Source organism: Micropterus dolomieu, linkage group LG06 (genome assembly GCF_021292245.1).
Source record: "Micropterus dolomieu isolate WLL.071019.BEF.003 ecotype Adirondacks linkage group LG06, ASM2129224v1, whole genome shotgun sequence".
Lineage (NCBI taxonomy): Eukaryota > Metazoa > Chordata > Actinopteri > Centrarchiformes > Centrarchidae > Micropterus > Micropterus dolomieu.
Window position 1 is genome coordinate 8,457,842 of NC_060155.1, and position 127,113 is coordinate 8,584,954.

At 41.0% G+C, this 127,113-nt stretch overlaps 8 protein-coding genes across 17 annotated transcripts in view; 5 read left to right on the forward strand and 3 right to left on the reverse strand.

The window, feature by feature from the left end:
- The window catches only part of ptprma (protein tyrosine phosphatase receptor type Ma), a 157,271-nt gene extending 157,229 nt beyond the window's left edge, over positions 1-42 (reverse strand). For all 7 annotated transcript variants that reach the window (XM_046052200.1, XM_046052206.1, XM_046052203.1 and 4 more), the window contains exon 1: positions 1-42. This exon is cut by the window's left edge and continues 138 nt beyond it. The gene's annotated coding sequence lies outside the window, so the exon portion shown is untranslated.
- A 4,781-nt stretch (positions 43-4,823) lies between these two features.
- On the reverse strand, positions 4,824-5,723 carry LOC123972973 (leucine-rich repeat-containing protein 30-like). The gene has a single exon (XM_046052757.1). It carries the CDS (start codon positions 5,721-5,723, stop codon positions 4,824-4,826), a length of 900 nt encoding a protein of 299 aa, XP_045908713.1.
- Positions 5,724-15,173: 9,450 nt separating this feature from the next.
- Positions 15,174-22,984, forward strand: rheb (Ras homolog, mTORC1 binding). Its single transcript, XM_046051674.1, has 8 exons — positions 15,174-15,448; positions 16,284-16,355; positions 18,822-18,889; positions 19,075-19,157; positions 19,271-19,327; positions 19,435-19,482; positions 19,889-19,970; positions 21,495-22,984. Exons 1-8 carry the CDS (start codon positions 15,397-15,399, stop codon positions 21,585-21,587), a joined length of 555 nt encoding a protein of 184 aa, XP_045907630.1. The 5' UTR covers positions 15,174-15,396; the 3' UTR covers positions 21,588-22,984.
- A 944-nt stretch (positions 22,985-23,928) lies between these two features.
- On the reverse strand, positions 23,929-32,654 carry ly97.3 (lymphocyte antigen 97, tandem duplicate 3). 3 transcript variants are annotated; one of them, XM_046052290.1, is made up of 5 exons: positions 32,636-32,654; positions 28,988-29,154; positions 25,150-25,219; positions 24,602-24,724; positions 23,929-24,233 (listed from the first exon to the last, which is right to left on the reverse strand). In XM_046052290.1, exons 2-5 carry the CDS (start codon positions 29,018-29,020, stop codon positions 24,127-24,129), a joined length of 333 nt encoding a protein of 110 aa, XP_045908246.1. In that variant the 5' UTR covers positions 29,021-29,154; positions 32,636-32,654; the 3' UTR covers positions 23,929-24,126. The 3 variants fall into 3 exon arrangements, with proteins under 3 accessions (XP_045908246.1, XP_045908245.1, XP_045908247.1); XM_046052289.1 differs by lacking the exon at positions 32,636-32,654 and adding an exon at positions 31,436-31,629; XM_046052291.1 differs by lacking the exons at positions 28,988-29,154; positions 32,636-32,654 and adding an exon at positions 25,447-25,509.
- On the forward strand, positions 26,815-29,099 carry LOC123972696 (gamma-crystallin N-A-like). The gene is made up of 4 exons (XM_046052287.1): positions 26,815-26,835; positions 27,094-27,342; positions 27,802-27,947; positions 28,919-29,099. The coding sequence occupies exons 1-4, from the start codon at positions 26,815-26,817 to the stop codon at positions 29,052-29,054; spliced, it is 552 nt and encodes a 183-aa protein (XP_045908243.1). The 3' UTR covers positions 29,055-29,099.
- Positions 31,773-44,569, forward strand: acvr2ba (activin A receptor type 2Ba). Its single transcript, XM_046052286.1, has 11 exons — positions 31,773-32,249; positions 34,320-34,527; positions 36,772-36,887; positions 37,379-37,530; positions 37,714-37,857; positions 38,525-38,668; positions 39,451-39,599; positions 39,812-39,926; positions 40,472-40,610; positions 40,864-40,988; positions 41,353-44,569. Exons 1-11 carry the CDS (start codon positions 32,198-32,200, stop codon positions 41,545-41,547), a joined length of 1,539 nt encoding a protein of 512 aa, XP_045908242.1. The 5' UTR covers positions 31,773-32,197; the 3' UTR covers positions 41,548-44,569.
- Positions 44,570-46,168: 1,599 nt separating this feature from the next.
- Positions 46,169-75,550, forward strand: LOC123972270 (rho GTPase-activating protein 29-like). 2 transcript variants are annotated; one of them, XM_046051643.1, is made up of 22 exons: positions 46,169-46,323; positions 47,065-47,441; positions 59,232-59,375; positions 63,271-63,367; positions 63,549-63,621; positions 63,833-63,893; positions 64,503-64,652; positions 65,393-65,457; positions 65,597-65,707; positions 66,126-66,206; positions 66,617-66,784; positions 67,045-67,182; positions 67,556-67,743; positions 69,106-69,275; positions 69,690-69,824; positions 70,322-70,420; positions 70,899-71,062; positions 71,382-71,570; positions 71,747-71,884; positions 72,116-72,348; positions 72,807-73,107; positions 73,626-75,550. In XM_046051643.1, the coding sequence occupies exons 2-22, from the start codon at positions 47,132-47,134 to the stop codon at positions 74,790-74,792; spliced, it is 4,182 nt and encodes a 1,393-aa protein (XP_045907599.1). In that variant the 5' UTR covers positions 46,169-46,323; positions 47,065-47,131; the 3' UTR covers positions 74,793-75,550. The 2 variants fall into 2 exon arrangements, with proteins under 2 accessions (XP_045907599.1, XP_045907600.1); XM_046051644.1 differs by lacking the exons at positions 46,169-46,323; positions 47,065-47,441; positions 59,232-59,375 and adding an exon at positions 62,007-62,293.
- A 2,456-nt stretch (positions 75,551-78,006) lies between these two features.
- LOC123972633 (retinal-specific phospholipid-transporting ATPase ABCA4-like) lies at positions 78,007-121,442 on the forward strand. Its single transcript, XM_046052188.1, has 49 exons — positions 78,007-78,072; positions 78,217-78,310; positions 78,448-78,589; positions 78,748-78,887; positions 79,469-79,596; positions 79,819-80,016; positions 84,035-84,124; positions 87,533-87,770; positions 88,614-88,753; positions 89,383-89,499; positions 90,386-90,583; positions 92,326-92,531; positions 93,556-93,732; positions 94,586-94,808; positions 95,077-95,298; positions 101,986-102,190; positions 102,292-102,384; positions 102,875-103,081; positions 103,684-103,861; positions 104,114-104,245; positions 104,634-104,773; positions 104,885-105,022; positions 105,373-105,554; positions 105,757-105,862; positions 106,708-106,913; positions 107,525-107,579; positions 107,830-107,889; positions 108,461-108,633; positions 108,742-108,866; positions 109,048-109,146; positions 109,513-109,794; positions 110,013-110,045; positions 110,137-110,242; positions 110,323-110,397; positions 110,686-110,855; positions 111,365-111,542; positions 111,648-111,763; positions 112,027-112,174; positions 114,366-114,489; positions 114,872-115,001; positions 115,218-115,338; positions 116,822-116,884; positions 117,161-117,267; positions 117,883-118,024; positions 118,302-118,436; positions 118,738-118,841; positions 119,049-119,141; positions 119,576-119,825; positions 120,513-121,442. The coding sequence occupies exons 1-49, from the start codon at positions 78,007-78,009 to the stop codon at positions 120,627-120,629; spliced, it is 6,972 nt and encodes a 2,323-aa protein (XP_045908144.1). The 3' UTR covers positions 120,630-121,442.
- Positions 121,443-127,113: the final 5,671 nt, after the last annotated feature.

Below are 127,113 nucleotides of genomic sequence, written 5' to 3' on the forward strand. Positions count from 1 at the left end.
ATTGCAACTTGAATCCTGCCTACACTTTTAGGAGTGCTCAATCTAAAGTGTCTTCGCCCTGCCCTCCGTCCCTTGGCGTGCTGTCGGGAGTGTGAGAGAGGACACTGTCGCAGACACGGCTGCTGCTTGCCCGGCTTGCTCCACACTTGGAGGAGGAATGTGTGAGTGAGTCCTGATTCCTGAATTACGCGTGGATTGAGTGGTCCGGCAGCTCCAGGAGAACAGCGGCTGTGTGCGCGCTGTCTGACCGATAGAGGGCACGTGTGAGACCCGCCTGTGAGTGAGAGGACAGGCGGAGGCGTCCCCTCCTACTGCCTCCGAATGTGACTTTATTGGCGTTTATTTGGACTAGCTGTGGAGACTCAAGTTAGTTGAGGTAAATATTACAGTCAACCATGTGAGAACCTGTGGGCTGTCAACCCAGTCAGCCATCATTAATTTAAGGTGGTAATAAATAATTAATAGTCAGTGATATTGTGATAGATATTTTGAGATAAGGCCTACCATGAAGTCATCTCTATCAAAAGTCACTTATATTAGAATATATATGTGTAAAAATAATAATTTCTAAATTAGCAAATTGTTTAAATATGTTTTTTTCTTTTCTAATGACCTTATTGAAACCCAGTGTGTAGAAAAGTATTGACATGGTTACCCATTCCTTTGACCACAAACTGAGCTTGAACATTTGCTGAAGGTGACTAAAATACAGAAATGACCATAAAGCACTGCTGTTACACAAAATAAGGAAATATGTCATGTTATATGGGATATGCGTGAGCAAATATAAATTGCTTTTGTGTGCCAACAAGTAATTCAAAGGCAAAGAAATGTACAGTATGTTATCCTACAGGGACTTTACTTGTGTTTAAGGTAAATTAAACCCAAGTGGCCTAACTCCTTGTGAGTTATACAATTCCAATAAAAGAATGATGAGAAGTCATGAATTATCAAGGTGATTAAACAATATTAAGTATGTTTTTGGAGCTGTTAAAGAGGACTCAGGGTCTCAAGGACCCAAGCCAGCACCATATGGTTAAGACCTTGTGTTCACATAGTCGCTATCAGATTTATAATAAGAAATCCATGCATTTCAAAATAAAACTAACTATAAACCCATTAATTTCAATCTAGTGATGAAGATCGTGTGATATGGGAGAAATGGACCCTGCGGTGAGATTGTTCTTCAAATGCTGTTTCCAAGGTGAAAGTTTTACGTCAGCTTTTAAGCATCTACAATTCCAAATAGTTGAGCAAATTGCATCTGCTGATGAAGATCATGTGATGTGATGAGAATCCAGAACAGCTGGATCTCAAGGCAAAATAGTTTTCACAATATAAAATTAAAAATGTAAACTTTACCCTAATATGAAGAGGACTTCCTAATATACTACTAAATCTATGCTCCACTGGAAGGTGATTTTATTAACACACTAAATACGCTATAAAAGCATTTTTCATGCTCAACTTGACACCTTAATTTATTAACTTAATATTTCCTTTTTAAATCTTTGCCAGCTGGATTCTTAATCATCGTTCACCTTGTGTGTCCTTTCTGATCAAATTCACGCATTGATCGTAAAATAGGAAACCCAGACTGACCTTCAAGAGGACTCCATCAGTTGACCTGGCAAAATCAGACCGCATCATCACCAACCTTTTTTTTTTAATTCAGGTTTGATGAATCAGTAATAAAGCCTTACTTTAATATATGCAAATATTTGTTGAAAATTTGTCTTATCTGAGACGGCAAGTGCGAACAACGGCAGGATATTCTCACAGCAACATCAAACAGAGGGATGGAGAAGCAACTAATGGCAAAGTCAACCAATGTCATTCCCTTATTGTTTTTGCATGCATAAACACACATGGCGCTTTCACTTGTACCAGCAGTTTCCCATGGCTAATTAAAATGCAGCCAGCTTGACATGGGTCTACATTTAGTCTCAAAATGACCTGGTGTTGTCAAGGATATATGGCTCCAGTTGTTGCTTTTCTACACAAGCACACCAAACAATGGCTGAAGCATTTCATAGAAGCGCCACGTCTTTTTGTGGTCTTTAGGTATTGTCTTGGCTGCAACAGTTGCCAGGAATGCATGAATACCAGTCTGAGCAAAGCTGTCATGGGAACTGATGAGAATGTAAACTCCTCTGATTGGATGGAGGAGTGAATGGATAACATCATTGTTTGCACCCACGAATGCAGAGAGAGAGAGAGAGAGTGTGGTGATTGAGGGCTGTCAGTGGTTATCCCTAAACACAGTCCGAAGTCATGGTCATAAATTTACCCTAAAGATATCCTACTCCAGTGGTTACTAACCTTTTTGTCTGATGTACACCTACAGCCCTATGGTACCTGTTCATTTGAATAGATTTGAAACTGGATTTATTGTTACAGCATTTTTTTCATACAATTTAACAGTCAGTCTTTAGGTCAGTTTGGTCAAGTTTGCATGCGTACTACTACCACTTGGATTGTCAGAAGCTGGTCATTTGCCATCTATTCAGTACTTTTATCTATTTCAAACATTTATCTGCTACTCCTACTAGCTTTTTAACCATTTTCCAGTATTTTTAGCCTACTTTTTCAACCATTATCAATTACTTTTAGCAATCTTTTGTCCACTACTTTTAGCTAACTATTTAGAATATTCCACTGCTTGCTAACTACCAATCCCAAACTCTCAGTCACATCATGTAGTGGTCAGACAGATGTTACAGCTGACTCAGAATGGGGATATATGTTTTAAACAAATCATGATTACTATTTTGTCAAATTCATTGAGCTGCTGGAGTAGGCCCACACCTGTTTGGGAACCACTGTACTACTCCATCTGTGGTAATATCAAAAACAAGCCCGTCTACCAATACTGTATGTAGGCCTGCCGCTTTTTTTTTTTACCTAGTAACCTTTCACACACTTACTTTCATTGCACATTCAAAGCAAGACACAGAAAGGCTGTGACATCCCACTGATTGGACGGGAGGAAATTGATGCCAGACCAGGATCAAAAGGTTCCGTATTTAGGCCTTAAAGGTTATGATATGGCCTACTGTTTCAGTGACTCACTGTTGCTGATTTCTGAACAACATCCGGCGCTATTGAATAGGTGATATTGACATTTCATGGCGGAGAGCTGCAACCAGCCAAAGAAGAACCTGTTGGCCTTTAGCAAATCTATTCTCCTTCATATTTGTCTCTGCAGGAACAGTTTAAATCAGTTAAACACAAGAACGATGAGCTAAATAACACTTAATTGACGTAAGTGGCAGTATAATGCTGTTTGTCAATAAATGCCAATCACCTCACCCTATGTGAAGAGTCTCAGTGTGACTGAATAAATCACAGAACTTAAACTGCACTCCAAAGAAAGACTTATTAAGCCTCTCCTCGTGTGGCTGCCTGACAACAGTGATTTTGTCATTTTATTCCATTGTGATTATCCCGTGCCTTGATTGTCTAAAGCTCAATACGAGATTGATTAGCTGTCCTTCATTATGGGAAGTCACTGGCTGCAAGTGATGCTAAACTGTTTTCTAAGCCTTGGCTCACGAATGCAAAATACCTTTTGAATGAAGGACACAGCCACCAATCTGTGCTCACTCAGTTGTTATATCTTGCATAGTGTCTCAATCTGAAGCAAAGTTATCAGATCACACAGCAATTAAAGAGGATCAACAAATACTACAAAATCTTATAACTTACATTACAGTACTATTACAATACTGCTTATTAAATTAATTAGTTTAAGTCTGTTATTTACTAAAGGAAAATATTTCTGTCTGTATATAATGTTGAGTGACACAGGCAGACCAAGTCATTGTATATTGTATTACCACTAGAATAGTAACATCACCGCAGACTTATACACTGAATTCAGGTCATCTGACTCACATTAATACAATATCTTTATAGGTGCTTTGTTTGACAACATGTCCCATGATCACTATCTAGGACAAAGACTTATTCAGGAGGGGTTCATCCATCATGAATGTGTGTGTGTGGGTGTGTGTGAGTATTGCACTGAGCTAGAGAGAGAGAGAGAGAGAGAGAGAGAGAGAGAGAGAGAGAGAGAGAGAGAGAGGGTGAGCGGAGAGCTCAGCATTCACTTAGACTAATGTAGTAACAGGTACACACCAACAGAGGTCACTTTTCTGCCTTGTCTATAGCACCCTTCATCTTCACTGTGAGTGGTTAAAAATGTGTATGCCAAGTTGACACAAACTCTGTTCGATTTACAGGAGTGACCTGGTGGTGTACTTACAGAAATTAGGTTTATGCATACGTTTACCCAGGCATACTCATCACGTGATAAACCCTGCAAGGTGCTGCAGTGGATGTGACAATGTGGAAAGTGTTCAGATAGATTTAATCAAACTCATGTCCAATCCAGTAAACATTCTTCCACTGTTGTGCTCTGCATCATAAAACAACATGAAACTTTTTGTTTTGTTTTGTTTTGAAATACAGTTTGAACAACACGACTTTATGCACCTGATCCCCATGACCTGAATGCGATAGAGAGCGTGGTGATCTCTAGCTGAACTTACTCCCGGTGAATCTTTCATTGCTACAGGCCAAATAAGATCAAATGGTCGGCCCCAAAATGTAGACCTGTGAATTTTTGTGTGAGCTGAGCAACTTGTCCTGACCCCTTTACTGTGGATTAACAGATGGCACAGCAGTTACTTGTTTATTTGTAACCCAGCGTTTACATTAGCTACATAAAAAACAGAAACTGTTACTATTGACTTTTGAGTGAAAGTATCTTAATGTACACGCACACACACACACACACACACACACACACACACACACTCTCACGTGGGCTTGAGGTAGTTATAGAGGGCACTGAGTCCTCCTTGAAGCACCTCCTGGATAGGCTTGAGGAGGGGGTTGTGAATAATATGAAGTCCTTTATCCAGCGGGTGGCAGGCTAACCTCCTGAGCCTGCTCAGTAGGTACATTTCCACTGGCACATTTTGCAAATCATTGAAGTCAACATTGAGGAGTTCTAAAGACTCCAGGAAGCACAGTGTCTTAGGCAGTGTGTGGATACTGTTTCCCTCCACGATGAGGATCTTTAGGTTAACTAAATCCTGGATCTGGTCCGCAATGGTCTCCAGACGGTTGCAAGCCAGGTGGAGAAAGACCAGGCCCTTCATGCTGTAGACGCAGGTGGGGATGTGAGCGATGCGGTTGTGGCTAAGGTTGAGTTTGGTCAGATTGTGCATGGTTGCCAAGCTGCTGGGGAGGCCTGTGATCTGGTTGTTGGCCAGGCTGAGCACTTCCAGGCATGTGCAGGAGCCCAGCTCCTCAGGGACCTCGCTCAGGCGGTTCCGACAGGCAAATAGCACACGCAGCTTCTTAAGGAGGCCGATCTCGGGCGGGAGGCTGGACAGGTTGTTACCCCACAGGTTGAGGATCACTAGATTGTCCAGAGTGCCCAGGGCAGGGGGCAGGGAGCACAGGCAGTTCATGGACAAGTTTAGCTTCTGCAATTCTCTGAGCTCCCACAGTTCAGTGGGGGTCCCGTCGAGTCCCCGCATGGCCAGGCTGAGGGTGCTGTAGCCAAAGTGCACCGTGGTGTGTCTGCGGATCCTCTCAGCAGCTGAGGACAAGCTAGGCGGGTCGTCTCTCCCAGCACTCTTACTCCTTTGACTCACACTCACCTCATTCAACTCCTTGTTGGAGAAACTGCGAGAGTGCTTCCCACCCATCGTCCTCGCAGTGCTGTTGGTTCTGTCGCCTATAAGAAAATGTCAGCATTCGATTGGCTGAATCACCAACATAGAAAGGATTGCCAAGGATAATGGCAGCTGATTGATCTCCAGGGTTCTTGAACGAGCCACGCAGAACATGATCAAGTCTACAGTTTGTTGTAGAACTCCATATGTTTGGCAGCAGTTACACTCAACCCTGCCTTAGTCTTCCTCACTGAGTCAAGTTGCTGCTGTAACTGAGCACTACAGGGACTTGTGGTCTGCGTCTCCCAGACCAACTGTCTGTCTTACTGGATTTCATACCCCAGCTGGTCCTGTCACTTTGCAAGTCCACAGATAGCACCCAGCTCTCCACCCACTACAGGAGGGCAGGACTGGGGATACGATGCTGTGTGAGCTCAATCAGTTGAGGTCACTGCCATGATCTCATAGCCTAACACACAGAAATACATTGGTGCTCACAAGCGCTCTCCCATTTGGCACATAACCATGTTTATTTGTTAACTGCACCTGCTATCTTTTTGAAGTATATCCTGTTTTGCATTTAAAATAATTCAGATATTTAACATACCATCTCTGGTAGAGCATAATCTCTTCTCACTTTAATTTCTCAACTTGCCTCTTTGTGTATGATATCTTGTCTCAACATAAATATGGCACCAAGTTGGCAGCCGTGAAAGCACTGGATCATCTCTCAAAAAAGAAACAGTTCTTAGAGGTATTAGCAGGACCTTATGCGCAGACATGTGCTGGTTTAATCTCAAGTGCAAAAGGACATGGAACATTCCAGTGCGTTCCTAGAAAACTCGACAGCTATTCAAAATGTCATTCATATGGCACCAAGGAGAGAATCTCTTGTTATGTAAAAGCATTCACTGTAGAGCATTTAAATTTTTGAATTTGTCTTTCCCCCCAGCAACATACACACTAAGTAAAACTAGATAAAATGTTCTTGATGCTTTTTTCTCTAGAGAGTTCTTTAAGGATCTCTATAGCATTCACTGAAAGCTTTATGATCCACTTACTTCAAAAAGGATTGAAACATATTTTTCCAGTGTTTACCCGAGTCTTGAATGGTTTATACTGTACTTCCTAATCAGTCCAGAGTTGTGGGGCGGTGGTGTTAACCCATCATGTATCTGTGGAGACGGAGCATACTGTGTACAGGTCATCAATGAATCACTGGGCTATACAGACAAACCCATTCACCCCTACGGGTAATTTATAGATTTCATTTGAGGTACTTTACATGAGTATTTCCATTTGAGGTACTTGAAAGATATTATACATGAACAGCACGTAAAAAATGGAAAAATTAACTCCACAATGACCAACTAAAATAGTGAAATATTGCTTTATTAAGCATCAATAATAATAATCCAATAATATAATATACAACAATATAAAACTCGAGTGACTTTAGTGAGGTGATGTCAGCTCTTTTTGAGACCCAAATCACGAGTTTGTCCCCACAGCATGTGACACCCCCTACAGAGCACCAATGCAAATAATAAAAAATGCTTTAACAGGGAAGAAAACCATGAGAACCACCAGAAAGAGCTAAATAGGAGAGATTCCACTTGCATGATGGGCAGACATGCAATAGATGCAGAATGTACATAATGTACAGTACAGCATGTACTCTCAGCTGCTGTGCCAACCTGGTGCCAACCATCTCTCTCTCTCTCTCTCTCTCTCTCTCTCTCTCTCTCTCTCTCTCTCTCTCTCTCTCTCTCTCTGTCTGTCTGTCTATCTATCCATTATAAGCAGTAAATCAACATATGATAAAATGTGTATAACAATTAATCTATTATAACTTACCCTAAGACATATTTAATATAATTTCAACTGGGTTATTTTCACACATTATCTGTTTATATACCAGCATACAATTACTATTGCTTCACAAGAGGAGTTCAAGTTGTCATAGGGAAGATAAATAGCACTGACCTGTTTTCTAATAATTGTAAAACAACATATAAATAATTTTTTTCTCTCAAAATAAACATTTTCATTCATTTTTATTTTATGGCACCAGCCTTTATCCAAGAGGTGTCACTCAAATGATTAACATGATTTTTGTAACGTCGTGAACACATTATGTAAACATTAGGGGTGTAAATGGGACCTTGGACTTGCTCCACTTTCCTCTACAGCCTTACGGAGTCTGCCGAGGACTTAGTGGCCTTAGTCATCACTCTTCTCCCAGTCCAGTAATCAAAGTACTTGGATGACAGTTAGCAGTGATATCCAACTCTGGGGACTCGGTGGCTCTGCTCTGAGCATGGCCACATCAGCACTTATGAATGACAGGTTGAATCATGTGCTTGCTGAATTGGACACTGGAGAGAGGCCTGTTGGGGTGCATTGTCCATTCAGGCAGCTGCTTGTGCAGCATGTCTCATTTTTAGTAAATCTTAACACCTTCATATCACTGCAACTCTGTGTAGAAACTGGTGTGTGGCTGACTGGTACAAGACAAAGTCATGTGTATATGTGTGCCACGTTTGATTTCACAAACAGCAGGCTTTCTACATGCTGCCATCTTCTATTTACATGAAAAATGACACCTCAGCTGTAACCATTAGAGCACCCCCCCCCCACCCACCATCCCCAGAGAGGCTCATAACACATGCTGTCAAATATGCAGAAAGCCATTGGCTTCATATGTGCATCCCTCATTATGGGTTACCTGTAGCATTGCAATACCTGTAAAAAGCTCAGCTGGATGGACAGATGGAGTGAGGGGGTGGGATAGAAGCTAGATAGGTAGGTGGATGGATGGACAGAGCGCATAATGCTCATTTCTGCGACAGAGAGATGTCATCATGACATACCTCTCCATAACACACTGTCGTCTTACACTTCATCATGATCTTGTGAGGCATGAATCTTCATTAAAAGGTCCTTTTTTATCTCATGCATGAATATATGTGTGGAAACGGCTTTAAATTGAAATTACCGGAAGAAACCGGGATTTACCATTCCTCTTGCATTCGCACAACACGGTAATACAGAGTCCCATTAGCACCAAATGAGGATGAGTTATTCACTCTGAGAACAGTTACACACTCTAGCCCTCAGGGTGACAAAAATGATCTCATTTGAGAAAGCTCATCTGGTTATGTGGCACAATAATGACTCTGGATGAGCTACCTTTAGAGACTCAAGTTCAAGATATATACCATTATTACTTGTTCATTACTGTGGAGGCTTCTGGCAATGACAGATGATATATGGCCCTGCTGCCACAGAATCTGCCGTAGGTGTCTCTGCTGCTGAAATGTAAGGAGTACCTGCCAAGACCCAAGGCTCTTTAGAGTCTATATTCCAGACACATTACTCCCTGAAGCCAACACTCTTATTGAAGAATATGTTCCCTCTTTAGACAGAATACAAGACAAGATCAGGTCTAAGGGACAAGATATATGCATTTTGCAAGCGTATTGAGTATTCCAGACAAAATTAGCAGCATGAATTGGGAGAGAGCATGTGAGTGGGGGTGGATGGCGAGCCACCTGAGATGATAATCGTCTATTATTCAGCAGGTGCAGATGTGAATATTCACACCACTGGACAGTTTCCACTCTCCATTTGTGCCTGCGTACGCATACTCCCAGCTAATGGAGTCTGCGGAAGTGGCCGAACATTTTTTTCAAAAATTGAGGCTGTGTCACACGTTTGAGTTGCCATCTGGAAATTGGCTGCAACACTGCTCTTCCCAAACCTCCAGGTGACAAAGGATCTACTCAGCAATGCAAATTAGTGGGGAGGAAATTTGAGGGAGTGTCCAACAAGTCTGCTTGGAGGCTGAATATAAGACCAAGAACAGTACATTTCAATGTTTCAGATGTATATGTCATTTATTTACCAGACTGGGTACATCGAGGCTGCCCCTGGCTGGCTGTGCAAACTGTCACTATGGAAATGACTATATATCAAACTTTTAATGTATTCACACCTACTTTGAAGACAAATTTGTGCTAAAGCAGCACAAACACAAATAACCCTTCTACATCTTCTTGGAATATTTTTCACCTCCTTATCAACTCTAACTGAAGCACCTCCACTGAGTATCTTCTAATCTCCTAATCTCTCTCCCCAGGCCACACGCCCGGTATCTGTAGTTAAATCTGTGGTGAAGCAGCCAGATTCATCTTGCGATAAACTGGGACAACATGATGAATAGGTAATAAAGGCACCCAGGGGAGAGCACTATCCGGGTTAACACCACCGCATAAAGATACCATTTGTAATGATGGCTAAAATCAACGGGGAAATGCGGTGAGCAAAGCTAACTGGGCGACAAAGTGACCAAATCAGTCCAGACTTTGCTGATGCAGCAGATGAGGAGTACAAACCAATTGTGGCTGTGACAACAACGAGCTGGGTGATGAAGTACTGCTGAGCAGCCTATCTGGGTCTCACCTGCTCACCGCCACTGCTATAGACTACAGAGTGCTAAACAAAAACAGTCGTACAGTTAGCACAGCTGTAAAGTGATCATGATGAGAATAACTGTCAGTGCTTTGGGATATGGCAGTGAGGCAGATTGTTAGAGAGTTCAGGCTCTGACCTCATCACTCCCTCAAAGCTCAGCAGAGACCCAGGAGTGACAATAATGAACTTCAAGTCCAAAGCTGCTTCCAAAACAGAGTCTGATGCCAGCTAATATGTGAGGCATCGACTGTGTGTGGGCCAGGAACCAGCAACCATGTAGCTGTTCCCCTGCTAGGCACCTCAGACCACAAAGGAAATGTAGAATCAAGTGAAGCTTCAGGCATTAGCCTCAACAAAGACCCTCCAACCATTACAGGGAATATTCTGTAATGTACAAGAAGCTGAGTTGGATAAATCTAACCCTCAAAACAACACAAAACAATCAAATGCAATCAGAGACAATCACAACAAAAACAAAGCAAATTAAAATCTGGGTGAGAAAAATAATTCAGCATGAAAGTTTGTTCTTGACCTTGGAAATAGTAGTTTGACAATGAAATCAAATAAGATAAAGAAGAAACTCAGGCTTCACTTACTATCTTTTTGGTAACTTTCAACTCAAACTAATTTGTCTTTTTACAACAACATTGAGAACATTTGATGCTGGCAGAGTATCCCAGTAGCTGCTGACTCATTTGGATTTAAATCACTACTAGAGACCTCGTTTGGATAGAGTGACAACAACTCAGGGGAGAAATCCTACACTCATAATACTCAAACACAAGTATTCATTTTTCACTACACTACCTTAAAATCTAACAGCGGGGAAGCGCCATGAGGTACATAGCAAACAACACGAAAAGGAAAAATTAGCTCATTACAAGAAAGTAAGTGACTATTTATATCAATGTAAATACTACACCTAGGTAGATGGCAGCAACTAAGAGAGCAGACACTGGAAGCCTGAAGGTGCCAGGACATTGTCTACAAGCAGTGTAGAGACGTAGGGAGTAAAGCATTAACTTTGGAACAAATTCTGAAATTGCATACAGCCAAAACACAAATGGGACACTCGGCTTGTGGCTTCACTTTCTCTGTATGGCTGCATATATGATGCACGAACAGAAAATGGAGACTGGGACTGACTGAACCTGAACTGAACTGCTTTCAGACCACTACATTAGTGCCCACATTTCAGATCTTATCAGCAATTCCAAAAATGACAAAACACCATGATCACTGACCTTGCTTATTAAATGCCACATATGTGGAAATATTAGCAGCAAGAGTTTGCATTACAGGGTTAGCAAATTAGCACCTGAGCAGTATAACAGCAGGACAGCAGAGCAAACGAGGGGAGGGAGTGCTTGCAAATACAATAGACCACCCTATTGCAAACATGTCATGTGAGTGTAGCAAGTGAGTCATCTTCTTCAAGTAGGCTTTGGTGGTGTGTTAGGTGTGGTGGAGAAACTCACATTACAAAGTTTTTATGTTGACTGCAAGTGACAGAACAGTTTCATTCTTGGGCGTATGGGGTGGACAGCCCGACAAAGGGGATTAAGTATGCTGAGCCCTCGTGTGAGGATGCCCCACAAAGATACTAGAATGAATAGCCGTGGATACAATAGAGAGTCTGCCTGTGTACAGAGTCCAGAATTTTGTTCTACGCTCCTGGTTTCATCGCAAGTCTCATCACTGATGATTTTTCTGTTCATGTCACCAGAACTTGAAACAATGGGATCCGACAAGCTCTGTTCTAGGAATTAGGATGCTTGCCAGGCCACCACTGCCAGCAAGCCATAAATGTTTCATGTGGTGCTGATATGGTAATCATTGGATCCCTACAATGACACCTTGTGAGAGTTGGATAACGATGGCTGTCTTTCAGGCCTGTGTGACTCTGGACACAGTCCAACAGCTGAGGCACAGCCTGAGATGTGAATCTGCCAGTTAGAAAAGGCTGCATGCATCCAATAGGTAGATAAAAGTCTCAAAGATGAGCGAAGTGAAGGAGCAACGGGTGTCATGCAGGCATCATGCAGACATACAGACTTGCTGGTGAAAGATGCCACACAAATGCATTCCTCCAAGTTAAATATGCATTCAGTTTCATGAGGATTTGCGCGTGGGTCCAGGTGCCCATCGGTGGCACAGACCCAGCTGGAGGATGTGGCTGACTCGCTCTGCTGGCGCTCAGGCTGGCATACTAACAGAGCCAGGGGTGCTTTCACAGTGAGTTGAAAGAGGCTGAACCCAAGGTTCAGAAACACGAGCTCCAGCTGCATGTCCACTAGCTCGCACTGCTAAAGAAGAATTAGATCCTGGAAATCAAACATGGTTTGTGAGAAGAATATCAATCTCATGAGATTAACAATCACACACAACCCCGCCACCTTAATCACATCTCCCTCTCATTGCATGTGAGATTCTGTGAGAGGAATGGCTGGGCAAAAAAAAAAGAAATTTTCCAATCACAAGGGATGATGCAACAAAAGGCCAACATGTCTAAAAGAGCTTAATGTATGATTTCTCTGAGGCTGGTTTAAGCCTTTTATTAAAGTGAAACAATCTTGTCAGACACCTGTTGTTCTTGCATGGGAGTATTTATTGTTGGTCTATGTCAGCACATTGTAATCCCTGGCCAGAACATGGCTGTATTACCAGTGTGACCTATTCTTGGTCATCATAATTTCCTGAGAGTGTGTGTGTGTGTGAGAAAGAGTGAGAGAGACTGAAAGAGGGAGAGGCAGAGAAAGTGACAGCGTTAATGCGTATAAGTTTGTGTGTGTGTGTGTGTGTGTGTTTGTATCCAGTGATTGCAGGCTCCCTTCAGCCGTTTCAGTGTAGCTATTTTTTATTTTTTTTGACACCCAATGTCATGCAGAACAAATCGCCTATTGCTGACACCAGTGATTTCTTGTCTCCAGTGCGGAGAAGTGTGTGTGGAGGCAAAACAGTTGGGTCTTTCTGACGGGATTCGGACAGTTCTGTGATTAAGTAGTAATGGCCTAGGATGTGACAGGGAAACAAGGGATTTGATTGGTCACAGGGCAAATAAAAACTGCACACCCTTGGGTCTATGGGCTATTTTTGAGGGAGTGTATAATTATTTCAAGCAAATTTCTAAACTGGCATGGAAAATCCACAGCAGTTTCAGGACCTATGACTAGAAAATCCAGTTTTACAGACTGCATCACTGACGTTCATGAAGTACTAAGATGTGATGACACACATAAGAAACATTACAGATTAAAACCAAAAAGGACTCATCATCCCACCACCTTTACCACGCCTGCCTTGAATTCCAGTGCCTGCCAATGGGCTTAGCCGACTAATTGCGGCCTGCGTCCCTATGGTATTGTTGCATGCCTGTGGTTTGGTTTAAAGCCACAGTTATATTAAGACCTGGGTATTTTAACATCTATAATGGAATACAGTATCAGCTCATATAATCAGGGATACGTGCAGTCTGATTTATGTATTGTTGATGTACAGTGTTTCACTGTTTAGAGGTTTGGAGTTGGTCCTATTGTAATGAACAAGTTTGAACCCAAAACAAGAGACGGAAATAATTGGAAGGTGATGCTTCTATGGGGATATATAATAGTTATTTGAGCATTTTCATAGAGTACCTTTAGATACATAAATGGTATTATGGCGACATCTACTGGCTAATGTGAAAGTAGGTGAAAATCAAAATCATCTGGTATAATTACAATAACATTGTTTTTTTGGACTCACAGTAGATTTGTCTGCTTTATCTGTGCTATGAGATCATAGCGTCCTTCTTGTACCTTTCTCCCTATAACATTATTCTGTTAATACTTCTATTGGCACATATGGTGAGGCCATTGTACAAGCCAGTTTTAAGTGATCCTACTGTATTGGATCGTTGCCAGCATTTTAGAAATACTGAGGTCATAAGTCTAAATTGCCAAATTACAACCCTACTCCCTGAGAAATGTTTGACCAGCATTTAAAAGGCTGAAATATAAAGGATGTTTCATTGTATACAGTTATAATCTATGCATGTCTGTACATAATAGTTTGAATGCTGTTTCAGTGCCATCCTCACTGCCAGGATTTAGGTCTATTAGAAATATTTTGAATCCCATTATTATATTTTCATTTAAATATATGTATATTTGTTTTGTTTGTCACATCTTCATTTGCAAAGAAATTGTTAACCAGTGGTTATGTTACTAATTGTTGATTTTTTTCAAATCACTTACACTATAACCTGCAATTGTCCTACGATGACTTTGCTGTAATACATAATACGTTTATAAACGTATTCATGGCGTTTATAAAGTGTCCTTATTAGAATGATTTTATGAAGTGTCCTTATTAGAAGTGACAGAACAGTTTCATCCTTGGGCGTGTGGGGTGGTCCTTATTAGAAGGCGTTTATAAAGTGTCCTTATTAGAAGGATACATAATACCCATTATGTATCCTTCTAATAAGGACACTCCTTCTTCTGTGGGCAGTAATGATGTATTGTTGGTACCAAATGATGACTATATAGTAATCTTATATTTGGCTGGGATTGGCTCCAGCCCCCCGCGACCCTGTACGCAGGATAAGCGGTTGATGATGGATGGATGGATGGAAGATATAGGCCACGATAAGAAATGTATGATGAATACTATTTTTTACAGAGACTTTCCAATAATGACTCAATTCTTATCATAAGCCTACCACAGTGTGTCCCTGTGAAATAAATGTAAAGAAAAATACCATCTTTGTTGTAGCAGTGAGGACAGTGTCCCTGCTCCCTGACCCCACAGTCATGAATGACATTGCACCCGACCACCCAGCACATCACAATGCGTGTAGCAGCCAATCACATTTCAGAAAGCGGGCCCTGTTGCTTGACGAACAGCTGTCCCATCCAATCAGAGTTTTACAACAGGCATCAAGGCCCCCCTTCCCTCCGCGCGTAGCCAATTAGGACGCAGCAGTAATTACTAATTCATTACATCGCAAAGGGGAGTGACGCAGTTATTGTAGATCTATAGATACTCCATGCTTTCTTATATGACCTGAAATAACATTTTTGTTTCAAGCCGTGGGCGTAAAATTCATCATAATCAGAACAAAGAAGAGGGATTCCTGCTGTCATCTGGAGGCTGTATGTCGAATCTCTACGCCCCTTGAATTTGGATGCCATTCCAGTTGGAGGTTGCGGTACACCCCGAGGACTAGATGCGATAACCAGAACGAGATATGCCGCAGCCGAAATCACGAAAAATCGCCATCCTCGGGTACAGATCCGTAGGTGAGTTCCGACCAGATGAGCGTGATACCTCAAGGGCCGCTCGGATGCAACGCTGACGGCTATATTTCAGCGCTCTTTCGGGTGCATTTAAATCTATTACAAGAGCGGTTTACGCCTCCTATAATAGACTTAAATTGTAGGGAGTAGGATCTTGTCACGCAACATCTCATGAGCGGGTGAATGAGCGCCACCAGGTGAGATGTGGCCTTTCAGCAACGCGAGGCCTCCAAATATGCGCTCCAAGATGAATATTTTAACGCTAACTGGTCTTACTGATGCATTTCCCATCAGTGGCCCCAACCCTGGTGGCCTTAGCTAGTGCCATGTGTGTGAAGGCCTGAAGGACCACCGGATTGGATTTTATTTGATCAAATCTGAAACCAAAGAAGCGCAATTTGTTTTGCGGTGAAAGGATGTTCAGGATGGCAAGATGGCACACACAGATAGCACGACTGGAGGCCCAGCCAGCATACCAGCACTAACCACTGTTTATTCCGATAGAGATTTGTATATTGTGTTTATAGGACTACGTATTTATATTATAGCAAACATCTCCCACAATTTTAGTTTTGCTGGTATTCTAGTGAATGTAGCATTTCTATAAACATTCTTTTTTTCACAATGTGGATTTGGTTATCAGTAACTAATCCCTTTAAATATTTGTCATCTCTATGCTGAGATACTGCTGAGCTACAGCACATGATTGATGAACACTAGTTAGGAAGGACTGCAAACTGATACACTTGTGAAGCTTCTGCCAATTTATTTCCAAATTTCGAATGATTTTTAAACATCTCAAGGGTCCCTGTTTACAATATCCCCTTGTGTTTTGCAGGAAAGTCTTCCTTGACAATTCAGTTTGTGGAAGGCCAGTTTGTTGACTCCTATGACCCAACAATAGAAAACAGTAAGTGGGGATTTTGCAGTTCTTTACATGTCGATGCACAGGAGCAGCAAACTGTTAGTTCAGTTAGTAGAAGACAGCCTAAACAATAGCCACACAAAATATCACAGTCTTTGCTGTATTTAATAGCGCTGCTGTTCCCTTTTCCCTCATGTTTTATTTTATAAAGGTGTATTTTTTATGATGTTAGCAGAGGTCTTCAGGAAAGGTGGTCCACCTCTGCTATGAAACGCTGGAAACACTGGCAAACGTATTGACACTTAAAGTGTTTTTTGTTTCCTGTGTGTGATTCATCAGTTGTTCACGCATATAAGCCGTGTTTGGTTTATCAGGCTGTTGGTTAAAGGTCTTGATTAGTCAAGTTAGGTTTAGTCAGTTTCATTTGTAGAGCCCAAAATCACAAATTTGCCTCAGAGGTTTTTACAATTTTTACAAGTTACTTGGCATTTCCAAAGCTTTCAGCTATATCCTGTGGCCTTCCTCCGCAGATGAAGTTGCTCAGTTGCCTTGGAGATGGTTTACTTGTTCAGAATTAGCTTTGTCATCAGTGTAGACATATGAACTGTGCATCTGTCAAGATTTGTGTGGTTGGAAAGGGTGTAGTGGAACAGGTAGGTGGACCCAAATGCAAGATACAGAGTGGAGCAGTTACAGTTCCAAAGGTTTATTCAAACAATCTAAAGGTGAGCACACTTACTACAGAGTGGCTGAGTTCATAATCCAAAATAGGTGATCCAACAAATCCAAAATCCACAGAAAACACTACAACATACTGCAACACACAAGACAGAGCATGACAAGCTACAATGACCGGACAAAGACTGAGGGGAAACAAGCAAGCATATATACACAGGTTTAACAAGCTGGGCGGGGATACACAGGTGAGAGACATGAGACTAAGGAGACACAGGCAGGCAGAGAGAGCCGGGGAAAACAGAGAGACTAGCAGGCAGGCAGATTACTGAGGGGGGGAAGACATAACACAAGTGACTCAACACTAAACATATCAGAGTAATATAAATAAACTAATACAAGCAGACAGATCACAAATAAACTAACACCAACAAGGAACACAGACAGAAGCTAAGGTAAAACCGAACTCAGAGCAGACATGGGCAAAACAACACAGAAGTACACAGAGCAGAAGTAAACACTTAAGACATGAACTAAAGGTACAGGACTAAGAACTAAGACACCAAACTAGGAACTAAGATACGAGACAAGACAGATACTAAGTAACTTAAAGATGCGGATGAATAATAATAATAAAGGCTACACAGAGACTAAAGCAGAATGATCAAAATCAGATTAATTAATGAAACTGGCAGAGAACATAAATAGACACCTAGCAAACAGACAGAACTCTAGCATGATGGTACAGAAACTAATACATGAGACTGGAACAGGACTGAAATCAGGCAAATACCAAAACACCACTAAAATCCCAGCTGACAGATAATAACCCAATAAACAATAACATCAGGTAGGGGACGCACACTAAAGGAAGCAAACTAAAAACTAAGTCTAAACTAACAGCACCTCAAAAGGGATTCTAACTAATAAGACCGGGTGGCTAAGGGAGACAAGATAACAGAACAACACAGACCACAAAGACTGGATACAAGACCACAGACTATTTAACAGATACCGAACTGATAAATGAATAAACCCCAACCCCAAAACACAGCACTCAGGACAGGATCGTGACAGCATCCTGATAACTCATAATATTATTTCACTGGAAGAAGAAGAACAATAACACTGAATTGTTATCCAGCGGGGTGTAATGTTCCCTCCAAACCAATGTGTCCAAACACTACACCAGCTGACTTCACCAGTTTCCACACTTTCAACCAGAAAGAGAAAACTTCCTTCTTGAGGAACTTGTGAGGGATCAGCTGGTGTGGCGTGAGCTTGCACATCACTGGCTCAGAGAAGGAACCTTGATTGAAGGTACTTTAACAGTACATTGTGCCGATGGAGAGGACATACAGTAATTCATCAACCTAGTAAACACACACATTCCCAGACACTCAAGAGGATTTGAGTCTAAACATACCCTTAGGCTGTTTCTCTTTTTCCCGACATGTTCGCTCACATATCACCCTGTGTTTCTCTAGTGTGTGGTCTGTGTCTATAAATAATCTCTGGGTGGTTAACATAAAGCAAAGTGTCAGCGTTGTAGGCAAGATGCTGCAGGCGGTACAATCCCTCCGTCCTGCTGTAGATAATATGACCCCTCTCCAGGCAGATATTGACATTTCTGTGCCAAATGAACTCAGTGGTACCAAAATGGATCCATAACTGGGTATGTCTCGAGATCTGCACACACTAATGAAGATACAGTCGACACAGTAGAGATGTACTATAGGGTTATTTTGAAAGGAATTGCTCTCAATCCATTGAAATGTTTAATGTGTCATTTCTATTGGTTAATTTCTCATTTGTGTTTTTTCTTTTCAACTGCAGCATTTACTAAAATGATCACAATAAATGGACAAGAGTACCATCTTCAGCTGGTAGACACAGCAGGACAGGTATGACTCATTAGCCTCTCAATGGGTTATTGATTTTTATGTAAATATGTGTTGTTATGAGAATGTTATTTCATAGTTTGGTGTTAATTTTGCTTAATCAAATTTAACTAGAATGACTTTAACTTCCTTCCATTCCAAGTCTGTTACTTTGTATACTAATTTCTTCACAATTTCTGGCTCCACAGGATGAGTACTCTATCTTCCCACAGACCTACTCCATAGATATCAACGGTTACATTCTGGTCTATTCAGTCACATCTAATAAAAGGTATACTTCCCCTTTAAAAATGCAAACAAATATCTATTTAGTTACATATAATGACTTGAACTGTGTACAGTTCACGAAAGCTGAACATGAAACATTCCCCTTGTTTCTTACAGCTTTGAAGTTGTACAAGTAATCCATGAAAAACTATTGGACATGGTGGGAAAAGTTCAGTAAGTACTGCTTCTCATTATTATTTTGCTGTCCAAGGGATTCCAAGATGTATGTAATACATCATGCATAAATAACAATGTGTTGTTTACTTTTCCCACTAATGCAGAGTACCAATTATGCTCGTCGGAAACAAGAACGACCTACATATGGAGCGGTATGTCCTAACACACACTTAAATTTTACGTTAGGTCCTCTATAGACAGTAGGTAGTAGGTATACATACGGGGCATAGCACTAGTCAGTTTTAGTCACCTCTCAGTAGACTCTTGGTGGCAGCAATGCGAAACTAAACATGCGCGACATAAAACACACTAACAGGAATACAGAGCAGATGGAAATATGTGGTTCACAGATTACCAAAAAGAAGGGGGAGGCCATTTGGACCTAGCAAGCGTAGTTATACTTCTGTGTGTGTTTGTGTAGCCCTGCAAATATACCTTAACAATGGAAGAATTTATAAGAGCAGAGAATTCTGAAGCCTTACTGTGAATTTTGAATGTGTTTTATCCCAACCGACTGTCCCTGTGTGTGTGTGTGTGTATTTGTTTTTTTTCCTTTAGAGTAATCAGTTGTGAAGAAGGAAAAGCATTAGCCGAATCCTGGAACGCTGCCTTCATGGAGTCCTCAGCTAAAGAGAACCAGGTGAGAGCCGGGGCTTTGGATTAAATTGTCACAGAAGTTTGTTGTGATTGGTCTGACAATGGGCTCAGTCTCATTTTAAGTTAGAAAGAAACTCTTCTGTGGCCCTGAAGGGAAATTTCCAAAAGATAATGACATCATCATGGTTATTTTTGTATTTCTTGGCATCTGGTCTTGGGCTTAGAGACTGTAAATTTGTAACAGACAACATTTGGGGGCTTGGAGTTTGAAAGACCCGGTGTTTACCAGACAAGGAGGGTCTAACAAAGGATACTATCAAGTTGCAGTATGGGAAGTTGTTGGATCCAGCAGTTTTGGAGATTGACCAATGCTGGGGAGTATATTTGAGCATACGTTTTGACCATTCTTGTTTAAATCTGTCTGTTTCAAGTCCACAAAGTTTAAGGAGTTCTGTAATAAACCATTTTTGAATCTGTTTTATACTTTACTATAAAGTACCATTCATTGGTACTGGCGGAGTACGCCTTTACCACAATGTATAGTAATAGCATGCCCACATGTTTGTTAAAGAAAATGGTTTGTTTGGGTGCTCTGTAAATTTCTCTTCCTCTGGTCCGTATCTGACAGTTTTGCTACTGCTCAAGACAGTTTTACTGCCCCATTGGGGTATACATGTGTAATTTCAAGAGGAACTCTTCAAACTGTATTTGTATCTGTATTCAAACACACTTGAAATTACTACCAGGTGTGGCAAATTAACCAGGACTGAAATATTAGGGTCTAGGAATTTAGCAATGGCTCAAATGACTTTGTGTAATGTAAAAGGGGTCAACTGTAGTGACGAACCCACAGCCAACTATTAGCTGACTCTGTAGTTCCCCTCAGCTCTACAGAATGTTTTAGAGTCTTTCAGCTCATTGTTTTGATTTAACGACCCACAACTTCTGTTTTGGTTCACTCTCACAGCTCTCATCAGCATTGTTTCCAGCTGCAGCAGGCAGCTGTTTTCAGGGAAAAAAAGCTCTGAAAAAAACCCTGAAATGACTGCTCAGCACCAAAAATGCAGACAGACATAGTTAGCGATTAGCTGGTGAGCACAGTGAAGCACTTAGCAGCTAAAGAGCCAGATTTACCTTATGAGCTGGTGAAGAGCAAACCACAGTTAAAAGAGGGTGAATGTTGGACTAGTGCTAATGTTGCTCCCTGTCTCTTCATTTGCGTTGAGGGAGAGGCTAAAGCTGAGGCCAACATGAGCTAAAAGTAAACAACACAAGCAACAGAAATCAGTTCTTGAAAACTGATTTCCATTTTCTAGTGAACGTATTTCCCAACATATTCACAATGTCTGTTTATCGCCTTTAAATCAAGTTAGCAAACAATATTTCCTGACCATCTTTAAATGCACATAAAAACAATGCCATCTGTGTTGTGCCTAAAGTCAGTGAGGCTCCACTGGATGTAATGTGTGCTGCTGGAAAATTAAAAGTGGTGTGACTGAGACATGTGACATCCTCTGTGTGTTTGTGTGTGTGTGTGTGTGTGTGTGTGTCTCGTTCTCTCCCTCAGACTGCCGTGGAGGTTTTCCGAAGGATGATCCTGGAGGCAGAGAAGATGGACGGTGGCGTGCAGCCAGGAAAATCATCCTGCTCCATGATGTAGAGCCGCCCAATCAACACACAGGACACTGCACTGGGATATCCCGTTACTTGAAGGCTAGCTGCCAGTTCTCCTTCACCTCAGCTGACTCCACCCCTCCAGGGTCCTAAATATCCAATACTATTTATGGCTCTGATTCCACTGTTATTTATCCAACCCTTTATATACCCTTTTGTCATCCTAGTTTTTCTTTGTGTGTTTGATAAAAAAAAAAGATGAGTGGTGGTTCCCTTGTCTTATATTTTCCACAATCCACCTCTCCTCCATCTCTGTGCTCGGCACTAGGGTTGGGCGATATGGGTATATAATGTGATGGTAGAAATGTGTCCACCGGACTGAGATTTGACAATACCATTTCCATCACGGGAGCTGTCCCTTAGTGTCTCTGCTATATATTTGGGGAAGGCTATGTAGCAAATCTCGTGATTTCACGATTCTTGCATGATCTTGTGACCTTGCAGATCCAGCTGCCAAGGTAACATAATTTCAAGATCAAGATAACTTTATTGTCATTCAGACTATAGACAAAAGAGCACAGTAGAATGAAGTTACGTTGCATCTGGCCCACACACGTACTTGAAAAACACTATAAGAACTGACAAAGTTCTTGGGCAGCGGGACTGCTTACCACGTTCTCAGCAACAGTTGGTGGCGGTAATGCACCTCTAAGCTGGTTTGACATCTGCCACAGAAGAAGAGAGCGTTGAGAAAACGTGGAGGAGGAGATAGAAATTGTAAATACGGAGCAGAAGGAGTTTTTATTTGCATGGAAGTTCCAAATAAAAGACCAAAATAATCTAATGTGATGAAGTACAGTATGGTATGGTTATTTTAAACCATTTCTTCAGTGAATTAACAGAACAATTATTGTATTGTGATATATACCGTTACCGTGATATAAAATTACATATACCGTGATGGATGATTTTGGCCATATCGCCCACCCCTACTCTACACTGATGCAAAACACACAGAACATCATTTGGGTGTATCAGAAAAAATGTTTTCCTCTGCTCGGTAATGACGACAACCATAAAAAAGGCCGGAGATAGTAGTGGCTTGATGCATCTTAGCTTTTCATTATGCAGCTCCCATGTAGGCTACGAGCCCGTCTCTGTTTAAATAACAAGAGATAAGAGAAATGTCATGTCTGCCATGCATAATGCTCTGAAAATGGATAAGTAAACACGGACATTTCTTCTGATACATCGCCGGCTGTTTGGTCTCTCCAATATACAGCTCTTTTTCTACTTCATCTCCACGCAGTACCCACATCTCTGTCCCTCAGTTTGTTTTCATAGCAGTTACTGTCAGCCAAAAGATCTGCATCCATTTTCTAATGTTGAAAATGTACAAATGTTTTTGATTGTAATCATTAAAGCAAAAAGTGGTTATGTAAAGCAGGAGTGAATCTTGATTATTACCTTGTGCTGATGATTGAGGTTTTATAATCACCTGGGAGGCAGGCAACTTTATTTATGTAGCACCATTCAAATGTAGTTCAGGTTGCTTTACACAAGGCATAAAAAGTCAGTAACACGTTCAGTAGAACAACTTTAAAAGGGTAAAATAAATTGAGGAGGCTGCAGGATGAAAGTGGAGGGTGGATAATATGTTTTTGCGATTCAGTACAAAGCAATGGAAGCTTGTAGTTCCACGGTTGTGTTGCATAATAACTAAATGCTTCTTGTTTTTGAGCATGACCTGAGAGGCCGAGAGGGTTAAATTAGTAATAGACCATCAGAGATGTATTTTAAAGGTCCTGGAATTTCTTTCACTGAGCTTTTTACTGTTGTGAGTGATGGGATCATACACCTCTGTGCTCTTCTGGCTGGTTTAAAGTGGCTCAGTCAGAAAAAAGTGATGTCACACACTTCAGCTTTTGCAATACTAAAATCTGAATCTGGTGACAGTGGTTGTTTGCTCACGGTCATTCAAATCTGATCAAGCCACACCTGCACAGTCCTGATGAGTGTGGTTTTTGATCTCTTGATAGATCTTGATTATTGCTTATTTATCCATGAATATTTCATGTTATAGAGAAATAAAGTCAGAAGTCAGTGCCCAGTCCTGAGAACTTGTCTTCGTCTTTGATAGATGTCTAACAGTAGCGGCATTGTTCTGAATGAGCTGAAGCTGTCTGAGAACCTTTTTCTGGACGCTTGAGGAAAGGCCTTTACAATAACCCAACCTACTGAAAATGAAAGCATGGATAAGATTCTCTAACTCTTGTCTGAACATTAACCTAATCATTCATATTTTTCCGGATGATAGTAGGCAGACTTTCTTTTTGACTTGATGTAGCTGTCAAAAAGATTTCCAGACACAAGAATGAGAACAGCTCTTGTTCTAACTTTTTTATTTGTTCAGAGAATAAACTGCTTATTTTGTTTGTCCTAAAGAAGTAGCCACTTAGAATACATGCATTCCCATCATGGGAGCTGCCTGCAGCAACAGCAGTCTGCAGGAGTCATTGGTTTTTAGTGCCTTGCACAAACATACTCCAAGATACGGTCATTTTCTTTGGTTTTTACATTGAACTTTATAAGTTGTTGCACATGTCGTCGCCACAACACTTTATATCGATGTAGGCATTCAGCTTCAGCATGGTGCAGTCTGACAGAGCCATGCATTTCTGGTATTGGCCATCTAAGAAAGTAAAAAAAAGGGAAATGGTTGGATTTTAACAAAGAAAGTGACCTTTTATTATGTATGATTCACCTCCAATGTATTTTCATACAGTATATTTACATCATTCACAAACATTTGGAGAACGGTTTCACTTATTTGACTTGCAGTTGACTTTCTAACCCATGCTGCCTTGCCTGATACAGTTTAGCCACAAGAGGGCTTAACGAAAATCCTCTCTTTATGCTGATGAACATTTAACAATTCATTTACATAACCAATGATGCCACTAGTCCTCTAAGTTTGGTGCCATTGTATGCATGCAAATGGTTTCAGGAGTCCATGTATTTGTTTATAATAAAACAGTTGGAGTATGTTGAGAAACTCACATGGTGCTCTGAGGAACTTGGCAGCAGCACAGCCATCCTTCCCTGGTTTACAGGTTTCTACAGAAAGCTCACAGGTTTCTCCAGCGTGTCTTGGGACACACCGGTGGCAGTTCAGGGCTTCACCTTAAAACAAAGCACAGCAAAGAAAATTCATTCAGTCATTGTTTTTCTTTCTCTGTGGCCTTAGTGGATCTGATTCTGTCATAATGTGTCAATGTGTTTTCTGTAGGAATCTCTCCTGGGACAATGAGTATTTGCAAGTTATAAGTAAGGTTTGATTTAGTCTACTTAAATGTTTTTGTGAAGCCACAGGATGGCACCGTGCTCTGGCCATCACAGGTAAGTCAGATGCATTTTACCTAATTACGTTCACGTCCTAGCTATGACGCCTACAAGCTGTTGCAGAATGAAAATAATGCCTTTGAGTTTCTGACAGGTCTGCTGAGACTGTGCTCCTCTACAGTACAGGCTCAAAGAGATACCAGATGTCCCTGTTGCACAGCAGCAGAGGTTGTGTTTATTCAGTGGAAAATCAGTGACAGACTGACCAGCTGTAAACAGCAGGGCGGCGGTTAAAGCCAAGACCAACAACTTCATTGTTCTGTTCAATGCTGCAGCCTGTGGGAGACGAAGCACAGATTTGATAATACAGGTGTATTAGCATGCGTGCACACTCATGGACAGTGGCAACTATATGGCAAAAACATTTACACTGATAGCTATTCAACAAATTTCAAAAAGAATTGAAGGCTAGATATGGTAAAGAAAATAAGATAACTCAAATAAGAGAAGAAAAGAAAATGATGAGTATATTATAAATGAATGAATGTTTTCGGTGTACATACCTTGCTGATTTGTCTGTCTTGGTTTCTGCCAATGACTGAGATGTATTCATCGACTTTCCTCTTTTTTATACCCGTTCGTACTTTGGTCTGCCGTGGTAACGTCCCATTAAGTGGTGTATCAGTGTTATGTCTATTTGCTTAGCACCTTACTCACCCTGGGTGCAATGTGTTCAGGGGTTACAGTTTCCCAATGCATTATGCAAGAGCTTTCCACCCTTTGTCCACTAATGAATATAATTTATGACATCGTGTGCATTTCTTGCAGACTCAATACAAGCTTTATGTTGGCTGGATGTGTACCTTAAGAGTACAAGAGGATATTAGTCAATGGTACAGTGTGTTTGCTTTAGGTGGATTATGTTAAACTGTATGATTTATAATAGCCTACTTTGGGCCTCGTGCTCTTTGTCCAAGTCAGCACCAGACATGAATTGACTCAATTCAAAGCATACAGTAGGGAATTGACTTGAACTAGCATTTAATATAAAACTAATGAAAAAGAATAAAAGACTGGCATACACTTGAAGTAAATGCACTTGAGATGTGTGGCTTTGAATCCCTGCTTTAGTGTGAATCTCTGAAAATCCACTTGATTTTAATAAATCCTTTCAACTTGTGTGTTTTATCAATGCTACTGTAGATGGAGAGAGAGGGGGTTGAAGTATCCTGCATACAGGATGAAGTCATACTGTTAGTGAAAAACAGGTTTTGTTGTATCATGCTCCAACTGCCAATTCTTTGATGCTGCGACTGAGAGTCTCCACCCAAATTTTCATGGGTAAATAGATCCAGGGATCCTCTCGGGATCAGCAGCAGAGAAACACCAACAAAAATGGATCTGAAAAGAACAGCTGGGCAGAAATCTGCTTTGGAGTGTGACTCTCTGCTCATACTGCTGCCATCAAAACTCAGACGTGGTTAAGTAGCTTGAAAACGGACTGAGACCTCACCTCGTTGTTTCAACATTTACTCGCCAGCCTGACAGATATCTTGTTTCCACTGGGTCATTTGTTTTTTTCATTCCTTTCACCTCTGCTTTAAGTTTCCCTCTCAGTTTGTTTTCTTCCTCGTCTGGACACACCCAAATATTACCCTACAGCCTCGACAGTGCAACATCACTCCCAAAGCCCAATCAAAGCAAAATCTCTCTCCATTGTTTGGCCCCCCAGAGCCAAATTCCAATATCAGCACTGACACATGTAAGGGAAACTGTCCATGTGGCAAAATGTCTAAACCCCCCATTGTTTTGCTTTTGTTGCTTTGGCCTCGCGATACCACCGTGCTCACTGTCAGCCATATATATCTGGGTGTCCAAATTTTTCCACTCTTACACTGTGTGACTAGTTTGGAACAGCTTACAGTGGAAAAATGTCTCAGTACTCAGGAAAGGTGAGTACTATAACAAGGGAGTGTGATGCAGCCACAGTAGTTCCCAACAATGAATGTGTGTCATAAACAAATGTCAATCACAAAGGAATTAATGTAGATGACTGGTCCAACCTCAGATTGTACAGTGTTGAATGGCTCTTAGCTTGATATCTTTCTGACTATCTAACACCGTAGATAGTTCTTTTTTTGCAGCATTTTACATACAACTATCTGTTAAGAGAAAGATTTTTCAATGTTCACTGTTGTGGCAAAAACCAGATCGTGTTCTATGAGGGGAAATGTTTCACTGGGAGGAAGCTGGAGATCTGCAGCGACTGTGACAACTTCCAGGACCGCGGCTTCATGAACAGGGTCAACTCTGTCCGTGTGGAAAGCGGGGCCTTCATCTGCTTTGACCATCCAGACTTCAAGGGCCAACAGTACATTCTGGAGCATGGGGAGTACCCTGAATTCCAGCGCTGGAATGCCCATAACGATCACATGGGCTCCTGCAGGCCAGTCAGGATGGTAAGTGTGTATGTGTGTGTGTGAGAAAGACCCCAGGGACAGACTAACACTTGGTTGTTAAAAAGCCTGGCAGACTGGCATATGCGCCGCCTCATTTTTGCACATCTGTTTTTCAGATGAATCAAAGTCAGAATAATTTTAATAACTGGGGTTTACAATAATTTGTTTAAAAATGAAAGGCATTAGTCTTGCAGCACAGAGGCATATTATCAACTTTTCACATCACTTGACACCATTAGCTGAAAGAAAATCGCACATTTGGTGCACTGGAGAGACTGTGGGCTGTACATACCATCCTCCGCACACAATTAACCTTTAGATTTCTATAGGTGTGTTTGTACGAGTGTTTGCGTGCACAATACGGTCTCTGTCATATAGAGGCCATGGTACTTTTCAGTGAGGTGAAGGCGAACATTGTTGCCATGACTCAGCGAAAGGGTATGTCATTATCCTCCCCAGCATGGAGAGCACTACAGGATGGAGCTCTTCGAGGGAGACAACTTTAGCGGCCAGTGTGTGGAGGTGTGCGACGACTGTCCGTTCCTGCAAGCACGAGGCCTGACCAAGAACTGCATTAACTCCATCAAGGTTTATGGAGATGGAGCGTATGTATCTCAGTAGTGAGGGATTGTTGGTGTTAGCCTGTTTACAGCGCATAAGCCTTTTTAACATTGAAGTGAAACTGATAAGTTATACGTGATCCTGTCTATAATTTCAAGATTTTTAAAAAAGATTTCTTTATATTATTTGGAAGTTTAGCCAATTTTATTGACAGCAAATCTGGAGGGGGCAAGAAAAAAAGTTAAATTACTCACTCAAGGACTTTACATAGATATCCATTTGTAATATATTGGCAATCCTTGCAATACGATGGAGATGAGTAATGTAATGATAATTTGGTTTGTCACAGAATTTGATAATAAGCAGTGTCCTTACTTTGTTACTCTGGGTAAGCACCTAAACACACTGTCAACAGTTTTAATACGAACTATTTCCTTTGTAGAGAATAGTTGCAGTGGACATTGTTTACAGAGAGGTCTGTGAATTATCCAGAGTCACTGGGAAACAGATTCTGTAGAATTTAGTAAATGAAATTTTTCAATACTTTTGTTGGAGTGGCATGTGAAATCTCAGAGGTGGGTTGTTTATAAAAGAATTGACCATGAAATGATATGTCACTGGGTTCAAGTCTGACGGAGGGCCTTTGTTGTGTACTTTTTTCTCTATTATCTCTCTTCTCATTTTCTGTACACTTTATTGAGGATATAAAATGCCCCATAAACATAAAAAAGAAAGTATTTCTTTAACAAAATCCTAGAGAGATGAAAAATTCTGAACCTAGTAACTTAACTACATAGCTGAATATCACAATAGGTAAGTAAGAAAATCTATTATATTATACTTTGAGTGACCCTTCAAACACTAAACAATAATTTGGCACACTATATAAACCAAGTCAGACAGACTATTGGCAGAAATATGTCATAAACTCTACCTTCTATACCCTTACACTAGATATTGCATACGTGCAATTTCAAATAAATATTTATGTTGTCTATCTATTTTTCCTAAACAGCTGGGTGTTGTATGAGGAGCCTAACTACCGTGGCCGCATGTACATTGTGGAGAGAAGAAACTACTGCACCTTTATGGAGTGGCAGGCAGAGAACCCCAACATCCAGTCTGTTCGCAGGGTGGCAAACTACTTCTAAAGCATCTCATTGTCACTGGCAATATGACAGCAGGGATGAGATCATCCAGTGAGGAAAAACATACCACACCGTCAAGTAATGTCACGCTGACTCTGTGGGGCTGTAAAATAATAAAAGATGAAGAAAATGTTTCACATTGCTTGTTGTTTTATTTTTGTACTGAATTATTCAAAGGCTGAAATAAAGTAGTGATCCTACAATATCCTCAATCTTATTTCCATTTCTTCTCCTTTTATGCTCACGCAGTGTGGAACTCCTAAATTAACCAACACTGTTGAAATGGCTACAAGCTATGATTCATGTAATTGCTTTCTATTATATGCCACAACTAAAAGACCTTTATGTGTTCCTCATACTAATGGATCCACTACCAAGCTACATGAGACACTCTGGATACCACTGAACACCGATTGATATATAGACAGACGGGCATTTTATTTATCCAGTAGGGAAATTAAACTTGGTTCAATAGTTTAAATAAACTTGCAGCCCTGCTAAAGAAAATCTTTATTTAAAAAGAAAAAGAAAAGAAAAGAAAGCAGGGATCCAGCTTTTTAGCAAACACATTCTCTCATACTGTGAACAATAAAAACTGTGTGCCCTAACTACATATCCAGTGAATAAATCAAAAGTGAAAGAGAGATATTGCACAGATTGAAGCAGTATCTGCACCTGCCCCGGGGAGCTCTGCTACCACCTAGTGTCATTTATCTATTTTACTGTGAAGTCCTGATGCTCACCTGGGGGTTTTCTAAGTGATCACAATAGAGACAACAGCAATGACACAAACACATAAAAAAATATCTGGATTTTTTAAATCCTTCCTTGAATGAAGAAGAAAACCAAAGAACAGAAACACTAATTATGAATTATGTATTACTGAATATTTTCAATTCAACTTAATTTAGTTAGTCCAATGAGCTTATATGCAGTTTTCCATCATATTATGCACACAGCATTGTATTTATGACATGTACAATGCAGTATAAGTAGTGACAGACTGGCAAAAGTTATATTTAAAAGCCATTTACAAGACTGTTAGCTCATAGTTTCATGTTTTTTATTGCGCCTCTGCATCATTTCTCCACATGCTCTTATTCTTCTAGTAAAGTCGCACCGGGGTTGTGGCTCCTGGACCTTTAATGAGCATTCATGTGCTTTCTCTCCTAACTGTCATGACAACAGATCACCTATCTTTACAAGGCTTTGCTCATGGCCTCTATCGAGTTACAGGGTCAATATAGGATAGCTTAATGAGGAAATGCGTTGTCTTGAGTTACACTCAAGAGCACTAGTTTAAGGGCAATTACCTATAGCTAACCTTATTCCTAAGCCATTTGTTGCTTGAATTGGCTGGGTGTCACCAACATGCCATTAGTCTGGATGTCAAAGATGAGAAAGAGAGAGGGACCTGTGAGCAAGGCTTAATGGCATTTTAACAATGTCATTGCTGATTTTCTATGATGATGAGATTTATTATACACAAAGGACTTCGGTTTTGAAAAGAAACTTGAATGCTACAAAGTGCATTTAAGACAAGATGTCTGCAGTTTATTATTCTTATAGACCTCTATTATATTTTATAAATAACCCTTGATGACTAGCTCTAATGGAGGTACGCAGGTCTTCTTAAGTCGGGAGATTACAAAAGAGAAACGATCAATTAGTCAGAGGAAAATGACTTTAACTTTAACTCTTTTGAGGGAAATATTTCTAAAAGTGACTGTCTGTTGGCTGGGAGACTTGATGAGTGGGTAGGCTGACCAGTCCTTTGACACAAACACTTTTTTTAATGTCACAGATCATTTTTAGAGTATCAACAGACATTTAATTAAAATAATATGTTTAAATATATTAAATTCATAATATGTTTGGAAATTGGGGAAGAGTACTGTCATACACTTCCTCTTTTGTGATAATAATAATAATAAAAAAACTGCTTAGTGATTGTTATGAGCCATAGTTTGGCTCTATTTTGGTTTTGCTGTGTGAGTTATATTTTATATTTAACACTGTCTGGCGGTGAAATGATTAATTGGAACGAATACATTTTAAATAGCCAAGCGTTTATTGTATCCTATTACTCCAAATTAGGTCAACTATTTTTAGCACTGCCACTAATGCATAAAAGATCATTCAGATGGAAACTCTCCGGGAATTTATTTTATTTGTGAAGCTATAAGCTATACTAATTATCACAGTGACACGGACAAAATTATATAACTTAGGTCTAAATATTGCACGAGCTAATACATTTGGTATTTGTAAGGTATACTCTAAATAAAATGAAAATATATAGGCCTACTGTTATTTTTTTTGAAAGAAACAAAAAAATATTGCACTATTCTCTACGTGAAACCAGTAAAATCACTATGCATTACCTGGAAATCTCATTTAATCCCCGGGATATGATAAGAACCGAAATGAAGACCATAAAATACCGATTCTGACCACAGAAAGTGCAAGTGTTGTATCAGCTGGAATCGGGACAAATTCCAGCGTGGAAATCACACATCTTTCACCAGCACCTCACATTCCTTCTGTCAGGATTTTTTAAGGATTTAAAAAAAAACAACGTGATAATTATCGATACGAGACAACAAAAATAAAAACATAAAGTCATTTCAGGCGTGTATGCGGTGTCGTGTTAAGGTCACTCGCTGGCTGCCTGAATTCCCCTCTTTGTGTTTACACATCCGGGTTTCCCTGTTTGCAGCCCATTCCCCATTTAGAAGCCATTTTGGACACAGATCAGTAACATGCATGTAAACCCCGACCGACCTCCCGAGGAAGCGGTGCTACTATTCAAGTGAATAACCTCACAAAACAGTGCTGGGTTTTCGTCTCGGACGGTTTAACAGCTTCCCATTTGGCTTTTGGACCCACTTCCGACGCGAAATGCCGCACCTATTAACGGACTAACAGACGGGAAGTCAATTAATCGCTCCTATTTTTTTTTTCTTGCAACATTGTTGCAGCGCCGCGGCTATTGACACGCGCTGTGGTGGTGGTGGTGGTTAGGCTACCGAGGGACCGGAGGCCTGTGGTCGTTTTTGATCCCGGACTGATGTTTTGGACAGCCTGAGTTTTAATGTTCGTGGCGGAAAGTGGGGGAAATCGCTGCCCTGTATTTAAAACGGAACATGTCTTTTTCGTGGCTGACTTGTTCACTTCTTCTGGGAACTTTATGCGCAGGTAAGCCGCTATTGTCGGTTCCGAATTTGCAACAGTTTTCCCCACCCCCCGTTCCCGAGCTGTTCGTCCCGAGGCAGACACATTTTTTTTGTTGTTGCTGGCGAAATTGTCCGCGATTGACACGAGTTTCCGTCTGTTGGTTGATTAAACTTTGTTGGCGGTGGATATTTAGCCTACTATCGTTCAGCCGCGGGGATTATATTATTTTACCCATAATCGCCTTGTTTCTGTTTGCCTCTCTAACACGGTCTGTTTACACACGGGAATTGTTTAAGCAACAGCGGTGACTTTTTGTATGTGCCATAAATATACACACGACATTGCATAGAGACGTTTAAGCAGGGAAATTACAACAAAATGTATCCACATTTGAAACTGTTGCGTACCCCCTCGTCTTTTCTCAACAGTGGCAGGAATAGAAGGCAGCAGCTGCATCAACATCCTGAAACCTTATAGGCTACATCTCAGGTCCCCACTCTTGTTTGTGGTTCCAGCCTGAACAAGAGCCTGTGGAAACATACTTTGTCAGTGAGGGGATTTTCATAAATCAATGGCGTTTGATTTGAAGAGACAGCAGCTGATTGTCAGGTCTTCAATCTGAACTGTCGTTACGTTTCGACGGCTCGGTTTTTCCACAGCCTGTTACTTGGTACCACGTGAAATTGAGCATGAGGGTTGTTTATCTTTTGTTTGGCTTTGTTTTTTCTTTTGCCAGCGTTTGCAACTCGTATGGGAGATTTTTATTGCACACTGTTAACCTTTATCCCAACGCTAGGCACTCCCCGTTGTGACTTAATTTAAAAACATCATCAACCTTTCCCTCCTCACGTTTTTAGCTTTTCCTCGAACTGTAATAAAAATTTAATTCAGGCGCTGCTGCCTCTTGTGTGCCCAGTCGCGCTATGGCTAATGCCTTTATGGTTTATATATTAAGAGGAGTGTATAAGCTGCTTCTCCAGAATTCATGTTGTTGTGGTGTAAGCCCCAGTAAGTGACAGAGGGCGGGGGGTTGGGGAATGATCTTGTAGTAAAAGTCCTCCCGGATCATGTGACCACAGATATCAGAAATGCCATCTCCGCTCAATGGAGCATTGAGCATCACTGCTTTGGTGTGTGTGTGTGTGTGTGTGTGTGTGGCATTTTTGCCCCTACCACCTTCCTTCCATCCTTAATAATGAGCATGAGTTGATATTCATTGCATGCATCCCTATATGCTGTGATGAAATCCATTGTATGCTGCTGGACAACTAAATGTATGTATATTTAAGTGGGTGCATGCCTGCAAGAGAGTATGTGTGTGTGTGCCTGCTTGTGTGTGTGTGTAATGGGTTGGTGGGGGTAGCACTGGGGGATGGGCAGCCTCCTATAGGCAGGGATTTAAAGAGACATGCACTATTTTTTTTCTGTGAACAAAGATAAGGCATTAATGTCCAACTGATATTGTGACTGAAATGTAAGGCATGTTATCTGTCTCAGTATTCCTCAAACCATGTCTTACATTTGTAGCTTGCGTGTGTCCAACAGTAAATCCACAAAGAGTAATAATGAAACCTTTTCCAGTTAGGAATTGTGCAATAGTTAGAGACTGACAGCTATTGTTACATTTCAGCTGGGAGCTTGGTTAGGGGACACTCTTTGCTGCTAAATGACAGTTTTGGCCCTTTAAAGAACAAGGTCTTATCTGTGTTTCTAGATGTGTCATACTCCAGCAGGATACAAGAGTCCTTATCTGTGTTTCTATTCCACAGTAGGGCATGCCATTGTTTTTCTATAGCTAATTAAATTCTGCCATTTCTCTTCCTTTTTTAGTCATCGGTCTTTGAAAAGATATTTTAGTGAATGGGATTATGCTGAACTACTATTCAGCAACAATGTCTTAGCCCAGAGGAACTCCCTTTTTTACTACAGAGAGCTCCCAAACATGGCCATGTGCCAGAGTGATGATAGAGGCTCTGCTCAGAGATGTTTCTTGGTGGCACAGAGCGGATCCTATGCCATATGTCTGTGCTTCTGCCGTTGAGTTTCAATTCATTATGATGTGATCTGACTGAGGCCTTCTGTCCATCTCAGGGTACAGTCTGGGCGAAGCAGAGACCCGGGAGTGTGTGTACTACAATGATAACTGGCGTACGGAGAGGACCAACCAGAGCGGCTTTGAGCGCTGCGAGGGGGAGAAGGACAAGCGACTGCACTGTTATGCCTCCTGGCTCAACTCCTCAGGGACTATCAAGCTGGTGAAGAAGGGCTGCTGGCTGGACGACTTCAACTGCTATGACAGGTCAGGCGACTGAGCGAGGTCATCGCCGACTTGCATTTACATTTATATTTTATTGGTGTCTGGCATGTACCCAGAGTAACTGGCAGCAAGTTCCAACAGAAATATCTGCCTCAGTACCCACACGTAGTCGAATACATCTTCATAAGTGTGACCCAGTGGCATTTACAGGGACAGAAATAAAAGCTTGACAGGTCGATTCATTGATTAGTTTACAGAAAGTGAGTTAAAAACAACAATTTTGAGTCACAGTCACTTACCTATAATTTATCAAAGCAAAAATGACAATCATTTGCTGGTTTTTAGGATCAGCTGTTTTTCTCTTTTTATATCACTGTACATTGAATATCTGTGTTGTGGCCTGGACTAAACAAGCGGTTTAGCACAAGATGTCATGTTATCGGACGGCTCAACAGATTCATCAGTATGGAAATAATCACTGGCCGACCTGAAAACACCCAAACTTGAAATAAAACGATAATAACACTGCAAGATGGATTACCAGGTTGACTGAGGTCCATTTGCACTGGGTCTTAAAAACGTTATTTACAGTGTTTTATCATCAGCGTAAGTCTTGACACACATCGACTATCTTAAGATAGCAAGCAAACATACACAAATCTGCAGATACCATACATGCACATGGTACTACTGACAGACTGGATATAAAGCTAGAGTGGTCTAGGGCTGCAACTAACAATTAGTTTCACTTTCAAATAATCTGCCTACTTGTTTCTCAGTAGTTCTTTATAAAATTTCAAGGAACATTTTCCCAGAGCTCAAGATAACTTATTCAAATTGTTCATTTTGTGTATTCCACAGTTCAAATCCATTCCATTTACAATGATATAAAGCAGTGAAAAGCGAATATACATATTTAAGAAACGGACTCTTGCAAATATCCAGCATTTGTTCTTGTAAAGTCATTCTTCAAAAGCTTAATGGACTGTCATAATAGCTCTCAACAAATTTTCTAAGTATTGCAGCTCTACAATTGTATAGACATGTATAAAACCAAATGTAAACTAAAAGGCATGTTTCCTACTGCATCCACATATTTTGTATTCAGAATATACATTACAATATATTGAGTTTATTTATATTATGTACAATACAAGCAGTTAATTCATCTTAACAGGTTTTCTTAAACTGGATTAATATGTGTGTGTGTGTGTGTGTGTGTGTGTGTCAAGGATTAACCTGTGTGTTTTAGACTTTGTTACTTTCTGATTACTCAAGGTTGTTCCGCGATAGAAATGCACTCTTTGAGAATTTCTGGATAAAGATACTGCTATTATGAGTGACACAGTGCCATGTTAATGTTGATCTGCATGGAATACACTAAACCAAAAGCGTATTTTCAAATCTTTGCTGGAAAAGGATCGGTACAAATTGTAGGCTTAGATGCAGGTACAAATTTTTGGGCAATTTCAAGGGAAATGGCTTTGGCCTTAAGTGCTGTTGGCTGTAATTATAAGCATTACAGGAATGAGACCTGGAAAAATAAGTTTCAGTCTGATCTGAATAATCTGCGTGAAAAGCTCCGTAAAATAGTGACAGAAAATGAAGAGTGACGAATAGGTGGGCTATTTTCAAAAAGTTATAGTTGGGGTAGGGAATTTATTCCAGAAGCATCTTTTGTTATATTTGTTGAAATTCTTTTTATATCCAAACGGCAACCAATAAATCAATCAGTGCTCTGACACAAAAACGGAAAAAAAAAATCTTTTATCTCTGGCTGTCACAGAACTGTAATGGCCAGTCATTTCAACAGGAATGATTGGCTGGCCTACCTACACGCACTCTGCCTGAGTGTTTTGGGGGAGTGGCTTTAAAGGAGGTGGGATTTTTTCGGCTGGATATTTTTAAATCTAGCTGTCTGTTGCCATTTTCGTAACGTTAACAAGAAAACATATTCTCAGCAAAAGAGATTTTGCTCATTTAGGTACTCCATAAAATTTAGTGTTTGCTGGTTCATACCCTCAACATTACCAGAAACCAATACCAAGGAGTGCATGGGTCAAAGCCAGAGTCCTAACAATAAATAGGATAAATGACTGTCTGTAAAAGGTTTATGTACAGCAGAAGCACAGGTTACAGGAAAACACGAACTAGACACTCTAGATCACACAATGCTACTTTAGTGTTACTATCTCGATATTTTGGCTGTATTGTTAATACGTTTGACATGTATTTGGACATCTGGTTATCAAAGTAATAATGCGGGCGTGTCATCTACCGTTTTAGGCAAGAGTGTGTCTCCATGGAGGAAAACCCTCAGGTCTTCTTCTGCTGCTGCGAGGGTAACTACTGCAATGAACGATTCACCCACCTTCCTGACATGATTGGCAGTGGCAACCGAGGTGAGGTGCAAATGCATCCCACATATAGTACAAGCAAAAAATAGTTCTTTGCTTTTCCCCTCATATTAGTGTGTGAAGCTTAGCAGATACATTTTACACAGTTTGTGTTTATTTCTTTTTTTTTTTCTTTTTAAACATTGGAAAATGGTGCCTTGTTAGGCATGTAGATGAGAGGCATTGTCAAAAGAATCTGGTCATTTGCCTTGCCATTGTAGTTTTATTTAAAAGCCATACACGTAGGACTCCAAACTATCATGTTAACGTTCATAATTTACAAGTTATATAATACAATTTGCCGAATGTGTAAGTACACGGAGTTCATTTACACTTTGTATATGTGGTATTGCAGCATTCAGTACCTTTTTGTTGTTGCATTTTTACAGAGAGATTAGACTGTCTAGTTACCCGGCTCATGGTCTGTGAGGGATGCTGCTAATAACCTACAAGTCATAAAGCTGACATGGTGCAATTATTCTGTTCCTCCTTGACAGTGAAAATCCGGCCTCCGCCGCGAGTGCCGTCCCTGCTCAATGTTCTAGTGTACTCCCTGCTGCCTCTTTGTGTGCTGTCCCTGGCCCTCGTACTGGCCTTGTGGATGTACCGCCACCGCAAACCTCCCTATGGCCATGTAGACCTCAGCGAGGTGAGAGAAGCCATTTCATATTTAAAGTCTGTGACGCTAACGTTTGAGTTTCTATACTGCTCGTCGACCTTGCTGCTTATCCTAATCACCCAGTTCTTCTGTTTTACTGCCAAGTGCTGACATCTTTGAGATAGCTTTAGCAGAATAAGAAAACATTGCTTGTTTTCCTTGTCTGTTATTCAGGATCCTGGACCAGCCCCTCCATCCCCCTTGGTGGGTCTGAAACCACTGCAGCTGTTGGAAATCAAAGCCAGGGGGCGCTTTGGTTGTGTATGGAAGGCCCAGTTCATGAGCGAATATGTTGCTGTAAAGATCTTCCCTGTTCAGGTATGTCCACAGTATTAATTACAAAGTTTTGTCACTTTAAAAAAAAATCTTGTCGAAAGCTGCTTTTTGTAAATCTTGTTTGTGATTCTCGTACATACACTGAGTATTTGGTAGCATTGCCTTTAAAATAGTTTTATAGGTAGCCTTCCACAAGCTTCTCACAATAAGTTGCAGGATGTTTGGTCCATTCCTCCTGACTGAACTGGTGTAACGGAGTCAGGTTTGTAGGCCGCCTTGCTTGTGCACTCTTTTTTCAGTCCTGCCCACAAATTTTCACTTGGATTGAGGTCATGGTTCTGTGATGGCCACTCCAGTACCTTGATTTCGTTGTCTTTAAGTCATTTTGTCACATTTTTTGGAAGTATGCTTTTTGGGTCATTGTCCTTTTGGAAGACCAATTTGTGACCAAGCTTTATCTTCCTGGCTGACAACTTGACATGCTGCTTCAGTATAGCCACATCATTTTCAGCCACATCATTTTCCTTCTACATGAAGTATATCTTTTTTTTTTTTTTGGAAAATTGGACGCTTAGCGCTGTGACTTGAATGTAATATTTAATACATGAGCGGCACAAACTGGGGCTTGCAAGTTTGTGTAACATAAGGAAAGAGGTTTTCAAAAGTGCCTGTATAAATCATCAAGACTGGTTTGTGTGTGTTCTTATAGGATAAGCAGTCATGGCAAAACGAGCGGGACATATTCTTGACTCCGGGGATGCGACATGAAAACCTCTTGCGTTACATCGCAGCGGAGAAGCATGGAACCAACCTGGAGACAGAGCTGTGGCTTATCACAGAGTTTCATGAGAGGGTGAGTGCCGGATGTATATGTCCATATATAGCATTATCATGCTGAGGTATAGGGCCTCTTTGTCTCGAAATGCTGGACATTATCCAATATTGGCAGAGGCGTTTATTTACCTCAACAAAAGAGCAGCTTTTATTAGAGAAGATTTTATTACTTGTGGCAGGTCAGCAGTAGGCAGTATACCTTAAAGTGATGGAATATTGCTTAGATTTATACATTTTAAGCATGTAATGTAAAAACAGTACAGGCATTTATGTCAAACTACTAGTATCAAAAACAGCAGCAATTAAATGCATGTGCCTGAATATAATACTTTGATTTAACACCTCGAGGCTACCAGAATATCCTGTTCATTGGTCTTCTCAACAATGGTATTAATATATTAAAACAGAATTAAACAATAATTACCATAACCACAAATGTAGCATTACATTTCAAGCACCACATTTTGTAGCACCTCTTTCTATCCCTAGCAGTGGCACAAACATATTTAGTTAGTTATTGTGTGAGTGCCATCGTTGCATGTGTCATCTGTTTTCTTAAATGTTTGAATTTTTACGAGTATTTTAATGATATTTTAAGCTATATTGTGTGAATTTAGATTCCTTTGGTAATTCTGCCAAACGACACTACTCGGCGGGCAAATGAAGTGAAACATGGGACCAAAAATAATCTATTTGAGGGTTGGCTAACTCCTTGGATACTGACTCACAAGAAAAATTTGATTCTTGTGCAGTTTATTAATCCTTGTCCATGAATCTTTTGTATGTTTTGCGTGTGTGTAGGGCTCGTTGACAGACCACCTGAAGGGTAACACTGTGACCTGGAGTGAGCTGTGTCACATAGCAGAGACAATGTCCCGCGGCTTGGCCTACCTCCATGAAGACATTCCCAGCTATAAGGGAGAGGGGCCCAAACCCACCATTGCACACAGGTAGGGAAAACAAAAACGTGCCTGGCTTTCCTGAACCTCTAAACGCTGAAAACCAGACTAAATTTCATGAAACTTTTCATTAGTACTGCCCTCTTCTGGTTGTGCTTTATTTAGTAATTTTGCCCTTTAAGTCCATGTGACTAAGAATTGGTGACTAAACGTCTCTGTAATTACTGCATTGTAACAGATATTTCCTGAAATTAATTTCCCAGGGACTTTAAGAGTAAGAATGTGATGCTACGAGATGATCTGACTGCAGTCATTGGAGACTTTGGGCTCGCTGTACGATTTGAACCAGGAAAACCTCCTGGAGATACTCACGGCCAGGTATAGAAACACTTCACTGTTTTTTTTTTTTTTTTCTAAATTGTCAGTCTAATGCAGTGGTTCTCAAAATGAGGGGTTGGCCCCCTGGAGGGACATAAAAACATGGATTACCAGGGAAAAATATGGAGTAGAACTAAGTTGAATGAAAATGATTTATGTAAGGAAAAAAAACAATGCTGAGACTATCGACTTTTAAAGGGGGTCATAACATAACAAGTTTGAGAGCCACTGCTCTAAAAATATATTTTGTCAGTTACGGTTTCATATTCATTGCATTCGATCCAGTTTATTCAGCAGTGAGTCAGGATGTTGTCTGATACTAAAGCATTATTTTTCATTGCGACAATGTTAAAGTGGCCCATGGTTGGGGTTCATTAAGTATCTTTGTGGCCTGTGGGTAGAAAGTTTCCCAGAAACTTCTAGAAATGCTACCAGCCAGCATGTGAAACCTGATGGACTCCTCACAATCACACATTAGTTTGATGACATAATCTCTCTTCAGAAACGTACATGCAAATTCTCATATATACTGTTGTCCTTGGCAGGTGGGTACGAGGCGTTACATGGCTCCAGAGGTGCTGGAGGGAGCCATCAACTTCCAGCGAGACTCCTTCCTGAGGATAGACATGTATGCTATGGGCTTGGTGCTGTGGGAGCTGGTGTCCCGCTGCTCGGAGACTGACGGTGAGTCAAACAGTGCTGGAATGCTACTTTGCCCTCAGACGAAAGGTCATTGTGCTTACCTAATAAACAAAGGATTAATTTATGTTTTGTCTGTGAAAACCCATCTGATCTAGGTTAAAGGTGTAATGTGTGCATTAACTCTTTAAATAGAGAGCAAGCTTCGGATTTTCAAAATACAAATACTGCACTGTTTACTTGATCTGTGTTTAACGGTGTCCATCCTGTGACCTCACTGCTCCCCTTACTGGTACAGTTGGCGAGTACATGCTGCCGTTTGAGGATGAAATAGGCCAGCATCCCTCCCTGGAGGATCTGCAGGATGTGGTTGTGCACAAGAAGATGCGTCCAGTCATCAAGGATTGCTGGCTTAAACATCCTGTGAGTAACAGTGGAAGAATAGCACCAGCAGTTTCAACAGCAATACCATGATGTCATGCATCCTTTTTTCCAGGACTTACAGTTCTCAGAAACGGTTCTGTTTTTGTTCTGAAACTCCTGTCAGTTATGTGTACAGCTTTAGGCCACAGAGGGATTTCTCTAAAATGTATTTTTATTTAATGTTTGGGTTCAGTTCAGTGGGGCTTTATTGGCATGAGAAACGAGTGTGAAATAAAAAGATCTACAAAAGTAGAATTGTGCTATTAAAAACAATTATACAGATTAGTAAAGTAGTATCAGAGTGCAACGTATGTGCAAGAAGAATTGCCCTACAAACTTACTCTATTCTGGTTTGTGGCTACAGGGTCTTAGCCAGATGTGCGAGACCATCGAAGAATGCTGGGACCACGACGCAGAGGCGCGATTGTCCGCCGGCTGCGTCGAGGAGCGCATCGGCCAGATCGCCAGGACCATCAGCAGCACTACCTCAGACAGCCCCGCCTCCATTGTGACGTCTCTCACCAACGAGGACCTACCTCCCAAAGAGTCCAGCACCTGAATGGGTGACATCCTTCGCCTGAGCTCCTGACTTTTTATGTTTCAAATCAAACTCAGCGGATCTCCGTGAATATTTAAAAGCATAAAAAACAACTAGCAACTTGAATGCAGCTGCTATTTTATCCCAATACTGTCTCCCCCCCCTCTGTTTTAATGTTTGTGGTCAAAAGTCAGATCTTACTAACACATCCATCTGCTGTAGTTTTAAAGTAGTAATAAGTTATACGATGGGCACATCTGATAACACAAATGTGTCAAATCTTGTTGTCATTACCTCATGTATTTCTTTTGTGTTAGTCTGTTTTTATTACCTCATGAGTTGTGATCTTTGTTGTTTTCATGTCTTGGTCATGATCGTCTGCGGCCAAATGAAATCAACCTTTGCTCCAAACCTCGGACGACGTGCTGCACACCTCGGAGGAACCGTTTTGAGACTGTTAGACAAAATATATTCATCTTCCTCAGGGGTCGAACCTTCTCGATTTTTAAACTCGAGCGTGCTCTCTTATTTTAAACCTGTGAATGCCTCTGAATGGGATTTAAGATCAAAAAACATCGGAGCACCGCTGTGTTATCGCAAGGGAGGAGCAAAAATGGGAGCAGAGCAGTTGTATTTGACATTTTGGACTTTTAGAAGATTTGGGACAAGCCGTCTTGTCCCGGGGGAACTACCTCTCAGGTATCCGGTAGGCTTCTTTGGAACACTTCCTCAAAGTTGAGAGCCAAGCTATCCAGCTAGCTATCATGGACATATTCCTGGATTATTCTTTTTTGTTTTTAAATTGTAGTAATTCAGAGTTACTCCTTTGCCAGTGCCAGGAGCATTGACCGATGCTGCCTGGAGTTGCAATGTTACACATTCTCGATTTTTAACTGTTTGCTTGAGTGTGTTTATGTATGTGTGTGTGTGTGTGAGAGAGAGAGAGGAGATTTGAAGATGAAATGATGTGAGATGGATAGAGAGCGTGTTTTTAAAGTAAGAACCATGGACATAGAGTTGGGGTTTATTCTTGCGAGGGCCATACTTGAGTAAGCAACATGTCTGTTTTTAATTTTCATGAGTGTTTGTTGAACAGACTCAGTCGGACACCAGTCCCCAGATTACCTCAGTCACTGTACATCATGCAAGGAGAGCTCAAGTGGTTGCCTTTGTCTCAAATGCAATGCCATAGTTGTATCATAACATGAATACCATACATTGAATGTCTGTTATGCTGCTGTGACTATTCCAGGATACTCAAGGATTTGTAGATGTACATGTATTCTTTGTTAATATAACGCTAATGATATTATGTGAGGCTAATATTCTTATTTGTTTTTTTGTGTTTTGTTTTGACCGGGTAAGCCCTCAGCTGCTTACTCTTCCAGACTGACCTCAGATATTCTGACAAGTACCTCAGGCTTTTTCTACATGTATATCAAGTTGTGTTATGTATTTTATTGTGTTTTAGTAGTTGAGATATTTTATTGCCGCTTGGGCCTCTTTTGTCTGTGGAGATTTTTTTAATTTTAATTTTAAATAGAGCCTGACCAGTTGTCACAGTGTACAATGCTGTACAAACGTAAAAGAAGAGAGGCAGATTCTTGTAAATAGACCTGTACACACAGTTGCAGAACACTGATCTGATTTTCAAAAATACAAAATCAGGGCATTACTGTTTTCATTTCACAGAATCAGAAAGGGATTTCTCAGTTCAACCTCTATATATTTAAAAGTAATTTTGACAACTAGCCCTGAGATTATTCTTTTTTTTACACACACACACACATGCACACACACACTTCTTTCAAGAATGATGGTTGTGTTACTGATTTCTTTGAATAATGGTATCAGTTCCTCTGAGTCAGAAGCTGCGTAGGTAGCACTTGCATTAGTAAGCTTACTGTGTATATCATCAAAAAAAAAAAAAAAAATCCCTGATGGTTTGGTGCTGGCAGCTTCTGTTATTGGCCACTCGCTGGATATGCCAGTTTGAACAGTATTACCTCAATATTAACCCGCTGATGTGATGTTCAGACTTGTTCAGTGATAATCTAGCCAAGTTGGACAACACACAGGCTCATCTGTTGTGCTTTGATTAGTGCTGTGGAAAGATGGTGATTTTAACAGTGGTCTGTGATGCTTGCTCCTGTGCTGTTTTGGTGAAGAACATGTGGGGGGGTGGGGAGGGAAACCATCAATCAATACAGAACAATGTTTTTAGTGTTAGGAAATCATCAATGTGTCTAACCACATGATTGGTTGATTAATAATGAAGCCCCATTACAATTCATGTACAGACAGCAGTGGCATGTGCGTGGTCCAAGGTTCCAGCAATATATTTATTATACAGCAATAGTCACTAGTATATCATAGTTTAAGTAACTAAACTTCTGCGGATCAATAAAGTACATGTCATCACACCTGGATCATGTTCTGATGTGGACATGTTAAAGCTTCCTGATAGAAAAAAATATATAATGCTGTGGGTTGAGTTTCTGTGTGTAAGCTGAACGTGACCCAGGTGCTTTCACGTATTGTGCCAGAAAAACAACGATCACGAAGGAAAATCTGCCGCGGTTGGTTGTTGCCTCCAAATGCTGTCTTACACCCAGCTCTTCTGAACAGAAAAACCAGTTACCTCATGCAGTACCTCGTTAGTAACACTAACATGGAGTCAGTCTCATATTCAAATAAAAGGAAAAAAAAAATTGTGTATATATTTACGTGACAAATGTAAAAGGTTTCTTCCTTTTTTCATGTGTGAATCCTGTGAATGCAAAATCTTTTCCTTTTTGATTTACAGTCAACATGTTCATTTCTGGTAGTGTGAATGGATGTTTGACTGAGTCCTGTGACCTTCCCTGTTTATGTAAACTTTGTGAGTCTGTGTGTGTGTGTGTGTGTGTGTGTGGTGGTTGGTTTCACTAAAACAGTATGAATGGCAACTTTATCTGTGAGCTGAAATGCTTAGAAATATAAACTAGATGAGAATACATCCATCTTTTTGTATATTAAAATAAAGAAACACTGATTAACCATAGACATAGAATTCTTAGCTTTTTTTTTAGTTCACAACTGTTCCACCATGTTTATGTACTACTACATGACACTTCACCTCAACATAACACAAAAATGAGTACTGACTGAACCAAAAAAGCAGTTGGTAGTTTGATAAAGCATCTAGCAGTTGAAAAATACGAAAAGCTTTCTAAGAATCTAAACAATGTCATTGGAAAGACACAAATTGAAGGGCTTTGTTGTTTTTGTAATGCAGAAGCTTGTTTTGTTTTTGTTTCTGTATAAAGTGATGTCCATCCAAGATCCCTAAACCATACTTTGCCAGGAAGAGTTCTATGGTTACATATGTACACTAGGTGGCAGCAGTGGTGCTGGTAGTTTGATTTGGGATTTTATTTTGTCTGGGACAACACTATTGATCAAAAGTTTAAATGAATCACAGTAATGAGGCTGATTATTCATTTGACCTACCTAGACATGGAAAAAGCATTTTAAAATCTTTTTTTTATATTAAATAATATAATAAATATTTTTTTATATCTACATTTTAATAGATTTTAAATAATCTAGCAGTATTTTTGATACAAATAACTACATTTTCACTTGTTCCTTTAAGCGTTTGCTTAATCTTTGATTTCTAATGATCTGATATGTTCTCTTCTCATCTAATTAGCAGGCTAGAGATGTTATTTTTTGTCTTTGGGTCTGAGATAGGGTCTAAATTTGTTGGCAAGACTTATGCCTGTGCTCCAAAAACACCAGACTGTATTTATTGCAGAACAATTGCACTCCATACATCCAGTGTGCCCAGTTTAAACACACAGAAATTATATAATTAATGTGTCAAAAGTAATATAGTGATACTACTACTACTAATAAGAATCAGTCATAATCATGCTACTACTAATAAAATTAAATTTACATTCCTTGGTATTGGACGCTTGTTTTTAATCAATATATAAGAGTTGAGAAAGGATCTTTTTCAGCTAAGAAATGAGCACTCCTCTGCAAAGTTTTCAGTTCTTTGTTTGTGTCAAATAATTCCACCACTGAAACAAAATATAATGGCAAAAAAAAAAGCTATTCCGCATTTTGGGCAACACTAAACACAAACGTAAGGTATTTGGCCCACAAATGTTACATATGTGACGTGTTATATTCATATATATTATTTAATAATGTATGCCATATCTTCTGTTCTTGCAAAAATCCAAATATTATTCTGAAAAAAATATATGCTGTTTTTCGGAAACATTCAGAGGTCATCGAACAATCCTTATTCAGTTGACATTGTATGATATTTACAGTCTATGGACAATGTGATGAATTTCCTCTTAAAGGTTACATGTTTTTAGGCGAGGTTTGAAGTTGCAGTTACAAAGATCTTTTATTTGAAGCGTCCTCTTAAATTGAACATTGAATTTAATTAAAAAAATACATCACACTATCCCTGCAAGATCACGTAAAACGAATCCAGCTCAATGTGTTCCCAAAACGTCCGCCAGTACTTGAAGGCATCACTTCTCCATTCAGTTGAGAGGATATGGCCAATCAAAACGCGTCTATACCGTCATGTGACAAACCGACTTGTAAATACGATTGACTTGAGAGCTGCTGATAGTGGACTTTTCGATGTACAGTGAGTCAAAGCGGAAACTTTCAGCCGTTGTTGGAGTTCGGTTTTTCTAACGGAAATGCTCTTGGGTTTTCACAGGCTCCATTGAGCAAAGATTTGCTTGGATAACGTGGCCATTATGTCAGTAAACTGCCGAGCAGGTGAGTTTTAAATAGCGTTTTTTTGGCTGTGCCAGCAAAGCAGTTTATGACCCGGGGTCGACTTTACCGGGGTAACGTTAACTGTAACGTTAGTGACGTTAGCATCACTTTTCATTCAACTGCCTGAAAAAGAAAGCGTTGTTTTCGATGTTGTTGGAGTTTTGTAATTACCTCCCGTGATTGTACTTCGCTTTTGACTTTTAAATGTGATTACTGGCATTAGTATTTTCTTTAATTATATGATAATGTATGGGAGTGCCTCTATGTTTACACATATATTATATATATATATATATATATTGACAGAAAACGTTAACGTTATTTTGCAAACAAGCTACAAGCTTAGCTAACGTTAACAGCAAAATGTTGCTCAATGTTAACCATGGTAAATCATTTTGTGACACAAAAGAAAACATTAAATTACTTTTAGTAGAGACAAAACTGACTATAAAATATCTTATGCTTGCTGTAAACTCTATACTTAATGTCACATAACCAATGAATAACTTATAAATTATGGTGAAATGATAATCTAGCCAGGAGAAATACACGTGCTGTTTATTTGATTTTAGAGTGTATACATTATTTGATTTGAGTAGTTTTCTTATCTTTAAGTGGTTGCTATACATGTGTAATAGGTCTAAAAATCCGTTACACTGTAGATTAATGAGTTTGGATAGGAGACCCCCTCCCCCACAGACACAAAGTCATCATCTTCACCTACGATTCTCTGTTTTTCAGCTATCCAGGAACCAGGGGAGTGTGTTAAGTTCACGGGCTAGCTGGCCTGTTGTGCCCCCTGCAAAGGATGGCAGCTGAAGTGGCTGCTGGAATGATACGAAAGAGCAGCAGCAGCAGTGGTGGAGGGACAACGCACACCCAAGGTCTGCCACGACACCTCTCCAAGCCCCACACAGGATCTCTGTCAGTCGGATCCACCAAGACCTGGGATTTGGGCCACATCTCCAAGAACCCAAATCCTCTGAGCAGCATGGGGCTAACGTCTCAAATGGTGGAGGCACCAGGAGCGGATCCGGAGTATGTGATGCAGCTGGTGAATGATGTACGGTGGTTTGCTGATGTGTTGCTCAGCCTCAAGGAGGCTTTCCAGTGTAAAGGTGAGTTCAGGGGGAGCTGGAATGCAGAAATGTTTGTGCAGGTGCTTTGGGGGTCAGGGAAGTAGAACATGGTAAAATGACAGAGTTGAAGAAAGAAAACCCATATTGGATACTTGTCACCCATAATCAATGCGTGTTAAGTGCAATCAATGGGTTATAATCTGATAAAGTGCTTTTTTGTGTCCTCTTGCCTGCTTCTACTTTAGTTTAAATGTCTTAGATAGACTTTCAGCAAACCCCAGGTAGTGGTGGGGAATGTGTTGCATTCAGAGAGCAACCTCCATTGTATGATAAGAGCAAGAAAGTTAGACTTTTTCCACTTGATTAAGTCTTTTACTTAAAATCAAACATGCCTTCTGATCAAGAGACTACTGTCTATGAAGAACATATCTCTGTCTCTTCTGTAATGGATTGACCCTTGTGTAAATTGTCTAGACAGGAACATTGCTCTTTGCACTGTGGCACTGACATTAAAATCTGATGTTTACCAATGATGCTATAGATAGCTAAAATGATCTGCCAGCAAATTCCATTGTATATACACTGGGAATGTATTGAGAAGATGTCATGTCATGTTTGTTTGGCCAGCAACCCTGCTCCTGTTCTGCTTTGATGTCTCCTGTGCCAACACCCACATGATATAGTTGCACTCGTGGCACTGCAAAGTGTCTTGGGAGTCCAGGAAGGCTGTCCGTGTTTTTTTTGTGATGATACAGATAGATCACTGAAGCCCAAAGTTTGCCATCACAGAACATGGAGTGTCAGATCATAGCGTGTTAACAGTCTCACTGCTAACATGCTGGAGCGCTTGCAGTGTTGTCTTAACTCCCACACACCACTACACAAGCGCACTAGCAGAGCAGACACCAGGTTACTTACTTTCTGTTTTTCTCACTTGGTTTTGATGGCTTTGCTCTTGTTTGCAGACACACACAAACACTCTGCCCACACAAACCCTCATATAGTGTTTACCAAGGTTTCACAGTACCATATAGACTGATAGTAACTTACTGTATGCTATATATTGTTTTTCATTATCAGTTAATCTGATTCTGAATAAAGGGATTTCATTTACTCTATAAATAGTATTTAAAATCAATGAAAATTAACGATCTTAAATCCCCAAAGCCCAAAGTGACATCATGTTGTTTTGCTTAGCTAACTAATCATTTGAGCTCTAATGTATAATTACAGTATATTCTGTCTTGTAATTGGGGGAAGACCTCTGATTTACTTTCTCATTAACGTAGTTGTTCCATTGACACATTTCCTTCTGTGGAATCAGTAACATGAGACTACTATTACAACTACTGCTGCTCCTACTGTTCTGCTAAAAGACACATACCTACAAACACACACACACACACACACACACACACACACACACACACACACACACACACACACGCACACACACACACACACGCTGGGGTCCAACTGCAGGTCTGGCAGTGGGAGTGAGTTGTTTAGCCATTCCTCTGGCTGGAGGAGTGAGGCCTCTGTGAGTGAGCCTTGACTTGCTTCGTGCTGTGTTGCTGTAAACCATCACAAAAACATTTGGGATATTTGCCTCCCTGTTAACAACGGCTCTTATTCAGCAGGTGGGGATGAAATCATACCATGATGCTATAATGTCAGGCAGCTAAATGCCATTTGGATAAGTGCTTTTTCTTTTCTCGAAGACACTGACAGACTTTTGGTAGAAGTTGCTGCCACTATATTGTGGTTTGCTGTCCAGTCAAAAGTAAACATTGAGTCATTTTCCTTATTAACTGATAACATAGAGGGCTGGGAGATGGGCACAGTTTAAATCCAATATATTTTGTTTACAGTCCTCTTAATTTTAAATTGTGAACTGATACTGCCTGTATAACCCCAAACCAAAAATCAACTGCTTTCCTTTAAAGCTAGCAATCAGGGAAACAAGACATACGTACATCATCTTTGACCTAAAATGATTATTTAGAGACTGATAGTTTCGCGAATTTGTTCTTAAATTTTTATGGTGTGCTCAGTAGCCCCAGTATTGTTAGTAATGCGTCTGGCTCCTGTTTGCTGACATTGAAACAGTCCTGGCAGTTGTCTCTTAAAGACTCACATGACCTCCATGTCCAAAGACAGGGATTTATTGCCTTATAGAAAGTACTCCAATAATCTCAAAGTCATTAAGCGTTCGTTTAATTTAAGTAAAACAACCTTTTTTTGGTTTACAGTCCCTTCTGACATTCCACATAATGGTGATTTGATAATGTTAACCTAGTATGTCTCACTCTTGTCCAGTGTGTATGTGTTTATATCGTAATTGAATTGGAATAATGACTTTGGTGTTTTTGTTTAAGGGGTCAGGGAGGTTACACAAAAGCTACAGTCAAAAGTCTGTTTTCTACTGATTTGAAAAATGCTATGTCTGTATTTGTTAAAAGCACATTAGACGAACAATAATAATGTTGATTACAAGTCGCCCGCATCTCCCTTGTATGTTAGGAGTTTAAAACAATATTTGTTCATTTCCACTGTATTGTGGTATTATCCATAACAGTCTATTACATGGCCCATATTACTAACGTTTTAAAGGAAAGTATAAAGTAAAAATACCAAAGAACTTAACACACATGAACAATACTTATTCTTCCTTAATTTATATTTAAGAAACATCAAAAATATTGCTGAACTTCGTTAAGGCAGTGTTACACTTTGCTAAGTCTCTGCACATAGTGTTATTGTTTGGTCATTACCAGCATGTGTTGGCATTTTTCTTGAAAAGTTAAGCAGGCTGACAGCAACAAATGGTTGAGGAAAGCTTTGGGAACAAGGTAGTTAGGGAATTGGGGAGGAGGTTAGCGAGGTACCTGCCAGCCCCCATGTTATTCTTTCCATATTTGAAAAGTTCTGTCACTGGAGCACTGCGTGAAACCGACACAGTGCTTTTTTTGCTGGAAGGCGTGCACCCTGTGGTGATCTGGCAGGTTTGTATTCCCATTGCAGAGAGGCAGATTTGACTCAGTGTGTGTCTCATAGCTCTTCATACAGAAAAAACATAAGAGAGTTTATGTTGGAAGGTGCTTATTTTTCCTCCCAGGGCACCCGCCAGTTTTTAGCTGGAGGGGCACGCATGCAGCGTGGGTGTTGGTCTGAAGCCCACAGGGGAACTCCATCAGTGATCGTAAGCTTGAGCTAACTAGACCCACCACATTCACACCCATGACTTCACACCCTAGATTCCTCAGGGTCAGATTTAGGTAGAGATTTACTCTTTCTCTCATAACAGGGCCCTGTGTCAGAGTGCTTGCAAAAATTGTTGCCCAACAATAGTCAGCTGTGGAGGAATGTAGCCCAAGAAAGGAATGTGATGCTGTATAAGTTTTAACTGACCACTGTCCCCATCCCCAACCTTAACCTCTCACCGCTCTGCGTTATACTGAAAATTTGAATCAAACATTTGATTGTTTAACCATGACATTTCCGTTAAATAGAACCAAATTTGTAAATAAGTTGTTAACATGCCATTTTGTCAACTGGTAGTTTAGCATAAATCAACATTATTATCTTGAAAAGAAGGGGCTTTGGCTATTAGTACACAGCTTGTAGGCACAAAATTGGCCTTAAACAGTTTCCACATGGTCAAAAAATGAACATCATCATATAATGTTGCATCAAACCACTCAGTAGATTCTTGTGGGATCAGTATGTAACAGTGAAGTCAGATTGTTTCTTATGTTGGAATGTGTCTCTTGCTCTTAACTCAAGTTGCACACACTTTGGCTTAAATTGATCTCAACATTACAAGCATTAAATCGGAAGTGATAGTACTAGTAATTGTATAGCATCTCAGGGCCAATATAATAAAAGAGAAATTCAATAAAAGTGTCAGGTAAATCAGGATAAAAAAGGAGTCCTCTACACACTGCCGAGCTGCTGTCCCCCTCCCATCCCCCCCGCTCTCCTGCATACTCTGCATTCCTTCAGAACAAATGTTCACTTGTAGCTATAGTGCCTTCAATAGACCTATGGTAGGTGTGAGGCAGATTGACTATGAAAACTCTCCTAAAAATAATTCAGCTTAGATTTGTGGTCGTGAATACAACTCATAAGAGGCTATTTAGTTAAGGTTGTCTTTCATCTAAAATGTTCCAGTTAGGAAAAGTGAAAAATGTAGGCCAAATTTTATGGAATCCAAGCATAGGGGAACAGTTGCAGTCACTGTAACATTAAACATGGCAGTATATATTTATGAGTATATACATTGACTGGCTGCTCCCTGGGGGAATCGCAACCTGTGCCATTTGAACCATACAGGACAAAACTCTTAGAAGAACTTGACTATGAAGAATCACTTTACAAAATGCTACTGTTGCACAAGCTGATATACTAAACACAAGCCCTGTTTTGTTTTTCATTTTATGTCATTGTTTTGCCTTCAATTTCATGACTACACAGGCACATAATGTAAATTTCACTTAAAAATGTCTTGAAACAAAACACAACATGGTTTTCCCTCATTATCGAGCCAAAAAAATTTTGGAATGTACATTGAGAAATGTGCGGTGGAAGTTATGGAGAGTGTGCAGGCCAACAGGATGAGGTTTTAACTTAAAATGCCTTTTGTTGCGACAACAGATGCTATCAGGACACTGTCTATTTGCTTGAAGGTTTCTTTGCTTTACTCTTATTTTAGCCTTCAAGCCTCAGGTAGAACAGAAGACACAACTGCTCTTTTACAGTTTCACTTCAGGGTAGAACAAACATCTCACAGCATAGTTGAGGAGCATGAGGTTAAAAGTGTATTTACTACAGTTAAACTATGGAACATGGTACCTCCTACTATGTTACAGAAAGTGTTCTCCAGACAATGTAGTGCAGTGTGAGAAGAGGCAGTAAATGTCTTTAAATGAGAAGGAACATAAGTAGCTGACTCACAAGTATGAAAACTGGCTTTTTTTCTGAAAACTGTTTGTCATGACAACGCTCTGATAAGATCTGGCTGTACTCCATTTAAACTGCATTGTTTAGTGTTTCACAGTACCAGTCAGTAACTGGGTTGTTGTCAGAAGACCAGACTCTTTTTTTCCCCTTCTTTTTTTCAAAGTTGTTTATTTATTTCTTTTTGCTCAAAAAGTTTTGTATTTGAGTTATAACTTTAAATGTTCAGTTTTGTGGGGTCAATTGAAAATTGGCCTGTTTTCAAAATTTTACCAGTTTATAACTGTTTACTAGCCATAAAACAGGCCACCACCACTCTCTAAAAACATAATTCAGCTATAGCTCCCACAAACATCTCCCCTTTTCAGACAAGTGCCCCTGTGCCAACTGAAGTGGCCACTTTCAGGTGGTCCCTTCAATTGAGAGAAAAGCCGAATTCTAGCACATAATAGTTTAATGGCCTGCTGCTCTTAGGAGAAAGAAAGGCCAGATTTGTTGGGCAGTAACTTTCCCTGTGATGCTGTAGGATGTTTTTGTGCAAGCTTGTGGTTTGGTTGTGTTTCCTGGGGTGGGATTTATGGTTATGGGCTCTGGATGTTTGTGTAGGAGATTGGTCATGGCGAGGGGTGGATTGGCCAGTGGAGCTCCTGCTAGCAGGGGGACGTCACTTGGGCCAATTGGGCAGACCTGCTGAAATTTACAGCGGTCGATCAGGCCTTAACAGTGAGGAGGCTGAGGCTTGTGGTGAGCCGGTCTGTTTTTTGTTGTTGTTGTAGAACCAAAAACAGCTAATGTTATGTTTGCTTAGCTCTGAGTTAAGAGACAAAAACATCATTATTCCCGTCCTAACAAATTCTTAGATCCCTTGTTTCACATGTCTGAAAGATTTAGTCATTTCTCTTGCCCAAGACAGCCGCCCCCGACACATATTCCCATACTGTAGTAAGTGACTTAATTCATTTGGGCAGGTGGAGATTCACTCGTCATCTGGCTGGGCGTGGAATAAAACTTGTAAACAATACCAGCCTTTTCCTTGTTCTTGGTAGCATTACAACATTACATACAACAAAAATTGAATATTTTGGGGTTTTAGGTTTTTCTTTGAACAAAACAAACAATTTGAATGTCATCATGGCATTTTATAGAAAATGTATTAATTGCGAAACGAATTGACAGATTTATCATAAATGAAAGTAATCCTTAGTTGCAGCCCTAATTAGAGGAGAAGAAGATACTTTATTGTCACATACACATACATGTTGCGAAATAAATTCTCTGCATTTAACCCATCCCTCAAGGGAGCAGTGGGCAGCCGCTGTGCAGCGCCTGGGGACCAACTCCAGATCTTTACCAGTGTCTGGTCAGTGGCACTGACTGGAGAACCTAACGTGTTTTTGGTGGCGGGGGAAACCGTAGCACCCGGAGGAAACCAACGCAGACACGGGGAGAACATGCCAACTCTACACAAAAATGCTGGGCCAACCGGGATTTGAACCCGCAACCGTTAAACTAAAACAAGATACAAAGTAGATTAGTTAGTTTCTTAATGGTCTAAAACAGTATGGTTTGGACTAGATTCTTTAAACAGTTAATGTGTACAAGCTTTTATTATTGTTTTCCCTTTCTACTTTGTCTCACCTCCCTGTATACCTAATGCACTGTGATAGTGTGTTGATTTCAAGAGTGCAGTCTTTTTGTGTACCTGCGGCATTAGTTAACATGTTCTGAAGTGTCAAATAATTAGCCCTACTGTGAAGCCCAGACCTCACAGAGTGTTGCTCACTAATAGGCTGAGAGCAGGTAGCTGTTTATGGAGCTCCTGCTGTTTACGGTCTGTGTGATGTCTGGGGCCAGCTCTGTTTCCAAACAAGGCATGGGAAAGACTGAGTAGCACCCAGCGATGCTGCGTTTGTTTGGACAGCGGGGGGGATTAGTGTTTGGAGATGAAATCCTGACCAAACAATTCCACCTGTCGCAGATCAGGTTGCAGGCAGCTCAGCAATGCAAGCAGAGTCCGTTACAGTGAGTATTTAACGTTTTCTGGCCTTTGGGATTGAAGAGACTTGTGGATAATGTGTGTGCAGCTCATTAGTCCAGGTTGCTCTGTGGGAAGGACAGCTTCCATTTGGAGGGGAGCATTTGGGTGATGACTCAGTCACCGAAGAGACCAACACATCATCATCCAGGAATGAGGTAGACGGATACACATCTAAAAGAAAACCTGAAAATCATCTGCTTTTGCAGGTGTAAATCCCTCACCAACCTTTCAGAGAAGAGGAGGAGGGATGCTAATGGAAACGTAGCCTCATTCAGTTAAGCCCTGCGGCTGTTTCCCAAGCAGCACTGTGTCACCAGCGCTGCTGAGGCTTGTTTCATGTCGGGCACATCGCGTGTCCAGACAGGCCAGTTGATTGCTTGTTGTTATCAGTGGGGGGAGTAGAGGTTGTAACCTCTGTCAGGCCACCTGAAGATTTGGATTAGATTTGGTCATTCTCACAGGATGAGCTTTGTTTGACACAATGGGACCCCCCTCACACGCACACAACAATAAAGGGTAGACATTAATTTAAAAGGCAAATGTTTGAGCTACTGTATTGTGTTAAAGTTGAGTCACCACTTAAATATGTGGTGGTACTCCAAACACACTATGTTTTTGTAAGTATTTAGCAATATTACTGCAAATGTATGAGTGTGTGCAACATACTCAGCATACAGGCTGACAGCAGAGAAGGGGATAATTATCCCTTCGTTTCCTGTGAAAACAGGTCACTTGTGGAAGCTTTTGCAAACAACATGACTTGAAGGTGCGTGCTTTTTACAGCCACCTTTCAAGTCTACAGGTGCTGAATATTGATAGATTTTGGGTGTATCCCTTTGGTATTCCTCTGCAAAATGATTTACTTAAAGAACATGTGACTCATCCATATACTTAATTTTATGATTTACTTTTAGAAGTTAGGCCTAAAAATGCAAAGTGTGGGGACATGCAGATAAACTTTTTAAATTTTAGTTTTGTTTGTAGGTGATTATATTATGATTTTTGATACTTATAGACTTTTCCTGTCATTGATTTCAATCTGTTGACATACTTTCCGGGTAACTTTTTAACTCCAAATTAAAGTAACGAATTGATACAGTTCAAACTAAATCAACTTACCAAAATTGTATTTTCAACACTCAGCTATCAGGAGTTGTGTTTTAAAAAAGGGACTAGAGTAGTACTCTGATGTAGAGCTGGAACATGTCAATTAATTGATAGAAAAAAAATCAGCAACTATTTCGATAGTTAGCTGTAAGTTTATATAAGTTTAAAGCAAAAATTGTCTTAACACTGGAACCATCAACACTTATAAGAACACTGCTGCTTTTCCTTGCCTTGTTTTGGACTGTTAACCATTTTTCAGTGTAATTTCAGGCTTAATAGTTATATTAGCGTTAGATAGCAGTCTCAAAGTTCCAAACTACTATTTTCCATTGTGAATTTCTTCTCCTAAAAAGGAGGGAGGTCTCAATCGTGTAGAAAATAAATGAAGCAGGCCGAGCGTGAAGCGTGGCTGGGACACGAGCTCATCCCACCGCTGTAAAGAAAGACAGGGCAGCCTTGAGCTGCGTTGGCGTTTGTAGGGGGTCCTCTTTTAAACAATACAACCCAGCTCTCTGCCTCAGTGCTGTTATCTTTACCAAAACAATGGCATGGCCCCCACAATCAGTTGCAAATTTCCAGGGCGCGTTTTGATGCCATTGTTGTGACAAAAGCACTCACCACTGATTTTTACCAGCTTTCTCTCAGCTGCCTCACGCTGCAGTGAGCACAGATCCTCTCACACAATTAAAAGCACTGGTGGTGATCAGTATGAGCTGTCACACAAAATTTGACCTTGCTTTGATAACCTTATTCACATTTCTGACTGTTAAATAGAATTCTTTTGTTTGAATTTTTTTAATCTTGAGTTTTTAGGGTGAAGAATTAACAACGTAAGTAGCCTTATTGCACACAGACTGTTCTGACATGCACAGTGTGGAGACTATTTGGGTTATCTATATTTCAATCCACATAAAATCTTTTAAATAAAAAAAAATGTTTAAACTTAAAAGGCATATTATTTTTGGATAGTTCTAATGGTGTAGTTTCTGCTTTTTGCCTTAGACCTAGAGTCCTTGATTGAAGTTCAGTACCTGCTGGTTTTTGTCATGGTCCATTTATATTTTCCTATATATAACAGCAACACAGTGCATGGTTAGCCCAACCTAAGTTGTTCTCTGAAGCTTGCTGTCAGGGTGTATCATTAGTGGAAATTGCTGGCTGTTTTTTTTTTGTTTGTTCCACTCATTTACAGTATTTTAACTCTGCATAGTGGAGCATATTTGACTGCTGGCAGTGGGTTATAGTAAACAAAGGATACAGCCAATACCAATCTATTCAGAAATGCCCTGATTGGCGTCCGTTGCAATCCAGCAGATTGACTCAGGACGTCCCTCTGTCTTTGTTGCCACAACATCACATCTATTGTTATTACCTCACTATCTGTATCGCTTCTCTGAAGACCAGATTAGTCTAATTTATTTTTTGGGGAAATGGGTGGTGTTAAACAACATTATTGCTGTGATTCCTCAGCAGCACCTTAAGTCATGCTCCACTTGTGTCATGCTAAGTGGAAATTCTTAGGGGTGCACCTCACACCCTGGAGCTGGTTCTCATATGCTAATGTCCAAACCACACATGTCTTTGATAAGAAAATCTTCAAAAGCCACAGACTAACCAAAAATACCCTGATGACCACAACTGAGAAGAATGGTTAAAAGGAAGGGAAGGGTGCTTAATGAAGGCCAATTGTCAGTGTTAGTAGGGAGGGGGACCTTTGCAGGGTCAATGACATTACACACACACAGGCTCTTATTTTCACACCCTCTGTAATTTCTTTTAACATTCCAGTAAATTCAGTCTGTCATCTCGCCCTACCGCGTGGTGGGGGGGCCTTGATAAAAAACAGATGACTTTTCTGTTTCCAGCCGGTGTCCGCTTCTTCCAAAACAGTGAGTTAGACATGAACTCACCTATTGTCTGGTGCCAACTTGCAGAGCCTCTCTGCTGATTAGCCTGCATCAGAGTGGGCAGAGAGACACAGACTATCATCCTCTCCTGTTTAATTGGACAAGATTCATCGTAGTGTCAAGTTTTTCTTTTATTTTGCCCAAAGAACTTGGCTATGGATCAATTAATCCAGAGGACCCATACAGTTGTGAAGAAGAGCATTCACAGTCAGGAGAGCCCTTGCTAAAACATAGAAATACAGACAAATGGTTAACTACCCTTCACTCTATTGCCTGGCACTACAGGAAAGGCATGCCTTTCATAGCAGAATGGCAGATAGAATGTGATGTGTTTGGTAAAATGAGAGGAGAGATGTAATCTGAATATGTTTTGTACATTCTTTTCCTCCTCAAGTATCATCTTCTAAAACCTCATTAGTAAAGGATGCATGATCTACCCCAACTGTTTTTTACTGTCTACCCTATGTGCCACTTCAGTCACCTCTAAGATTTAATTTATTCATTAGAATGAGTGCTCTTTTATTGGTATGCCTATTACAAATGGCGTCAAACACAACTCAGACTCTGCACCACCGTTGTATTTATTCAGTGATTAAACAGTGGAAGGTTGAATAAATAAATATGACCTTTAGCTGTCACTCTTAAGGCTTGTGCAGACTACATGACTTTCAGCGTTGGCAGATCGCCATGCTGTTCAGACTACACAACTTGACTTGTGACAGGAGTCTTGAAGTCGCTGTGGCGTTGAGTAGTTCACACATAACGTGTGGCGGCCGATCGATTGCTGATTTACCTCTGATCACAGCCTGACAGTCGCCAAGCTCACCAACCTGCTAATCGGGCTTAACATCGTGTAGTGTGAACTAGGCTTTAACTCTACCAAGATTCAAATATGTTGATAGACACAGTGGCTGTTGCACCGATCAAATATGTGGCTTTTATGTTAACTGGGACATTTCTCTAAAGCACAGGAGTGATTCTGACTCAGTTGTGACCACAAAAGCACGTCATCATTTCAACTGTCTGTTAATTTTACAACCATGCGGAGAATGTGTAACCTGTTTACATAGATACAAGCCTTGTCTGTTGTACATGGTGTCACCCTCTGCCTGAAGCGAGCTGAAAAGAAGCTTCATGTTGCAAGAGCTGAATTTCATCATTTCATCATTGTCTCTCAACCACAGCCATCCTCTTTTAATCTGAAGCACAACCACGCACACAGATAAAACATAATGAACCAAGTGCTGTATTATTCGCCCTGATGGGATTGTCTGGGTAGATAGAAGATAGAAGATGAAAGCCACTTTTTGTGTGTGGCAAAGACAAAAGGAATGCCAAGAATTAATTTGACACTGGCTAACCACTGACTCAGTTTGTGGTATGAAGGTGGTGACTTTGGCTACATTCAGACTGCAGGCCAATGTTTTTTTTTTTGCCTATATGTGACTCTGATCTGATCTTCTTATGATAGTTTGAGCAGGCTAAGTCACATGGAATCTGATCTTTTCCAGTTCGGAATTGGGCCACTTCCATATGTGATCCAAATCCGATACAGATCGGAGTCTGATATGGGCCACATTTAAACTATAATGTGAACTGTCAAACAAAAAAAATCGGATCTGGGGAAATAATCGGAATTGAGCATTAAAGCCAGCAGTCTGAACGTAGCCTTTGACTGATTGATGAAAATTTGTGATTGCAAACTGCATTGCAGTTGGATGTATGATTTAATTAATCTTTTGTTAGTTTTGTCAAGATACTTACTCACATGACTTAACTTGGCTGACCTACTCGTGCCTTTGCTTCCCCCCCCCCCAGAGAATCTGGAAGATCTTCAGGAGGTGGTGCAAGAGCGTTTGGCAGAGTTACTCCGCGTACTCAAGGCTGTCATTGGCAAACACCAGACCCTCAACTCGGCGGACACCCTGGGAGCTGCCGGAACGGTCATTGCCAAGGTCAAAGGTCAGTAATTACTCACTAACATGCATGGTGGCACACACACATATACAGGTAAACCCATACAGGTAAGCCCAGATCATGCTCCGATATCGTGGCATGAAATCTCATTGTTGCGTGTCTGGTTCAGGCGTAGTGTGGGAAACATCCTGCAGGAATATTTTTTGTACTCTCTGCTTGGTTAGGGTTGGCTTGGAGATTTGTTTCTAAAAGGTCGCAGTATGAGAAGTTATTATTCCTTCAGCAACAGATCCATTTCCCGTCTCCTTAATGAATACAAACAAAAGGAATCTCAACACATGAGTTCAGTCTGCTGGAAACGTGATTCACTGCAAGGGTATTCATCAATTGAGTTGCACACAGAAATCTCTACAGCTGAGACTACATGGCTGTAATTTGCATTCCATATTTCAGCCGCAGAGGCCCCTTTGGCAGGCTGCTTGTTAGTCAGACACAGCCACGTTTCTTCATTCTATTCCCCGTGTTTTGATGTGTGTGTGGTTTCTGTCAGCTCACCTGCCCTATCTCTATATCTGAGTTGTGACCTCCTCCTTTCAGTAAGAATTCTTAAGAATGCATATCTGCATCTGTTGTCCATTGAGTGTTGCTTTGGCAATGTCTAGAATGCATCAAGGAAGCAAAAGAGATCCAGTAGTTAATCAGTCAAAGGAATTATTGCCATTGTTAATGACACCATGACTAATAACTAAAAGTTCAATTAATCATTTATACATATCTATAAAGCATGTTGGAACTCCATAGTTTCTCTGTCACACTGTACAACACCTATGATAAGTTAAATGGGCAGTATTAAGTACAAAAATCTGATTGCTAAGAGAAAAAGTGACTCACCTTATTAAGCGGATTGGGTATCTGCCGTGATGAGACCGATCCGCAGTAATTACAGTTTCTTTGTTTTTTCCACTATCGCATTCATCATTTTTAAGGGCCACAGTAATGCCTGACCTCATCTTATGTTAAGTATTATGTTAAGATCTGCATGCAGTGAGACATGCAGATCTTAAATTTGTATTTGATTGGTAGTCAGTATGAGCAGAGAGAAAAGTTGGATTGGTTCAGTCAATCAAGGTTTTACTCAAATCTGTGATAATGATGACATTGTCACTTTCAGAAAAGAGTATTACCAAGATATTTATTGTATCCTAAAATTGGACAGAAATATAAATAAACACCCTAACACAGATGGAAGGTTGGTGCTACTACACAGTATTGCAGAACAAAATGCCACTGTTCTGTTTTATAAGAAGAGCCCTGTCATTTCTTATCTTTTTTTGTATTATTCTTTACACTTGTTAAAGCACTTTGTAACTTGTTTTTGAAAAGTGCTCTACAAATAAGGATTATTATTATTATTATTATTATTTAGTCCTGCAGTAAAAGAGTAATTGCATATCTAGCTGACAAGTGCAAACTTGGAAATTTGCCTGTCCACAAGGGGGTGCCTCATCAACGCACACCCTTGCTGGACTGTCCCTAATGGCCAGTATGTAACACAATACTGACAAAGTCAGCGAGCCAGAGGAGGACTGAAAAGGAGAGGCTGAAAGAGGAATGAATTAGTGAGACCTCAGAGATGAGGACTCAAAGGTTTGGATGATAACAGGCCTTGTGCGCCGCAGTGTCTTCAGAGTGTGTCGTCTCTTCACTCATGTTGCTCTTTGATGCTTGGACACCTGGGGCATTTGGACAGCTGCCAGAATTTAGTTGAAAAAAAAAACCTCCTCCTTCTCCTTCCCTCTCCTAACACATGGTCACCTAACCAGTTTCAAGTGCCATTTACATGTTATTCACTCGAACCATACTCCCACTATTGTTATTAGTTTGACACAGTAGGCAGATTTCCATAAACTTGGAGACTTTAAAACATGTCCAGCTCCACTCAGCTGTAATGCCAAGGGGTTGATGCTAGACAGAGAAAACTATTGCTGTATTGTCCATGCTTCTCTGTTTGTGTGTCATCTTTTCGCAGACTCTCATTGGCTCAAACCAGACCCATACAAAGTTTCTTTTCCTGATCAGAATGTGAAAGTGTTCATTTTCCCTCCTACTGAAAAACTGCAGGGCACTGCAATAAAAGTGTCAACTTCCACAACTTATTGAAATTCTTTCGCTGCCCTCTGTCCTCCTTTGTCTAGGGAAGATGCTGGCAGCTAACGAAGTGTATTTGTTTACTGCAATCAATCTTGTATGTTCATGTCAAAAGCATTTTTCTGTCCCTATGTAGATAAACCTATGATGGACACTCTTTTATGTATTTGTTTTTTTTTAAGTTTGCCTTACTAATAAAGCTATGATATTTTACTTAACTTTGGGAATGGCCTGTCACACCAGTGAAATAAGCCAGAACTATCAGAAAATTATCAGACGTGCTTCACTCAAGGCATTTTTCAGGGGCTAATTGTCCCAGTTACAGCTCAACTGTGAGAAAACAATGGCCCCTGTACTTAAATGATGCAGTTTCCATATTTCAGTCGTGACAAGTGGGGGCAGAGCTCTGGAATCATTGTTATGAGACCCACAGGATGTCCTGAGGAAGAAGTCAGAGCAGAGCTGTACGCTAGCATTCAGGGCCAGAGAGGTGCTCGGCAGGGAGGCTTGCACCACTGCGTCTCCTCTCTTTCGGTGTCCTCGAGAGTCTCCCTGGAACGTGGGGTTGTCCCCACGTTGCCCCAGGATGCCATGAACATTGTGTGCTTGGTCTTAGGTTGGGAATTTACAATTACCCAACCATCACTGACATGGATCGAATTTGCTCTCATGAAGAGAAAATGGAAGCATAAAAGCTAGAAATGAGTCTGGAAACTGGAACTGTTTAGAGCTTTTTTTTCCCCCCACAGCAACAGATTGCCGTTGTTGAGGTTTTCTTATCCCTGTTACAAGACAACAGGTGACAGAGAGAAAAGGTAAGTGTTGTCACAGTTGTCTTTAGTGTTACATGTCACAGAACTCAAGCTGTGCGAGTGTTTCCTGTTGCGGGCAGACAGGAAGTACTCAGCTTAGTCAGATTTCACTGCCTCTGACATTGGTCCTTTTGATTGCTTTCTGCAAATGTTGTCTTGCTGAGTAAACTGTTTCCTGCTAAGGAAAGTTCTGAGCACACGTTCTCGAAGATTTGTCAAACTGTGATGGCCTTGCGGGTCTAAACTCTGTGGACGTCTTGCTGTCAGTGGATGTCAAAGTAAAGAATGAGTTTGATTGCCTCTTCTGTGCATGATCGACATGGACGATGGCCTATGGAATTATAACACATTGGAACAAAGGAGGGAAAATTTGGGATTGTTTCTGAATATTCCTTGAATATGCATCCTTGAAGATCCTTGAAGTTGTTCAGAAGAAGACGTTTCTGATTTGGTAGGAAGACACGGGCTGTGCATGTCATTGCCTCAGACTACTTCCACTCAAAATGGTTGTGGTTTTTAAGATGTTTTCGTGTCTAAAAAATGTTTTTTAGCTCTTGACCCTGTATATCTGCTCAGAGTACTGTCTTTTTGTCTGTCGTCGAGGAGAATGTCAACACTTACTTGAAACTACTGCAGCCCTTGGAGAGGCGATAAACCACTCCCCACAAAAGCCAGTTAACTATGGTCTCTATTACTTATGATATGCAGAAAGAAAACCAAAAAAACAATGCTCTGGGGAAAATTGCACGCATTTAATCTACATTTAGGACATAGTTATTGGTTTTAAAATGAAACTTTAATGTTTTTTTTATGAACATGTCATTTGTTTTATCCATCTTCCACGTGTTTATTATATCAGTGGTTAAGAGCTCATCGCTCAACTACATACAGGCCTAGTTGTGGGAACACTTTTGTTGAATGATTGTTTGTTTCTAATTCAATTTTATTTTGGTTCTTGTGTGTCTTATCACTCTCCACAGGCATCAACTTCAAGGAAGTGAACCCAGAAAACACAAAAGCTATATTTAGCGAGATACACACATCCATTGACACTTTGGCATTCACGTTCGGCAATGTGTGAGTACAATGTGTGAGTTTGTGTACCTTTTCAACACCACTAGATTTTTATGAAGTTATTGTGTAACAGCGGAGAAAAGCAGGACTGGCTTCAGGCAATCTTCAATTAATCTTTCTGTTCCATGTATATCTGTCTTCTGTTTTTTTAATCAGTGTGAATAACCATGTATCTACCTCTCAGAGTTTCTGACTTCCTTATGGGAGATGTGGACAGCGGCTCAGGGTTGGGGATCCCCCAGACCAGGAGAAGCAGGGTGAGACACCAGTTTTGTTTTCAAACATGACAGTTTTCACACGGGTGCACTTAAAGCAGCAATTTTTTACTATGCCTCCATTTCAAAAAGCCCAAAAGACTTGCTTTCTGTACTTAATTAGGGTGTTGAAAACTCAGCTGCTTCTGATGTCTCACTTTGATTCTATGTCGGCAATTCCTTCCTTTATAATCTGAAATGTCTTTTTTCACAGTCTTTTGAAAATCTCTCTGTGGATCCTGAGGGATATGTTTCAGAAAAAAGTGACTTTGTGGGTAAGTGTTATTCACGTTACGTCATTTACCTCTGAGCAATGTGTGTGCAAAATAAATCAATCCTGAAATGTAATAGCTATTAATGGCTGATTTACAAAGCATTTAATTGTTGCTTTGTAGCCCAGGGCACCCGGAGTGTCAGCATGTGAGTTAGCTGAGGGAGTTAGGCTTTGGACTCTTGAATGCCTGAGGTAGACCCGCCTTAAACCTCTGCTTCCATCCCTGTTATTTCTGCTTCTTTTTTCATACTAGCTGCTCGTTTCCCCTCTCCATCCACATATCTGACATTCCTTGCCTGTTTAGGAGTAGTCTGAGTAGGATGGGAAACACATGGGGTTTGTGTTAAATCAGATGGCGGGTGGCTGGGAAAGGTGCATCACAGAGCAACCAGAAAAAAAAAATAGTACTGTTGGACTATTTTAAAAGATGCCCAGCACTTTCATATCCTCCTACACTGTCATCTTTAACCTTTTTTCATTTACCTCCCACACACGTCTGTTGGGATAGTGGAACTGAATACACCAGTCCAGCACTTGGCAATTCTGTTGATACCAACGTTTTTCGATTCACTTTGTTTTGATATGTGTGCCTCCTCTGCTGACTCTCCAGGCCCAGAGGTGCCATTGACACGGGAGGAAGAAGTCGATTTGACCCTGCTGAAGAATGACAGCGGAGTGGAGTCTGCTCTGCTTTATGCCAAGGCTTGGTCCAAGTACATCAAAGACCTTCTGGCCTGGATGGAGAAGCGACTGGCTATGGGTGAGACGTTCAGACTATTGACAGTGCCCGGGGTTGCAAACGGAGGGTTACTGCATTAGATTATATTACACGTTATGGGAAAGGATGGGATGATTGATCACTTATGAAATGTGATTTTGTGGTAAAACCACCATACTATTACATACAATCTTGTGTTGCAGTGCAGCTAAAACAAGACACAGTGAGTTATCTGTAAATTGTATTTCACCTAGGTCTTAAGCAACATTTTGCAAGTAAACCACTGAGCCATTGCAAGCCTTTTGACTGATAATTGAGTACAAAGGTGACAGACTAGTTTGTGGTCACGTTCAGTTATACCCAAAGGCAAACTTCATCAAAGTGCCAAGATTTTTTTTCTTCTAGTTATGTTCAGAAATCAAAATTATTATCGAAAATGAATGGCAAAACATCAGTCTAAAATCAGTCTTATTATGGAAATGCAATGCTTCTACTATATGTGCATAAACACACAATATGTAGCACATCATGCGTGTAGAGGGCTAGTGCTGAATCTGTATTTATTTTGCAGTCTGAACAGAAACCATTTGCCTTACTGTTGCTCCTCTGTAAAATATATATGTAATGTAATAATGAAAATTCCTGCATCACCTGAAGCTCATGAGTGTGAAATCTTTGTTTATTGCGGGCCAGCATTATGTAATTAGATTAAATACACTTTGCATGCTTTTCTCCAGAAACTAGTCAAACAGACATCAGTAATTCCTTGTCCTTTCTTTCAGATATTGAGTATGCCAAAAATTATGCCAAAATGGCTGAGTCTGCAAAGACACTGGCAAGTCAACAGGTAACAGTCTTTTCATATGACTATTTACTTTCTTTATAATTTGTAATTAGGATAGAATTGTCTTTGTCTCATGTCTTAATTTAAATAAATATTTGTATGAAATTGAGATGTTAATTTTTTTATTTAATTTCATTTCAAGGATTACATGCCATTCAGTGATGTCTACGTTTCCACATTCAAGAACAGCATTGAATACAGACAGTTGCTTATTCAAACTGCAATGGCTCTTCAAACGAATAAATTCATCCAGGTAAGAGTGACAAGAAAAAGTGCTTTAGCCCACATGGAGTCTGTTACGTTATTTGACCTCAAACCTTCTGTTGTTGGATTAATTCCAGCATTTCACAGGCAAAGACCAACTCATTGTGCAGATGCTTTGTTTTGTCCATTGATGTACAAAGAGTGCACAAAAATAACATTTTAAAAAGGCCTCAGGTGAAATTTACTCTGGGGAACTGACTGGTTGTAATTTTACACACACCCAAGACTTCTAGCAAAAAGCCTTCCTGTAATCCCCTGTTTATTAGTAATATTCTGTAACAGTACTTGCTGATATAGTTAAAAGTATTTTAGTGTAAAGCCTTTGAGAATAAAATTAATGTACATTAATGTACAGAAAAAGGTCTTTTGAAATTGAGTATCCCAGTGTAATTGTTCACTTTTCACAGCCTCTTCTGGCCCGTAAGAATGAACTAGACAAGTTGAGGAAAGACATCAAGGAGCAGTGGCAGAGGGAGCAAAAGAAAATGGTATGTAAAGAGTCCTTGGTTAGATACATACTATTAGATACTCGCTATTAGCTCGATAGGAATGCTGCCTGTCTCCCATTTTGCGTTACACACAAGGCAGCATTCTAGAGTAAATATTACAATGTTGTCAGGCAGCTAGGAGATTGTCAGATGCATAAATGTCAGTATAGTTCAGTTAATGGCATACAGTTCTGTTAAAAGCACAAAATAGATTTAAAATGTGCACCATCTATGATAGATAAGAATTTGCTTTATGGATGACAGCATGGATTAATAATTTCACTATTTCTCAAAACTTCACATCTTGCAAGGGTAATTAACCACAAAGGCGGGTCTGATTCTAGTGTTACACACCTGTGTCACATGTTAATCACATGGGTGTTAGTGGTTGTTCTGTGTGGTTTTGGCAGCAAGAGGCAGATGCCACCCTGCGCAAAGCGCGAGCGCTGAAGGCCCAGAGGAGAGAGGAGTACCAGAAAGCCCACTCATCTACCAACCGCTCCCAGGAGGAACAGTCTAATGCTGCTAACAAACAGCTGGAGAAGAAGAGGAGGCTGGAGGAAGAGGCTCTGCAGAGGGTAGACAGGGGAGAAGATGACTGTGGGGGGAGAGGGGGAATTAGCGCCATCTTATAATGATTCATAAACATTTTTCAGCTTACTTGTAGCACCTGGTAGGTGGGTTTTACCACACTAGGGCAGTTTATATTGGCATGTCCTTGTGTAGGTATGTAGGTGTACTAACATCCTGTTACGTGTCAAAATCTCTTTGTGCTTTAGCAATTATGCATTTCATCCAAATCCTCACACTATTCTCTTTACCCATTTTTTGTGGTCAGGCAGAGGAAGCCCAGGACCAGTACCAGAGCTGTATGGCTGATGCGGGCGTCAGGAGGATGGATCTGGCCAACGTCAAGGGCACCATCCTCACACAAATCCGAGAGATGGTCTTCCAGTGTGACCTCACACTCAAAGCTGTGAGTGGACAGTACATACTATTTGCAGTCAGCTGACAAAGCAATGAACTGAGAGAGCGACTGGATTTTCCAATTAGATTTAGTTTTTTTATATAAGTACAACACATGTCGCTCAAATTCAGTACATATTGTTGAGATGGGAGTGGTTAATCATATTGTGTCCACAGATTTGAGTATTGAAAACAAATTGTAGAAATCTGCCAAGTACAGAAAGTTGGCACCAAAAGCTTGGTCAATGTTGTTTATTTTCTTTAATCGTAATTCTGTCTATATTGAATGGGAAGAATAGAAACTACAGTACGTGTAAGAACGTTTGTCTGCCTGCATTTTCGTTTATATCATTCAACTTTTTAAATAACCTGCCATTCTTTAGGTGACAGTGAACTGGTTTCAGATGCAGCAGGCCCAGACTGTGTCACTTCCTGCCCACTATCAGGCCCTGTGTGAGAGTGCCAAGTTGTACGAACCAGGAGAATGCTACGCTGAGTTTGTCCGGAACCTGCCCAAACATCTGCCTAAAGAACGTGTGCACTTAGACTCCGTCTCCTCTGACAATACCAGGTACCAAGGACTGTGGATGCACACTAAGATTCTGGAAAGTCCTCAGCTTTGTACTAGTATTTTCAGTGAGTAGCTTGTGAAATCTGCGAGCTACACTCCTTTATTATGGTTGATTTAAACACAGTCATCAGAGGGTAGATTGTTGCACATGCAGCTGTAACAAGACACAGTCCATGTTAAAAGAGCCCAGCTGAGGTTATAGTTTCAGGTTCAAGTCGCTCCCACCCATTTAGAAGTTGTTCATGGCCTAGTTCTTCTTTCAGCAAAGGTAACAGTGAGTCAGAGTCAGAGGAAGCGAGAGAGAGAATCAAGGAGAGACAGAATGCGTGCTGAATTTGTTGCCCTTCCTCAGGAAATATCTGTGGCGCAGGCAGAATGCAGCAGAGGAGATTGTGAGCGTGAGAGTTTGGCTCTGCTGTAGAGCTGTCCCTGAGACACTCTCTCACTTAGGTTTTCAAAGCAGTGTCAGAATCAGCTTCCTACAAATACCCTATATCAATATCATTATCACTAAGAAAATAAGCAATGCTGCATAACTTCACTTTCTTAGTACTGACTTAATGGTAAGATTAAGGATGTTGTTGTTGCTCTGTTAGGTGCAGTAAAGCGTAAATCACATGCGTTGACACTGATTAAAAAATGCCTCTGTGGCTTAGAATATAATTTTGGTGCTTGAGATAGGGTCCAACTTCCATTCTGGTGAAGACAGACATGTTTAATGTGAAGTATATTGTAATGTTCTGCTTGCTGAGCTAATTTCAGTTTCTGTTCCTAATAGTCACTTTCAGTCTGAGTCATACCTATAGTGCTTGTATATCTGAAAATTCTTTGAAGTAACACATTACAAATCACGCTGAAAGATGACTTCATGACTTTTATTAATGATCTGTTAGCAACTATCTGATTATGGGTGAGTTGAGTGCATGCTTAAACATATGGCCTAATACAAGGCACATCTGTTCTCATGAAATAAAGTGGCTGGTTAAATACAGCGGAGATCCTACATGTGTGTTTGGTGAAGAGGAAAGACAATGCACTAAAGTACTCTCAGTAATACAGTTGATACAAATTTGGCTTTGAAATGTGTAATGCTTGTTTATTCACTCTGCCGTGAGTAGGAAAAAATGCTTTGAGTCTTGGTGGTGGGTGTTAGCGAAACCGATTACATGGTTGAAAATGAAAGCTAAAAGTCTTCTTGCCAGGGGAAGTTATGGTTGAGTCACTGGTGTTGATCAACAACCGTTTGAAATCCCCACAGATACACACTGTGTAATATAATAATACTGCTCTTTGGGACACTTGAATCTTTTCTACTGGTAAATTCATCAGACGTAACCTCAATTGCTGACTTTATTTCCCCAGATTTGTGTTCAACAAAAGGTCAGTGGGCAGCACTCATTCCTCCCACGGCAACTTGTCGCAGGCATCCAACACCTCCTGTGATGTGCTGAGCGGAGACGAAGTGGACAGTCCCCTACACCGGCCTGCAAAGATCAGCGAGCGGAGGTCCAACAGCAGCACAGACATACAAGGTGCTCACTCAATTATGAAGTGTACTGATGTAAACTCAAGGGATGATCACAAGACAAACAAGGATGGCCTTTTTATAAGTACTATGAACACCAGCAGTCTTTAAAGAAGATCCCATTTGATACCTACATTCGCAAAATGAGTAATATGAGTGATTGGACAGCTGAAGCTGGCAGGCTTTCTGTGGGTGAGCCTGAAAAGGGTTTTCTGTATCTACAGTACAAGAGGCTTTCACAGACTTGCTGTGTGTTCATGGAAATTTTTTCTGAACCAAAATAAAACCCATTTTGAGTTGTGTGTTGCTTACTCATCATGAGTCTGGAAAATGAGTGTGACCACTTAAAAATAACTGACACTGACACTAAGAATATCACTAAACTGTGTAAGTCACTAGTGGTCTGTATGTTTTCTTGCAGCACTGAAAAACCAGGCCCCGCTGAGAGCCTGGGCCTCCAGCAGTCAGGGGAGCCAGGGCGGGATGTGCAGTGACTCGGAGAGTGCGGGAGGCAGCAGCGAGTCGAGGTCCATGGACTCCCCCACTGCCAGTCCAGGTAAGAGGATTTTATATTAAACCAGTTTAATACGTACAACATGTCTTGGTACACATGGAAATCAGGAAAGAATACATGGGACAAGGAAGGGAAACATTTATGTAGATGAGATCAAGAAATGATATTGGAAAAACAACCCAAAAACTGTCTATTTTTAATGAGATAAAGATAGTGAGAAGGTAAAAACAGAAACGAGAAAATAGCTTCACAACCAAGAAAAAAATGTATTTTGATTTATTATGTTTTTAGTTTAACTTCCTCTTTGGATACCAGACCCACACATTGCTCATCTCTCAGCACTTCCCTCTAAATCTGAAACTACTTGCCACACTGTGGAAAGCTATGAAACATTCAACACTAAATGTACACATGTAGAGCACCATAGCTTATGTGTTCTCTGTATTGTACTTGGATATTGCCAGTTTATGGTAAAACGGTACATTTACAATTTGTCACTGAACATTTTTATGTATATATTCATGCCTTTTATTATGCAGGGGACTTCAAACGACGGCTGCCAAGGACTCCCTCCACTGGGACCATGTCTTCTGCTGATGACCTGGATGAGAGAGAGCCACCGTCACCCTCAGACAATGGTAAGGCGTACGTGTGTGTGAATGTTTTATCTTTATAACTGTATTTTATGTTTCCCCTTCTCCTAAGGCAGATTCATGTGTTTACCAATTTCGGTCTTGTGTCTGCCGTAACACAGGCAACCCATGTGTCCATTTATGTGAACAGGAAGTTAAAGAAGGGAAGGAGAAATAGTCACATCATATGTGCTTTTGTATGGGCCTTAGTGTGTTATGAATTTTGCTTACTTCAAGTGTTTTAACACTGGACTTGCCCATCCCAATTCAGTTTGTTTTATCCTTAGTTTAATTTCTCTTGTGACTATTTTCACACTTTAGAATCACAGACACAGAGTTTTCCTGAATCAGGCTCTGAATAAATGTAGTGACGTGACCTCAACAAAGACTTGCCCACACAGAGGTTCGGTTTTTGCTTGCCTTGAACTAATATTAGTCGCCCCGGTTATAAGAACTCAGCATGAGTGGCTTCTCTGATTTACAGGTCTGGCAGAGATGGTGACAGAGACCGCCAGTTCTCCTGGTCCTTTCCGAAATGCTCAGATGTCCAAAGCTGCTCAAACCCACAAGCTGAGAAAACTACGAGCCCCATCTAAGTGCAGAGAGTGTGATAGCCTGGTGGTTTTCCACGGAGCTGAGTGTGAGGAGGTACGGTGTAAATATTCTTTCATTAGCTGTAGAAATGAAAATGGTGTTGTGTGTTTTATATACAGCATAGATTAGCATGGCATGAAACCTTTTCAGTCACAGTGAGTAGTTTTATCATGATGCTTTAGAAATGGCATAGACTCTTATGTGTTGCCATTTGGCTGCTGACTCATATTTCAAGATGAAAAATGCTGTGCTAAGATCTGAAATAGAAAAAAAAAAATCAGTTCTAAATCAGTTGTTTTATTTATTTTTGTCTGACTATTAATAATCAGCCATTTCACATTTCTTTATTTAACTGTCTCCTTTCCTTTGCTAGTGCTCCCTGGCCTGCCATAAAAAGTGCCTGGAGACACTTGCCATCCAGTGTGGCCATAAAAAGCTGCAAGGCAGACTACAACTGTTTGGTATTGACTTTGCCCAAGCAGCAAAGAACAGTCTGGATGGTATCCCTTTCATCATCAAGAAGTGCACGTCTGAGATTGAGAGTCGAGCCCTCAACATCAAGGTAAACATTTTTACACACAGTGGAGTTGCATATGTAGTTTACCACTTGATATTTTGGATTGAGGTGCTTTTTCAAGCAATTGTATTGTCTTACTTTAAATATCATACTTTGGGTTATGTCGGGGATACGCCACGGTTATCCATTATAGTAAAAATATACCTGTTTTGTCCTCGTAGGGGATTTATCGCGTGAATGGTGCCAAATCACGTGTCGAGAAGCTCTGTCAGGCATTTGAAAATGGGAAGGACTTGGTTGAGCTGTCTGACCTCTCACCTCACGACATCAGCAATGTCCTCAAACTATACCTGAGACAGGTGGGTCTGCAATTCCTATGTTAACTTATACCTAAGTATGAATTCATATAGTGGTATGTTGTGTTGCACAAGTAAAAATTATAATGAAATGCATAATTTTAGCAAAACAGTTTGTCAGAAATGCTTTTGCTGTTAATCCTTAATGCTTAAACTTGGGCCCTATGCATTTGTACTACTCAGTATGCATGCACTGGTTTCTTAACACTGCTAAGAGCACCTCTCTGTGTACAGTTACCCGAGCCATTGATCCAGTATCGATATTACAACGAATTTATCGGCTTGGCCAAAGAGTGCCAGAGAGTGATTGTGGAGGAGGCTGATAAACCTCAGGGCACCCAGAAAGGAGAGAAAGGCGGGCCGAGCATCCAGCTCAACAGAGTTATTTTCAAGATCAGAGACCTTCTCCGCCAGCTGCCTACAGCCAACTACAGGACTGTGCGCTACCTTATAGCACACCTAAACAAGTAAGAGTTTGAAACGAACACCCAGAGCTAGTCCATTGTAAAGGTTTCTTTCTGTCGCTCTCTGCACGAATACACTGATACACAAACTTCCTCTTAAGACAAAGGGAAAAGGAGACTTCCGTTTAGCACAAAGGAAGTAGCACAAACTACATACAGGCTCATGCTCTATTAATAGGTTCAGCTTTTAGACACCAGCATCAATATTTTTCAAATTAATACAATAACCTTTTTAAATATTTAAATTTTACGAGTTTAAAAGTATTTGCTGTTTTTAAGTGCATTTGCATGAGTAATTTCAGCGACTTTTAGATCATTACATGACAGAAAAATGCTTTGGATTGTTAGCAGCTTCTTGAGGAATGTTGCAATTTTTTTAGACTGTTGCCACTTCCTTACAACCTAGGATAAATACTTGAACTTTTATAAATTACACTCATCGTCACTCTTCACTACCACAGAGTGACCGAGCAGGCAGAGGAGAACAAGATGACTGCGAGCAACCTGGGCATTATCTTCGGCCCCACGCTGGTCAAGCCGCGACAGACAGACGCTGAGGTGTCCCTGTCCTCCCTGGTAGACTACCCCTACCAAGCCCTGATGGTGGAGCTGCTGGTGCGACACTTCCAAACGGTCTTTGATGTATCACTTCTGTCTGGCTCCGACATCACTACAGCAGGCCAGGCATCCCCCAAACTCACCCCCCAAGAGAAGGTGCAGCGGCTCGGCAGACACTCCGCCTCCCTGATGGACATCAAAGAGGTGAGGACGGATTTACGGGTGTGACTGGGCTGCACTGGGCTTGCTGTGAGGGGAACTATCTTGGAACAATGGACAAACACTGTTACTGTTGTAACAACAGGATGTGTTCCTGTTCTCACTACTCTAGCTTGCCCTTTTTGCATTATGGTGGATGCAGTTTGGTTTGATTACAAATACATTCATAAAAGGGCTTGCGGCTACATTAGATGTTACAACATAACACTACCAAATCTCCAACCAAACTGTCGGCAGTATAGTAGCATTGTGGGTAATGTAGGTGCCAGGTTTTGACAAGGAAGAATACGCAGAATAAAAAAGATAATATCTCTGGTTCTGCTGCAACAAGTTTGATTAGGATTCCGGCGATGTTATAGGAGGGCTATGCAAAATTGATGGAGTACTCTTAAATTAATTATTTTATTTAATAATATACAATTACATTATTGGCAAAGCAAAGTTAATTTAACTTGTTATGTGGTGCACAGATTGTAACCTGATTGTTCATTATGTCCCTCCAGAGTGCAAAAGTGTACAAAAGATACTCATCAGTAATCCCATCCTCTCACATCGTGAATGAGGTTCAGGAGGTCCAGCCAGGGACAGACGTCTCAGCCCTGGACAGACTCAATGGGATCCAGACTTCCACTGGAGGAGAAGTCCAGAGGTCAACCTTAGTGTTTGGCCGTCCCAGCACCACCAACTCCTCCTCTACCACTGTGGCACCAAAGGTCCAGCTACGCACTCAGCGCACCAGACTTGTGTCTCGGCCAATCAGCATGCCACTGGAACGCCTGCTCACCCCCACCCAGATCAGCGAGAGGAACAACCGTAATTCTGCTGCTAACGATAACACAAACTCTGCTGTGCGGGGCCCCGTCTCTGAAACTATACAGGAGATACCAGAGCCAGAAAAGGCTCCCCAAAGTGGCTCATCCAGGGTTAGCACCTACTACATCACTCCTTTCATTGACACACAGACGATGCAGAGGAGAACGTGGGACAGGAAGTACAAGCACTATGATGTTACACCAAGGACTGCTATGATTGTGGCCAACCTGCCACCTGCCAGCTCTGGAGTACAGCCTGTTAAGGCAACGATGCCTGTCACAGTTACCCCAGCAGTAACCACTACCTCTGTGGTCCCCACCACAAGTAGTGTGAGCACCATATTCTCTAACAACCCCTACCCAGTGTCAATGAAGCCTGTGTTGACTTCTAAAAGGGAAAATGATACAGATAACACAGCCAGTGAGCCTAGCAGCTCACCAAACTTTCCGCTAACGCTCAGGGCACCGAGAACTCTGCAGCCTCCTCCTGGAACTTTCTACAAGCCCCCTGTTTCCATTACCAGCAGAGCTAGGACACTTCCAAACTGGACTACTACTGTTACCACCATCACCACCACCACGACCACCACCTCATCGCCCACCCCCACCAGCCCTACTGAAGTGGTCACACTGTCCCCTGTCCTTACAAGCCCCCCGCAGACACGGCTCCAGACACAGGACTCCACTGACAGTGCCATTGACCCCGGGGTCTCGCCCCCTGCTACCCTTTCGCCCCCCCATTCCCCACCCCCAAGCAGCCCTGACGACCTCTGCCCCAGTGAGTCAAAACCCGTCTACCAAAGACTGCGACCTCGACGGCTGCAGGAGCTTGAACACAGAGAGGCCCATTTTGTCTGATGCCAAAAACCATATTATATCTGTAAATATTAATGTATCTGTGCCATAGTGTATACTGGGGAAAACGTTTTCTATCATACAAGCTGAGAGTGGGAGAAAATGTAGTCCTGTGAAAAGAAACCATGAAAGTGTTATAAGTACTAATATATTGCATGACTACATGCATACATATACATGTTCAAGTAAAAATATAAACAGTGGTTGGTCTCCCAAACATTCAAAACAAGCAAATACTACAAGTGTGACGGCAACATTGAATGCGTAGTGTCAGGTTTTTAAATAACAAATACATGAATTGTGTATTTTTATATCAAAGAAAGTTTGCCAACCACAAATTGACATGTCTGTAAAGAATTGTAAACCTATCATTTTCATTGTTTGACTTGAACAGTTAAGTTTATTATGTTACAAAATTATATTTTATTGTTTTCTCACAATGCACTTAATGCAGGTTCAAATTGTAATGTTGCCTTAGTTAAAAATGTATCAATTTTGTATTTTATCCCACAGTGAACAGATGGAGGTGTTTTAACATGAGTTCAACATTTTAAATTTTTAAATGTGTCCATTTAACCTTTGATTGGTACATCAACTCTCAGTATGTAAACCATATGTATCTGTTTACGTTTTTTATATTCATTCATACATACTGCATGCCTGTCACAGTAATTTGTCTCATGGCATTATTGTGACTATACAGAAGAAAAATGACATGCAACAGTACTTGCTGCAAATTAAAAATGTAGTTGAAACTGTTACTTCTGTTCCACTTGAATTTATCATTCATCAGATCTCCGTTCAGTGCACCTCAGAGAACTAGAGTTATATCTTGAAAATGAAAAAGGTTTTTTTTTTTTTTTTCAAGCATATGTTTACTTTCTTATTAATGCTACAACAAATCCTTGTGTCCCTTTTCAAATTGTAACCTGTTGTGTATTTCAAACATGTGTTCAATCTGATTTTTAGCCTCAACTACAGATTATTTTGATTATCTATAGATTTCTTTTAGTTTACAGAATGACAGAAAAGAGTAGAAAAAAAATCCTAGAGCCCAAAGAGACATCTGAATATGACTTTTTTTTGTCTGACCCACCGTCCCAAACCCAAAGGTAATAAGTTTGCAATCATAGCAGAACATTCTCGTGTAAGAGAATCTTAACTATGTTCAGAGAATCTTAACTATGTTCAGAGTTTTTGCTTGGACAATTATTCAAATAATTTTCTGCACATCAACTAATTCTTTCAGCTCTATCCCAAAGTCTGTTCAGTGCCTCAGAGAACCAGGGTTATATTTGACTATTTTGAAATGTCTTTGTAGCCCTGTGGACACAGGTTTCTATTATATGTATTATTTAAACTAAGTATGACATTGCATCCTATTGTGTATTTCAACCATGAATCCAGTCAGATTGTTTGTTATAATTTATTGTTTGTTTATTGTTATGTATTTGAAAAATCAGAGGAAGAGACATTGTAGCGGCGTAACATGGTATTCACAAAGCTACCGTAGCCACCAGGATACCTACATTTGTACAGTGTTTACCTCAGTTTTAGGGGAGGCTGTATCTGGTGTACACACAGTTCACAGCAGGTTCAAGTGGTTTTAATGGGGTACTGTCGAGGCTTCACATTCTCCCGGCCTAATTGCCCGTGTCACCTGCTCCACCTTGTCGAGCTGCTCAGAGGAGTGAGTCATTTCAGACGTGTGCGACAACAGACGTCTTATCTCTGAGTGGTAAGCTCCCATGTATCAAAGTCAAAACTCTGATTCATTGTGCAGGGTGACAAACATTTAGGCTCCAATTGTGATCAACCCTGTACCCCCACCTCCAGTATTCCCCTCCACCAGTATTCCTCCTGTCCTCTCCAGCACATATCCCCCCTAATTCTCCCTCAAAATGGATGACTGTTGTCTTTTTTTTCTACCTGCCCATGTTGAGCTGGGAGATTAGAGCAATCAGATTAGGAGTGCGGCTGACCTGCAGGCAGAGGAGAGAGAGTGGGCAGCTAGGATTCATACGGAGCTCTTCTGCCTTGCCTAATATTTTCCAGTAACTTCAGCTTGTTTGTGGACCTGATTCTCTAGATGTCGTACGACTTTTATATCGTCCTATAAGAGGTAAGGATCACTTTTGTTCTTTTGCTGACAAAACAGGATGTGTGCTGTAAGATCTTGTAAGAGCTGACTGGTATATGGTTGCTAATTACTGTTTTTCGAGTGCCTAGATTTAAACATAATGTAATGGTGTAAAAACAGATTCTAGTGGATGCTTTGTAAAATGTTTTTACAGTCGTGGCTTCATGTAGCAGTTACTTAAACATGCGATGAGACACGTTAGTTAAAACCTTTCAACAGGTTTCTGTCAGACTTGTGCAAGGAACTCCTGTCATGTGTAATTACTGTTTGAGTAATAAGATGATTTAAGAGAAGTCAGACACAATGATAGCCCTTACTCTCCTGCCTCTCAGTCTTTGTCCTCGTGTTTATGTTCCTGCATTCTCAGCCTGCAGTAATCTATTGTACATGTCACTCTGAACAAATTACTCTTCGTGTCTGACATCCTCTGAGGTCATCTGCACATAACCTGTGTTTGTGATTGGCATTTGAGCTATTTTTTCTCTTGTCAGCATTCAGTTCCAAAATGATTTTGTAACATATAGAAGTCTTCAGCAGGGTGTATGCTTTCAAAGAAGTGGTTTCAAGGATGGTCTCTCCATGGATGTAAGACCACCTTAAAACAAATCCAAGTTAATGCTAATGCCACATACTTTCAAGTTTTAGTCAAGGTCTGGTCAAAATGAAAAAGCCAGAGGAAAGTCAGCGCATTTCTAGAACAAAAATAAATGCCCGCATTTGTTTCCTGATGGGGAAGTAATAGTTTTAATGATTTTTGCATTGATCAATAGATTGATCTGTAATAGCAGATATGTACAAATGGACCAAAAAACCCCCAACCCTAACCAAAACAACAATGGTTGAACATGTGGAGTAAAATAAATCCAAAAATGGGCAAAAGTCAAGTCAAACACATAAAAATCATCATTAATTTAGTCCAAGACAAGACCCAAGAACCAGGTCTTTCTGACTGCTAGGCTCAATAATGTCCCAAGTCTTTGTGAGAAGCAAACAACTGAGTGTCATCTCTGATGGAGTAGTGTATCTGCAGGTTTGTCACAGTCTGATGACCCCTTCCAGGGGTAAAGCTGCGGAGCAATGAAGACAGGCGCTCAAATCCGCCTGCTACTGTGGAAAAACTGGACTCTCCGCAAGAGACAGAAGGTATTATCACTTGTACATGTGAATGGGGTTTTGTTTCTTACAAAACCTTAGAAACCTATTCAGTATAATGCAATCCTGTACAATAAGAACACAAACTATTGGATTAGACTGTACAGGTGTTGCTTTGTGTATATTTCTCTTCAGGTCCGCTTTCTGGTTGAGATCTGCTGGCCGGTGTTGTTATTTATCGGTCTGGTATGGCTGAGGAAGGCCAATCCACTTTACCAACAACATGAATGTAAGAAAAAGGGGGAAAAAATGTGCCTCCTAGACTCTCCTGGAGTTCTTTTCATAGAGAGAATAACACATGTTAAACCCTCTGGCAACTTTTAAAAAATCATTCCAAATCACATGTCCTCAAATGGGTTTCTTCAGGTCATTTCCCCAACAAAGCCATGCCTTCAGCAGGGATTCTGCCCTGGATCCAGGGAATCTTCTGCAATGCCAACAACCCCTGCTTCAGATATCCAACCAGAGGAGAGTCTCCAGGTGTCGTCTCCAACTATAACAACTCAGTGTAAGCCTAATCATAGCACCCTTAAACCTTGTAAACTTCCACTGTAGCAGAAACCTCACAAAACTGTTATTTCTTGAGTTGTTCACTGCCAAACAGTAGACATTTAAACCTAAACCTAAAAAAGGAATTTGACTAATGTGTTTTTTGGCTTGTCCTAGTTTGGCACAGTTCTATGTTGATGCCCAGGAGCTGCTGCTCAATGAGACGGAGGTCCAGCAGTTTGGCCGTCTTTGGCGCGAAATGTCGTCCTTCTCAAACTTCATGGACACGTTACGCAACAACCCATTTGTGCTGTCAGGTAAAAGGCAAACATGACAAATGGTTCAGACATTAGCACTTCCCCTGATGGTGAAACAGTTAGTAAAATCTCTTTAATTAGAAGAGAAAAAGACTGTTGACACAAGTCAGCTGTCTTTGTATGTATGCTATCTTGGCCATGATGTAGAGATGGAACCTTTTTGTCTTGTTGTTGTCTGCACATCCTCTTTCTGTTGGTGTTGCGTGTCTTGTGGCCATCATAGCAGCTCCTCACTTTCTCTTTCATTTTAAAAATTCTCTGTCTGACTTTCAGTGTTTCATTTTTATTCACCATTTTGCTAATTTAGTTTCTTCACATCGGCAGTCATTCACCGTCATTTGAGATGTTGGATTTTGCATTTCCAGCTGGTGGATGTAAACTTTATAATTCTTTATTATTGTTTGACGACTTACCCATATTGTTGGCAGGGATATGCATATAAACACACATCCTCAACGTCAAATCTCTGCCAATCTGTCTGCTGTGAATCATGTCCTCGGTGTAGTCCAATGCTGGTAGGGTCAAAATTGTATTTAGTGGTTCTAACCTTTCACTATCTCTGCTCTCAACTTTCCGTCTAGGCCGTGGGCTGAAGATAGATGATATTCTGAAGGATGACGAGGTTCTCACGGCCTTCCTTTTGCGAGACGAGGGCCTCTCGGAATCTGTGGTCTACCAGCTCATCAATGCTAAAATACGTCTAGAACAGGTGCAGTTTGGAGGGATGAGTGGGAAAGGTTGCAGCCTAGACTCATATTAGTTCGTCTGGGTTTAATTCAGAACAATATTGAAGAGCTTGCGTATTTTTACATATTTTCCTATGGGTTAAAATTAAAATCAAAAGTCCACTGTATAATCTTTGATGATTATTTGAGACTATCCCACAATAAACCCAATATCACACCTTTTACTTTTGCCCTATATTCCCCAGTTTGCCTATGGTATCCCAGACCTGCAGCTGAAAGACATAGCCTGCAGCCAGGCTCTGCTGGAGCGCTTCATCATCTTCCCCAGTCGCATGGGGCTCCACGGGGTCCGCAACGCCATGTGTGCCCTCACCCAGCAAAGGCTGCAGAAGATAGAGGACATTCTCTATGCTAATCTGGACTTCTTCAAAATCTTCAAACTGGTAAAGTGCTGTCAGATTGATAAATAAACAGTGTGTCATTCGTTCTTTGTTATATTGATATTATAGATTGGTGTTTCTATCTTTCCAATATTATCTTGTTTTTCTGATGACCTTTATTGCTTCCTGTAGGAATGTCGACGTTATTCCTTACATCAATCCTTTCTCCCATTTATAGTCCTTTTGTCTTTTGCTTGGTTATATTCACTGGCATTGTTATTTTGGAAATGAGTCATCATCATTTCCACTAAAAGATCCTCTGAAGGCTGCGCTTGTTGGAAAAATGATGTCCCTCTTCCTGGCAGTGAAGGCCATAGAGGCAACTGGTGTTCTCATTTACACTAAATTCACTCATTTCGCTGAATTGAAGTAGTTATTTTACTTATGTTATAACGCTATTCAACTTTAAGGTTGTGCTAGGTGCCAGCTAGCCAGCAGGGATGCATGTGGTTCCAGACTTATTGTTGTCCATCAGACCATCTTAAAAGATAAGGATGGTTATTCTATATTTCTTATTGTCAACAATTCCATAAAAAGACCACAAACAGGGCACCCTGGTAGGTCATCTGGTAGAGTGCATAAAATGGATCAAGGCTGAGTCCTTACCGCACCGGCCCAGGTTTGAGTCTTGGTGGCCCCGGGCCATTTGCTGCATGTCATCCCCTGCCTCTCCAGTCTCTCTCTACTGTAGACCAAAGCCAACAATGTGTTTTTCCGTCTCTCAATAGTTTTGGACTTCCCTACTCTGCCTATAGCACTCAGCTCCAAGCCCATTGGTTTCTACTGAATATGTAAACATTTGAAAATATACCTTTTTAAAAAAAAATTAAAAAAAGGCTAAAACAGCTGGGTACTGTAGTTTTTAGCAAATATGACTGGAAGAGGGGTAAAAAAAAATTGAAAACTGTTTTCAGTGGTGAATTAATACAAATTTGGTGCCCAACTTAATATTTACAGCAGCAGCCAGAGTGGTGTATGTGGGATTGAGTCAAACTACACTACAGTGTGTGTTCATGGTAATGTGTCGATGTCACCCAGTGCAACAGTGTGATTCAGTGATGTGTTTTTAATGGTTTTGGAGAACAATGGAGCTCTATGGCACAGAGCCATAAGATATGTCAGGTTTGTTTGGATACAAAGACAGTTAGTAGGATCAATTCATTATTGGTTTTGGTCTTTTTAAAAGGATTCTTAACCATAAGAAAACTATGAAACATCACCAGACTTATCCTTTAAAGACACACTTTGTCACCAGGTAAATTTAGTGGAAAATAGTTACATTACCAAAGTTAACATGGTGATATTGTTTCTGCAGGATAACCATAACAGCTCTAGCTAACATTCTGGATTAATATTAAATGTGTGTCCTCGTGATTGCAAATGTGACGGTACTGCTTCGTGCTCAGAATTGTGAATTTTTGCTGTGAATTGGGGCGTGATGTCAGATGGCTCCATATTGTAGCTTGCAGGTAGGTGACTCTGCCAGACCTGGTATCCTCAGTCACTGGCTTTATTTAGGGTTTCAGAATGAACCATGGGCTCTGTTTCAAACCATTTACACATGTATTTATGGAAAGCAAGAAACAGGGAGGGGGCTTAACAAGTCACCGTTCCTCCTTTTGATGAAAGAAAAAGCTATTGTTATTAATTTGAATGTATTTGTGAAGTGATGTATCTCAGATGTATCTCAGCACATTTGACTGGAGGAATAAATAAAATAAATGTAGCATTAAGAGAAAGCAGATACACCAACAAACTGTACTTTATTTTTTCCCCCTTGACACCTTCCAATTTCTTCTATATGTGTGTTTGGGTTCAACCTGAGTGAGTCAGGTGACTGGCTCAGGGTGTTGGCAAGGCCTTAACCCTCTTGGCCTGTTTCTTTAATGGGCTTAGCTAGACCCCGCCTACAGCCTGTGAGGTATTCTGTAAGATGTGATGCTGTGTCTCGTATAAATACATTACCAACATGTGCCAGTCTAAAGACTAAAGTCAACATAGCTGCCAGCACACCTGGTCATGTGGTTTATAGAAACGGTAGGACTGAAACAGTGAGGAGCATGACAGGGTTGCAGAGTCTTGCATTACTTCTTTCTTGAGGAGACATCAAAGATTAGGAATCTGAGTATTTGAGAAGCTGGAACGGAGTAGCATTGGTACAGATGTTGGATGAATGGACTAAATGACAAATGACTATCAACCTAATCCACATGTTGATCATTTCATTAGCTTGACCAGAATTTTTTAAAATTTGTTTAATTATATATATATATATATATATATGTATTTTTTTTTTCTCTCTTCTCTTTTGGTAACATTTGATGATCGCTAACAAAACTCTATTGTCTGAGATTATTTTCTCTGTATGTTTTCTTTACCTGCAATAAATATACATTACTTATACCTGTTTATCCTTTACAGGGTCAAAGGGGGGCTGGAACATATATAATATTAGTTATCATATAAAATATATTGAATTGAAAGAATGCAAAAAAACTTGAGAAATAAAAAATTACATATCCATGACTAAATAAGCAACAGCAAAAACATCTTCAGGTCTTATATAAGTGTTAAACTCAGGATCAGACTCAGAATCAGGACTGTGTAGGTGCGATTTGATCGGATTGACCAAACAACCTACCTACTGATTTAAATGCTGCCAAATTCTGATTGGTACACATAAGTACAGTACCTGACATCATCTTTTCCCAACTGTGCCCCGCCCACTTCGAACCGTTCTACCTTTGACAGAAAAAGTTTGTGTAGGAGCCCACAACACGCTGATTAAGAAATATGTTTTCAGTGCCGTTAAAGCAAAGCAGATTGTGAAGTCAGTTTTAATTATACTGCCCAGTATCACAAATTTGCATTCACAGCTAACGACACCCTTGGTACGGTGGACGAAAAACTCCCTAAATACAGTATTCGTCATCTTGAGTGCGTATAAACATTTTGTATACAATATATACCGAACGTGGACAACCACAACATAGTAGCCACTCATGTAGGTGCAGAATTCAACTCTGAGGTGTTTTTGAGGCTGTAGTTTGCAGTATTGTTTGATTGAATTGAATGAGTTGTTCCACCTCTTTTGTTTACTGTGCAAATTTATATAACATTTTCAGTGAATATCAGAGAACTATGACCAACAATCAGTATCTTATACTGACTTATACTGTACTCATATAACTCACATGTACAGTACTTGTATTAATAGTGAAGCAGCATCGCATTGGTGATCTTTGCGTGGAACCCATTAGCTCTAGTAAGTTTAAAGCCCATTACCACACTGACCTCTGCACTGTAACAGCTTTCGCTCCGGACTCCCTTCTCCCATCCACCTCTCAACAGCCTCCCCTCCCCTTTCCTCGCTTTCTCTCTTTCCCCTGCACCGCCTCCCTCCTTCCTTAGTTCATTGAAATGCGAGCGCGAGGAATGCGAGAGGAAGGATATCACATGTGCGTGTTTGTCTTTACATTCAGGGTTTCCTTAGCCCTCAGCACTCTTGCCCTGACCAGGCATTTTCTAGCACCTACTGCTAATGGTTCCTCAAGACGTCATTGGAGGAGGAGGAAGTGAGGGGAATAAGTGAGTTTCCATAATGAACAATGGATTTGAAGTTTGACACAGGTTCAGTTCCTCCGTGAACAGACCCAGTAATAAAAACCAATAAATAAAGACCCAAAGTGTGTGACAAAAACAGGAAGGTTGGTTTTCCCCAGCAGGTTACTAGTTGCACTGCCTGTAAAGTCTGGGTAAAGAACACGTGCATAAAATGGTTTCCTCTAAATTGCATTTCTTGGAAGTACTCAGTTTCCATCACTTTAAGGTTGCATTGTAATGGTTTCTTGCTAGATATGAATGTGTTCATCTGTCTGAGGTTATCACGGGACATGACTTAAAAAGAGCAGCAAAGGTTTTGCTGCAACAGAACAAAAAGCAAATTGTGTTTAATCTGTTTTTTTTCGTGTGTATTCATCTGTTCACTTGACTGATGCATCTTGTGACTTTGTCTCCCCAGATGCCTCAGGTTATGGACAGCAGCTCAGAGGGGATTGACCTGCACTTCTGGGGTCGGGTTCTTAAAGAGGCGTCGGAGAAGATCCAAGTTGTAAGTGATCCAAAGCCATCAATCCTTTTTCAGCCCTGCTCCTCTCCTCTCTTCTCCTTTTCGGTCCTGCAGGATCAGAGGCACCGGTATTTTTAGCCCTGCGGGAAACACGCCTCTTCCGCTGCTCACTGTTTGAGAATCGCTCACAGAGGAGGTCGAGGGATGGGCTCAACAATGGGGGGTGTACGTGTGTGTGTGTGTGTGTGTGTGTGTGTGTGTGTGTGTGTGTGTGTGTGTGTGTGTATCAGCACTTGTACAGTACACCTACATGAGTACTGTATAAGTGCTGATATGTCTTGGTAGGCTGAGGGTGTGTGTACTGTGTGTCTTTGTATGATTGTGTTTGTGTGTGTGTGTGTGTGCATGTATCACCTTATTTATACAAGCATACATTTGAAGTTCAAATCAGAATTCATTAGAACAGAATGGAATATTGAAGATGAGAATACAGTAGATATTGTGGAGAGATAAAAAAGGGACTTCTTGTTCCTGTTGCCTCAAAAGTTGAGGTTCAAAGGTAATTTCATGTAGTTACTCTCTCCAGCCCTCTGTTTTGGCTTTATTGGTCGTGAGACAATCAGCTGATCACTAATTGGCAATAAAATGGTAGCTTACAGCTGGAAGCTCAGATCAGACAGCTAAACATTTACTGCGCTGGTAGGAAAAATATGTTGTTGGATTGTAATTTAATGTAGTTATTCTACAGCGCTCTTTTATGGCTTTGTTACATGAACAGAAATGTGCCCTTACCTTCATGAGTCAAACAGCTGATGAATATTATTGGCAATAAAACGGTAACAGCATGGAAGCTCAGATCAGCAGCTAAGCTTCGCATTTTACTGCCTTGGTGGAAAACATGTATTTCTTTTTACTGCTACTGGTGATATATAACAAGACCGTGTGCCTATCAAGTCACCAAAAATGAATACTTTCCGAATTTGCATTACAAAAAACGTGTTTTTTTGGATAGTGCTTCAACACTGTGCACACAAATGTGTAATTTGTACTTTCACATGCTAAATGCCCATTAAAAACGTTGCACTGTTTTATCACAAGCGGAAATTATGACAATCAATACTACTTTGTGTTTCTATTGTATTTTTTAAAAATTCAAAATGACATTTTGGTAAGATTTGCATGCTCCTCACCAGCCAATGCCTTTGTGAACTTCATGTATTATGTGGTTTATAATGGACTGTGGTACAGAAACAGTGAGCTTACATTGTCCTGTTATCTGTCAGTGGTTATACTTGATGCACTAGATGAAATAGTTTTTGAGATGTATTTACTTTGGTATGTTAGTCCAGATGAGATGTTGTTTATTAATGAACAAGTAACAATTATTTTCAAAAAAACATATGGTTTTACTGAATAATTAAGTAAATATCATTTCTTAACATATCTATCTAAATAAACCTAATTTCTTGACTGTCAAACTCTTCTATCTCACAGATGACATCTTTGTCCTGTCTTGGAGGGGGGGGGGGGTGCAATTCGCATCCCTCACCACTAGATGTTACTAAAACTTACACACTGAACCTTTAAGTAAAAGATTAATTCTTCCACTACTGTAGGAGGTGATGATAGAAATCTTTCACTATTTCCTGACTTGTTATAGACCAAATGATTATTGAATAATCAGCGTATTCAATTCTGTAATGAAAATAATAATTGCAGCCCCATTTCTTCAACTGTTCGTGGAATTGGAGATGATGAAATTTCCATTTGTTCTGAGAACTTTAAGGACTTCTTGTCCATGTTAGACAATATAGAATAGAAGAGAAGAAAACAGATAATAGAAGAGAAGAAATAAAAACCTTTATTTCACACTCAAAACACTTTGAGTAACAGGTGTGCTGAGTTCAGATCATTAAAACAAACGATAAAATATTAATAAAACCAACAAAGAAAAAGCAAAAGTTGAATATATAATATAATTATGGAACTGAATATGAAATGAGAAAGTAGTAGAAGAGAATAGAATAGAACTAAAGTATATTTACACCATTTCAAATGACCAGCGTGAACCCTTTTAACGTTTATTGCATCACTACCAACTGGTGTAGTAGCATACTAATTCAAACGTACGCACACGTGCGCACATAGACAGACGAACAGACAGAGTGACTGGGATTGTGTTGTGTGTTACGGCACGTTCACAGTATGTCCCAGGGGCTAGTGTATCCCATCATCACCTTAGCCAGGCTGAGGTAGACAGAGAGAGGGAGAGACATTCCTTTGAGGTGACACATCCTGTAGGTGGGACTTTCGTATCACCGTGGTGACAGGAAGGCGAGCCAAATGCTCTCATTACCCACCAACCCTTCCTTCAGTTTAGTGAGTGGGTGTTTGTGTGAAATGATAAATAATAAAAGGGAGGAAAAGGGAGTGAGAGTGAAATAAATCAGGGGTGTGTTTTAGTGTGTGTGTGTGTGTGTGTGTTTGTGCATGTTCACATGTAAAAGTTGGCTCGAGTGGGGGACATAGAAAAGCAATGAGTCACTGACCCATTAACCCAGTTTGATTATCAGTGTTGCAATATAGTCTACATTTAAAACTGTAAAGGGCTAATAATGAAGTCTTATGAACAAATATTCATTTCATAAGAACTCAACTCCACCTAAAATCTGATCCATTATGACATCTACAGATTTGAAACAGCAGTTTCTCAAGTTTCAGGTTGATTTCGTTGGTATCCTGACTAACAGAACAACGGTAACATAAAACTGAAATTATTGGCAGCCTCTTCCCTATTTCTTTAGAAAGGAAATGGTACGCACCGGGGAGAAATGCGCTTGGATGAAGCTATTTCTGTTCCATCAATTGGAGGATATTTATGTTCATATTCATGTGAGGAGAAGCGTCGGTCCAACATGTTTGCTTATCTTTCAAACTATTGTTTTCTAGTGATCGTTTATGTGATGCAACTCGCACAGTATGAATGAATATGAAGGACATAAATATCCCTGCCTTGTAAATAATTATCTGACAAAAGGTCAAATAGCTCAGAGCCAATTATTTACACTTGCTGTGCAATACTCAACATTCATTTGTGCTGTTGGAGGCAGGATGATATTTGGCCCTGGTTGGCAACACTGATGACCAGACATGAGGCAAAGAATATTAAAGTTAAGGTAACAACTAGTCTGGGTACCCCTGAGAGGGGCATGCGACCTAGCTGGTGTGGTTGAGTGTGCTGTTCTCAAGACTTATACATAAAAATAGTTATTTGTAGCCATGCTAGCAGTGTGTCGGTCTGTCTGTCAGTCCCCACTTTGGTACAGACTGAAAAGTTTCAGCAGTTACTGGATGGATTGCTGTGAAATTTGGGGAAATCATTCAGCGTGTTTAATGTTAATTAGCTAATTTTATCTCTCTTTCATCTGGCATTGTGTTTGACTTTTACAGCTGATGGCACGGGAGAGCTCTCAGGAACTCATGAAGGCGGTTTCCTCTCTGTTTCAACCCGGGGGTCCCTCCTCGTTCACCCTGCTGATGTCCAGCGTGTCGAGCCTCTTCTGTGGGTACCCAGAGGGAGGCGGCTCCAGGGTCCTGTCCTTCAACTGGTATGAGGACAACAACTACAAGGTGTTCCTTGGGGTCAATGGCACCAAGAGCCACAACTATGTTTATGACGACTCGACGAGTAAGTGAGGAGGTGTTGAATTGTCAAAGTGTCAATTCTAGGAAATTACTGTACTTTCCCTTTTACCTTAAGGATAAGAGTTGCATCAAGAATAAGATATGATGTTCCTTTATTGATCCCTGTAGGGGGATTTCAGATGTATCTGAATTTTCAGTACAAATATGTGTTACGTGTTTTATAATGATTTTGTTGCTGTTTTAAATCTAATTTTAGTTTAGCCATTGTTTTATTTCTGTACATTTCTTGTTTTTAAGTTTTTTGGGGGTAAACACCTTCGGTCTGACCAGCACCAGACCCTTTTAAAAAAAAATCCACTTATTTATTATGTTTTATTGTTCATTAAACTGCAGCTTTGGAAGACTACTGCCAAACTTTACAAACAGAAAGCAAAAATGTTTTTCCAAAGATTTAATGTTTTTGTTTTTGATTGTTTGTTTCTGCAATGATCCAAACTTATTTAATTTTTTTCCCCAAGCTGTGAGCAGCTCCTCTAATCCTGTTGTGCACTGCATTCTGAACAAAAGCACACTCAAATATCTATCAAATTTAGTATGCATACTGGCCAGCTTTGAATATTTAATTTTTTGTTTTCAGCACTTTATATTCAAAATCTGTTTAGTAGTTTTGAGTTTGCCATATACAAGTCTTGAAATTTCCACTATAAAGCTGTTGGATAAACAGTGGGTGACTTATTTAGCCTACGTGACTGTTATAACTTAATTGATAGCATCTGAATGGTACCCAGGTCTGTGTGTTCTGTGTCATTGAATATGATACTTGATGTCTCTCTCTTTTGTTTTCCCCTTATATATCTCTTTTCTTTTGCAATTCTTCCTCCCTTAGCTCCCTTCTGCAACGCCATGATGCAGACCCTGGAGTCCAACCCTGTCACAAAAATTGTGTGGAATTCGGTCAAGCCCCTGCTGATGGGAAAGATCCTGTATACCCCCGAATCCCCTGCGGTCCGCAAGATATTAAAGAGTGTAAGAGAGACCACATCCAGCCCGACCCCTCACCTCTATCTCTACTCACTTTTTCCTCCCCTTCTCCATTTCTTTCACCACTCTCGGTATCTGTTTATATGTGTCCAAACTCCCACCCTTCTTAGGAATGAGCTGACTACCGAAGCAAAGTACGGCAGAGGGATAGGGAGGCTGTCTACTGCAGTGTGAGGGAAAGGAAGAGGAGGGGAGAATTAAATAGTAAATTGAATGTGAGGGTGCAGCAATGAAAGGGAAAACAGAATGTTTTTCAGTCTGTCACATCTCATTCAGTGGAGGAGTTTTGTTAATGAGAATTTAGCAACCTGCTCAGGAAAAGAAAATGACCTAATGTTTTATTAGATATGTTGTTTGAAAGGTATTGCAGTTTACAGCGTAGGTAAATTACATTTTCACGTTTCATGGATCTCATTGATTATTATTTTATACAAAGTAATATCATAATATAAAGTATTGAGTAAAAGCAAAAAATAAAGCAAAGAGAATATTAGCACACATCAACAGAGTTATATGTCGATTGTGCTTCTTCACTGCTTGTGTGCTAATTTACATCAATCTGCATTGACCTGATATAGTGTTTATTTGTCCTTGTGTGTGTGTGTGTGTTGCAGGCCAACACAACATTCGAGGAGTTAGAGAGGTTGAAGAACATGGCCAAGGCCTGGGAAGAGTTGGGCCCACAGCTCTGGGCTTTCTTCCACAACAGTGTGCAGATGAACATGATCAGGGTATAAATACAGCACATACATTTTAGTTGACAATTTTATAGTATGTTAGAGGTTGCACGCTTCTGGAGCAACTAGGCATTAAGTGTCTTGCTCATGGACACATTGGTGGATGTGTCGCAGTGGGGAATTGAACCCGGGTCTCTCACACCAAAGTCATGTGTCTCATCCATTGCCCCATCACACACCTCACACACACACAGACACAGATACTCTCGTAGTTGTACACAATTTTGTGCACACCTGCAAACTCTAATTTTCATTGAATATTAATGCACTATAAATGTACAACCAAAGCCACCATCAGTACATTTGAAAGATTTTGAACAAGGGAACCGTGGAATTATCCTTCATTACAAAATAACCATTGTTAGAGGCAACCAATAATAAGCAGAGGTGTGGACACCAACCCATAAGATGGATTTAAGTCAAATTCGAGCCACACATTTGATAAACTTCACATCAATTTGAGCCGTTTGGTGAAAATCTTGACACCCTCCCCAAGCCCAAAACAAAATAATCTTTGGAGTGCAGTGTTTTTAAAGAATGCAGACAAACTACCCAGCTAGCTGGTTGCACTCACCATGTCCGGTGACTCATCCATTCAGGATGTTCAGTTTGCCAACACCAGCTTCCAGTCAATCGGCATTCAGCTTGAGCATGCAATACTCCTCTCAAATGTGGGGTTTGACATTTTGAAATTGCAATAAATTCTGTGAAAATTTATTGTGTTTATGACTTAAAACCCGAAGTTGGTTATCATGATGATTTAGGGGCACTTTTCATATTGCCTAATATACTATGCAGTGAACTAAATGGCACTTCTTCTTGCATGTGTTATATGTTTATATTACATACAGCAACTATACAACTATCTCAATCACTGCAGGACACTCTGAGAAACCCAACAGTGATGCGCTTCATGGACGACAGTCTGGGGGGCACTGACTTTACCACCAAAGACATTCTGAACTTCTTAAACAATGGTCCAGAAGAAGGAAGGGAGACAGGCATGCCCAACTTTGACTGGAGGAACATTTTTAACATCACCGACCAGATTATACGCATGTTCAACCAGTATGGAGAGGTAAGAAACACAAATTTCTCTTTTACATCAGAATCCTATTTTCCCCTATTGAGAAAGAACATGCCTATTCTTCACTTTGCTAAATGTTGCACATTCCCAGGACTAGGTGTTCAGCCTTTTGGAGATCAACTCTCAGTTCTCCAGACAGGTGCATCAGTCTTCCAGGTCTGCTCCCAGGAGATTGCAGCCAGGCCCTTTTGAAACGGAGCAGGCCACTTAGCACGGCTATAGAGCCGCTCTCCCGTCCAGTAGGCTGAAAGGTGGGGAGAACAAGCCTGCTGTCACCCCCCTCCGTTGCTTCCATTGTGGAGCCAGTGATAAAGTGCAGAGTAGGCGGGAGTGAGTCACCCCACTATGAGCTCAGCGCTGTTTTAGTGTATGGCCCCTCATTGAAACAGACCCTTGTGGCTGCGAAATAAAAGAGGGCAAATCATTCTGTCCATCCTTCACGCCTTCCCCTCTCTCCTCCCTCGTCTGATTTAAAGGGGGCAGGGGTTGCAGTTTTGCCTATCAGCGCAGCCATCTCAATCTGTCCTTTGTCTTCAAGCTCAGCATCGAGACCCTTCAGGGCCCCGCAAACAAACCCAGGCTGTTTAGCCAATTAGATATAGCTGTCAGCTAGCATGGGGCCTTAGGATAGCTGTTGCAGTTAGCATTAAGTCCTCACACTCTGTGAGGGGTATGTTTCTCACACTGAAATCCCATTGGAACATGTGTATCAGTGAGGGTCTCTCTTCTCAGTCCATCTCTCAGTGAACATTATTGTGTTTTAAATGTATGGTCCCGTAAAGATGAATGGAAAGTGGTGTCTCGTCTTTCTTTGAGTGCTCTCAGGCTATTGTACAGTAATGTGAATGGAGACATTAGACACGGTGTACACAGGGGTGGAGGGGGGGTTAGAGAGCAGCGTGTTTTTGTGTGTGTGTGTGTGTGTGTGTGTGTAGGGTGGGAGTTTCACATGGCAATTACGCCTGTTTCATATAGAGAGAGAGAGAGCGTGCATGTGAGAGAGTGCGTGAGAATGTTGTCTCTGCAGCACAATTGTCTGTGTGTAGGTATATGCTTAGATTACATGTATGTATGTTTCTGCATGTGTGAGTGCATGCTTTTGCTTCCCGGCATGCACGTGCGCGTGTTTGTGTCTGTTGCTGCAGGATGAACGTAGTCGCTCAGACTCTCCCATGTCATCAGATTGCCTCAGTGAAAGATGGTTCTCATTAGAGCGAATGGAAAGTGGAAAGTACACAGTCTTCAGGGGCAGGGTATTGTTTGAAATGTTTTGGGTGCCAGTACAATACATAAATGCATTTTTTTTGTTATCCTATTACCCTAGTTTGAGGAATATAAACAATCATCCATATAAGAACTTTGGTTAATTAAAATAGTCTAAAATGAGTTTCAAATGTGTGATTTAGTTCAGGAAATCTGATGAAAAACACAAGACTAAAAATCTGCACATGCAACATCCAAACATGCAATGCTTCATCAGTTGTTTCCACATGGAGGAAATGCAACATGTACCTAATCCAATATATAATCAAATTAGACCCGGTCACACACTTACACACCCACCTTCATTATTTCATCTTGGCTCAAATAGCATCTGCAAGATCATAGCAGTTCAAAGGGCATTCTTAATACATGAATATCAGTATACATGCAATGTAACTACTGTGGCATACAACATCTTCCCAACATCAAACCTGCAACACCGTTTTCTCTCTCTCTCTGTCTGATTATAGTGCATCAATCTGGATAAGTTTGTGGCTTACACGGATGAGTCCCAGATGACCCGTCAGGCCTTGTACCTACTGGAGGAGAACAAGTTTTGGGCCGGTGTGGTCTTCATGGATATGTTTCCCTGGACCGCAAGTGTACCCTCGCATGTCAAGTACAAGATCCGCATGGACATTGACGCTGTGGAGCGCACCAACAAGATCAAAGACAGGTCAGTAGCCGCTGTGCGTAATGATTTAATTTACATTACATTTTAGTGATGTTTTGTCATAAGGACCGCGCAACCCTTTTTGCTGGTGACCCCCAAAATAAAGCATCTTCTTCCGACTCCTTATCACAAGTTGTATATATCATGTTTTAAGAGCATTTCCACCAAAGAGTTTTTTCCCCCTCTTCTAACCTCAGATTGTTTCATTTGAGTAATTGTTTGTTTTTTTCCTGTCCAGTTAATTGTGCTGTGACCACCCAGATTTATCTTGCAGCCCCTTGGACATTTACTGCTGTCCTCTAAAGCCTATGGTTTCCAAACCAGTGGTGGACGCTAATTTATTGCACACAAGATTTGGATATTTATGTTTAATTAGAAAAAAAGGCAAATGAATGTTCCAACACATTTCATTGTACATTCATTGTACACAGGATTAACCAGTAACTTTAAACTACCAAATCACTCCGACAACCTACCGTTGCTTCATTTTTTCATGTTATTACAGTCGTATAAATGAGGCAGTTTATATGGATTTGTCACAAAAGAAAAACCCATCTAGTTGGCTTCAATGTCTCTTGTTAATTCCATTTTAACTCAACACCTGCCCTTTCATGCATGTGAGGCTCTCACATACATTTTCCTCTCCCTGTGATCTCCCATTCATAAACAGACAGTATGTCAATAGCCCCTGGGGTGAACAAACAGTTTTAGCTGTTTACAGAGCACCAACACGCTGTAATTAGACCCAGTGGGTGTCCTGCCTCTATACAATTGAATAATCAGATTGAAAGAGGGCTTTGCCTCAGACTTATCCGCTTAAGTACAAGCAGTGTACATGTGGTGTGTGTGTGGCTTTAGAGATTTTGGCTTTGGTATGTTTTATTATTACAACGTTTTGAATGGATGGACAATTACATACAGCATAAAAATGCTTAAATAAATGGTTTGTTTAACCGCGATAAATGATCTTGTAGCCAATTTTTAACTAGCGGCCACCACTGTCATTCACTCTCTTTTCCTCTGTCAGGTACTGGGACCCTGGCCCCAGAGCAGACCCAATGGAGGACCAGAAGTACATCTGGGGAGGCTTTGCCTATCTGCAGGACATGATTGAACACGGCATTATCAAGCTTCACACAGGCAACGACTGGCCGCTCGGGGTCTACGTCCAGCAGATGCCATATCCGTGCTATGTAGACGACCTGTGAGTAAACCAGTCACTTCATGTAGAAGGAGATTACTTACATGGTGGATTATCCAAGAAATACTTTCATGACTGTGTATACAGAATACACTCAGCATGGATGACCCAAAATTTGACAACATTTTTGCCACGGCCACAATTAAACAAGGCAGTGCAGTGGTACTTTGTACTGATATGAACCCTTTTTTGTTTGGATATTAGTTATTAAGTAAATGTCTGTATTCTGAGCACAATTGTGCATGCACTGTGAAACTGTCTGTGTATGTGTGCTATAGTTTAGTGAAACATGTATTGATTGACTCACTGATTTGTTGGTTGATTGATTGTGCGAGTGAAGGAATTTCAGTCAATCTGTCAAAATGCCAGCCCAATCAAGACACATCAGTGACCGAAACAGAACTTAACATGCAAACAAAATCGTTACGGTTTTGTCTTGCACAAGTCACACATGTTAAAGCTGCTATGTGCAGAATTTTTATGTGATTACAGCTTAATCCATGTGAAAATAGCTGCAGCCTATGTGTTGTTTTCAGCTGATTCAGTGTCTACAGGTTGGATTTCTTGGGGAAGTGGGGTAGGTAGCAGCATAAATTGCTGTCTGTCAAAATGTGAATATTACCAATGTGTGGCACCGAAGCCTGAAATTTTCAAATCCTACGAATGGTGGCTTTAAGTTTGCTCCCTTAAACCCACCTTTTTCAGAAATCTTCATACTAAAGAGACCAGCAGTAACTGAAATTATTGAGATATTCCTGTATAGTTATTTAGAAAATAGCAGTAGGCCATCAAAAACAGATTATCCATCCGCCTTACTCACCCTCCTCTTCCTCCTCGCTCCTCTCTTCTCCTCCAGCTTCATGATCACATTGAACCGGTGCTTCCCCTTGTTCATGGTGCTGGCCTGGATCTACTCTGTGTCCATGACTGTGAAGGGCATTGTACTGGAGAAGGAGCTGCGCCTCAAGGAGACCCTCAAAGCCATGGGGGTCGACAACGGAGTCATTTGGTACACGTGTTTCATTGACAGCTTCATCATGATGACTACAAGCACAGCGCTGCTCACCTCCATCATCATGGTGAGAAAACAGAGGGAGTAGGACAGAGAAGGAGGCCATGTTGACTGAAAAACTAGGATCACGTTTTGTTTGCCGTTTTGGAGGCTTAATGTTTTGTAGCATGTAATGGTGCCCTCTTGTGGCCAATTTTTAAAAAGCTCTACTTATGGAGAAAAATGTTTTACTCACACAGCCAATGGTTGAACTGGCTCTGTGTTTGTTTACAGTTGTGTTTCGATGTGGAAGCCCACAGTATAATCACTAACTATACATCTTTTTTTTCTCTTAGGGCGGAAAGGTGCTGAATTACAGCAACCCCATCCTTGTCTTCTTTTTCCTGCTGACTTTTACTGTCGCCACCATCATGCAGTGTTTCCTGATGAGTGTGTTCTTCAACAAGGCCAACCTGGCAGCTGCCTGCAGCGGCATCATATACTTCACCCTCTATCTGCCGCATATCCTCTGCTTTGCCTGGCAGGACCGCATCACCAGGAACATGAAGTTGGCTGCTGTATGTCAATTTTTTTGTGCAACATTTTTTTTTTTACAAATACAGAAAAATGCACAGATACTGTTTAAGCACAAGATTTGTGTAGTATAAAAAACAATGTCATGTTTTTAAGGGAGATCACACATTGTAAAACATCATTATAAAACAAACTTTCATCAAAATTCTAACAAAACAGGCAGTAAGTTTAAAGGTGCGATAGAATACTGATTTTCAAGTTATATACTTGTATTTAGGTTTTCTACTACAAAATGTTTACATGCCTTAATGTTCAAAAAATACATTAATGTCTGTTTTTCCCTCTAATATCCCCCGGCTGTTATGCCTCAACTTTTGGATTTACAGAGTTTGTCTATTATAGTTACTTTAGCCGCTAACTACTAACAGCAGCTGCTGCTAGCTACGCTGTTAGCCGTGCAACTAGCCGTCTTATTGCCAATGAAGTGTCTGCGAAGTGGAATCTTGGTGCCTCAGGGGTGTGTTGGCATTAACACCTCTAACATTAGTACAGAAGCTTTGGACTGCTGGTTCAGAGCCAGCTGATAACAGCAGCTACTGTTAGCAGCAGCTAGCAGTTACTGTAGCGTTGGTAACAAGTAAAGTTTTTATGTCCATCAGTAGACTTTATAAATCACAGAGTTGAGGCAGAGCACCCAGAAGACATTAGAGGGTTTCCTTCATAACCATAAAAGCACTTTCTGTTAGACATACTGCCACAACAACGTCCAGCTCAAGCTCTAAGAATTATCGCTTCTCTGGAATTTGGGCTGGTTTATGTAAATTTTGTAGGCGTAAATATTAACAAAGTCCTTATAGGCAAGTCCCGCCACTTAGCAGCCATCTTGGTAATGCCTCCTGGCAGTTACTTTGGACCATCAAGACCTAGACCTGTTCTACAAATCGAGGTAACTGGCTTATCCAGGTAACTTCAGGAGTAACTTTGTGACGTCGGGTGTAACTTCCCGATTAACCCGTACTACAAAAGGTGGATAGGTGTTCCCCTTCGAGGGAACTCGAACTGCGTCGGTGACGACACTATGGGAACGCTTCTGGGCGTGGTAATCATGAATGAAAATACTCCAATCCTATTGGCGTTGCTAGAACGGTAGCGTGTGACGGCGTAACTGGAGGCGTATATAAGCACGGCGGACACATTAGCTTTTTTCTGTTCAGCTGGCACTCTGGCATGTTCGAGACTACTCAGAAAAAAAGCAACCACGAGAGGAAGTTTTCTTACCTGGAAGGAGAAGCAGAGGAGATGGCTGGTGAGCAGTTCAGGCAGTGTGTTTTTCCATGCCCGCGCTACATCACGGCTGGGGACACTCATGCCCTGTGTGTTTCCTGTCTGGGGATGCCGCATGCCCAGGCAGCTCTCGAGGGGGCTGCTTGCAGCCATTGCGAGGCCCTGCCCCTGAGGGTGCTGAGGTCCTGTGCGGCTCTCTTTTCCGAAGACGGCCGGATGCGCTCTCCCCATGGCTTGGGCCCGGCATTCGCTGAGGCAGCGTGGCGGCTTCGGTCATGGGGCTCCCAGCGCGACATCTCCGAGGGCATCGGGACTGCCGAGGCTTTTTCCCGTTCCTCGTCTGCTGGCTCAGACTCCCCTCTTCCCCGTTCGGCTTCTCCCGCTCGAGGTGTGAGCCCGGAGAGGCTGCGGTGGTCTGGTTCTGAGGAGCTGGATGTGCTCAGCATTATGGAGGAGGAAGACTTCCGGGAGCCGGATCAACGTCATCAGTCAGCGCCCATCTTGGAGGTGGTGACACGGGCAGTGGGCAAGCTCCAGCTTGATTGGCCGCAGGCTGTGTCGGACACACAGGCTGCCAGTAAGCTGGATGAGCTCTTCCTGCGGCGCCGCCTCCGCGCCAGTCTCTGCCTTTTTTCCCGGATTTGCATGACGAGTTGTGCAAATCCTGGGGCAAGCCCTTCTTGGCACGTCTGACTACTCCCCCGCTCCGGGTTTACAGCAACGTCGCGGGGGTTAAGGGCTTCGGCTATGGGACAATGCCTCGGGTTGAGGATGCCCGGTCTTGCGTCGTCCCTTAAAGAGCCGGCACTGCCTACCAAGCCATGTCGCGTGACATCTGCTCTGGTGGGCAAGGTGTACATGGCGGCGGGCCGGGCTGATGCGAGCCTGCACACGATGGCGGTTTTGCAGGCATACCAGGCCGACCTGCTGAAGGACATGGACTCGGGAGGGGGCCCCTCTGAGGAGGACATCGCTGAGCTCCGCAGAGCTACGGATTTGTCACTCCGAGTCACAAAGGAGACGGCCCGCGCCATTGGCTGCTCCATGTCGGCGCTGGTGGCCACGGAGTGGCACCTGTGGCTCAACGCGCCGGTCTGGGTCCAGGATGGCGACGGCTGCAGAGAGACGGTCCCAGCCGTCGTCCAGCTCCTACCGCCAGAACCTGAGGCAGAGTGTCGCTTCTCGTGGTCCCCCTCAGCACACCAGGGACTCGAGGTGGCACTCTCGCCCACAGCCCCCCGAGAGAACGGATCTGAGGACCGTTCTTCAGTCTCGCCGGGGTCAGGGGAAGAGGTCCTGAGCCCACCCCCCGAGAGAGGACGATCGAGGTCCCCTCCCTCGTGGCAGCTCAGGCAGCACCACCGTGTCAGCGCTCGGGATGCGTTAGCCTCCAGCGAGCATGTGGCGTTCTGCCTGCCCCGAGGGGCCGTAGTCGGTAGGCGCTCTGGCTCACACACCACGGGTTATCAGCGTTTTTTCCCTGGCGGACCTCTGCTTCAGGATGCTGCCGGGGACCTACGCATAACACCGGCCACCAGCCCCGAGGCTGGTGTTAGATCTGCGAGACGCATATTTCCACATCTCCATCCGTCCCTCTCCCTGGAAGTTCCTGAGGTTCGCCTTCGGGGCGCGGCGTACCAGTATCGGGTTCTTCCATTCGGCCTAGCACTCTCCCCTCGCACGTTCACCAAATGCATGGATGCAGCTCTGGCCCCGATGAGGCTCCAAGGCGTCCGCATACTGAACTACATCGACGACTGGCTCATTTTGGCTCAGTCTCAGGAGTTAGTGGTTCGGCATCGAGATGTCGTCCTCGCCCACCTTCAGCATTTGGGGCTGAAGAAGAGCGAAGAAGAGCATGCTGACACCTGCCCAACGGACTACGTTCCTAGGGGTGGTATGGGACTCGACGACGATGCGGGCCCACCTGTCGCCTGCACGCGTCGGGTCCATTTTGTCCTCAGTGACCAGAGTGAAGCTAGGCCGCACCTGCTGCACATGAGAGCCCTGCAGTGGTGGTTAAAATCCAAGGGATTCTCCCCGAGGGGAAATCCGTTACATCTGATACGGGTTACGAGCAGGTGCCTTCATTCCCTGTCAGTATGGACGAAACCTGGGGAGCGTCATGTCGCCGGACAATTATTTCGACAGACGCCTAACTCACGGGGTGGGGTGCGGTCATGGACGGCCGCTTTGCAAAAGGCTCCTGGCAGGAGCATCATTTCTCTTGGCACATAAATTGCCTGGAAATGTCCACGAGAAGGACGTACGGCCTGAAGTGGAATGTGTTTGCCACCTGGTGTAGAGAACGGGCGGTGGACCCAGTAACCTGCCCGGTGACTATGGTACTGGAGTTCCTCCAGGACCGTTTCTCTGCTTGCCTTTCCCCATCCACACTCAAGGTGTATGTGGCTGCCATGGCAGCGTTCCACGCCCCTCTGAGGGATGGGCCTCTGGGGAGGCTTCCACTGGTCGTGCGCTTCCTCCGTGGAGCCCGGAGGATGAGACCCGTGACTCGTTCCAGGGTTCCCACTTGGGACCTGGCAGTGGTTCTGGAAACGTTGGCTGAGGCCCCCTTCAAACCCCTGGAGCCGGCTGAGGCCAAGCACCTGACCCTTAAGATGGCCTTTCTCCTCGCTATCACCTCTCTGAGGAGGGTGGGGGATCTCCAGGCACTTTCGGTTTCTCCTCAATGCCTGGAATTTGCCCCGGGGAGGGTCAGAGCCATCCTGCACCCCTGTCCAGGTTCCATCCAGGTTGGCAGGTTCTACGGTGCTGCAGGTGTTTCATCCCCCACCTCGTGTGACGGCGGAGGACGGGAGACTTCATCTGCTCTGCCCTGTCAGAGCACTGAGTATTTACACTCTGAGGTCCTCCCGGTGGAGGAAAGCAGACCAGTTGCTGGTGTGTTTCGGGTCCCCCAAGGCTGGGCTCCCCGCTAAACACACGATCAGCAACTGGATCGTTCAGACTATTTCCCTGGCCTATCAGGTGTGCGGGTTACCTTCACCTATGGCCGTAAGGGCGCACTCTACTCGAGGCATGGCGGCCTCTTGGGCCCTCCTCGCAGGGGCTTCGCTCCAGGATTTGTGTGAGGCAGCTGGCTGGGCCACTCCTCAGTTTTACAGTCTGGACCTTCCTTCTGCACCCGGCACCCGTGCGCTCTCCTCTTAGTCGTGCCTACGGGTTACTGCACACTGGGGGGCAGGCGGAGGCTTCGGCGTGGCATAGTGGGTATTCTCATTCCCACAGTGTCGTCACCGACACAGTTCGAGTTCCCTCGAAGGGGAACGTCTCCGGTTACATATGTAACCCTTGTTCCCCGAGAAGGGAACGAGACACTGCGTCGGTCCGCCACACCTCACCCCGCCTGGAGTGCCTTGCTTCATAGCAAAGAGCTAATGTGTCCGGTGTGCCGGCGTGCTTATATACGCCTCCATTTACGCCGTCACACGCTACCATTCTAGCAACGACAGTAGGATTGGAGAAGTTTCATTTATGATTTCAGCCCTGCCACGCCCAGAGGCGTTCCCATAGTGTCTCGTTCCCCTTCTCGGGGAACGAGGGTTACATACGTAGGCCGAGACGTTCCCCGAGGTCTGTTGCCATGGCACTTTACACTGCATCTCTAAACTGCACTGAGCAGGTTATGTTCATGGTTAACTTGAGGTTACCCTGTATACATGGACTACACACCACATCTGTACTCAGTGTTAATGATGAGAAGTTGGCTATTAATACATACCACTTGATAAAGTATTTTTAGACTTGTTCCACTGCGGTTGCAGCGGAAATTAAGTTTTTCTTAACACAATAGCATTATATTTATACAGCAAGCCCTGCAGTCTCTGTGATTTTAGGGAGGAGATCTTTAATTTTAACTTTATTAGATGTAGCCTATCTGTAGGCTATAGTTCAGGCTCAGGCTATAGAATTGAAGTGTTTTCATATTTAGATTTAGACTATTTTTGGACTTTATGTGTCCAAAAAATACGGAGCCAGGGTGGGGGTTAATAAACAAAAAAAAGAGACAAAAAATCCTAGATTAAAGTGTCAAATTTACATGAACAAAAATCAGAAATTCCCTGAAATATCAAGTCACAAGTGAATGTGGGCTTAACTCACCTAATTCCTCACTGCTAAATCTGATTGTGGAGTCTAATATACAGTAATTTCCCACTGGATGCATAACACACGGCAGACGTGTGGTGTTGCAGCCTTACAAAGTGAAGCGATGTGGTTACTTGAAAAAAACAACCTATTTTTCAGAGAGTTTCTATCATACAATGTTAACTTGTAGATTTTTGATTATTAGTTTCTCGTAAATCTACCACAGTAATCGAAGTAATTGAAAATTCTTTCCCCCTCTCCACTGGCTCCAATTTTTTATTACAATGGACACAATGTGCAGTTGTATCTTTACATCTTAATGATATTACACATAAATGAAACATTCATAAAATACGTAATAAAGAATTAGCCTACAATAAGAACACTGTCAAGATAATTACAAATTTACTGCGATGCCAACAAGCCTCCCGGGCTTTGTCGGCTGCCACGATATTAGATTTAGCTGTTAAGGTGTCTTTAAACTCATATCCTGGCACTATCAACGTGCATTCTTCTGGGGAAAATACGGGGCATGCGCCGTTGCGAAGAACTCTGTCTGCACGGCCGAACACGCCCCTTTATGTGAACGTGCACCAACTCCAATTAAGTTAACATGGGGTTAACACCGACTCAACTAACCAACATCTTATTCAGCGTCATAGTACCATTTAACACTAGTGCAGGCGGTCAGAGTTTGTCAAACCTGAGTTTGCTTGATAACCCGGAGTAAACTCTGAGTAGGTTGAACTCCCTTCGTAGTACAGGCCACAGCCTCCTATCTGAATGAATAGGGAGAGAAAGCCAAAACTGCACTTTCACTTGTCACCAGGACATAAAAGCTGCATGTACAGAATCACCAGTAAAATCTGAAATAATTGCTAAAAAAGTTTGAAGACTTTTCCCCACTGGTTTTACTTCTACTATGCATGTGTGTTAGTAGTGATGCATGCGTAGTAGACCTTATGTCAGTGGAACCACACTGTTGGCTTAATATTTTTCCACCTTGGCTGTTAAAAGCAGACAATTGGCTTTCTAGAGGGAGGGGCGGGATAATCTATCCCTATAGAGTTGTATTGAGGACTGGAGTCATCTATGCCAAAGTAAATAGTTTTCCATTATATGGCACCTTTAACTTATTGTGTATCATCATTTCAACAAATAGTATTACCAGTGACAGAAGAATATATATGTACATTTGTTGCACTTAAAATGTTTTATTCATCACAGACATTGATAAATTGAATCTTGAGACATTACATTTTGCTGTAAAATGTCTTTATGTAGATATTCTGCACAACTTGTCAGTAAATCATTTACCCATCCCCTTGCTTCTCTAGAGCTTGTTGTCTCCAGTAGCCTTTGGCTTTGGGACGGAGTATCTGTCGCGGTATGAGGAGCAGGGTTTGGGTCTCCAGTGGGACAACATCCAGACCAGCCCTTTAGAGAAAGACACCTACTCCTTCCTCACATCCATCCTCATGATGGTGTTTGATGCTGTCCTCTACGCCATCCTGGCCTGGTATCTGGACAATGTCTTCCCAGGTTGGGCTGCTAATACTGTATGATTTAATTTAGTATTTTACCCCTTTGTAGGTACAACAAGTTTACTAAGCTGAAACTTACATCAAATTTCTCCTTCACAGGGCAATATGGCATTGGTCGACCATTTTACTTCCCATTCCAGCCCTCATACTGGCAAAATCCCGCACCCTCTCACACAGAAATGGCTGATCCAGGTTAGTATCACTGACTGTAAAATCTCTTACATGCCTCATAACTGAGCAGCCTGGTCACAGGAGGTTTGTCACTTTACTTAACCTAAGAGGAAGAAGTGAATATCAGCCCTTATTTTTTGCCTCAAAACTAATTGCTTCTCTGCAAAATTCTAATTCCCGTTGGAAGACTGTGGTTGTATTGGAAAGGTCAATATGCAAATGTAATAAGATGACACTCCCCTTGCAGCCCTCTTAGAGCAAGAATTGAATCAGCATCTTGGTAGCAGTTTATTAGGGTGCACTCTTTCCAGCACAGGGTCTGAAACCTGTTCCTCTCTGAATGAGAATGCACAACACCTCTAAAATGGTTAACATTTCACAATGATGGCATCTAACATGCAAGAAAACAATGTTACCATCACTAGCAAGATACATGTACACACCATCTCTAGTCGACTGTGAAAGGGGAACATCCTAACTGGGAAACGGCTCTGCGATCTGTCTTCTTCAGATGCTGAGAAACCTGAGCAAGACAATGTGGCGAAGGATGCTGAGAGCCAGGGCACACCAGAGACACACACCTGTAATGGTTCAGCTGACAGGAAAGCCTGTAAGCACCAAAGTAAGAGGGAGCAACTGGAGAGAGAGAGGGAGCTGCTGAGACGACAAGGGGAAACTCCAAACCAGGAGGAGGAGTGTCAGGAGTCAGGGATGGAAGGTGAGGACATAAATACAGAACTGCAGCCTAGGAGCTAGGAGGAACTAGCAGCGGTAACTCAAAGAAGGGCCGACTGTAGATTGGAAATTAACATGTGGGGAACACACTGAGGACATCTGGTGGACAGGCAGGGTAACACACCACACCTGGATCCGCAAGATGGAAAAGGAATGTCACAGATATGAGACGATGGAAACTAGAGAGGAAAAACAAAGACAAGGTGCAGTTGCGTCCAAACTCTTGATGATTAGGACGTGTAACTGGCGAGTATCGCCATTAGGGAGAGTGTAATTTGATGTTGCATGTGAAAATCTGCTGCTGTTTGAAACCAAACCTTACTAGACAACATTGGTCAGAATTACACATGATAAAATATTCAGAACTTTCTATTGAATATTTCATGGAATGTGATATTCTAGTTATGTGTAATACACCATAACAATTTCTCTTGTTATATTGTTTTTGAAATTTTGTTTCACAAGCTTTTAATTTCTTAATTTTGATATTGAGAGCAAAGCTATTCCACCATCCAATATATAATCTAAATTCATATAATCTTTCTGAAGTTAACTCAGCCTTTTTGGGTCTGTTTTGCCATGCAGGTCAGATGTTCTTTGAGAACGACCCATTGGGCCTGGTGATGGGGGTGCAGATTAAGGACCTGGTGAAGGTGTTTGACAGAAGCTCTCGTCCAGCTGTCAACTGTCTCAACATTAATTTCTATGAAAGCCAGATCACATCCTTCTTGGGGCACAATGGGGCTGGAAAAACCACCACTATGTAAGCTGAAATCAGATTTTCTTATTTGGTTCGTTTAAAGAACACAGATAAACAAAAGTGAAAAATCTTTATGGCAGCATCCCTGCAGGAGAGGCTCTCCTAGCAATATTTTACCATTTGAAAGGGATAATCAAATATTTCTTATAAATTGCCTTTCTCTTCGAGACACTTTTTATAGACATCTGGATTACCCTACTCCCTTTGTGAAATCCCAGCGCACATTTGTATCCTATGTGCTTCTGCTCTGTCCAGGTCAATCCTGACTGGCCTGTACCCTCCTACATCTGGCACAGCCTACATTAATGGAAGAGACATTCGGACCGACATGGACATCATCCGCTCCTCGATGGGGATGTGCCCGCAGTACAACATCCTCTTCAAACAGTGAGTTAGATTACAGAAGGTGCTGAACCGGAGCACGAACATGAAAAAAAACATGCAGACTGTGGTTCCAAAGTATACAGCAAAAAAGTGCAAAACAAGAATGGATCTATTGATGTTGAAGAACAAACTAAAAGTCGTGTTGATATCATTTTCTTTGTTAAAAGTTGCTCATTGAACTTTGAAAGTTTAGAATGTCTGTCCAAGATAAAGTGAGGACTTTGTAAAAATCAATGCACATTTTTCAAAATGAAAAATGCTGAAAGCAAGAGCTACTGATTTACTGCCCTATCACAGACTTTGCACAGTCCCACAAATGTCAAAACAACAATTTTACACTCTTCTTCTGTAAAATTGTAAAATGATTACTGCTGCCCCTTTTTTGTTCCAGTCTCACAGTGGAGGAGCACATCCTGTTCTACTCACTGCTAAAGGGTCGGACTCAGGAGGAGGCGGAGAGGGAGGTTGAGGACATGCTGGTGGACCTTGGGCTGCCTCACAAGAGAGACGATGAGGCTCAGAACCTTTCAGGTGGACCACGTGTTCCTCTGTGTGAAGGGGAGAGTGGGCGAGCTAGAGTTTCATTCATTCCTTCATCATTGTTTCTGCTCTGAACAGTTGTTTCTCTCTCACACTCTACAGGCGGCATGCAGAGGAAACTGTCAGTTGCCATGGCATTTGTTGGCGGATCAAAAGTCGTGATCCTGGACGAACCCACCTCAGGAGTGGACCCCTACTCCAGGAGATCCATTTGGGACCTCCTACTAAAATACAGAGCTGGTAAAAATGTCTCATTTCTCCCCTTTAGATCCACATTCTAAAATGCACGTTCTACCCCCACCAGTACACATCTCACCCATACTGTCCACTTTTTACTGCTACATTAAAGACACTGAAGAATGAAACCAAATCCTTGGCAGCTTTACAGCTCTCCTGAGGCATTTGAATTAAGTAGTGAACTGATCAAACGGAAAAATTCAGCTTCAAAAAGCAAAAATTGCAGTCATAAAATCAATAATCTGCTGGCAAAGGCACTTAAAAGTTATGATAACTTCATTATTTGTTCATTTAGAATGGGCTGATATGTTCCTTCTAAAAAGTACTTTATTAAAAGTTTGACCCATGTGCAGGCCGGACTGTAATTCTGTCCACTCACCACATGGACGAGGCCGACCTGCTGAGTGACCGCATCGCCATCATCTCCAAAGGACAACTCCACTGTTGCGGATCGCCCCTCTTCCTCAAGAACTGCTTTGGAGTTGGTTTCTATTTGACACTCGTACGCCGAATGAAGGATCTGAAGAAGAAGGAGGTAACGTTTACCTTTTACACAGAATCAGCCAGAGAGCTCCTAAACTATGTTATTTCTGTGCCGTCTTGTCTGTTTATCCCTCGTAATTGTTTTCAAACGCAGACACAAAGGAGAACATCTGCTTTTCTTTCACTGAAGTTCCAGTCTCCTGGTAGAAGCTTTGAATTCTTAAAGGTGTTCTTGATTTTGCTGTTTTCATCAGAACGATTGCGACTGTGCCTCAGACTGCTCCTGTTCCTGCTCCATCTGTACCAGATACAAAGATCAGTCTCAGAACCAGTTCCAGCATCTAGACAGAGTTCTAGATGGTAAGTGTATTCTGCATATTAGTTTTACTCTAACTGCATATTCATGAAGTACTCCTCCTCTGTTTGTGTGCATGTGTTCTCTTGCACGTCTATGTTACCCAGAAAACCTGGGATTTAAACCCTGTGAGTGAGCACATTATGAGAAATGGAGGACATTTTGGCAGTCCCTTCCTTCTTCAAAGAGCTGTTTGGGTGTTAAGACTTAATTTTCCAGCTATGGTTAGATTCAGATTTAGGTTAAAGTTAAGATAAGGCTTAAGATTACGCATGTAGTTGCGAGGGTTAAAGTTAGAGATATGAGCTAGGGAATTAGGGTTAGGTTTGCTTTCACGTATTAGGTTTTTCTGTGTATATCATTAATGTTTATCATTAAACATTCAACAATGTCAGAAAAAAACATGATTAGTTATTTACTACAAGTTTAACCATAGTAAGAAGTTCATTGAGAAAATCAAGTAAATGAAAGTCCTCACAAATATAGCAGTACAAACCACTGTATGCGTGACCTTCAGGGATGTGTATGTGTGCACTGGTTGATATTCCTGTGGCTGGCCCACTTATCAAAGTTTTAAAACAGAAACAGAACACACTATTGTTTCACATTTATAATTTAGTGGTGCTGTTGACCCACATGCCTTCCCCTCCTAATTCTGCCTGAGGACACTGTACTTGAGATGCAGTGATTCAAGCACAAATTCATTCATGCATTTTAGTGCTTGAATAATAATGTTTGTTTTGGGCATAATTAGCAGTTTCCCTTGCTTTGTCCTTTTCTTGGTTTCTGCTATTTTTGCCAGCACTTTACTAACCTCTCCATAAATTATGATTTTCCGTCTTCTTCCCAGGGGATATAGACAGCATCACTGGTCTCATCCACCACCACGTCCCTGAAGCCAAGCTGATCGAGACGATTGGCCAGGAGATGACCTATCTCCTCCCCAATAAGGGCTTCAAACATCGAGCGTATGCCAGCCTGTTTAGGGAGCTGGAGGAGACACTAGCCGACATGGGCCTCAGCAGCTTCGGCATCTCTGATACATCACTAGAGGAGGTAGGGATTTAATGCTGCTTTTACACTGCATGAAACAGATGGTAAACATGAGCTTCCAGAATATCACATTTTCACAGCTTGCAATTTATCTGGATTTTATGAGAAATCAGCTTTGGGATTTCTGACATCATCAACAAGAAAACAGCCATAGTCCGGTAAAAACAAAAATGTAATTGTATTAATCTGAGCAACAAAATAAATGAAAAAAATTATTTAATTTTTAATAATAAGACCACCACCTCTAACAAACACCTCTTGAATATGTTTTCAGTGGATGACTACAATGATAAAAACTTGTACACTGCAAAAACCATCTTAACAGTATGTTTTGTCTACTATTGTGTCTTTAAATTCTTGTATTCTCAAAAAAGAAAATTACTTTTAAATGTATAAAATTATTGAAACAAGTAAGTCTGGACTGGAAACAGGTGGACCTTAAACTGGCAGAAATTTGCAGTTGATGGCAGCATTTTCCCCTGAATACATTTCCTGCTATGTTTTTTAAAAGATACTGATAACGTATATCATTTTACTTTTGAACTTAGGGAAGAACTTTTATTTAATGTGTGAAAAGTTTTGAAAGTTCAGGGAAGTTGTTTTTTTCTTTCCAGATATTCATAAAGGTCACTGCAGATGGAGAAGCAGCGAATAATGCCACCACTCCTGGTAAATACCTCCACTGATATTCAGCATGGCCTTTTCCTGGAATAGAATTTCTGACCCGTTGCCCTGTGATGTTTATATATTGGCCTGGCACCTGTTTTTACCATTGTTGTGAATTCCCTTACTCACTTCCCTAACTCTAACATTGGCTACTTGTGTAGTATTTCCATGAGGTGTGGTGCATCATTTGTCAGTTTTAACCCTCGAGTTTGTGTGTGTGTTTTGTGTCTCACCTGTGCACTCATGCCTCTAGAACAGTGGATGTTACAACGGAAAACAAACGGCAACAAAGTTGGTGCAGAGGGAGATGAAGGTCAGAGGTTTAAGTGCCCAAAGAATTCTGACAATTTAAGCTTTTTTATTGAGACTGCTGGTCAGTCAGTATGTGCAAAAATTATTGTTATTCAACAATAAAGTTTTGACCGGGTATGCAGGATTTATCACATGTAGGTAATTTGGATGTCATCTTGTAAAGTGCAGTATTCTGACATTAAAATGCTTATCTTTGACCAATTTGTTGGCAATAATTAAGCAGTTTAAGTGATCCATGAATCTAGAGCAGATGCTCTGCATGTACTGTTAAAAACAAAGCAGGGATTATGATATTCTTAGGCTTTATTTAGACAGTTTATTCTGCTTGCTTGCTCTTTTCTAGCACAGCACTGCTTTAAATTCAAATTCATACGTTTACTTAAATTAATTATTTGTCAGCTGCATAGAATCTGAAAAAAAAATCTGAAATGTCAGATGAGTTTATGCGCCTCGCTCAGTGGAATCTCAGCGGTATGACTAAGCCTGCTTCTCCAGCTTGCTACCACTGCCTCTCGAGCAAATACTCCAATAGATATTTTATATACAGTACTTACTGTATCTTTTCTTCACAGAACCTAATGGTGTGACGCAGACTAACGGCATAACCCATGGTGCATCAGATAGCAGTGAAGGAAAGGGCTCCAGGCAGGTGAAAGGGGCCACTCTGATCCTGAAGCAGTTTCATGCGCTGCTGGTGAAGAGGTTTCACCACGCCATAAGAAGCCAGAAAGAGTTCCTGGCACAGGTATATGTGTATTTTTTGTATTGGTTTAAACTGTGCGTGCATTGTCTATGACTGACTCTCATACATCAGAGTGTTGTGACTTGCTTACTTGTATTTTGGCAATTTCAGATCGTCCTTCCTGCCAGTTTTGTCCTAATAGCTCTGATATTCACCACGATCGTCCCTCCGTTTGGAGAGTATCCAAGTCTGACTCTGACCCCCTGGATGTACGGACAGCAATTCACCTTCTTCAGGTCAGACCTCATGACAAACACGGAAATGTAAAAAAAAAAAGACACTAGCTTTAAAGAAACCATCAGTTACAGTATGAATCACATAAACACTGAGGTACCCGACACATTGATCGTGATCATATTGCTTATATTTCTCCAGTCAGTTAGTAGCTTTAACTTAATTTTTGTCATCTCTATTTAGTAACGAGCAACCATTTGACCCCACAATGAAACGCTTCACAGAGCGCTTACTGAGCAGACCAGGCCTGGGGACACGCTGTATGGAAGGAGAATCACTAGGGTGAGTATCAGGACTTTCGACAGGACAAGACAGGACCATAATTACATGAGTACATCATATTTCATGAATTCAAATACTGGTACAGAAATCCCCCAACATGCATTCAAACATTTGGAGCTCAAGTAACAATTGCTGAATTCTTACCTGCTAAGCTCATCAGATGTTTGATCATCCAGTATACTGTCACATTATCATTAAGGCATCACATAACTGGTGACATATTTATCCAAGATATAATACAAGACTGTCATATAAATATTATTAATCCCATCCTCAAAAGACATTTTATGTGTTTTTAAGTTCTTATTGCAGCACCATGCTAATTCATTTTTACCTTTTTGTATTTCTCCACTTATCTCCCTACAGAATGCCCTGTAGTAACAACACATCAGAGTGGCAGGATCCTGACGTCTCTCCTCTAGTCAGCAACATCTTACAGAGTCCTGAGTGGAACCAGAGGAACCCGTCTCCTTCCTGCCAGTGCAGCTCCAGTAAGAAGCTTACCATGATGCCCATCTGTCCCATCGGAGCAGGCGGCCTGCCACCTCGCCAGCGGACCGAGGCCACGGGAGACACGATGCTGAACCTGACGGACAGGAACATCTCTGACTACCTGGTTAAAACCTACCCCAGTATCATCAGAGCCAGGCAGGTTGAAATGCAGTATATATCTGCATTCAAATGAAACTTAACGGAAAGACTTAAAGAAGAAATAGTGTTTTAACATGTCACAAAGCAATTAAAACAAGGTTTAACATGACAGAAAAAACTTGCTTGTTCTGCAAATCATTTAGTTTGACCACTTTTTTCAACACATTTAAATAATTACCTCTCTGCTTGATTCAATTCTGAATTTCATTTCACAGTTTGAAGAGCAAATACTGGGTGAATGAACAAAGGTAATCATTTGTGCTTTATCGCTGCAAGTCCCTCTTGTCTCTCTTGTGTAGTTGATGTGGGATACCGAGTGTAAATATTGTCTGTCCTCAGATATGGCGGCCTGTCGGTTGGAGGACAGCTTCCCATCCTGGACGTCAAACCCAAAGACATTCAGAATGTTTTCCACCAACTGGGAAGAATGCTCAACATCACAGCGGTACTCACTGTTTCTTTTGTCCATGAGACAAGTTTGTGGAGTCGATCAAGTGAGTTTATAATGAGCATTTTCTTTAACAGGGTTACTATTCTGGACTTGCACTCAGGGAAATTGGTCCTTTCTTACGATACATGGAGAGTGAATTCAATATAAAGGTAGGTGTGGGGTGGGTACAGTAGCAGGTTTTTCGACAAATAGCACATTAGCAAATGGTAGAAATTATGTGCAAACATTCATAGTCGCTGGTCTGACGTCTACCACTGGCGCTTTGCTTTTATATTACAAACCTTTCAGTTTATAGTCTTTTGTAGCTTTTCTTTAAAGGTTTTATATAAGAAAGGTCAGCTTGCAAGTCCCTGTATTGTATATCAGGACTGCAATTATCAAGTAAGAAGAAGTAAGTTTGTGAGATGTGTTCAATTAACCCTGCTCCACTTTGTCAGGTTTGGTATAATAACAAAGGCTGGCACGCTATGGTGGCCTTCATGAATGTGGCCAATAACGCCATTCTGCGGGCCTTCCTGCCTCCGTCTGCCAAACCTGTCGATTTTGGCATCACCGCCGTCAACCACCCTCTGAACCTCACCAAAGAGCAGCTTTCCGAAGTCACAGTGTGAGTGGTACTTTTATATTTTATTTATTTGAAATCAAAATATGTTTTTGCACATTAAAGAATACAATTATTCTAAAAGATATGTATACAAACACACTTTTATCTAAATATACTCAGATATGCATAAAGTTTAAAGTAGCTTGTGCTAAAGAGGAAGGGAACTCAAAATTTACACCCAACACCCAAAACAATTATTTTCTCATTCCAGTTAACACTGTATACGCTAGCAGACTACATTTATACTCACACGAGTATAGTATATTTTATTGATGTGTTGTTTGGAATTTAGTTTTATTAGTTTTAGTTTTTAGTTTCATTTTAATGCCAGTTTCCCCATAAATAAAGATAAACACACACAAAAAATTAATCAGGATCATTACTGAAACATGACCATGTCTATATCAAATTATTTTGTCACCAAATGTTTTTTTTGGCTTTAACTTAAAGCATTTTTATATTGATTACTAATTACACAATGGCCCTGACACTTTATCTGCTTCTCTCTTCAGGTTGACCACTTCAGTAGACGCTGTGGTGGCAATCTGTGTCATTTTCGCCATGTCCTTCATCCCTGCCAGCTTCGTCCTCTACCTCATCCAGGAGCGTGTGACCAAGGCCAAGCACCTACAGTTTGTCAGTGGGGTCAGCCCTTTAGTGTACTGGGTGGCCAACTTCTTCTGGGACATGGTAAGTCAAAATATTAAATTTAATATTAAAATTGATTATATATACAATATATATCATTTTTTCACCTACTCTTTGTCTCATGTGCATGCTTTATTTCTCCCCTAGGTTAACTACAGTCTCAGCACTGCATTGGTGGTTGGCATTTTCATGGCTTTTGACAAAAAGTGTTACACATCACCATCCAACCTGCCAGCACTAATAGCACTGCTTCTACTATATGGGTAAGGCTTTGCTTAGTTTGATTGAGCAAGTGAGTTAGTGTTATAGTGTGCGGGCACCTAAAGGGCCTTATTAGGACATCTCACATCTTAACAAAAAACAAATGAATTAATGAATGACATACAGGGGACCGCATATCAACTCTGTATAACAAGGAAATACACAGAGCGAGAACAAAAAAACATACATGCCCGAAAAGGGATGAGGAAAAACAACATGACTTGAATTGGTTTTTGAAATGTTTCTTGTTTAAAATATCTTATAGGTGGTCAGTGACGCCCATGATGTATCCCATGTCCTACTTATTCAACATCCCAAGTACTGCATATGTGTCCCTGTCCTGCATCAACCTGTTCATAGGCATCAACAGCAGCGCTATCACCTTCATCCTGGAGCTTTTTGAAAACAATCGGGTAAGTACATATAGATTGTGAAATATAGCAAGAAAAAAACCCCACAGCTAACACAATTAAATTATGTTAACAGGAATTCCCAAATTATTTTCCACTGTAAAGATGCACATTTGAATTAGTCTTGAACTCACATTAGTCTTGTATTAGTCTGACTGGTGAGAGCCCTCCTACACAAGTCAACAGTATTGTAGATCTGTGGCAAGTTTTACTGGTGTACTCCTTCACCTGCTAAAACCCATAACACCCCAAAGAGCCTAACCGCTGAGTGCATCAATTTATAAATGTACAAGTAAAAGCAGTATTAAGTTTTGGGGGGTAGCAGAACAAGCTTTGTAAACATCTTTTTACACATCCACTAGACACGGAGCAAAATAAGCATTCATTTTAAATTGTGTTTGTGGCCAGCTGACAAATGTCCAATATTCACTCTCCACTATATTCACCTGCTAGATGCTAGCTTTGTCCATTGTTTGATGCAGAGCAGGTAGGTGTACAATGGGTTTTAGAGCTTTTTTGCTGAAAATGGCTGCCTGCTGCTGCTAGAAACAGGGTTGATAAAAGGTGGCAAACTGAAAGCAGTAAAATTATGAGGCGTACAACTAAAACAATTACCTGAAATATGTTAAAACGCTGCGTAAAGCTGAGGGGAACTACAAACAACACCTTTCACATTACACTGATTAGTGCAGCTTCAAAAAGGGACACACATCTATTCTTTTAATATTATCCAAGGATCAAACATCATTTGTCAGATGTTTCTGCTGCCCCCATGTGGCCAAAAAAAATCAATCATTGCAGCATAAATTGCAAGGAAGTTTGACTCTTTTGATGACTCATACCGATTCATTACTTCTAAGTGAATCCATGTCTGAAGTGTTGAATAGGGCACTAGGGAGCAGACAAATATATCTTAGTTTAGAGCAACATCAGATTAATGTTACAGCACAATGGCAGAGACAGGGCAATCAAAATCAGGTTTGCTGAGAGGGGACACTGTGAATACAGCAGGAAAAGCACAGGCGTTATCAATGGCTCCGCTCCATAACTAAGCCGTGACAGTGAGTGGAAAAGAATAAACAAAACATACCTCTACAACACATTTTTTTTATGTTTTAAACTATAATTCTGGCCATGTCTTATCTCACACATTAAAATAAAAACAATCAAGTAGGAGGAAAGACATGTAGGGGGGAAATGGCACAGATGCTACTTGGTCAAAAAGTGGAGATGATCCTGTTTGCCAGATGGTTCGCTCCACCGCACATCTGTGCTCCTCTGCTCTGCGCTCACTGATGAATCTTGCAATGGGTGAGTCATGAGAGAAGAAGGTGGCACGACCCATATCTTTGTTATGGCAATATTTCCAGGAGTCTAAACTTAGAGCTTATTCGTCACCAACAATAAATAACAACTGAATGCACTCCTACGATTACTTGTCTGAGAATTCATAAACGAGTCACTTTGGTTTAGTGAATACATGTGCACTGGGGGGGAGGGATTCAGTATTTGATTTTGGTGTTATAACAACGGCAGAGACTTGACGGTGTGTGCAAAACAAAGCTGAACAGTGATCACTTCCTACACTACTCAATCTTCGCTAAATTTTCAAAATCCACAGACGATACCGGAGAGAACAGCCTGATCTCATATCAAATGTATAATAAAAATAGGAATAGTCATGTACACCTGTTCTATATGACCCTGATGAACAGGAGGAGCAGTCCACGTGATTTAAACATGCTGGGCGTGTACATTTGGCCAAAGCTCTGATGACCTGGGTTCAATTACAAATGCATGCAAATGAGTTTTTGGTTTTAAATGTGGCGCTTATGTTTTCAGCAAGTTTTTAAAGTTGAATAATGAATAAAAACCTACAGTATGCATAAGTTGAACTGAAGTTGTTTCAGTGAATTAATTGGTGTTGTTTGCATGCGCTGTTCATACTTGGGTAAACAGAAGGGCAATTCAGCATTTCATAAGATATAATGGAAATGTTGTGTATGAGAACACAATGCTGAGATGGTTATGCAGTGATGCAAAGTCTTCCATAAAATACAGAGCTTCTGAATTGAAGTTTAATTTAGTTAGAATTATTTGTATTATTATATTTGTGTATACTGCTTACTGTATGTTGGAGGGTTCCATCAATCCTGCACTCAAGTGAAATGTAAATGTGTATGTGTGTTTCCAGTCTTTATTGATGTTCAATGAGTGGCTAAAGAAATGCCTGCTGGTGCTCCCTCACTTCTGCCTGGGGCGAGGACTGATAGACATGGCCATGAACCAGGCTGTTACTGATGTTTATGCCAGATTTGGTAAGTACGGTTCCATGCTGTTCCATGTGTTTTCCATCATTATTTCACGATACGTAGCACAGTGTCCATCACTCAAAATATTTTAAATAATATGATCAGAAATCCTGCTTTTTTGATGATTGTTTGTTAATTGGTGGCATAAATCTGGAAATTGTTTACTAGATTTTACAAAATCGCACCTTTGTAATCATAGTTCTAGTTAATACTTACCAGTGACCAGTGACTTCTTTGTCTGCCTGACTTCAATGAAACATACTTGCAAACTCCTACAGTAGAAGACTTGAGTTATCGCTCTCCTGGCTACTGGGAAATGGTGTTTGTACAGCTTGTGACATAAAAGAAAATACTTTTTTTTCAGTACAGACCTCATTTCTGTTTTCAGGTGAAGAGTACACACAAAACCCTTTCCGGTGGGACTTTGTGGGGAAAAATGTTGCTTTCATGGCAGTGGAAGGCTTAGTCTACTTCATTATCAATCTTCTGATCCAGTATCGTTTCTTCTTGGACCACTGGTAAGGGACTGGCTAAACACTGATCAGCACACTGTACATGTTTACATACACAGAGTCTAAATCTCTTATTACAACACCGTCTTGACCTTTCCAAGGAATCTTGACCAGGGCAGTTCTTTCACACGGGGTCAGAACTCATACCTGCCTATTAACAGATAAAGTGCAGTTCAGTTATACTAGATTCTTCCCAGCAGATGATTTTCTTGCACCCTTCAGGTTATCAGACAAAAACCAGACTCCAATACAAGATGAGGATGATGACGTGGCAGCAGAGAGGCGAAGAATTTATGACGGAGGGAGCAAGACAGACATCCTGCAGCTCAGAGACCTCTCTAAGGTAAAAACCACTTTTTTCCACCACGGTTTTCTGTGTCTTGTCTGTGACTTCATCATGGTATCTCAATTTCATATTTTACTTTAGACCGCAGTAGACTTTGTATGTAATATAAGCTCATTGATTTCTTCCTGACCATTCTATAATGTAATTTAATTTGTTCAAGTCCAGGTCAATTTTCATTTTAATTTAATTTTTAATTTGGAAAGAATTTCTTAAAAACACATAACATGGACACAACAGTGCAGACAAAATGACAAATAACACAGCAAGTCTCTGACAAACAAGTGTTATGACTTCCATTGATCCATCCATCTTCAACCACTTATCTGGGGTCGGGTCACAGGGGCAGCAGCTCCATCAGGGGACCCCAAACTTCCCTTTCCCGAGCCATATTAACTTGCTCTGACTGGGGGATCCCGAGACGTTCCCAGACCAGTGTGGAGATATAATCTCCACCTAGTCCTGGGTCTTCCCCGAGGCCAAGTGTTACGACATGTAATGTAATAAACATTAGCTTCAGTGGTCGACCAATATGGGTTTTTCAATGGCCGATGCCGATATTTAGAAAACAGGGCAGCCGCCGGCCGATAATACCGATATCAAACAAAGAAAAGTCATGTATCATGTACAGTCTAATTTTCATCATTATCCTAACCAGTAACATGTTGTTTTAGATGGATTTTCTATTAATTAATGTAATAGAAAAACACATTGGGTTATGCTGCAGATTTCACAACGTGACTGGTGTTTTCTGGGAGAGCAGGGTACAGTTTGTCAGAAGTGGCGTCATTCACCTGCATTATTCTCTACATTAATACAATATATATTTAACGCAAGCCAGTAATGGTTTTAGATTAGATTAGCTGTCATTTAGGATGATATATCGGCCTCATGAATGCAGGTTTCTGCTGATTAATCTATTACTAGCTGATAAAATATTCAATTTTATATTCAGTATTCATTAGTTTCTGTTTTCTTAGGTAGAAATTAAAGAATCTATTAAAAGTCACTCAATGTGGCATAATGGCGTCTGAAATAAGTGGTCAGAAAAGGGGGCAGGTTATGTTTTTCTTTTTTTCTTGCTCAGGGTGGGGGGTGGAGGGGGGTGGGAGAGTTTGTCTGTCATTATTGGGAATGCAGAGGAGTGTGTTTCAGCTGTTGTCTCCGAATAATAATTTCTGATCTTTCATTCTGGGGAAAAAAATATCACAGTACATATAGGCCATAACAGCAGACAAAGAAAAAGAAAATTAAAGATTAAAGCACACTATATAAAAAATGTAACATACAGTATAAAGTGCAGATCAAATAATTGCATGCTAAAAGAAAATATATGCAGGCAGTTTAATGCAGTAGGAAAAAAACGGATATGGCATATTTTATAGTCTATCATGTGTTTGTTTTTCTGATCTTGAAATTTGGTATTGTTTTCCAAAGTACTACACAAATCAGTTATTATTGTTTCCCTGCCTTCTCTGCACAGACGTATGTGGGCAGGAAGAGGGCAGCTGTGGACCGGATTTGCGTTGGTGTCCCCGCAGGAGAGGTAAAGTCACTGAGTTCTTTTATATTGAGAGCTACTACTGTCTTTTTAAAAATGTAGATCACTCAGGTTGCCACCAGGACTGTTAGAGATGCAGATAACAAGCAGTAGTTGTTTTTTATCAGCAGCTCTTAATATGAAGCATATTTTGTGGACATCTAGTTTCTTTTTTTTATCCGGTGTGTTCTGTGTTTTCTGATGTAGTTTTCTCATGTTCTTTATTGATTCAGCTGAATGTGTCCTCGCATTGAGAGCCTGATTGTCTTTGTGTACCATTAGTGCTTCGGCCTCTTGGGAGTTAATGGAGCTGGAAAGACGACGACCTTCAAAATGCTGACTGGTGACACTGATGTCACCTCTGGGGAGGCTACTGTGGTTGGTTACAGGTACATAAAGATCAGTCAAAAATGTCCCTGGTCGATAGAACACAAACTATGCTCAGGGCCGGATCAGACTTTGCTTTTGGTTTATCCTGCGCGCAGTTCCAGATGGGAGACGACCAGAAACAGTCCAACGAGTTAGAAAGTTTAATCACACAAAGGTCAATCTGCCGTAATTCTGTTTGATGACGCAATGTGACCAACCCACGTGGTACTCACAGAATAAGGCTAGGAACTAGGACTTAATCGAAAAGTCCTAGTGTCTCAGAACACTTTTTGCTGTGGAGCTACTATAAAGTAATTTTGGTGCTAATATTCTATATGTTGAAAACTTATTGGAACATAACAGTTTTCCTCTCAGAATACAATTTGTTGGACACTAACCTCTATTAAAACCCAAATTAATGTCAGTCTGTATGTTAGGTTAAATGTAATTGTTTGTCATTCTGTTCAGTTTTTACATAAAAGCAATCAGCTTCCTCTCAGCTCTGCGCGACATGTTTTAAATAATGGCTGTGTTAGTCTAACCCCCACTCAGAATAGTTTAATGTTTCGTTTTTCTCATGTTGTTGGCTGTATCGGCTCTCTGCAATGAATGGCACCTTGTGTCTTGTTTTGTAGCATCCTGAATGAGATTCTGGACGTGCACCAGAACATGGGCTACTGCCCTCAATTTGATGCCATCGACGAGCTCCTAACCGGCAGGGAGCATCTGTACCTCTACGCTCGTCTCAGAGGGGTACCTGAGTCAGAGATCCGCAGAGTGAGTAGGACTCCAGCTGCCTTAAAACTTCAAGGATTTCATCCTGCTGGCTGAATGAAACCACCATTTGGCTCAGCTCTGCATAGAGACATTTATGTCGGTTTTATTTATTTTGTTTTGTACATTGTCTCTTCACTGTTGTTCAGTGTTCACTAATGTGTGTTTTGTCCTTTTAAGAATGGCTCTGTTAACAGTAGGGGTTCCCCGTCCTAAAAATGTAAGTCACATTTGGATGGACATGCACACCAAATGCATATTTCCCCCCTTCCCCCTTTAGGTGGCAGAGTGGGGCATCCAGAAGCTGGGTCTGACAGAGTATGCCGGCCGCTGTGCAGGGACCTACAGTGGAGGCAACAAGCGCAAACTCTCCACAGCCATCGCCATGATTGGTTGCCCAGCGCTGGTGCTTCTGGTGAGTTAGCCAATGACAGGGAGCTCATGAGCCCATTGTTTGGGTTTTTGGGTTTTATGCAGGGATTTATCAATGAAATGGTCTATGGATCCAGATGGGAAGCCATATGGGTTCAGTCAAGCCTGGCCACAAATGTTTTTATACATTGGCAGGCAACTGCACAGTTGAGTTCAAATTGGCATAAATCTGAGATCTTTGCCATATGCTGATAAGAGATAAGGATTTGGTCTGTGTTCATATGGAATTATGTGCTCAGAGAGAGTCAAGTTTGTTGTTTGTTTGTGGCTGTGTGTGTGTTTAGGATGAGCCCACGACGGGGATGGACCCCCACTCCCGGCGCTTCCTGTGGAATGCCATCATGAGTGTCATTCAAGACGGCAGGGCTGTGGTGCTAACATCACACAGGTTTGACATCTAATAATGAAATTAATACACTGTACACACCTGCTGCAGCAGCTGACAAAACACAGTTAACTCTTCTGCCAACAATTGTTGATTGAATCATGACTAGATTGGCATTTGCTTGATTTTACCATAGACATCTGTGAAATTATGATTTATGGCTTGTAGCAGCAGTAGAAATAAAGATGGATTATGGTTGTTTCCCACCAGTATGGAGGAGTGTGAAGCCCTCTGCACTCGACTGGCCATCATGGTCAATGGGACCTTCAAGTGTCTGGGTACCATCCAGCATCTCAAATACAAGTAAGATGTTTTCTGTATTTTAGTAGGCTTGCACAGTGTTTGGATAATATTTAAATATCATGATTTCTAACTTTTAAAACATAGAAGTTAAACGGTTTCTCATGATCATGGTACAGACAGTTTGTAAGCATCAAAATTTATGTTCCTAAATGCATTGGACCTTTCTGTGGGTCATAATATATTAAAGAAAAAGAAAATTAAGATTAAACACAGGTGCAATGTTGAATGTTGTTTGAATTTTTGGTCAACATTGAAGTTACAATTTTAGCAATTCTAAGGTAGTACAAGTTGTGGATATTAATTCAGTATAGTAGTAGTAGTATTATGGAGGTCGAGCTGGAATAGGTGAAACCACAGTCAGTATAGTCAGTAAGAAAACTGGAATGTATCCTGAAAAATGTCCAAAATCTTCACACTGCATTTCCTTGATCCAGATTTGGTGACGGCTACGTCGTGACTATGAAAATCAAGGCAGCTAAACCGGGCTTGTCCCCAGATCTGGAGCCTGTCGAGAGCTTCATCGAGAGCTCTTTCCCCGGCTGTGTTCAGAGGGAGAAGCACTACAACACGCTGCAGTATGAGATAGCCGCCTCCTCCCTTGCCAGAATATTTCAGCTGGTGGTGGCCAATAAAGAAAGGCTCAGCATCGAAGACTACTCTGTTTCCCAGACAACACTGGACCAGGTACTGTACATATGAACAGGGGAAATTACCAAAAAGCCTCAACCTGTGTATAATAAATGTGAAGGAACAATTGTGAATCGCCTCCCAATAACTTAATTTAAAATACAATCTCATATAATACGATTGGATTTCAATAGTCTTCATGTTTAAATAATAAATTGTATCATAATTTCATAAAAAAACAAAACAAGAACAATGAAACCAATCACTGCATGCTCTTTCCATCAAGCCATTTGACCGACTGTTTGACCACTTTGGGACTCTGCCAGAATAAGACAACAAATCCAACCTTTCTACTTCAGTTACACATATAAAGCTCCCACAGCCATATCTTCTTTCCTCTTTCTGTCTTCTATAAGATTAGGTTCAGTTATTAAATGTTTAACTTCATTTCTTCTTATAAGCTTGACATAATATACTGTCAATTGACTGTATATAAAGACGGCAGGTCAGTATAGTCATTTTAGGTAGTTCTTATCGCGCTGATGTATGTTCAAGTGTTCATTTTTCTGATAAGTTTGGTTTTGAGTTACTAAGTGGGGCTATGATTCTGTCGCTAAAACTTATCGCTTGAAATCAGTAAAGTATGACTTAACCATCCTGAGCCGATGCATTTTCGTGCTTTTATGCCTTGGGGCAGTAAATTTTTTTTTCCTTTTGTACTGAATTATTATGTCTGTTGTGCAGGTGTTTGTCAACTTTGCCAAGCAACAGACGGGAGAGGATGAGGACATTACATTACACAGACGAACAGCAGGTGGAAGAAAAGACATCAAGATCTCGCCAGTGCAGAGGAAAACTTGAGAATGTCACCTGTGAATGTACAGAAACACAGATGTAAAGGTGTTACTTTTCGGGGAAGCAATATACCTTTCCACATTCCACAAATTCAAAAGCCACCTTTAATATTTTACTAGCCAAATTGCTTTTTAGAGTTGAGACGAGCCTGGCCAGTTACCTGCCAAAGTGACTGCTAGAACAGTTCATTTTTACAGCCACAGACAAACTTTACAAGCCTTTGGCTGCAAACACAGAGGTAATCTTCCTCACTATTATAAAAAAACAAGCATGTCTGGCACAAGACTTAAAATCATGTGTATTAACAGCAGAAACCGATGCAAAAACAAAATACATGGGAAAGAACAATTTTTGCCTGGATTGACTGGCTTGTATAAATGTGTATATATTTGTGTAACGAACACTTAAGCACCTTAGAAGCAGTATTTTTTAATGGTTACATTAAATGCACACACCTCAATTTTTGTGACATATGTAAACAAATTTAATTTAACATTGGTTATCTGTTTTTCCAATACACATTTACTATCGTTTCCATCCTTTTACTGAAGTATTCTTTGTCTGCTGTATTTCATACATTGCCATGTTATGTTGTTCTCCAGTGTCACTACAAAAATAGCACAAACTATTCCTCTTGAAGGATTACATTTAAGGGAAACAAAGGTAGTTAGATTAATATAGCTGTTGATAGAGGAATTATATTTTGTATCTGACCAAAGAAAACTTTAACATGCTTTATACTTTATGCTCTGCGCTCTCGTGACTAGCTGATTTGTACTGCATTATGAGTCCCAAATAAAACTCTCCAAAGTTTCATAATTTATGTGAAGTGCAGAATTTCTTAAATATATGTACTAATTTCAGCTCCCTTCTCTTCTCTCGGGCTAATAGTTGCTACAGTGGGTTCGGCAGTGAGAAAAAGAGTTTTTCACTTCGGTGACCTGCGCTGGAAAGCTAAGAAAGCCAATCCAAGTCAGCGGAGTGGCTGAGAGATAGCTTTGCATGGGGGCTAAGGCGACACTTTGCTGAGTGGCTATTCACAACCTGCATTTATCTGACACACAGTCCAATTACTGTCCTCCTGCAGCAAGTGGCAGTATCATTGCCTCAGGCCGCCCACTAGCCTGAATTTCATTGGCTACCTCAAAGAAACAAAGGGATGATGGCACTGTGCAATTCGCGGCTGCTAATTAATTCTCTGGTGAGGATCTCATGCTCCTCTCCTGCCCATATGGTCATCTGGGTGAAGCTGATGAGCATGAATAGGTCCGCTGTGGGAGAGCAAACGAGTCATACTCTAACAGGCTGTGAAATATGACATAATATGTTTGTGTACTGCTGAATACTGAAAAGAGCTAACTTAGAGCACCTGGGGTTATTTATCAGAACCAAACCAAGTATTGTCAATGTGCACACATTTATATGAACAACATTGTCGTTATATTAGGTTAAATCACAAGGGCACAAAATATTTGTAATTTGTGCATGCCACATAATGCCAAATGAGCAGTAGTGGAAGAAGTAAAGCATACCCATAACTGTTAAAACATACTTGCCTTCCTTTGTCAGATCCTTTAGTCCAAAGCAACACACAAAACCTCATCACAAGCATTCAATCCATGTAAGAGCAAGAGCTACTTATAATCCAAAATTGTATCCCTTCTAAACAAATAACAAAAAGCATGTTTAGTGTTTTTTTGTACAAAGGATAAATGGATTTTAATGAAAGCCAGCGCACAGACTCCGTAATATCAATCATATAGCAATCAAAGCTAAAATTAGCCACCATATGCCACTGCTCATGTGGCCTTACAAAGTTATAAACTAGCTAAAAGCTATAAACAGAAAAGTATTGATTGAATTGAACAAGATTTAATTGTGTTGCTTCTTTATTAAATTAAGGAAGAATGTGTTATTTTCTCCTGCGATGGACTGGCAACCTGTCCAGGGTGTACCCTGCCTTGTGCCCGATGTCAGCTGGGATTAGCTCCAGCCCCCCCGCGACCCTGTATGCAGGATAAGCGGTTGACGATGGATGGATGGATGGTGTTATTTTCTCTTTCAAAATTTAGGGAAATGCACATGCTTTTTTCCAGAGAGAGAGAGGACTGATTCCACCCCAGAAAATTAGCTGTAACTCCCCTAAAATCGCAGATTGTCACCATTATATTTCTGCTTTTGCACTATTTAAACAAACAATTTATATTGTGGATATAAGCCACGTTTATCTACTTTATTTATATAGTCTTGGGTAGTTTGACATGTTTATGTATATATTTACCCGCCAAATAATTGCAATGGAGTGACAAATACAATATTTCCCTTTGCAATGTGGTGGAGTATAGATATAAAGTAGCATACAATTTAAATACACAGCAGTGTACAATAACCTCAGTAAGTTTGCGATTGTTTTCCATGTGGCAAAAAACTATTCTAATGGAACTGTTCCAAAATTATTGTTGACTTCAGACTCCTTGGCTCTTATTGTTATAATTTGACACGTCTCCGTCACCTCTACCAGCTAAATGTGAAGTTAATTAAGTTTAATGAAATGTCAGCTTGACTGCCTAAATGTAGTGCAACAGCCACAAAAGTAAAGTGAAGTGAATGTGACCTTTGACTTTGAAAAATCAAAAACAAGCTACTGCACACTGATCTGACTTTACTGCATTTATTGAGAGCAATGCATTTCGCCCATTGCTTCTTCAGGCTCACACAGTGAAATTACAAAAACACTCGCAGGTGTGCTAAGGTGTTATTAGTATCCCAACAGATCAAAAAACATAAAAAAATATATATATTAATAGTGCTGAGCAACAATAAAAATTTTAAGCGCGATTAATTACATGATTTTCTTGCGATTAATCTCATTGTTACGCGCAAATGAATAATGAATTTGATTTAAATGTACTGCAAACACTTTAAAAAATAAGGTGCTTTTTACCAGCAGTATTCCCTTTAAAATATTTCTTGTCAACTTAAACATTAATGTAATCAAATAAAGTATAAAACCAAAGCTATTTGCCACTGCCAGGGCATTACCTGTTATCTAGCTTGTTAAAACAAGTTACCATCAGAGTTCAGTTTTCTTGTTTGAATCTATTCCTGTTTTACTAAATAGGACATCAACAGGAGGGAATTTGCATGGCAGAGCCACAAAACTAGATGAAGGCAAAGTTATGTGTAACTTCAACATAAGTTAAATAGGCTACAGCTGTGTAGCGCGCAGAAGCCGTTGCCATGGTTGCTATTCATAGAGCGCCTGCCGTTTACTCGCGGAGCGCTTGTCTCCTGTTCACCTGACGAGCGCAGAGCAACCCCGCCGGGCCAAGCGACTATGTTGCATTTTTAAGAACGTTCCTAAGACCGACATCTTCCCCAATACTAATCAGCATGCAGTGTGTAGCTATCAACTTCGATATGACACTTGTTCGCTTGTCTTGCTTATGTTTATTTACTTCTCCCACACGCTGCATCCAACGTAGTCTGCCGAATCCTCCCTCCGCTGCTTGTCTGGGTGGGTGATTTGCAGGCTGATCAACATCCCACCCCTCCTGTGACCCATGGTTTGACTAGCCTATGTATAGGACTATTCAGAGCCAGTGAGCAACAGACAAAATAATAATAATAAAAGCCACGTTAATGTGAGTTAAAATAATTGTCGGCAATTAATTAATGCCTTAACGCGATAATTAACTTGCTATGCACGGGGAATTTCTTGTTTTGAATGTGACCTTTGTTTATTATACATGCAAATATTAGTTATTAATTTACTGCTGCAGTCTAAATTATTAAGACTTAAATTAACTGAAAACTCACAAGAGGTTCAGTCTCATACACTATTATACTGTAACACTGCAATAGATTTTGCCCAGAATATGAAATATGAACATATGCTGTAAAAGACAGGTAATCCTTTTTTTGCTGGCTTGTTATAAATCATGTACTGAAATGCTGTTTTTAGATGAAAGATTTCATGCTCACCTGGTGGTGTACACAGTGGGTGATCAATGCAGCAGCAAATCCCCAGTGATAAAAGTGTTCTGCAAAGAACGTGAAAGGTTTTTCTATTATTACTGTAATAATATCGAAACTCCCAGTCCACGTTTTGCTTTCATAATCAAATTGACAGAAACTCTTGAGTTCGCTTGTGCAGCTGTTATTTCTTCTTGAAGTCGTAACTCTGAACACAAGACATGATACACATATTTTTAGATTCAGCGTGATTTGCATTATTCCGCTTAGAAATCATAGGAAAGGAGGAGCTTTTAACTCCAGACGTTGCCTGTGAATCATCACATTGTAAAGTTAAATCCAGTGCGAGTTGTTGTATGGCTGTGCATCGCTGCCACCATGACAAAAACTACTTGCTCAATTTGTTGTTTTTACAAGATCTGTTTCATGTTATTTCATTTTCATGACACATTTTTTACTAGATACCTAATTATTAATTTTGTCACAAGAAACCTTTATTATTATGACAACATACTGTATAACTTATAACTTGTATCACAAAATGTTTCTTGTTATAACATGATAAGCTTGTAATAGCAAGTTAAAACAAGAACGATATCCGATGATCTATGTGGTAAGGTGTTATTATGTATCATGACTGTGGGTTGATGTCGTCTTGTTTGTGCGCCTATGTGTAATCACTGCGTGTAGATTTGGTCAGTACAGAGTTGGCATTCTGGAGAATCTGACAAGAAGGGAGATCTCTTTACCTCCCACCACCACCCCCGGACAGCACAAGATGATACAGATGATGGTGCCCTTAAATATGCATACCATTCAGTGCCTCGCTCTGAGCATAAAAGTAACCTCTGTCTAAGACCTACCTGCCCTTCCTGACCACATACTGTACCTCTTGGGGCTATATGCCTATGCTTCAATGTATGCAGCAAACTGAATAACCTAAAATATTCATTCCTGAGTACCTCGTATCCACCACCACCATCACCCCTCCACCTCCACCTGGACCAGAGACAAAACAGAGTTTAGGTTGTTGCATTCCCTACATGAGTAGTTTTAAACATAGTTTTTAATCTGGACAAAACATTTAAACATTTAACTAATAACCCCTCTGAAAGTTGCCTGTAGGTGTGAATGTGATTATGAAAATGAGAAAAGAAGAAACAGCTTAATTAATGTTGCAGCCTCAGCTCAGCCCCAGAATAACCCTCTTTAGTACCTCTGTACCTTCTAATCACCCACTTTATTGATCCAAGACACCCGCTGCCCTGAACTTGAAAGTCTCTCTGCCTTGATCTGTTTGGTGACTTCAAATTAAAATGTTCTAAAACGCTTTCATGTAAAACACATTCAATTTTCCTCTCTATTCAATGTGGGATGTGAATAAAACTGACATGATATAATACAGTACTGATTTCTGCTTACTGTTAGCTGTTGAAAAATACCTCATGGAGAACTCACCTTCATGAATGTCTCTATCGATTTTATTAAAATCACATAAAACAACATGTAGAGATGATCTTAGACAGGCTCTTAATATTTTGGAATGAGTGGCACACACAGGTCAAAACTGTATCTGAGTGTGGTTAAATTACACTCAGGATTAGAGCAGAAAATTTCAAAGTGGAAGGCAGGCCTCCCTAGGGTGCTCCAAACAGTTTCAGTGGAGGCTCAGTGAATGGAAGTGAAAAAATATTAGATAAGTTATCAAAAGGAGGTCACATAGAATAGCCAATTTGGTCTTTCCCACTTTCTCAGAGTCAGAAACGAATAAATGCCTTAGGATAGACCTTTTTATGTATTTTCCATCTTGGCTCAATTGTTGTGTCTATGGGATCCAGGAATTGAGCAAAACCTATGAGGGAACCTCTGGGTCTGAAAACCTGCATTCTTTCAAATGGCCAGCAGGGTGTGACTCCATTGGTTGCAAAACTGCATTGTAGTCAATGACAAAATGACCCTAGTCCTCACTTGATTTACTACCTCAGGAAACCCTTTCCTAATGACTTTATGATCTCAATCGCTAGTTTCTCCAATACAGCATGATGTTAATTTTGTAAATGATCGTCCCATTCAAAGTAAAATAGACGAAAAAGCAGGGTTTGCTTTAGGGTGTGGCTACCTTGTGATTGACAAGTCGCTACAATGTATCCCTCCTCAGCTACACCCTCAGCTCCACCCTCTCATCCAATATGGTCACTTTTGTTTCTAGAAAACCAAGCCAAACTCAAGGCTTCAAAACCGTAGTCCACAAACGTCTCGGGTTACGTATGTAACCCTGGTTCCCCGAGAAGGGGAACGAGACACTGCGTCGGTTACGACACTATGGGAACGCCTCTAGGCGAAGCAGGTCTGAACGTGAATGAAATCACTCCAATCCTATTGGCTTGTTGCTAGAACAGTAAGGTGTGACGGAATAACCGGAGGAGTATAAAGCACACCTGTACACACTCATCATTAGCTTAAACTATGAAGCAGGCGCTTCAGGCGGGGAGAGAGGTGCGGCGGGCCGACGCAG

What these genes read in the sequence shown, in the direction of transcription:
- LOC123972696 (XM_046052287.1), top strand. Translation starts at nt 26,815, where the DNA reads ATGTCTCAGTACTCAGGAAAG. An exon ending in CCTGCAGGCCAGTCAGGATG is followed by an intron (nt 27,343 to 27,801) that starts GTAAGTGTGTAT and finishes TATCCTCCCCAG; the next exon opens with CATGGAGAGCACTACAGGAT. An exon ending in AAGGTTTATGGAGATGGAGC is followed by an intron (nt 27,948 to 28,918) that starts GTATGTATCTCA and finishes TTTCCTAAACAG; the next exon opens with CTGGGTGTTGTATGAGGAGC.
- LOC123972633 (XM_046052188.1), top strand. Translation starts at nt 78,007, where the DNA reads ATGAAGACAGGCGCTCAAATCCGCCTGCTACTGTGGAAAAACTGGACT. An exon ending in TCCAACTATAACAACTCAGT is followed by an intron (nt 78,590 to 78,747) that starts GTAAGCCTAATC and finishes GGCTTGTCCTAG; the next exon opens with TTTGGCACAGTTCTATGTTG. An exon ending in CCCAGACAACACTGGACCAG is followed by an intron (nt 119,826 to 120,512) that starts GTACTGTACATA and finishes TCTGTTGTGCAG; the next exon opens with GTGTTTGTCAACTTTGCCAA.
- ly97.3 (XM_046052290.1), bottom strand. Translation starts at nt 29,020, where the DNA reads ATGTTGGGGTTCTCTGCCTGCCACTCCATAAAG. An exon ending in CTGCCTGCCACTCCATAAAG is followed by an intron (nt 25,220 to 28,987) that starts GTGCAGTAGTTT and finishes CGTCTCCCACAG; the next exon opens with GCTGCAGCATTGAACAGAAC. An exon ending in CGCCCTGCTGTTTACAGCTG is followed by an intron (nt 24,725 to 25,149) that starts GTCAGTCTGTCA and finishes CTTTGTTTTAAG; the next exon opens with GTGAAGCCCTGAACTGCCAC.
- rheb (XM_046051674.1), top strand. Translation starts at nt 15,397, where the DNA reads ATGCCGCAGCCGAAATCACGAAAAATCGCCATCCTCGGGTACAGATCC. An exon ending in TGACCCAACAATAGAAAACA is followed by an intron (nt 16,356 to 18,821) that starts GTAAGTGGGGAT and finishes TTTCAACTGCAG; the next exon opens with CATTTACTAAAATGATCACA. An exon ending in TGGTAGACACAGCAGGACAG is followed by an intron (nt 18,890 to 19,074) that starts GTATGACTCATT and finishes CTGGCTCCACAG; the next exon opens with GATGAGTACTCTATCTTCCC.
- acvr2ba (XM_046052286.1), top strand. Translation starts at nt 32,198, where the DNA reads ATGTCTTTTTCGTGGCTGACTTGTTCACTTCTTCTGGGAACTTTATGC. An exon ending in GATTGGCAGTGGCAACCGAG is followed by an intron (nt 36,888 to 37,378) that starts GTGAGGTGCAAA and finishes CCTCCTTGACAG; the next exon opens with TGAAAATCCGGCCTCCGCCG. An exon ending in CCGCTGCTCGGAGACTGACG is followed by an intron (nt 40,611 to 40,863) that starts GTGAGTCAAACA and finishes TTACTGGTACAG; the next exon opens with TTGGCGAGTACATGCTGCCG.
- LOC123972973 (XM_046052757.1), bottom strand. Translation starts at nt 5,723, where the DNA reads ATGGGTGGGAAGCACTCTCGCAGTTTCTCCAACAAGGAGTTGAATGAG.
- LOC123972270 (XM_046051643.1), top strand. Translation starts at nt 47,132, where the DNA reads ATGGCAGCTGAAGTGGCTGCTGGAATGATACGAAAGAGCAGCAGCAGC. An exon ending in GGAGAAGCGACTGGCTATGG is followed by an intron (nt 64,653 to 65,392) that starts GTGAGACGTTCA and finishes CCTTTCTTTCAG; the next exon opens with ATATTGAGTATGCCAAAAAT. An exon ending in GTGACCTCACACTCAAAGCT is followed by an intron (nt 67,183 to 67,555) that starts GTGAGTGGACAG and finishes GCCATTCTTTAG; the next exon opens with GTGACAGTGAACTGGTTTCA.